Source organism: Simochromis diagramma, unplaced genomic scaffold (assembly GCF_900408965.1).
Source record: "Simochromis diagramma unplaced genomic scaffold, fSimDia1.1 OVJJ01000320.1, whole genome shotgun sequence".
Taxonomy (NCBI): domain Eukaryota; kingdom Metazoa; phylum Chordata; class Actinopteri; order Cichliformes; family Cichlidae; genus Simochromis; species Simochromis diagramma.
In genome coordinates, this window is record NW_024386773.1 from 8,063,446 (window position 1) to 8,186,802 (window position 123,357).

General features: G+C 39.7%; 3 protein-coding genes across 10 annotated transcripts; 2 read left to right on the forward strand and 1 right to left on the reverse strand.

Annotated features, from left to right (window-relative positions):
- Positions 1 to 995: 995 nt before the first annotated feature.
- Positions 996 to 43,354, forward strand: phc2b (polyhomeotic homolog 2b (Drosophila)). 2 transcript variants are annotated; one of them, XM_040006251.1, is made up of 15 exons: positions 996 to 1,138; positions 15,926 to 16,289; positions 18,346 to 18,489; positions 18,632 to 18,709; positions 19,041 to 19,202; positions 20,510 to 20,632; positions 20,904 to 21,198; positions 29,231 to 29,535; positions 30,597 to 30,798; positions 35,934 to 36,145; positions 37,528 to 37,657; positions 38,887 to 38,989; positions 39,104 to 39,218; positions 40,026 to 40,350; positions 40,467 to 43,354. In XM_040006251.1, exons 2-15 carry the CDS (start codon positions 15,984 to 15,986, stop codon positions 40,619 to 40,621), a joined length of 2,655 nt encoding a protein of 884 aa, XP_039862185.1. In that variant the 5' UTR covers positions 996 to 1,138; positions 15,926 to 15,983; the 3' UTR covers positions 40,622 to 43,354. The 2 variants fall into 2 exon arrangements, with proteins under 2 accessions (XP_039862185.1, XP_039862174.1); XM_040006240.1 differs by lacking the exon at positions 996 to 1,138 and adding an exon at positions 10,200 to 11,649.
- A 372-nt stretch (positions 43,355 to 43,726) lies between these two features.
- Positions 43,727 to 55,102, forward strand: LOC120717993 (T-complex protein 11-like protein 1). Its single transcript, XM_040006293.1, has 10 exons — positions 43,727 to 44,745; positions 45,388 to 45,478; positions 45,604 to 45,733; positions 45,840 to 45,960; positions 47,106 to 47,326; positions 48,070 to 48,206; positions 49,990 to 50,171; positions 50,505 to 50,686; positions 52,383 to 52,555; positions 53,601 to 55,102. Exons 2-10 carry the CDS (start codon positions 45,400 to 45,402, stop codon positions 53,831 to 53,833), a joined length of 1,458 nt encoding a protein of 485 aa, XP_039862227.1. The 5' UTR covers positions 43,727 to 44,745; positions 45,388 to 45,399; the 3' UTR covers positions 53,834 to 55,102.
- A 1,239-nt stretch (positions 55,103 to 56,341) lies between these two features.
- anks1ab (ankyrin repeat and sterile alpha motif domain containing 1Ab) lies at positions 56,342 to 109,620 on the reverse strand. 7 transcript variants are annotated; one of them, XR_005692316.1, is made up of 15 exons: positions 108,288 to 109,165; positions 89,531 to 89,603; positions 80,868 to 80,983; positions 76,453 to 76,551; positions 74,383 to 74,529; positions 70,208 to 70,315; positions 69,329 to 69,499; positions 67,357 to 67,494; positions 67,067 to 67,138; positions 66,230 to 66,313; positions 65,977 to 66,114; positions 64,842 to 65,018; positions 62,555 to 62,653; positions 61,171 to 61,717; positions 56,342 to 59,437 (listed from the first exon to the last, which is right to left on the reverse strand). XR_005692316.1 is itself a non-coding variant. In XM_040006276.1 (14 exons), exons 1-14 carry the CDS (start codon positions 108,579 to 108,581, stop codon positions 61,598 to 61,600), a joined length of 1,836 nt encoding a protein of 611 aa, XP_039862210.1. In that variant the 5' UTR covers positions 108,582 to 109,165; the 3' UTR covers positions 56,696 to 61,597. The 7 variants fall into 7 exon arrangements, 6 of the variants coding, with proteins under 6 accessions (XP_039862218.1, XP_039862210.1, XP_039862213.1 ...); XM_040006276.1 differs by having other exon boundaries at positions 56,696 to 61,717; XM_040006270.1 differs by lacking the exons at positions 56,342 to 59,437; positions 61,171 to 61,717 and adding an exon at positions 109,225 to 109,620 and having other exon boundaries at positions 61,725 to 62,653; positions 108,288 to 108,720.
- Positions 109,621 to 123,357: the final 13,737 nt, after the last annotated feature.

The window sequence follows — 123,357 nt, forward strand, 5'->3', positions numbered from 1 at the left end:
CTCTGCCAGGCCTTTATTTAAGTAACTTTCAGTTACTGCTTGTTTGTGGGTCTCTGTGCATTCAGCTTTGTCTTCAGTAAAGCATCCTCTGATGGGTTGGGATCAAATGACTAATTGACAAACGGACAAATATCCCATTTCTTTGCCTTGAAAAACCCTTGTGTCACTTTTTACAGTATGCTTTGGGTCATTGTTTGCACATATGAAGCACTGTTGGATCACTTTTGCAGTCTTGGTTGTATAAATCTGAGCAGAGAGAATAACCTTGTACACTTCAGAATTCACCTGCTGCCTCTATCTATGCCCATGCCATAAGATTTACATTATGAACTGTTTATCTCCTTCGCTGTATTCTCTGAATTTAATTTAATTTGGTATTAATTAGTTAATTTTATTTAGTTCCCCCCCCCCCCGCATTAAAGTCTAGATTGTCTTACAAATGAAGAAACATTCTAATAATGACGACTGAAAATTGTGAAAAAGCCAGCACTTCAGGTTAGATTCATCTTCCAAGCAAACATGATCAAAATAATACTATTTTACGGCAGAATGGTGAGCGTGCAAGAAAAAGAGTCCACATGCTTGTATGTGAAAGAATTTAATAGCTGCTAAGCTTACAAGGCAAAGAAGCGGCCCGGAACAAAACCCTGAATCAAATGACTCCAGGGGTGCTGTTTTGAGGTCGCTGATGTTGACCTCCGTTTTGAAGAGGGCCAAACAAAGTGTGACATATCTTTAAAGCTTCTCTGTGGCCCCGTAGCTGCACTGCAAACAGAGCACAGTGCAAAGATTAAAGCTCTTTGTTACCATGGAGATCAGAACTGAGGCCGACACTTGACAGGTGAATGGAAAGAGAGGAGAGGAGGGGTTAATTGACAATAGGGGGTGGGTTCAAATCTCACCCTTTACGCTCATTGGTCCGCTTTGCATCACGTTGCCTGTATGGAATGCAAACGAAAGAGTCGCTTCGGTCTACCCTCCCTAGGCCAGGTCTCCTTTGCCGCTGTTTCTTCTGCTGTTGCTGGAGTGCTCCGAGTCTGTTGGGCGCAGCGAGCCACCGTCCAGTGTAGAATATCAGGAGAAACATTGAGCGAGAGCAGTCAGAAGGAGAAGCGACGAAACAAGGTTTTCGGCAACGGTAAGGTCACGTATATTTGGCTTCTTGGCGCAGGATGTCACGGTTCGTACAAGGGTCACATACCTGTTTATATGTGTTTATATGTGCTTCGGAACGCGTGAGGTTAGTCGATAGCACAAGCAGACGTCTACACGGGCCCCAGAACAGCAGCAAGCGTTTTTCTAGCTGACTTGCTAACGTCGACGTTAGTTTAAGTGCTAAGTTTACTGTTCAAATCCTCATATAGGAACAAAATTGTGTTATTATTATGAATAACAACAATTCAGATGTAGCTAACGTTAGCTAGTTTTGTAATGGAATTCATTGCCAGCAGGAAAGGAGTAAAAATGCTTATGAATGAGACAGCGCATGAGCGAAACGTTTAAATGCAATGTTTTGGCCAATAATAACGCCTCCCTTTTTGTTTTTAATTGACAACAGTGTCTGTAGGGTGTAGCTTTGCTAATTTTGAAATGCTAGGCAAAGTTGGCCAAGTGGATACCAACAAGGAGCTGTGGCCCCTAAGGTCATGACATTTGGCATAAAGGAGGTAGTTATGTTGACAAGTGAAGGTCAACACAGCCGATGGCCCGGGCCCTTTAAAAAGCTGCATGGAACAGTCTGTCCATTTAAGGAAAATTAGCAGTGCTTTTAGGAGCAGAAATCTGTGAGGCAGAAAAACAGACTGCAATTACACTTAAAATTGGCTGAAACAAATGGAGTGTAAAATGACTAAGTATATGGAACAATAGTAGCAATGTAATATAATGATGCATCGTAGACTTATTTCAGCACTGGAACTGTATTCACCCTAAGCATATATGCATAAAAGGCTTAATCAACATCTCACCTATTTAACATATTTTCTTAATTTGTGTAATATAATACATGTATTTAAAAAACAGTTTTTCTTTCAAATATATTTGGATCTCAATATGAGTTCAGTGACCTTCAGATATAATTAAAGCAAAACACAAAAATCTGCATAGGTTGAGGAAATTTGGGGGGCGGTGGAACAGTACTTATGCACAGACTAACTGGTGTGTTTAGTCATAAAACCTCACATACAAAGGAGACCTGCACAGTAGCCACAGCTAGAAAAAAGAGGAATGTAGCCATTTTTATGTCACCCACTGTTAATTAGTACTAAGTAATAAGGTAATAAAATGTAACTTCACTCACCCAAACTAAAGCACAACCTCTTGGATGGTCTCTACTACACTACAAGCCATGATAATGAGGTCCACTTTAATGACTCTAAAGTAGTGGAGCTTGGTCTTTGACTTTCATGGGCTCCAGATGTGTGTGTTTGAACACCTGTCGGTTATTTTGGCCTTCCTCCTGAGTTGTAAGCCTCAGTTTAAAGTTAAACTGAGGCTAAAACCATCCACGCTATGAATGTGGTTTTAGTGCTATAAATTTGGCCATTTTAACATGGAAGTTTCTGGGAATTTTGGAGCCAGCCTCAAGTGGCATCTAGAGGAACTAGAGTTTTGTTTTTTCCTTTTTCTTGTTGGCTTCATTTTTCGCCTTGACGGTAGTCACACGAAGTGATGGAGAGCCTGTCACTATTGTGGCTGAAAGACCCTCTCCATCATGATCTGGACACCAGCTGCAGCCATTAATGGTTGTTTCACGGAGTTACCTAGATTACCTTTACAATTTCTTCCAGATAGCTCTTGAACAAATGTTGGATTTCTTTTAAAGCCACAGTTATAATTTAAATTAAAATCAGATTAAGCAGAACAACTACAGGTCCAGGCTTGGTTTGGTTTCTATGTTTTATTAAAATCTTATTAATTTTAAAAGTTCAGCTTATTAATTTACAGAGGGTGTTGTGCTTTACTTGCCTTGTTATGGCCTTGGTTTGAAGGTTATTTTGTACCTGATTTGCATCCGTTTCCTGGAGCCAGTGAGTTGAGACGGCCACTTCAAAAGGTGCTGCAAGATGGTGCCGAATATCACTGTAAAAAAACTGTGAGGCGTCAAAATCTATAAGCGGTATATAATTATGATGAGAATAATACTAAACTGTTAAACCTATACCCATGCCTATATTTAACTTGCAGTGAATCTTTTTTTAGATTAGGGATGTTTACTGATTCGTAGCTGGGGGGGCAAGCATTTACATCACTTCAGCTCATACAAACAACTGACTAGTTGTCTGCAGCAGAAAAATAACACAGCAGGCTTAGGGAAGAAACTTGTAGATTTTCTTCAGTGACACTGGGGTTAACTGAAGAAGAATTATGCATTATCCACTTAAAAGCATGTCAAGCTGTTGTAGTAGAGTAGAGGCTCCTTTAAAAACCTGAGAATAGTTAGCCAGCTGTAAAAAATCAAGCAGAGATAATTAGTTACCCTTCAATTCCTATAGACAGCACCTGATCTGATGCTGTTATTCAAATTAATTATGGGCTTTTATCAGATATTAATGAAAAGGTTTATTTGTTTATTTCACAAGCGAGAGAGAAGCCACACTTTGTTCCTATGTTTTGTTTAGAGATGAGCTCATTTACATATTGCATACTGCTTTACATTTACTTGTGACTTGCAACTGCCTCTACCCTTCAGTGTACAGTTTGTTCATTTTTATTATTATTATTTTTAAACTGCTTATTTATTTCAGGGTCACATAGTGGCTATAGCTGACACCGTATGAAAATGGACTTCTTCATTAAAGTAGATGACAATTCAGGTGAAATAATGCTATGACACACTGATGATCTTAAACTGCATCCCAGGGCCCATACATAGGTGTAAATTATTAGGTTGGCCTTTGGCTACATCCACATTAGTCCAGATAAATTTGAAAACGGCGTTTTCGTCTGAAAACGGCGTTTTCGTCTGAAAACGCTGTGCGTCCACACTATCGTTTTCAGTCGTTTTCACATTGTTGTTCATCCACATTTTAACGGCCGAAAATGCTTACGTTTCAGTACTGCACATGTGTGAAAAGCAAGACGATTTGTCTTGCCTCATTTCTGTCTTCTGTTTATTTACTTTCTGGCTCTTTGAAAAGTTGCAGCAAAACGTCGAGGAAAAGCACTGAGTTTTTTAAATGGACTAACAATGAGGTGGAGTTGTTGCTGCAAGTAACATTAAACTACAAAGTTGCAAAAGCAAGTGAGAATTAAAGAATTTGAAGAAAAGCTCTCTGGAGCATGTACATTTGATATTAATCTTTAACCCTTTAAGACCTACCATAGAACCAAGTACGCCAGAGCTTATATTATATTTTTACATGTTGTAGTGCCATTTTTGGGAGCATTTCAAGTTGCTATACATCAATACAACCATTATAGCCCAGATTTTAATAATATGTCTGCATTAAGTGCATAGTAATTACATAAATTGCAAAAAGTGCAATAAACTACAAAAAAAATTGAAAATCGTTTTTGCTTTTTTAACATATATTTCTAGTTAGAGAAATTTAAGAGGCTTATCCCTCAAAACTGTAAATACAAAAAAGTTGCACAAAATAGTTTCCTACCACAGGAAATTTATTTTGAGTGTCTTCATAGTTTTATTTTTGAAATACATCAATTTTTATATACTGCAGGAAAAATGAAAATAAATATTATAGTGCAAATTTGCAAAAAAGCAGCATATGCATCAAAATAAACTATTTTCAGCAGTGCAATATGAGTTCTAAGCATCCCAGAAATGACACAGAAAGTCATAAAGTCAAAGATAACTTTTAAAAACACCAGTATAGGCTCATGAGGCCCTGATGGTAAAAAAAACTACATTTCCGCGAAAATGACGTCACTTCCGGTTTCGGGCATGTAATGGTGGACATGCGAAAGTTCGCGCTGACGTCTATTCCAACGTAGGAAGTGTTATGAACAGCTGATCGGATCGGCAAAGCGTGTTTCTGGAATATTATGTTTTTGTTGCTCCAAGCGCTTTTTATGCAGTTTTTGCAAAGCTATATGTGGATGGAAACTGTGACCTAGGACAAGCTGATGGCATAAGATGTAAGTACAACTCCTCTGGTTTCATATGCAAAAAAAATTATTGCGCTAGCTTACGTGGTTTGAGAGCTACCGGGATTTAAAAATAGTTACGCAAAACAGAGCGTGCCCGCTCTGACCGGCTTTAAAGGGTTAATAGGGCTGTCAAAATTGAGCGCAAACAAAACAACTGCTGTATAATGCCTTCCGCTATCTTAGTTTAATTGGTCACATGACTGCACCACATGACTAAAATGTGTCATCGTTTTCGAAAAGGCTCCAGGTTCGCTGTCCACACTGCGATGCGAAAACGGCATTTTCAAATGTATCCGCTTTGGAGAGCGTTTTCAAAACGCTGCGTTTTCCTTGACCGAAAATGCTGTCTCAGTGTGGATGGAAGGCCAAAACGAAGAGAAAAAGATGCGTTTTCAAACGAACATGTATTAGTCTGGACATGGCCTGTGTGTCTACTTCAGTGTCTTTTAACATTATAAACATTGACTAAAGCTTTCTGTCAGAATGTCAACATGTGTTATGTTTTTCATAATTTTAAACCTGTTGAGTAACACATCTGTTATTTTGGGCACAAGATTTTGCTTCTGAAAGGTAGTAAATTAACACAGTTAAGCTCTCTCGGCTACTTCAAAATGACAAAGTGGCTTCTCTGTTATCCTTTGGATAAGCTCTAATTTTTGTTGTCTCTCTGGTTCCCTGTTGGCATTGATATATATTTAAAGGACTTTAAAGGATTTAAAGGAAGCACTACATTTCTGTTTGCCTCTGCCTTATACCTGACCCAGTTTTCTCTTTCTTTTTTTTTTCTGCTGGCATGAAAGACTCCTGAGAGTGATGCCCGAGAGACTGCTTTGATAGAATAGTTGGGATTGAAAAGCGTTGATAATCTCCAAGCTTCACCAGAACTATTTAATAGTGATATTTATAGATCAGAGAAAGAATCTTTCATTTCTCTGTCGGCACCACTTCAGCCTCTCAGTCTATGTGTGCTTTTCTGCCTGCTTTTGCTGTGTTTATTTTGAGAGGCATTAATAGTCTGAGACATTTTTAGCATCTACTGGAGCATTTTTCACCTTACAGTCTTAGCCCTTACTAAATGAGCCAGGGTCCTCTCTGGAGAGTAAAGTCAAAGTGTTTTGTATCTTCGCAGCATGAGCCTACATATGCTGGAACTGCACACACTCTCAGCACACTTAACCTGGAAAGCAGCCAGAGTCTCTTTGTGCTGGTCTACTCAGCTGTGGAAGGCAAGTTCCACAGCTGAATCGGAATCAGATGGCTCAATTACGCTTCCATGGTAGGCCTTTCCTTGGGATCAGAGGGTATCGCTATTTTACACACTTTAGCGAGGGCAGTGGCCTGCTTGCTGTGTTTGGACAAGCCCATCAGCTATCATCAGGCTCAGGGGATTCTCCCAGCATCACCAGAGTTCTCCAAGGAAATGCTTTTTCAGAACAAATGATCTTGACTCTGACTTGAGGTTCATTCCACTGAAAGAACAATGAAATCTGAGACCCTCTATAATTGAGGTCCTGCGTGGTCAAATAGCATTGAAGAGAAAGTTCTTCAGGACCTAATGTTGAGGATCTCCCACACACGGTGATATGACCCTCAAAGGTTTACCCACAATGCACTCTTTGAAATCTTCTCCAACTGATCATAAGAAAACAAATACGAGATACAAGTAATCACTATTTTTATCTGTTACACTGCATTGTAGACATTAAATTGGTGCAGTTCTACTATGATATTGATATTATGGTATATCATATGATATTAAACTTTATTTTTTCTACAAAGAGCTCTAATTCTGAACAAAAATTTAATTAGATTTGGGCTTTAGACTGTGACGTAATTTTTATTTATTTTTTATTTTTTAAATCCGTAATTCTGATTGCTCAAATACTGGGGAAATACCAACTCACTCCATTTATGTTGAGCTTTTTTTTGCAATTACTGACTGTCAAAGTTTGGCTTTGCTTAATTAATACACTAAAATTGTGTGGGAGGTACTGATTGGAAGGGAATGACCCATTAAAAGTTTAAATAAATAGGCCCAACCCTCTAAAATGATATTTTAGTTTCTTAGAGGTAGAGCAGGGCGATATGACCAAAAATATTTATCACGATATACATTTGAAAATTTGCGATAACAATATAACTAACGATATAATTGACACTAGCCAAAATACTTTACAACTCCACAACGTTATTAGTGCAAAGAAAACCCCATCAATGTATTTTCACTCAAACAAGCAGCTGTTTTTATGTGCATTAAAGTGATATAAAAACACACAGTACGGTAATATTATGTTGAAGCACAGTATGTATCACTCAGTGAGGCTCCTGCCTATGATAGCCGTAATGCTCCGACAATCCATCAAACGGTGCGGCTTCGTAGCTTAGCAAAGTCGTACTAAATCATTCGACTGGTTTTCGAACGCCGTGTACCACATAAAATCGTTTCGAAGTCAGTAAACACAACCAGAATTCGTACATAAGGCTCACAGGATTATAAGTGGCACTGTCGATTATCAGAAAATTCAAAGGATTGATTTCAAGTGTGCCGTATTTTCCAAAAAACACGGTAATAACGACGGCCCGCTAGCATGCTCTACCAAAAATAGTGCTTTGTTGTGTATCTGACGGACGAAAGCTAAACCAGTTCCACACCACTGAAGTTGCAGCATTTTTACAAACCAATTCTGGTTCATCTGTTTCATTTAACGATCCGCTTTCACCCTTCTCATTCTGCGTCGCCGCCATGTGTGTATGTAAACCAGTGGTTCTTAACCTTGTTGGAGGTACCGAACCCCACCAGCTTCATATGCGCATTCACTGAACCCCTCTTTAGTGAAAAATAAAATGTGATTTTTTTACTGGTGCATAAAATGAGCCATGCATGTCATGGCGGAGGCTCTGCCGAACCCCTGAGACCGAGTCACCAAACCCCTAGGGTTCGATCGAACCCAGGTTAAGAACCACTGATGTAAACAAAGGCACTGCACATATGAGTTTTACACATATTCTATCACGATATTTCATTTTCTTATCGTTGCCCAACATTATACCGGTATTACTGTGAAAGGTATGATATGGCCCAGCCCTACTTAGAGGTAAGGTCTTTGTGCAGAGGCTACTTCAAATGGTTCATTAAATGTTTGTGAGATAGATGTCAACAAAATAGCCCCGGCAAACTCATGTTCATTTTGTCAGTCTGACTCATACCAATTTAATTTAATAATATCTTGCCTTTTTTGCCATCTGGCATCTTTAAATATCTTCATTATCCTCATCCTCAAATAATTTAGTTTGCCAACTTTAGGGAAGTTAAGTAAAACCAATTATTTCAATCTTATTTAACCTAGACTTTTACCATCATAGCTCTTGTTAGGGTCTATTAGGCCCCTGGCTGAACCACCTTTTATACCTCCTTGCATCGTAATCACTTTGTTTTTGATAGCAGTTTTGGAGACTGAGCTTTAGGATGTTGAGTTTTATCATCAAAGAGCTGATATCTCACTGAGCCACACTATTGGTCTTTCCTTCCTGTTTTTAACCCCCCAACCCCCCTGCCACAGCTCTGTTAGCCAAGTGTGAGATTTCAGGCTTGCACTTCTGGATGCACTGCCAGCTAATCTATATGCTAATGAGAAGATGATAATCAATGAGGTTCACGCATGGTTGGCCCCAATCAATACTATGTTGCACCAGCAAACGACTCAAATAGCCACATTTCATACCGCCAGACAGTTGGGTGGCGTGTTAATGTTGTGGGGTAGAGCATAAGTATGCCATTATCCTTTGGTTTTTATCTTCCCCAATTCCATGTAAATGAATTCTGTTGTCATTAAAGAGGAGTTTAAATTCAACTCTAAAGCTATCTCATTTCATTTTTATGAGGGGTTTTGCTGGTTTTCCTCTTTTGTTATTTTGTTTCTAAGCTTGATGTCCATACAGAAATCTTTGGCACCAATTATTCAAAGCCTTCGGTAATAAATCACTCTAGCCTAGTGTGTACACTGTTATTTTTTTTTAAAAACTGTCAAGACATGCTGCAGATGAATAGTGTCACAAAAAAGTTGCAAAGGTTGAGAATAACAGTTGAATAGTTTGAGAGCTCATGTCAGCAGAGATAAAGCAGTACCATGTCATGACTTAAGATGATACTAGTATCAGTTTCATGACTAATAATGAAACAATTTTGTGGATCAAAAATCTGTTTTGTTTTCTTAAAAACAAACAAACAAAAAAAAAAAAACCCTCTCGCCCCTGTGGGATCTGGGAGCTTGAGGGTCCTGCGCAGTGTCTTAGGCTACGTCCACACTAGCCCAGATAAATTTGAAAACTGCATTTTCGTCTGAAAACGCTCCGCGTCCACACTATCGTTTTCAGTCATTTTCACAGAGTTGTGCGTCCACATTAAAACAGCCAAAAATGCTTACGTTCCAGTACTGTGCATGTGTGAAACACAAGACGATTCGACCTGCCTCATTTCTGTCTGCTGTGTATTTACTTTCCGGCTCTTTCAAACATTGCAGCGAAATGTCGAGGAAAAGCACCAAGTTTTTTAAATGGACTAACAATGAGGTGGAGTTGTTGCTGCGAGTAACATAAAAGTACAAAGTTGCAAAAGCAAGTGAGAATTAAAGAATTTGAAGAAAAGATATCTGGAGCATGTACATTTGATATTAATCTTTAATAGGGCTGTCAAAATTGAGTGCAAGCAAAACAACTGCTGTATAATGCCCTCCGCTATCTTAGTTTAATTGGTCACATGACTGCACCACATGACTAAAATGTGTCAACGTTTTCGAAAAGGCTCCAGGTTCGCTGTCCACACTGCGATGCAAAAACAGCGTTTTCAAATGTATCCGCTTTGGAGAGCGTATTCAAAACGCGTTGTTCTTGACTGAAAATGCCGTCTCAGTGTGGATGGAGGGCCAAAAGATGCGTTTTCAAACGAAAACGTGTTAGTCTGGACATGGCCTTAGCTGTTCCTAGGACTGCGCTCTTCTGGACAGAGATCTCAGATGTTTTTCCTGGGATCTGCTGGAGCCACTCGCCTAGCTTGGGAGTCACTGCACTTAGTGCTCTAATTACCACTGGGACCACTGTTTCCTTCACCCTCCACATCTTCTCAAGCTCTTCTCTGAGCCCTTGGTACTAATTCTAGCTTCTTGTGTTTCTTCTTCCTGATGTTGCTGTCATTTAGTATTGCTACATATATCACTACGGCAGTCTTCTTCTGCTTCTCTACCACCACTATGTCCGGTTGGTTAGCCACCACCATTTTGTCCGTCTGTATCTGGAAGCCACACAGGATCTTAGCTCAGCCATTCTCCACCACCCTTGGTGGCGTCTCCCAGCCTTGTTCCTGCTTGTTCCTGTGCTGCCATGATTAGTGCCTCTGTGTTGTCTTTCAGTCCAACTTTGTCCAGCCACTGGTAGGACGTCTGGATGTCAGCCACTTCCTTTATCTGCCGGTGGTACATACCGTGCAGGGGTCTATCCTTCCATGATTATTCCTCCTCTTTCTCGGGTTTCTGCTGCCTGAGGTATTCACTGAGCACGTGGTCGGTTGGGGCCATCTTCATTCGCTGATGTTTGTTGTCTCATCCTGGACTGTGATGATATCCAGTGTTGGTGATGATATCTCCCCCCGACTGTCGTCCTGGTTCCCCCTTCGTAGCATGTGTGTTGTTCCTCGTCAATCTCTAGACATGAGAGCAGTCCTTCTTCACAATGTTTGAACACTGAGCTGCTAGTTTCGCCATCAGTGTGGATGTTGGGTATCGAAGATTCCATAGGTCCCTCATCCTATTCATGTAACCCCTTCGTTGTTCAGCCTGTGACTCACTGTTCCTGTCCTTAGCTGAATGCTAAGGAAAATGGGCCCATTGCAACTGCAGGTTATTTGTGGAAATTGTGCTGCAGACTTGAAGTGAAAACTGAAATACTGAAAAAGGAATGAAGCCTTCGGTTTTCCACTGTTCGGGTCTAGACTAAGCAAAAGAGAAGAAAAAGCATTTCAGGGTTATTTTTATGAAATTCCTCATTATCTTGGATTTTCAGCTATTTGGAAATAATTTGGGTGATATGGGGGGGTTAGGGTCTAAGCATCCTAAAAAAAAAAATTCAGTATTCAGGAAGCATCAGAGGGGGAGGGGAGAGTAAAATCATTACCATCATCTTCATTAAAGAGGATCCTGTTGTCCAATCAGGATGCGGCTCGGCATGGGGATTCCATAAGCGCCCGTTGGCTGTCGCTAGGATACCACATAATTAGGAGGCAGGCTGTGGCCTGGTTGGTGGACTTGGGTGTTGATGCTGGGACGACGAGCTTGCTGTGTGTTGGGGGTAGACAAGAGGGGCAGGGGGTTTGGAGGCTGCACAGAAACACCCTTGCACGCGCTCATTTATTCACTCAGTCAGCCAGGCAGCCAGGCACTCACTTAGGCAGACAAAGAGGAAAGAAGAGCAACATCCTGCAGGAGGACAGCACACTCCCCGGGGGATGGGGCATCATACCCCTGCATCGCGTTGGGGGTGTCGGAGGAGGTAGGAACACCAGGGTTAGGGGGCTTTGTCTCAGAAGCAGAGTACCCCTCTTCACACACAGATACACGCACACACGCGTGTGCGCACACACACACACACAGAAATTTATATATAAAAATACACACAGGCACACATTTCTCTGTGGATCTTTTAGCTATTAAAGCTATTATCACACATCAATCGATTAGTGGAGCTGACAAATGCATTCTCATAGTATTTTTAATGTGGGTCATCAGAGTTGTATGGGCACTGATGGAGGTTTCTGCACTTCCTTACTGTGATGTAAGCTCTGTAGAGACAGCCAGTCTGTCTGACAGTCTCTTAACAGCTCTCATCGTCCTGCTGGATATGCGAAACGGATCACACGCAAAGCTGACTGTCAGTTCTTGTGGTCTTGTAATGCTAGCATGAGGGGATCAATATGCTCCAACAGCACTTAAATTACATTGTTATGGCATTGACTGGCTCTTTGCACTGTGTTTCATGCTGCTGGTGCTGCTTTGATGTTGTCTTAAAAAAGCTGAATAGCACTTTTCATGGGTGCAAGGGGTCCTCCATGAAACCCAATTCAAAGCCAGATTTGTGGATGTAACAATGTAAAAGTGGTACTTGGATGGGGCTGAGCAAGGGGTGATCTATATGGCACTGTTTACTGATTGATGGGTGACTCCTCTCAGAGGGACATGGGTTGCAGGGATCATTACCAGAGGGGATTCCCTCCCCTCTCCCCACATGGGGAGGCAATATGAAGCACACTGTGGGATGTAGGCTAATGATGGCATACAGACAAGCAGGCTTTGGCAGCAGTGGTGCTTTGTTTACAACCTGGACCCAGCACTGCCTGACTGCATTTCAGTTTTTCAGCCACAAATATGAAAACATCAAGTTTTCAATCAGTGACTGGCACCGCTGAATGGAAAATAAGGGTCTTTTTAATTTAGAAGGTCTTGGAATATGTATTTTATATTTTTCCATTTTTCATCCAGTTTAAATTAGGATCTAGTTCTTTGCTTTAATGGTGTTAGATATATCAGGTTAATATGTAAAAGCATTTTTAATTGATGCTTGTACTGCCCTAATTTGACTGGTTGCTGCCTTTCTTGTTATGCAACCTAAGGTTTCAATTAAAGCATTTAAGCTGTTTAAACAGATGTTAAAAAAAATGTCTTTTAACTCACTCACTGGTTTGCTCAAATATTTTGTAACCTTTTGTGGGCTGTTCTGCGTTTGCCATTTTAAGGAATAGCATGTGGTTTAGTGAGATGGCAGATTGTTTCCAAGTCTCCTTTGTAGCCTAAATGGGCTGTAGAGCTTTGCTTTGGCTCCTAATCTGCTCAAAAGAATGAGTATGTGGAGGAAATGGCTTAAGAATTGCAGCATGGCGGCAGCATTGCTCCTTATTTAATTACTTCCATTACACACTCGTCCCACTCCTGCCCATTTAAAATCCTGAACCTGTTCACTCAACCTTCACCTCTCACTTGCTCCTTTTTCCTTGTAGCTGCGGTGACTTAATGTGAACCTGTATAACCTGAAGGCTAGAAATTCCTCCCTCCCTTTTCCCCCCCTTTTCTAACTCATACAGTGATTGTTATTCTTTCTGATCCCCCCCATCAAACATGCTCATTAATCCCATTCTTGACACTAGTCAGAATCTTAATGAGTTCAGATTCTTTTCTTGCTCTGAGAGCTTTTTTTTTTTTTTTTTTTTTTTTTTAAACTTCTTTTTCTTTTCTTTTTTTTAATTAACTGCTGGACTTTGTTTAAACAAAAGAATCTTTGACTTTTTCCAAAGATTGCTTATTTTCCACCAAGGAAGGATGCTTGATCTCCTTCCATCATCTTCACTTTTTATCAGCTGCCATGCTGAAATCTTCTCCACCTTGTCTACCCGGAGAGCTCTGAACCTTTTTCGTTCTGTGCTAATGGATAGCAAAGCACCAAGGGACCAAACCTAAAAAGGCTTTTATGGAAGGACCCTAAATCATTCCTCCTTATTCTTGTGACTGACTGAATGGAATGGATTCATTTTTTTATTTTTATTTTTTTAAATCTTATTCACTCAACACTCTTGGACTGAGTGTTGACTTAATTTAGGCTTGTAGTGTCTGCTTACCCCTTATATTTATGCTAAATTCAGTGGAGTTCACTGGATTCCTGAAATACAATTTTTATGTGTATTTTTACATGAAAACAGAGGTATCATTTATTTTCCAGCTCGTGTTTGTATCCTGCATATTCATTTCGTGCAGTCGGACAGCATATCCGTCTTTGAGAACAGACAGCAGAGGTGTGACTTAAGCAAAATGACAAGAGATATCCTTATGTTTGTTTTGTAACTTGTACTGACTTTATATAACTTTAGCTTGGCTCAGTTTATTGAATACATAAATACAAAGTAAACAATGAGATGAAAACTCCCTTCTTTGAACAGTAAAAGCAAAGGGAGTATAAACTGTTTGAAACTTAATAAAGAGAATTGCATAGGGGCTCTTACATAACCCAGCAGCAACAAAATGAAAGCGGCTCGCCAAAAAGATGGTATGTCTTGTTTTGTATGAGAGAGAATGCTTAGTATCAGAACATATATGTATATTTTGTGTAGTTTGTCAAACTGGGGGCTGGACAGTCATGGCAACAGGGATGTGGGTGTCAAATTAAGTCGGGGTAAAAAAAAAAGAAAAGTTAATGATTGGCTGCAGAGTTCGACATGATCTCTTTCATGGTTTCTGCAGTGAGAGATTATTCAGGTAGTTGCTGTAGTAAAAGATTGCAGTGACCTACAGCTTACACTGGGCTGGTTTGCAGCTGGGTGCGAAGGATAAACTGAGCACTGAAATGCTCACTGAGCTGGGGGGAAAAAAAAGTGAAACTGGTAATTCACTGGTCGATCTGCATTCCTAACCTCACCTATGGACACGAGCTCTGAGTCTTGTCTGAAAAAATAAAATCACAGATACCAAAATGGCAGAAGAGTTTCTTTCAAAGCATAATAATTTGGTAGGGGCTCGAAGTAAAACGACTACGCTTTCATGTAAGGTGATTCAGGCATCTGACTGGTGTGTTTTCTGGACTCCTCCTGGGTGAGGTGTTTTGAGCCATGGGAATGGCTCAGTGTATCACAAGAGCTGGAGGTAGCAGGGGAGAGGGAGGTCTAAAGGTATTGGTTTAGACCCTGATCAGGAGCAGAAGATGGATAGGTGTGATAAAGATTAGTTTCAACTGTAAAAGTTATAAGTAAAACAATGATTTTATAGTTATTTAGTAAATGTTTTTTGAAGTCAAGTACTAATTTGAGCAAGCTGAGATTTTGAGATAATTTTTCTTTACATTAATATAAAATCCACAAAACTTGGACCTGGTGAAATCTTCATAACCAGAGTTCAGAGTTTTTATTCAGAAGAGCTTTTACTTAATTTGAGTTCCTTTTTTGGGCCCTTTGATCATTTACGAGTCTAATTTGCCTTTTATTTTGGTGGCAGGGTGATGCACTAATTTGTACTTACTTATTTTTCATACTTTAAAGGGATTGTGGCACATGTGTCATACTGAAGACGTAGGGGTTCAATCCAGTCCTTTGCAAGTTTTAATCCAGCCTGCCAATCAGTTTAGTCTTTGAAAAACTTCTTAGTCATTTGTAAGTTTTCATGTGAATCTCCTTTTTCATCCTAGAACCCTGTGGAGTTCATTTAGTTTAAAATTTTCAAAGATCTTTAAGTTTGACTTTTTTTCTTTGAAATTCCCCACATGTACTGAGTTTTCAGGTTCATGCTTTTAAGAATTTTTAGATTGATTATTTTACCTTGAGATATTTGTGCTTGACTAAATGATGTGACATAGTTGGGGATCTTTGGACAAGTTGTTGTTAAGAATATCTGGTATATGTAACCATAATAAGCCGTAAACTGTATATGGCCTTGGATGTGACCAACCGTGGTAAAATTAATTTTGTTGCCCTTGACTTATAGTGCAACATAAGACTAAAACAGTTTGGGTATAACTTTGATGCGGTAGATGTGTCACTGGTCTTACATTTACCTGGTGTTGAATGGTTTATTGACAGCCATGTTCAGGTGCATCTTGTTTCGACTACTTTGTCTCCATTCAGTTGTATGTAAACATAGAAACCTAAAGCATTTTTGCAATCCATGAGCCAAAACTCTGGGTTAATAATTATTGAGTTGGTTGTCTAAAAAAATTACTAATTCCAACTTCTGTATCAGTGGCAGAAACAAGCTTCCATACATTCATCAGGTTTTTTGCTTCTTTCTTGAAGGCACAGGAGAGCCATTCAGAAGAGCCGGGGGTCAAAGGTGAAAAGAGCAGAGGGCACCATGGAGAGTGAGCCAGGGGCCCCTGCTTCCACTGCCAGCAGTACCGGGACCACCGCAGCCACCACCACGTCCACCACCATTTCCTCCAGCACCACTGCTGTCAGCAGTAATAGTACCTCTAATACTACTACGACTACTACTAGTTCTACTACTTCCACTAGCATTAGTAATAGTAGTAGCAGCAGCAGTAGTAGTAGTAGTAGTAGTACTAACACTAGCAGTACTTCCAGCAGTAGTACTACAGCTGGAAGACCGGCAGTGCCTCAGATATCGGTTTACAGTGGAATACCTGACCGTACAGTACAGGTGAGTGTTTTGGTTCTGTAATAAATCTGCTGAGAGCTTAAGTTGAGGTATTCTGTGTAACATCCTGACACTCTTTGCTCTACTGCCCTCTGTTGGTGTTTAAAAGTGACATACAAGCTTCTAAAATTGTTTTTGATGTAGCATCGTTTTTTACAAAGGGAATTGATGAAAAAGGGAATTTGTCTTCCCAGTAAAGGATCTCAAATATGTGGTAATGTTGGAGCATGTCTCCAATTTGGAGACAGGAAAGAATGTTTTCTGTGCTTTAGTGCTTTTGACCCCTTGCCCTCGGGGTAAGCCTCTACACAGGCTTAGCCTCCCTCAGAATTAGGTCCACTCAACTTTGAGTGCTGATGGTTTGACAGCAGGGTTTTTGTTAGATTGAGTCCTTCTTTTCACCCCCTCAGCATGCTGACAATCACAAGGCAATCACTATTGTCACTGAGCAGCACTGTGAGCATAAAGGACTGCTGGAAATCAGTTCATGCATGTATTTCATCTTTGCTACTTGTGCCCGTCAGCGACACGTTGTGGGTCCGGATGCTTCTGTGACACTGTTGACTGCAGGTCAAAATCCTTGGAAACATGGCATAGGGCACTTGGAGAGGTGGTTTCCCAGTAGTAGGGGTTTAACTTTCTTAGAGTTGTGTCTGGCACAGTGTGAAACCTTTCTGTCCCACATTTAGGGAAAAAGAATTGTTTGTGTGTTTGCAGTAATTGGAGGTTTTGAAACCCTGACTTCTGTCTCCCGATTAGTCTGTTAAATAGGCAGTGATGCAATCAGTTCAGATTCAACACATTTTGATTGTACCACATTTAGGATTCGATAAAGATTTTGCATACTAATGACTATTGCTTAATGAAGAAAAATCAGCAGTTTGGTCTGTAAAGCATTTTGAAATACAATCAGGACAAGATTTATAAGCTCAAGTGATAAAATAATTATAAATCCAAAACTTTGTAAAGTTTGTAAAATGTTAAATTCATAATAACCATGCAATCAAACTGACATTTCTTGATGTTGTTTACTGTTATCACACAATTTTCTTTTCATTTTTCCCACCAGATAATCTGCATGAGCAAAGATCCTAGTAAATAAAACTGCATTAAATATGGGGATGTATTAGCAACTGTTACTGGTATCAGAGTTTTTGGGTTGCCTGCTTTTTTTTGTATGCCTTTGGCATGGTTCTAGCACCGCTGTATGTTTGTAAAAGAGCAAATCATTTCAAAAAACCACAGGTAAGGCTGTAGTATAGGTGTGATGTTGGTGGCTTTAAGCGGTTGTTTAATAGAAGAATGTGGAGAGTTTGGTGGTGGGTGATACAACCTCAGATTATATCACAATATTTCAATGAAATTTGCAACAATATTTCTGAAAATACAGAAAGCGTTTTATTTGTGAATGAAGTGGTGCCAGCAATAGCAGCATTATGGTGCAACAAGTCACACAGGTATTGTTTTCCAAGGAAATTTTAAGTAAGTCTAAAATAAGTGTTTAATACTTGCGCAATAACTAAAGTAACCTTGTAACTCTTCAGAAACCTGCACAACATTGTCACACAATAGAACTGAAGCTGCATGGTTATACTTAGGGTGTGTTTTTGGTGAAACAGGTTTGCCTTTTCCATGTTCAGCAGGGGCGGTTTTCTTGCATATTTTGGAAAGCATTGTTATGTTGGAGGATGATGAAGTCGCTCCCTTTTAACAAATCATCACTGTAGGCGGACACATGGCTGTGGCTGTCAGATATATCTGGGCTTGTCTACTTGTTGTGCCATTAGATAATGTAAACACATGGCATTGCTATAGAAATACAATTATAAAACCCATTTTCTTTTCTTTTTATTTATCATGTAAAAATTTGTACTGAGATTACCCACATGGTAGAGGCACAGAGGCTTTGGTTTGCTTTGTTGACATATCATGAAGAATTGATGTTGTTTCGAGGTGACTGAATCTGTGATTCTTTGATTTTATGAAAGTTTAGTTCAGATGTAAAAATCAAATGTTTTTTTTAAACTGGTCATTTTTTTGCACCTGTTTTTATTTGCAGGTATTCCAGCAGGCATTGCATAGACAGCCCAACACAGCAGCACAGTACTTGCAGCAGATGTATGCAGCTCAGCAGCAGCATCTGATGCTGCAAACTGCAGCTCTCCAGCAGCAGCACAGCCTCAGCCTGGCTGCTGTACAGCAGGTCAGCAAGCAGGCATCACAAATAATTCATTCTCTCAGTTTAGAGATGATGATTGCAGTTATTGTTGACCTGCTGCAAGACATGTTTCAGAAATTGTGCATCACTCACCCTGTCCTTCTGCCTCTCTCTACCTTTGTGATAGGCCAGTATCGCGGCTGGCCGGCAAAGCTCTTCACAAAATGGCACTTCATCTCAGCAAACAGGATCTACTCAGGCTACGGTAAGTGCAGTTTGGAGTGCTGCCTTCCTAAAAGCCTCTTTAAGTTATCTTTGTCCAGTTGGATTATCATCGAGCCAAGTTGATTTTTAGCAGCAGGATGCTAGCAGCTTGGTTGCTCCTTCTGTTTTACCTTTAAAAAGATTCAAGTTTCTTTTTGATTTTGTACGTATTTAGCTGTAAGAAATATTAGCAGAATGAACACATTTTAACTATTGAATTTGATGCTGTCGAATTTAATAGTTGGGGATATGATGCTTTTGTCTCAGAACTCCCCACATCTATTCAGGACTTGTACGTATAACCTAATAATCCTGATTATCTCTCCCCATAGATCAACCTGACCACGTCTCCAGCGGCAGCTCAGCTGATCAGCCGAGCTCAGAATATTAGCTCAACCCCCACCACTATTTCCCAGCAGGCTGTTCTGCTGGGCAGCCCATCGAGCCCCACTCTTACACCCACCCAAGCACAGATGTACCTGCGTGCACAGATGGTAAGACTACAGAGAAAAGAAATGGCCACAGGCACATTTACATGATCCTCCACTTTATGCATAAACACTAGCACACTCGTATTGCTTGATTTAAATAGGCACAACTCTGTTCTTTGGAGGCCCTGTGTATGTGTTTATGCCATTCAGATTTCTTTATTGTCATGCAGTCAATACATCACAGATGCATTACTGAACAAAATTGCATGCACAGAGAGAAACTCGCAATAAAAACAGGGCTGAGTTAAAAAAAGAATAAATGAAGGTGTTATTGCACATGTATAGAACATTACATACATAAATAAAATATACAAAATACATATTGTGTTTGTAAGTAATTCCAATGTAAATGGCGTGTTTTGTTGTCATCTTGCAGTAGAGTAGGTGGTCAGGATAATGCGTTTGCCTACAGAGAGCTCTTTGCAAACATGGAAGTCGATGTCTTTAACGTGAATGCTCAGAAAACATTTTTTGGTTTGTGTGTGTGTGTGTGTGTGTGTGTGTGTGTGTGTGTGTTCTCTCTTTCTCTTGTTGAAGGAATAGAAAGTGGTTATTTTGGGTACAGCTGGTTTTGAGTGCTTGTCAGTTGGAGTTTCCAGATTGTACAACTGATGGCAAACTGAAACTGGCAATGAGGTGGTAGAACAACCTGGTTATTACGAGCAAAAACACAACGTTATCAGAGGTCTGTGATGATTGCGGCAGGAAGCAAACTGCATGTCAGTTTAGTCATGGACTTTATTTCGAGTACAGTTTCCTGGTGCTACATTTACTCATATCAGTGTCCCAAAATATTTTCTTTAGTTTCCTGTTTTGTCCTATCATACACCAGACGTTAAAAACTAACTGAATATACACATGCAGCACCCCATGATTAAATGATTAAATGATCTTCTGTCTTGTTAAGTTTTTGTAAATACTTTTGTAAATAGTGTGTTTTAACATTTATTGGGAGCCTGTGGCCCTTATTCAGTGTCATGTCCAAGGTACTGAGTCATGTTTTCTAAAGCAGAATGGATGCTCATGGCACAGCTTCACCTACTTCATAGGTGCATGTTTTGGCCTGTGGCTTTCATCAGGTCAAAATGGTTATGGCCATTATTCAACACCATGCCCTGGGTACTGAGCCAGTTTTCACAGGTAGTTAGATACTGATTTGGTGATATAAGTCTTTGTCATCATTAAAATTGCAGTTTCACTAGTTGGTGGGGGAATATGATCAGTAATGACACAGGAGAGTAATTTTAGTTTACAGTTTGCTTCTCCTATGTTAGTTCCCCCTTTTTTTTAATGTGTGCTATACTTTCCAGGCCCAGGTACAGGTGGCGAGGAGCCTGGGTCGTGCTGTTCCTCTGTCCCCACAGCTCATCTTTACCCCAGCTGCCACTGTGACGGCTGTGCAGTCAGACAGCTCTACGCAGGCCTCCTCACAGGTAATATTGCTGGAACGTATATTATCACTAATAATACAAGAGCAATCTTTTATCTCGTCTTAACATCTTTTCCAGCTCCCTCTCGTAAATATAACTTTATACATTTTACACATATGTAGCAAAGCAGTAATCCATAAAAATAAATATTAAACTTACGAGCTTTAAATGAATTTCCAGCATTTTACAAATAAAATTCTTATGAACATTGTCAAAAAATCCACAGCTTAAGCCATTTGTGAATCTTGTCTCTCTTTTTGTATTTTGTCTTAAGAATCAGGTACAGAATCTGGCCATCCGTGGCCAGCAGGGGGCGACAACATCCTCCTCTCAGACTCAGATGCCACAGGCTCTCAGTCTGAAGCAGGCCCCTGTGCCTATCCAGCCTGCGTCACTGATCAAAAACCCAAGTCAAGGTACCCAGGCCTCAGCAGGGGGGAAGACCAGCTCCTTAGACAGTCCCTCTGAAGGAGGGAAGAAGGGGGACAGTGCAGCAGTCACAGAAGTCCGAGCTATAAACATGAGCCGCAGTGTCACCGCTGTGAATGCTCAGCCTCTGCTTGCTCCAGGTAAGAGAAGTTTGCATATCCACAACATTAAATCCCATCCATTAAAGAAATGTCTCTCACACAAGTGAGAGAAAAAAATAATAATGATGGATATTAGTGATGCAAATAACAAACCCAAAACAAATGGTTGGTTAACAGGTTGTTTTGTTTGATCTTTAAAAGTACAGGAAGTAATACTTTTCTTGTTTTACTTACTGCTGTCACTCTTTTTAATCAAGAAAATTGTCTGCAGCTCAACCAATATTTATTGATACATGCAGCCTTAATGTGTTTAAAACCCAATGCTTTGTGCGCTTGCCAAATTGTTTGCAACACAAAGTCTTAAAAAACAGCAATAAACTCTGTGTAAGATATCAAGATGTGCTTACTAGGTCTTGTTGAATATGAGTGTTGGTATTAAATGGCAGCATTGTGGTTCAATTGATGGCACCATTTCCTCACAGCAAGAGTGTCCTGGGTTGAAACCTTGACAGGGCCCTACTGTGTGGAGTTTTGTCTGGGTCCACTTAATACAAGTTAAAACTTGTGGCTCCACAGTGTAGTTGTTAAAACACATTTAACATGTGGAAGTTCAAGGCCAGGAGAAGGAGGGTTATGTCAGGGAGGGCATCTGGCATTAAACTCTCTTCTAAAGGCAGTGGTGACACTGCCATACACTCTAGACAATCTAACCAACATGTGCAAGCAACACTGTAGCATAACAGATTACATTTTAATGTCCCTAATCATGTATTGTAGCGACTTGAAAGCAGTCTTATAAACCAATGTTTGTCAGGTCACTGCTTTGATTCTGACTAAATTATATCAGCAGCTCGACTGGATTGCCATGAAATTATGCAGAGCAGAAATTGGTGGTCACAAGAGCATGAATCCTAGTGTCTCCACTGAGTTTCCTCTTCTGTGTTTCTTCAATCAAATTGTCTTATAGCCAGTAAAATCTTTAATCTTAGTGTATTTTAAATGCTGTTTCTGAGCACATCTTAGATAAAACTTCTTGTGCTGCTCATGCTATGTGTTCTGAATGCACCAATGTTTTCCTCTGAAAACATGTGGTCCACAGAGCATGTAAGCTCTAAAACTGCAGCGAAGTTATGGTTTCATTTTTGTGGACAGAAAAAGGAAACTGACAAACTGTTTGCCGGCGGCTGCATGCTTCTGTTATGTATCAGATGTACATTTCAAACCTCAAGAAAGATTTTGGCTTTGTGACAGCTGTCTTATATACATATACAGAGCTGTGCTCTAGTGTTTATAGTGAGATTAGATGAAAAGACATTTCACACATGGACATTTGAAAGCTTTTTCTTGGCTGTTGCCGTGACTTGTCGGGGCCTGCTTCACAAATCCATTCACTCACTAAATGGGTGAAACCAGCTCTATTAGAGACAGCGTGTTGGTTTTGTGTCTGGAACAGTCTAGCTGCTTTGTGAATTAGAAGCTGTGAAAGGCACACTGCCATGCAAGAGTGTTTTTAAACCACTTATTGTGTAATTGAAAGTCAGCAGCTGTTTTTTTTTTTTTTTTTATGTTTTTTTTCCTCCCCTTTTTAGCGTGAATGGTTGTGAATGTTCTAGCAGCACAAGCTGATCACGTCAAATTAAGTCCCATTTGTTTGCATGATAAGTAACCTTTAGATGCATTTTAAAGAGGGTCCTCATAGGAAATCACATCTTACAAAATAATTTGTCTGTCTGTGCTTGTGCCGTATTTATGTCTGTATGACTGCATGGCTGTAACACTCTTTACATTTATGGTTGGTGTTGTGTGTGTGTGTGTGTGTGTGTGTGTCTGTGTGCGCACTTGGGCTTGTGTGTTTGTGAAGAGAGGGGGAGGTGGGGATTATCTGTGCACGTCGGTGCACAACTGTGTCTTGCTTTGTTTCAGTAATAGATTCGCATAAAATGAAAGGGAGGATGGAAGCTGAAAATCTGGCAGCATGCTGTCTGGGGGGAAAAAAATTACCATGGGTTGCCATAGCAGCAGCCCACGAGGGACAGGTGTGCACATGAGATGCTGGGGAGTTATTACTCTGTGGATCAGGAAGAGAAGAGGCAGCGTGGCTGGCTGATGGGATTCGGATTAGGATAAAAGCTTGGATTCAACTTGACTGTGGCTGGGTCAAGATGCACTTTGCTTTAGAGGGTAAAATTGGTAATAGAAGGGAGCAGCCATTATTTTTAGCTACAGGAAACCAGAGATTTTGCTCCATGTTGTTGGTGGGTAATTTCCCCCCCTGAGGATGGTTTTGGTTCATGAAAGATTGTAGAGGTAATTGCTACTTAGCATTTTATGTAATTGATCAGCAATTTTAGTGATTTTAGTCTTAATAAAATTATGACACTTAACTGTTGCATTTCAAAAGTAGCTCATTGCTATTACGCGCCAGGAAAATTTAGATATGAACTCAGCTAGTGGTTTTGCACAGTCCACATTCATGATATCAATTATTAATAGTTTCAGTTGGCAAATGAACCACCTATAACGTTGCAATGTTACTAACTTTGTTGCTAGTTACTACACAGACATTGACTGATATTAGACGTTTAGCCCAAATTCACCTAATAAAATGGGTGGTGAATTTATGCAGGAGGCTTGCAGACTTTAGAAGTGTTTAGAAGTGTAATATGGTAATTATGTTTTTTGCACAAGTAAAAGGAATAATTACATCAATAACCTTGCTTTAATTATTTTTTTATGTTTCAAAAAAGAATACAGTACATACAATATTGCATATTTGCAGCGATTTTTGTTTTAAACAGGACACTCCCGGCCAAACAAGGGGTGAAAAATATCCATCATAATTTCAGATTGATAAATGGATTCATAAGTAGTAGAGCAGGGTAATATGACCAAAAATATTTATCATGATATACATTTGAAAATTTGTGATAACGATATACTTGACACTAGACAAAATACTTTACAACTCCACAACTTTATTAGTGCAAAAAAAAAATCAATGTATTTTCACTTAAACAAGCAGCTGTTTTTTTTTTGTTTTTTTTATGTGCGTTAAAGTTATATAAAAATTTAACAGTGCAAATGCAAATTCCTTGCTGACAGTTTAACCAATAGGCATTTCCAGTGGAAACTGGCCGACATATCCTCAGCATAACCATGTATAATATCCACAAAACTTAAAAAGAGGTTATACACACACAATACGGTAACATTATGTTGAAGCGCAGTACGTATCACTCCGCGAGGCTCCTGACTACGATTGCCGTAATGCTCCCACAATCCATCAAGCGGTGCGGCTTCGTAGCTTAGCAAAGTCGTACTAAAACATTTGACAGATTTTCGAGCGCCGTGTACCACATAAAATCGTTTCGAGGTCAGTAAACACAACCAGAATTCATACATAAGGCTCACAGGATTATAAGGGGCACCGTCGATTTTCAGAAAAATCAAAGGATTGATTTTAAGTGTGCCGTATTTTCCAAAAAACACGGTAATAACGACGGCCCGCTAGCATGCTCTACCAAAAATAGAGCTTTGTTGTGTATCTGACAGACGAAAGCTAAACCAGTTCCACACCACTGAAGTTGCAGCATTTTTTACAAACCAATTCTGGTTCATCCGTTTCATTTAACGATCCGCTTTCGCCCTTCTCATTCGCCTTCGCCGCCATATGCGTATGAAAACAAAGGCACTGCGCATGCGCGTTTGACCCATATTCTATCGCGATATTTCATTTTCTTATCGTTGCCCAACATTATACCGGTATTACCATGAACGGTATGATATGGCTCAGCCCTAATAAGTAGGGTTAATAATTCATGTGAAGGATGCCTTACAGCCTCCCAAAGTGAAAAAGAAAGAGATAATAGATGCAGTTAAATGGTTGGTGTGCGCAGCGTGTGTTAGTATGTATTACCCAAACATAAACTTTAGGTTACACAAGCTTAGCAGCTTGCCCTGGTCCTCTATGGTCTTCATTCCGGCCATTCACCCATTTTGCTCTTGTGGAGGTAGTCCACCTGTCAGCTGTGTCTCACAGTCAGACAAACTCCAGGTTTTGAGTCCTCTTCCTGCTCTGGAAGGCCACTCCAACCAGAACCTGCAGCAGGCCGGAAAAGAGTTTCATGTGTGACAAAGACTAAAAGATGCAGTTGGAATAGATCCACTCACAAAAGTGTCAGCTCATTTGTGCCAATTATAGTCACAAAGTATATATTGTATTACTCTATAATTCATTTAACAAAACGGACGTGCACCTCCCATCAAAAGACTCCTATTCGTGTGCCCTTGTTATCGCCACAAATAGAATCTTAAGAAAAAACAAACACCTGACGTGTCTCATTTCTACCAAATCTGTGTTAAATCTAACTCTGCACAGAACAAATTGATTAATTGTGGTTACGCTGAGAGTTTGTCAGATTCACATTCATGGGAATTGAGGAGGAAGCAAATGTTAGGCCGTCTGGCTTGATGCAGCAAGTGTATGTCTGTCATCACCTTCTCTCAGCAACAAAGAGCCGGCACCACACTATAAAACCACAGCAGGGAAACCCCATCAGCACTAAAAAACTGGAAAGATGAAAACTCTTTTCTTTTTTTTAAGGGGTACTTATGTATAAAATGTTTACTGTACTGTAAGTTTTGAAGCCAGTTGAGAACCGGATTCATGGAGCTAATTTTCCTTGATAAACAATCTTCAATCCTTATTTGGAATTGTATTAAAATTAGGAAAGGTGACTCAAGGTCTACTGTTGCTGTGGTGTTGTTGGTCAATATTTTTCAAGATGGTAAGCCAAAGCAGGAGTCAGTGAAAATGTGGAAACTCTGGGGTTTTCCAGGGCCTGGTGCTGCAAAAGCTGGAAGGAATGTATACTGTCCTCAATTTCAGGACATTGCACGGCAATACACAGAGTAAGAACTCTACAAACATTCACAACGTTGGGGGTGGAGGGAGTGTGCTTCTGCATACTGTAGACTATATGATTTGTATGTATATATTGGTGTGGGGTGCCTGAGTAATTCCAGTCCTTAATCTTAAGACCTTGAGGGGGAATAACATTTAAACGAATTTCCAAATCTTCCTCTTCTTTCAAGACCTCTTTCTGTTACTCATTAGAGGCTTGAGAAAGATGTCAGGATTCATGCGAAGGGGCTGATTGTATCCGGTGTGTACTGATTCAGAAATCCCCCTCCTCCTCCCTTACAGAAGGCTGAGAGTCTCTTGATACTGCAAGTTTGACGCAGTTTAACCCCCGCAAGGGAGCTTTCTGCTGCCGTTTGTTCTTTGATCACATTACAATAGAATAATCATTAATAAAATAGGTAAATGTGCACACCATTTGTTAACTATTGAATATGACAACCAACAAGTTAAAGATAGACATACATGTAGCAGGCTCTGCTACTGTAATTGGTCCTTTCCTGACTGTTTTATATCTTAAGATGGTCAGTTTGTAATGACAGAATTATACTCAGTCTCCAATACCCAACGATCAGTTAAACTCAACAACAACAAGCACTAACTTTGAGTAGCCGCCTTCTTGCTACATTCAAGACTAAGAACAGCAGACTGTGGCTCCCTCATAACTTTGGATGAACATTGTAAAATGGCAAATGCAGCAACCAACTTGCTTTTCTTGACAACTTGTGGTGTTTGGAGGTAGTAGGTTGACTTCACAGCCAGAGCTGTCTTAAAATTATTACACTATTTTGCAAAATCAGTGGATGTTACACCACAGTGGGTCATACAAACTCGTGTTTCTGCTGTGGGAAGATGTCCGATGTTAAAATCAATTCAAAACAATCTCATTTTCTGGTCCATTTACTTGGTATTTACACATAGTCTGATTTTATGTAGCACGTCTATCATCATCGTCATTCTACCACTTTGTAGAAAATCCAGTTTGAAGAAATATTTGAGTTCAGAACAAATGTTCATGTTATCCAGGAGATTAAGAATCACCACAGTCAGTAGGTTTATTTTTATTTTAGTGCAACCATAAGGCTGCACTAAAACAGGGTTTGTGTCTTTAAAAAAAATGGATTTCTATGGAATTTGATGCTCGCAATCATCATGTAGAGCAGGGGTGTCAGACTCATTTTAGCTCATGTGCTGAATACAGCCCAATTTGACCTCACACAGGCCTGACCAGCAAAACCACAGCGTAATAACCCATCAAAAAAAAAAACGAAACTCTCAAACCATTCCCATTCAGCTTTGTCTCAATTGTTTCACATTTGGTGTGTGTTTTTAAAAAGCTACTGTTTTAACTTAAAGGAACGCGTCAGTGTGGCTCCTTGGCTTAACCATCTTTGGGGTGGTTTTGGCCGGCAGTGTGTAATGTCTTTGTCAGCAGGAAGGCTGTAAAAACTGGACATGATTCAGAGCTCTGGCTTGAATGGCAATTAATGATTAGGACTAACACTCTCATGATCTATTCTTGTGCTCCGCTTATCTGTAGTTTTCACACTTTATGAACCCTTACAGGAGGCCTGATCAGATATTTTTGGGAGACTTGTTGTAGAGTTGTTGTAGACTGTTAACTTTGCTTTTCTACACTTATTTATTTTGGCTGTCTCAAACAAGAAGACAGTTGAGTAAAATTTATTTAGTAAATTAAAATTGCTAAAATGGGAATGAGTGGACTTTTGTTTGCCGTGTCCATGACCAACACAAAACTTTAAGTTTTTATTCTCTTCTACCACGCAGACTCTTTACATTAAAAATATGCTTTAAATGAAAGGCTTTGGGGCTGTGATGCTTGAGTTGACAAAAAAAGCATGTCTCCACTCATTTCTTTTTCCCACCCATGGGCATAGTTGTTGAGTTGATGGATATAATTTTCCACGGTCTGTTTTTAAAGTTTGTTTTTTTAAATCCCTTTAATGGTTAGCATCTAGCTGGCTTTATCCACCCATCCACATCTTATATTTATCCTTCTCTTAACATAATAAATATTAACTGAAGGTTTTCACCGACGCCACAGCTAACCAAATTTTCTGTCAGTGGGTTCCACTGTGTCTCACCATGTGAAAATGAAAACTCTTCTCAGCGGTCCTCGTACCATTAAAGGGACTAATGACATGCAAACTCTGCTGGATAGAAATGTCTATATTTTCCACGGCAGGGTACAGAGTGTGGTTACTGCCTCACAGGGAAACTTTGAAACCAGATGGAGCCTGTCCCACACGAAACAATGCGAAAAGAACAGGGGGGCGGAGGGAGGGGCCGAGGGGGATCTAAGACAAACACTGATGCACTTGGCAGTTTTCCACTCTGGGATTTACTGTGATGTTTATTAACATAACCAGATGCACCTCTAGGTTCACATGGCTTATATAGCAGGACCTGCTGTTTAGTAGTTTTCAGGGATAACTCTTCATTTTGGGGGATTTTTAGTAATCAGATTTTTTTTTCTTTGTTGATAAAATTCTTAGAAATCAAGGAGGTGTGTGAGATACTGGAACCCGCTGACTCATCCTTAACTCTATACAGGGTGTCATAGATAGTTGGCTCTGCATGTTTCTTCCTGAGGCATTTCTAATATTAGACTAGCCTCAGGCTACTTCCAAAGAACACTCTCCCACTCGCACATGCTCCCACAATACAAGATTGATGTGCTGTGTCTTGGGCTTGGGGGCAAGTTATGAGCTCAGGATGTCCTTTTACCCACAGCAGCACTGACAGGTGGTGACAAGCCATTTTAAAACTATTTGTGAGTAATGGTCTGGCCAACACTGCAACAGTGGGCCTCTCTATGCACCTTTCAACAAGCTCTTAATATTATATCCTGTCAACAAGGGACTTACAGGTGAAGGCGCTGCAAAACAAGCTCTTTTGTGCAGACGTCTACATTTTTCAGTGTTGATGAGCCTGAGGCGCAGTTCTCCGGATATCAAGAGTTTGGACAGTTGTCAGCATGCATGAAATAAAGAATGCTCATTGTATGACAATAACTTGCTTTGTAAGGATATTTATGAACAGTTCTTTTTCTTACCAAATAGTTTTAACAAATAATCCTAGCTGAAATAAAATCACTTTCAGAAATAAGTGTTTGTGTTCTCGTTCCAGCATACACCCAGATTCAGCCGCATTCTCTGGTTCAGCAACACAAGCAGCAGCAGCAGTTTGTGGTTCAGCAGAGCCAAGGTTCCCAAAGGACGACGGGCCAGCTGCTGCAGACGGCCTCCGTTCAGCCGTCACAGCATCCTGTCCCCGTGCTGCCCAAACCTGCTCCTCACCAGCCTTCTACACCGAGCCAGCAGGCTACCATCTTCCACTCCACTATCAGCCCACATGCCCTTCACTCCTCCCTCAACCATGCCAAAGCTCAGCCTGTCCAGCTCACTGCCATCAACCTACAAATCCAGCCAACGGTACGTACACAAACGCAGATTAATGCCACACACAAAAGAGCTTGAAGACAGGATTTTTCTAGGTTGTGAAAATTCTGCAAGTTTGACACAAATGGGCAGCCTACCCATAAATAAACAGTTATAGCAGGTCAAAAACTCCACAGATCATTTTTCAAGGAGGCTTCTTATGCTTTACCTTATTGTCTCTTGTTTATTTGCAATGACAGTGGTGGGCACTCATATTAAACGTGGTCATTACTTTAAATAATGACTGTGCGTAATCCCTGTGAGTCACAATCTCAGACTTAAAACTGCTCTAAATGCTCAGTTTTAGACATTTTTTCCCCATTCTTGGATCTTTATAATGGCAAGGTGAGCAAATGTGTCTAATATGGTGATCTTACTTAATTACCTGCTGTTTAAACTATGTCTGACTGCTAGCTCATCTGAAAAAGTTGATTTTAACCTGAGAGGATGTGGTAGCTGAACCTAGGGGCTACACCAAATCTCAGCAAAATGTAAATGAGGATTATTTTGAAGAGTGAAAATATGTCCTTGAAATGAATGTAACCCATCTGCTTTAATTAAAATCACAATTAGATGTGCAAAGCTATTTGCGTTCAAATTTTTGAGACTTTCTTTTCTAATATGAAAAATGTCAATTCAAGAAGTCAATTCTCCAAAGTGAACTTTTCACCTGTGTCCTACCTGTAGATATAAAACCACAGGAAAATATCTCTCTCAGAGTAATGCTATCCTTTTCAAAATTGCGTAATGAATGTGTTTAAAGTATTTTGAGTTCTGGTACACGTTCTGCAATTTGGTATTTTCACAGTGGCAACCAGCTAAACAAAAACTACTTTTACAGCAGTTCCACAGTCTTCATTTCTTCTCTAAGAGACACAAAGGGAAAAAAAACCCAAAAAACACAGGAATCTTCACAGTATTATATTTTCCCCCTCATGTAATGTTTTCCAAAGCTGATGGATTTCAATTTTTCAGTCCCTGATGTTTGTTGTTTTATCTCAGATGTCTTCTTCTCACACTTTTTTCTTTTTGTTTGTTTCTACTGCACTTTCCAGGCCTCCCGACTACTTCAGGACAGTAAAGATAAGCCGACCTCACTGGTAGTCAGAGAGACATGTCAGACCCCATCCACACAGCAACAGCAACAACCACAACAGCAGCAACAGCAACAGCAACCTGCAGCTTCTCCATCCCAGCCCTCCAAGCCTGTAGAGCAGTCCAAGGTTGACTTAGCCACACCAGCTGTTCAGCAGCAAGGTAGAGACTCAGTGGGATTTTCTAAGCTGAAAGTCTTATTAAGAACATAATTTATGTACTTGCCTCTGGGACGACATTACTAGTAGGAGTTAAACAACTGTTAGCTACAAATTTGCGCCTCGACAATTCAGCCATCTCACATCTGATGTCTTTAATCTGTTCACTTGCATAATGAAGGAAGATACATTTTTGTTCTTACATCAAAACATGTGTTATCAGCTCATTCACACTGCTCTTCTTATTGTTTTCCATATCTGTGGTCATGACTTCACCCTAACCACTCATCTTATGAATCAGAGGGGGTTTCTGCCAAAGGTGTTATGATAATGAATCCAGTTTTTCACTCTTTTCCAGCATACATCCATCACATAGACATTTGTTGATTTCATTATGGGTAAACTGATACATCAAAATGATAATAGAAACTTTAAAACGTTTATATTATATCCTTAATTCTGCTAAGTTCCACTGAGATTAAAAATCTTTTTCGAGAGGTACACTGTCAAGAAGGAAACGGATATTCTAATAATTGTAAGCACAAAAGGGCACACAGTGGTAACTGTTAAACGCTACAGATAATTTAACACACAATTCAGATTATAAGCAATTTTACAATCAAATAAAATCAAGATCAAAACTGGTAGAACAAGGTGCTCAATTGTAACCTCTTCTGATAATGTCCGCTCCTTCTGTAAGCTCCTGCCTTGTTTTGGCACATGCTGTCTGCTGTCGAGTTGTGTAATACTCACCTGGCCAATAGGGAGTTGACATCCAAATGTGTTTACATTTGTATAGTGTGCTAAAGTTTTTACACCACAAATATACCAGATCCCACTAACTATGGCCTTAGTCCTAAAGTATCAGCTAACCTGAAGTATAGCAGTTTAACAAAATGACAAATACAAGCTGGCTTTCTGTCTTTGTGTTAACCTCATAGTAGCCTACCAACTTTTGCCATATGACTGCTAAGATGGGCTCCAGCCCCACCATGACCCTGAGTTGATAAATGGTTAAAATGTTTCCCTGACACTTGGGGTTTGCTTTAGTCTTAACCTTTAAAATTGTTATTTTAATTGCATGTTTTTCTAGTTATCATTTTGATTTTATTGGGGTTGCATCCATTCACTGGCACACTGGCACTTTTCACTTTCGGCAGGAACTCTGGGATTTACATCTCATTTAGTTTCTTTCACTTATGGGAAGTTTACCGGTCCTTTTTTCTACCTGTCTTTTTCTTTGTGGTAGTTTTCAAGTCTTGCACCTTCTCTTTGATGACGGGCAATTTGACACTATCGTCATGCGTTTCCTACACACTAATCTTTATTGTCTCGTTCATAGTCATTTAGTAAAACACATACTTTCAAAAAGTGTACGTCTCTGACAAAGGAGACTGAAGTATTGCCTTAGAATGTGTGGGGTGGAGATGCACAGTTCCACATAAGCTCCTTGTCCATTAGTACCAACCTTAGGTGATAATACCAGGTACTGTTTTTGTACTTACTCTGCTGGGGTTCCAAACGATTCGAGGGGATGTCAGCACACTGCACGCAACCTATTGGTTTGTCAGTGGCGTCACGCAATCAGTTATGAGGGCGTCTCCTTCACGAAAATCAAAACCACCACTTTGTTGTGGCGTTCGTGTCACATACTAATTAAGTCACAGGACGCTTGGCTGCGTTGCTATAATAACCCCAAGCACATTAGGTGGTACTCGATTGTAATAGAAAATGAGTTGAGTTGTACCCCGCATCGAGCTGATCTGAGTAGGTACTAATCGAAAAGGGGCGATAAAGGATATTTAGGCACCCATTTGGGGAATGCTTTGAGACCATGTTTTGCTTCTATGGAGTAATTCATTAAATTAAGTGCGGACCAAACTGTCTAAATAGTGTGGAGATGATTCCAATATGTGTTCTGGGGAATTTCTTTGTGTGTGGGGGTAGAGTGTATATTGGGGGACTTGGATGGCCCGTGTAACTCTAAAATCCTCTTTGCGGCCCTGCTGAAAAGCATGCCTTTTGTGGCAGGGTTATTTGAGGATTGCTTGCATTTTCAGTGAGAGACTGGTTGAAGTCTGTGCCAAAAAGAAGATATTTCCTGTAGTAGGTTGAAGCTGGAGGCTCTGTGCTGGTTTGTGTTGTTGTGCAGCAGCAGCAGGCGGAGTGAGAAGGATCAGAGCTACTAACGTGGGAGGAAACGGGGAGGCGGGGAGATATTTACTTGAAGCGGCGCTGCAGCTTAAAGTCGCGCACAACAGCGGCAGGCTGGCGTGTCGGAGCAAAAACAAACAGCAAACCGCACGTGCTTTCTGACTGAGCAGAGCGGAAGTTGCGCGGTAAGAAAACGCTTTCTCATTCAATCCAGCCGGATTTTAGGGTGACAAAGCGCAGAGGAGCGGTGTTTACTTTCGCTTTGGAGGGGGTTTTCACAAAAAGCCGAAGCGTCTTTGTGGCGGTGCAAGCGACAGATGTGGGGTGGTTGCGTTGATGTTGACTGGTACACTGTTACAGGAGGTCAGTGCGGGATCGTTTAGGTCTGCCGGCAGATGAGCAGGTGGATATAACTGCGCTAATTTGCCTGAAAGTGACCGTAATTTGACATTTGAGATTGCGAAATGTAATCGCATTAGTCCTCGGTGCTGTTATATGAAGACAGACATTTACGATGTTGCAAATAATACTACTAACAACTACTAACAACTACTACTACTAATTACTAATACTAATGATGATAATAATAATAATAATAATAATAATAATAGGCTTCGTGTTCTCAAAAGTTTAGCCTTTAAATTTATGGCTGCAACTAATTACCTTATTCATAAATTTATTTATCTATAAAACATAACAAACAAAACAAAGTTTATGTTTGCTTGCTGCAAACCGCTGAGGTGTCAACTCTATTGTTATCACACACTCAGTGGCCACTTTATTAGGTACAGCTTGCTACCTTTTTGTCTTTACAGCTGCTCTAATTCTTCGTGCCATAGATTCAACATAATGCTTGACACATTCCTTAGAGTTTGATCAGTTAACGATGTCAGCATCACAGGTTTTGCAGATTTATCAGCTGCACCTCAATCAGATGAATCTTCCATTTAAACACATCCAAAAGGTGCTCTGTTGGACTGAGATCTGGTGACTGTGGAAGCTATTCGAGTACACTGAACTCATTGTCACGTTTAAGAAACCAGTTTGACTTGATTGGAGCTTTGTGTTATCCTGCTGGAAACGACCCCCAGAAGATGGGTATGCTGTTGTAATAAAGGGATTTGGATTTAGTCAGCAGCAATACTTTGGTAGGCTGTGATTATTAAAGGATGCTCAGTTGGTACTAAGGGGCTGAAATATTAATTTCAATTCATTTATATAGCACCAAATCACAAGAATGGTCCCTAGCAGTGGGGAGGCTGAACAAGACAGGATGGATCCATGCTTTCATGTTGTTTTTGCAAAGTTCTGGCTCTACTATTTGAATGTTACAGCAGAAATCCAGACTCCTCAGACCAGGAAACCTTTTTCCACTCTTCTGTTGTCCAGTTTTGGTAAACACATTAAGTTTGTTGCTTCAGTTTCCTGTTCCTAGTTGACAGAAGTGGCACCTGGTGTAGTCTTTTGCTGCTGTAGTCCATCTGTTTCAAGTAGAGCTTGACCACTGTTGGACTTTGGATACCGATGCCTATGTTTGACGATTTAAAAATCCCATATTCCAATATGTTTTTTTATTTTCTATCTTTCAGACACACAGACAGCTTTTCCTAACATTTATTATTTATAGTTATTTCTTTTTTCATTCATGCCCTGCTTTGATCAGCTGATTGTTTGTAATGTTTTGAACTTGTTGCCAACAGGGGAGGTTGCAGAGTGCCCTCTGGTGGTTAACATGGTTGGGGCTCTTCTCCTGTGTCTTATTTACTTTTCATTTATTGGCTGTTATAAACGCCAATAGTGGTAACAAAAGGCTTACGGCGGCTGATATTCCAACAAAATCGGTCAGGCTTGAGTTCTTAACTGATAAGAGTGGCACTTGGCAGGGTCTTCTGCTGCTGTCACTCATCTGCTTCAAGGCATACTTTGTTTGTAATGACTGGTTATTTTGGTAAATCTTCTCTGACCGCTGACATCAACAAGGGATTTCTGCCCAGAGAACTGCTGCTCACGCGATGCGTTCTCATTTTTGGAGACCCTTCGTATAGCCTAAAGCTGGTCGTGTGGGAAAATCCAGTAGATCAGACATGTTTAAAGTCACTTTAATTACCTTCGTTCTCCGTTCTGATGCATCAATGTTATTGGAAGATTGCATTAAACAGTTAAATTGATGTTCATTAATGGAATTCGCCAAAGTGGATGGCGAGTGTAATAAATTGTAATTATTATAATTTAAGAAACTGAGATGGGTTACTGTTGAACATTTTCACTTAAATGTGATGCAGATTTGATGACATGATTACTTTTATTAAATATGCTTGATAAAATTTCCCCAAAATTAAAATGGGAATGAAATGCTTGGTTTTACAGCTGAAGTTTTTTGTTTCATGTGTTTTTAAACATGAAATTATAGCAAATCCCATAATATGTCCAGCATAGTGTCTGCAAATGTGTTGTTTGTAATGATCTCAGCATTGTCTGCAGCACATGCACACGTAGCATCACAATAAAATGATTCATTTTAAGTACATTGTTAACAAAATTATTAAACAAATACTCTATGGTTTCCTTTTCAATTTTACTCTAACACACTGTATTTATATTTATGTGCATAAATATGTATACAATCCAATATATTTATATTTCCAATGTAGTATATTGGATAATTACATTAAATTTTATATAATTATGATTATATGAAAATCTGACATTTCTATTGAAGAACAAACAAAAGGAAAAGGACTCCAGCTCTACTTGTCTTGCTTAACCAACAATGTACAACCAAAAAATATTCAGCTTATCGTAGAAGCATTAACCATTCAAATCTGAAAATGTAATCTGTCTTTTCTGCTTTTCTAAATGAGTGAAACGATCATCAGCTACTTCTTTTTAAGCTTTAATTTCATTCAAACTGAAACATTTCTCAATGGATACATGCTCCTTTGTATTAAATAGACCCATTTTGTTTTTGTTTTTTCTCTCCATCAGGTGGGGGTACAGCGAAGAGGCCGAGTGCAGCAGTGGGGACCCCACCTCCAGCCATGACCTCAGGAAATGAGAGCGAGGCGCCCACCGTGACGGGCAGCACGCCACAAAACGGAGAGAACAAACCACCTCAGGCCATCGTCAAGCCCCAGGTCCTCACACATGTCATCGAAGGCTTTGTCATCCAGGAAGGAGCTGAGCCGTTTCCCGTGTGTGTAAGTGCTCAATCTCAGCAATACTGGCAGACAAACATGATAAACAACCCAAAGCCAGCACCGTCTCCAGTGTACACGCCTGCAGGGAACTGTCAGCAGGCAAACACATACCCTCTGTTACTGCTAGCAGTGACATCGTACAGCTTCTGTTTGATTCACTTGTTAATTACAGGGAGATGAGACCCTGTGAATGGGAAAGAATACAGATGGAAGAAGGTAATGAGCAGCGCTCTGTAGTCAGTTCATTTAATCAAGGGCATTAAAATCCTTCCTTAATCTGTGTAGTCATCTCCCTTGAAATTGGTTCATTATTATCTCATATTGTTTGTACAGCTTAACATGTGCTTATATATTAATGTTTGTATCTTCTCAATTGTATTAGTCATTAGGGGGGGAAAAAGTGTAGTTTTAATTTCTAGGCTTTGGCCTCTCTGCCTCCTACTGGACATTTTGTGAAAATGCTCTATATACATGCACACACATGGCTAAACAAGCAGATTACATTTCCAATTTTTAATCAACAGACACGAAAATAAATAAAATGCAGTATTTATGAAGATGCGTACACACGTGATGACACACAGAGCTGAGGATTATTTTTCCTTTTATAGTAATACATTTTTTATTCATTTTATGACTCAAATGAATCTGATTACATTTTCCACCTCAGTGTTCTGTCAATTTAAAAAAAAAAAAAGAAAGAAAGGGGGGAAAAAAAGAAGAAGAATAAATTAAACACTGAGTATATATTTCTTATGATGCCAACACTGTCCTGTAAAAGAACTTGATTGTTAACAGTTAACTGTTACTTTATATACGCTGGTATTCAAGTTGCTTTATGTGCCGTATGGACAGGAGAATTAACTGTATGCAAGCTTCATGTGTGCGACATGCAATGCTTGAAAATCAGACTACATTGAAGTGAACATGTCAAGTCTACATTATCAGTTTAAATGGTCACTGTGTGTGGTGGTTTAACAATGATGGTGTTTATCTGTTATTTTTGTGATCGCTATATATTCAAACATTAACATCCGGAAGACGAAAACATTCAGTTGGTGACCACTGTTTCCTTTTAAGTCTAAAAGGTTTAACTTGTAATGGCCAGCAGTCAGCTGACTTTTTATTTAAAATGTCATCTCATCAATACTACGGTAATGAGGCGCAGTGGGGCTGTGCAGTGAAACAGCTGCCCTGATTTCCAGGTTATTATTTGGAGTAGCAGCAGTCTTTGCGTTAATGTTGCTGCGGCGACAGAATGCAGCTGTTGTGATAAAGCAGTCCAGATGTAAACCCTTAAACCACACCCATTGTTTCTTGTTACTGTTGTGTGCAGCGTTTCATTTTTAGTCCATTTATAAATATTTTATGCCCCACACCAGGTGGAGCGTCTGCCCATTCTCATCGATAGTCCAAAGAAGCTGGACCATCAGCTCTCATCTGACCCGGACAAAACTCCGGTCAGCAACGCAGCCAACACAGACTCCGAGCCCGAGGACATGAGCCAACCAGGTGAGACCAAACACATTACAGTGTAGATTGTGTATATTTCTTTGTGTAGCTTCACCAGGTTTTGGAGGTGTTAGTCTGTCGCTCCTGATTTTTCCTGCCAGGGTTTCACATAAGGTTAAAGGAATTCACTTTACAATGATCATCCTCTCATAGTATTGGAAGGTGTTACGAGCAGACACCGACCCAACAGACAGAAACTCTGACCCTGGTGTGTCCGTAGAGTTTATTTAACCACGTAAACTGCATTTTGCTCCTCTTCCCCAACAGTCAAACCCCACACTTCTAAATAATGTAGACCCTCTGGAAGTGTTTTTAACTCAGTTGCTGGAAGTTCATTATTAATTAGATGTTCTGTCAGTTCCTGTTTCCTGATACATGCTTCTTTTTTACCTTTGTCTAACATGTTGCAACAAGTTGTCCATTTATAAGTTAGAAAAAGACCTATGTAGAAAAGTGTTGAAAATATCGGAAACGGTGTGGAGTAGATATTTGGCAACACTAGCTAATGTTGACATTTGTGGTTTTGCTGCAAATGCCTGGGTTTTTTTTGCCTTCACTTTACTGTGGGTAGGAAGTGCCATCAGTAGCTTTACAAGGGTTGACCAACTGATGTAAACAAAGCAGACCAGACTCACTGCACTCGCAGAGAAATCTCTTGAAAGAGGTTCAAAACAATGTAGGTTTGTATGTATTTGACTTCTGCACCCTGAGCCTTAACCATCTCATGACTCTCCATCAGAAGTAGAAATAATGCTTTAACATTGGGCCCCGAATAGTTTAGATCAGCGGTCCCCAAACCTTTTTTGCGCCACGGACCGGTTTATGCCCGACAATATTTTCACGGACCGGCCTTTAAGGTGTCGCGGAAAAATACACCAAAATAAAACTAGTACCGGTACCGAAAAAAGAAGATTTATTCATAACACACGTGAAAAGACCCAGGAAGACCGAGTTAAAGAAAAAAAAACGATAACAAAATAATGCTGAAAACCGATAAAAACCCTGAAAATTATACATTTCACACCTGAGCCTCAACTCTCGCGGCCCGGTACCAAACGACTCACGGACCGGTACCGGTCCGAGGCCCGGGGGTTGGGGACCGCTGGTTTAGATGAGCTACCTACAGTTTTAATTTTCTGCACGCCTAGTATTATGTCTCTTTTTTTTTTGTTCAGAAGAAAGTCTAATACTTGACATGTGTTGTGTTTATGCTGCTTCCTCTCCCCCAGAAAAAGATGAGCCCAAGCTGACGTGTGAATACTGTGGCTGGGTTGATTTTGCTTACACATTCAAAGGCTCTAAAAGGTTCTGCTCGGTGGTTTGTGCAAAGAGGTAAGTAACCTTGGCTTCTTTTTTTTTCATGTGAGAAAATAGCAATTTTTCCATTATGTTCACAAAAAAGGAATTTAAAAATATACATATATATATATTTATTTGTATGAACAGATACAACGTAGGCTGTACGAAGCGAATTGGACTTTTCCGTCCAGAGAGGAACAAACCAGCAAATCGCTGGCGTCGACGGTCTCAGGGCCGCCCCAGTATTGAGGCAAAAAAGCAGGTAAAAACATGCTTCTTAACTGTCATAAAACTTCCTCATCAACACTTTACCTCTCATCAGATACTGCTTCTGCTGCACATTTTAAACCCTGCACTTTTCATGCCTCTTGCTTTTTAATGAAGTTGAACATAATTTGTGTGAGCCCGATTATCTCCCTCTGTCTTTAAAGGGTCATTAAGTACCCGATGATCTTCATCAGCCTTTATTGGTGACCGGCAGAAATGGGAGAGCATTAGTAGAGATTTTCTGCCTTCTGTACAAGTTATATAGATGTAGATAACAACTGGATTCACAGTTTTCTCCCCACACGTCAAAGCCTTCTTTTGGGACGTAACACATTATCCTTTAACTGATCTTAAAGAGAAGCAGTTTAGGTAATTACAGCAGAAATTCAGTGGAAAATATAAAGCAAGCATTTTACACCACAATAGTAAAATGTGGTGTAAAATTTTCTTTTTGAATCAAGAGCTTTTTAATATTTTATAGCCAGCTTATGTAATGTTATAAGGATTCAGCTTTAAACCTCCAGTGGGGGGTGCTTTTGTGTCATGTATACACCAATATGCTTAGGGCTTTGCAATTCAAAGACAAAGTGATCTTTGAGGCAATGGTATTGATCCATTAATCCCCATCATATCCCTGCAGGTGTATTATCGGCATTTAAACCTATTGTACCCTACAAATCTTACTTATTACCCCGTTAATCTTTGCGTTGACTTTTATATTGACCTGGGAGTGTTTTACTTACGCGCTATCCTTTTCTTAAATGTAACAATTGATGTCACTCCTGTTTGTATTGCTTTGCAGAAGCTGGCCTTGTCACCACAGCAAACTCAGGGCGGTTCTGTATCCTCACCACATCCCTCCCAGCCCAGTCAGGAGGAATCCAGCCCGTGTTCAGACATGTCGAGCTACGAGGAGCCACCGTCTCCCCTGTCAGCAGCCAGCTCTGGACCTTTGGCTCCTGCCCCGGCTCCAGCCCAGGTCCCTGTCCGCCGTCAGCCGAGCAGGGCCTCGGACCAGGAAGCCTGCGTTGGGAGAGATGGAGCACCGCTCTGTCAGCGCTTCGTACCCAACGACCCCACCAAATGGAATGTAGAGGAGGTTTATGAGTTCATTCGTTCACTACCAGGTGAGTAGGCTTTGCTAAGAAGGCACAATCATAATGCTTTATACTCCGATGTGTTCCGTGTATGAAACCTGTTTACCTGTTATTAACTGTAGCTTGTGCCTCTGCTGTTTTCACAGGTTGCCAGGAGATAGCAGACGAGTTTCGCTCTCAGGAAATCGATGGACAGGCCTTGCTCCTGTTAAAGGAGGACCACCTGATGAGCACTATGAACATTAAGCTGGGACCTGCACTCAAGATCTTTGCACGCATCAACATGCTCAAAGACTCTTAGCAGGAAACCGTGTGTGTGTATGGGTGTGTCTGTTTGTGTGTATTTGTATATTATAGCACTGATGGCACAGAGTACTGACTGCACTGTGAGCAGGCCTGCTCCATTACTGGACTGGTTCCTGTCATCCAGAATCTCACTCAAGCTTGACTCGACCTCCCAAACCAGATCATACTCACCGGCATCAGCTCAGTCGCCTTGTGACCATTTATGCTTCTGCTTGGTAACGTTAGAGTGACGTGTCAGACACTTCAGTCTGTGTTTACATGCAGTCACAGGAGAAGCTTTTCAGTTGCTAAACCTTAAAGGAGCCTGTACAAAAGCTGTGCCAAAATCTTTTATTTTTCCAGATGAAAAGAAATTATACTTTAAAAGTATACATGGTTGAAACAGCAGACGCATAAGTTTCCACCTGGCAGTGCACCTGGTGAGTTCTTTCTGGGTTAAAAACAAAAAAACTAAATGAGTTGATGTGAGTATAACTGTTAGTAGAAAAGACACCAGATGTCAAAACTGGAGACAAGTTAATAGCAAGCAGCAGCCTCTGGGGCTGAAAAAGCCAACGCACAAGTGCCAAAAACTGCAGTTTTTCTACAGTCGCTGGCTCTAAAGCCATTAATCCCCCTTACCCAGTTTATGCTTCCCGTTGTCGCCCTCGCTAACAGTGGTACTGGCCAACAGTGACATCACAATTGCTGGCAAGCACGACACATCAGTGTCATGTAGGCTGGTGTGTACTATCATGCCACCATTTCAGTGACACAGTCGTACAGAAGCTCGGAGATTCTAGAGGGATTTTTAAAGCAAGGCAGATGCAGCAACAGCTTAAAAACATGACTTTGCTGTAGCTTTGCATCCTTTTTCTTCTTCTCCTATACCAATGCTCCTGTGAAGGATTCTTCTTAATAGGAGATGAATCTGATGTGCGTCAAGCACCAGTATAAATGGGTACAGGGCTGTAATGACGTCACGGTTGGTGTAACAAGCAATTTGAGTAACATAAGCTAGACTTAAGACCCCAATGTTAAAATGCTTCAACTTTACTGTATCAATAAACATGTCTGCAGCCCTGTACAAAAAATGGTTTGGTCTTTCTGGATAGATTACACCTTCAAACAGCCTAATTGTATCTGATAGCTCTTGGCAAAGCTTCCATTCAGCTAAATAGAGTCGCTATATTTAACTTCTCAACTGTGTTTGGTGCCTTTGGGAGCTTTTTTTTTAATGCCGTTATCTGACATTTTATATGGTATTTAAGCACTGCTGAACTTATTATCTGTGCAGGTATCTGTACTATAGATGCAGCTTACAAACCAAGCTTGCCAGCATTAACTGATAGCACTCTTTGCTATTGAACAAATAGATTCACCACAGCTCCAACACAACATGGACATATAGCTCAAAGTTTAAAGTGCCAGTCCATAAGTTGATAAGTGATGTTGCACTACATCCATCAATTACATAATCTGCTTCTCTGCCATAAACAGACGACGGGGGAAAACACCTCTATAACGTCAGCTTTTCAAGCTGGGGAATGATAATCTTCTATTACATGTGTAATCTGTTAAGCTGTGATCACAGTGCAGGAGAATTAAGATAACAAGAGTGTCCTTTTAGTACCAGATGTAACAGCAATTATCAAATGTCATTAAGCAGATTCCAGATGAAGATACTGATCCTGTGATAACTGCAGAAAAATGAAGTGTTATGTTTTCCCCGGAGAAGGTTTTTTTTGTTTGTTTGTTTTTTAAAGTCTCTAAAAGCTTAACTGAGGGAAAATGTGGCTACGAGAAGAGACAGTGCCAAGGTGCATTACCTGTTCAGTTATGATTGGGCCAGGTCACACTGCAGCACAGTCAGTGCTGAATGGAGGCATTGGGACAAAACATGAGAGAAGTCTCGATTTATTATATTATTAGACAAGTTTTTGTACAGTTTGGTTAGCGTGTGAATGAGAGCGAGGTGGCTGTACGTGCGGCTGGGAACAGAAGATTGCATTCATTAATTTGCCCATTTTTATTCACTTGATGCTCCTTTGCCTTTTCTCACAATAGACTCTCACAGCTCTCGAATACAAAGCTTGAATGCGAAGAAACCATTTAAGCAGCCTCTTTTGTGACATCGATTTTTCCCTTCCATCTGCCAGTTTTCTCCTCTGAACTTACACTGCTTACAAATGATTTTTTTTTTTCCAGCTGCTCTTTTTTTTGTTGTTGTTGTTAAAGATTTACTAAAATATGATATTGATTTCTTGTATGAGATTTGTAAAAGTACACTAAATTATCAAAGAAAAAATGTGGGTACGCTGCTCTGTTTACGTAGCAGCTCTGTTTTTGGCACTTATTCTCTCTTTTGCTTTAATGTTGGGGAAACGCTTCACCTTAAAGTGAGAAATCTGGAGTGGCATTTGTGAAGCGGTGCCAAAAAAAAGTTTATATGTGCATCACAGCTCAAGTGAGGAAGAAGAGTGTGAATCTGTTAAGTTATCGTTTTGCTTTTTTTAACAAAAGTATAAAAGGTGTTTGATATTTTGAAATATGCAAATGTATAAAGTACCATTGGCTTGGGAATTTTGGGTTTGTTTGTTTTCTATGGGGAAAAAAAGGTTCATATTTGCTTGTTTTGTGGGCGAGTTTGGAAAGCTGACTTTTTTTTTTGATACTGCTTTGTTAAATGCTTGTATTTATCAAAACTGTTTGTTACACATTTTGCAGTCATAAATAATTTGCTATACAATTCTGTGTCGGGACATTTGTGTGTGTCTGTGGATTTTATTATTTATTTATTTTATTAATGGGACACCTCTAGTTGTTAATTTATATACAAAGCATTTAATTTCACGAATTCCATTTGAATTAATGCGCTTGTGTTTTTTGGAGCATGTTAGCAGAATTTTATGACCACTGTTTCTTTCTCTTGAAGTTCCAGACTCGTGAGGACCGAAACTTAAAATGCTGAAATATTGTCAGTTTTTTTTAAATTAAAGATGGAAAATGGTTTTGAAAATGGGCAGATTTGGCAATATATTTAGAGATTTCTTCAATTAAACACCAAAGATCTAAATATAACCGGGCACCAAAGCATTTTTTTAAAGGCACATATTTCTTCTTTTGATACATGTTCAGTCTCCCTGTCTACATTAAGTATTTAAAGAAATATGCTAATCTACAGACTGATCACAAATGAAATCCAAAAACGATTAACAAACAGAACACCATCTGAAATGATGGCGTTATTATTATTGGGATATGATATAGAAAACATGAGCTTGAGAAGACACGCAAAAGCAAATTAGCTTTTTAGCTCTATTTGTGTCCATTCTATTAGGCCTACTTGATGAGGGAGGTGAGGAAATTGAATATCATATAAAATAAATATAAAATCCAGTATGTAACAAACCTGGAACCTGAACACACACACAATATAAAAAAAAAAAATTATGGATCGTCTGGTTTATAAAGCATAAAGTAAACAGAACATACACAAAAAAATTCTAGTAATTCTAGAACAGGCCTTTTAAAAGTACTGGTGCAGTATTTGAGTAGTTCGGTATAACGCACTGGTTGACGGTTCAGGTCCCTAGCTGTGTACTTGCTCTTTCTCGAAATTGGAACAAAGATATTTCCAGGTGTTGAGCTTTCATAACGTTTCGTACAATGGCTGACGGGCGGTTTCCTTTTTGTTTCCACCGAACTATAATGAAGAAACAGGTAGCTCGAGTTTTGTTTCAGACGCAGAGACGAGCAGCTTACAGTACAGAAAACTGCAGCACAGACACGCCCACTGTTTTGATTTGAGAACGGACGAAACCAAAAGAAGTAGCGGCATTTTTAATGTCTTGTCTTTTTCAAGGTAGAAAATAATTTAGTTCAATGGTTTATTATGTTTATAGCTGCAATTGTCTGTGTGAACACAGCCACGCATACAGGATAGATGTTGCTGTGAAACAGGAAGGGCGTCTATCATTGTTTAACCATCCCCCCCTTATTAGTGAAAATGGTTTAGTCCAAGTTTGAAACGACGTTTTGAACTGGAGGTTTTTAAACTGCGGAAAGAAACACTGTAACGTTTCTAACATACTACTCACCTCTAAAACCTATACTATATTCTTTAAATAACAGCAACAGGTAAGTTCGCCTTTAGAAAGGTGTCATATTTTCATTTCTGTGTAGTCTTATTTTTGACTTTAATAAATACGTTTTTACTCGTTTTATTTTATGTAATTTTTTGTTAATACTTTAATGTACACATGTAATAGTACATTTTCTGTGTGTGGAGTGTAGGTGTACCCAATTTTACCCTTGTACCCAACTTCATTAGTTTTCTTTTTTTTCCCCTAATAAATAATGTTTAACCTAAATATTTATGTTTATATCAATAAACATATTTATATCAATAGTTGCTATAGTGTGTGTGTGTGTACATATGTATGTGTGTATATATAAATATAGAAAAATGTGTGTTTATATAGATAGAGTTGAATATAGATACAGGACTATTGTACATTTATAGAAAAAGATGAAAACCCCTTATAATTTCCTAGAAGTAGTCACACTTTATGTTCTTTTTGATCACTAGTCCCCAAACCAGGGGGCAAATCTTTGAAACTGTAGCTGTGCTGTTTCTCATTAAAATATGACTAAAACTGTTGCTTGATTGTTAATCAATTGACGAACAGTCTCAACCATGACCATTTTGAGTGGAGGCGTAGTTAAAACCTGACAAAAGTGACTATTTGTACCACGTTAACGAGTGATTTAAATGTCTAGACTTCTTCTGAAATGCCAAATCAGAGAGAGGGGGCCACTGATGATTCCCCTGCTGACCTTCCCTGTCTGGAAAAACTTGACTCTCCAACAGGTACGTGGCAGTTATTACAGCAGTTATTGTTTTCAGGCACATTCAGGGGCCATTAGTAATTGAAATATTACCACCGTGGCAGTTTTAATTATCTGTGGGTGTGTGTGTCCTGTCTGTGGTGTCAGGGAGCCCACCCACTGCCTCATTATCCAGTCTAATGGAGCTGGAAAATTGTGTTTCCAACCTGAGTCTTGCACATGAGATAGTGGTGAACAGAGACTTCTGCTTCAAACCCCGAAATCCTTCTACAGACAGGCAAGAAAACACTTAACCACATCTACAGTGACCTTGGTTATTCTTAGTTCCTATATTAATGAGTGTTTTTACCCTTGAGCTGTTCTTTTAAACTGCTTGTCTGCAGCCTGGAGGGTAGAGTGACAGAAATCGTTCACCTGGCCTTTTGGGACAGTCTTCAGGAGCAGCTGAACAGCGATCCTCCAAACTACAGCCACGCTGTCCTTCTGCTGCAGGAAGTCAAAACTGTGAGTATCTGGCATTGTAAGGGTCAAAAGGAAAGCACAAACATGATCACCAACCTTACAAAAGGAGAAATTAGCGCTATCTGATCAATAAAGCATTACTTTAATTCACAATGTATTTGTTATGATGCTGTCAAAAATATTCAGGTTTAAAAGAAATGTGAAGACAAAAAAAATCTTACATTTTAGATCTTTTAGGGTTTTTTTTTTGTAACAATTCAGTCATTTTTAAAGTGACATAAAACAGAAAAATCAGAGAAATACACGTCACAATGATATTACAACAGATTGGGTTTGGCAACTGTGTGGCAGTCCTTTGAGTTTATTTGAGTTTGTACATCACTTTGATGTGTAGAAATCCTATTGTGGGCAGATGTCCCAGTCCTTTTCACACAAGAAAGAAGCTGAACAGCTGCTTGTTTCAGAATTTCAAAATTGATGAAATCTTTGTGCCTTACATTGAATGAAAATGTTGGTGATTGAAAATATACAGTACGAGGGAAGTGATTATCCAGCTCATTTCTTTGATCATACTGAAAAAACAACATTGCATATTTTGAGATGAAACATTAGGTCACTGTAAAGTGTATTTGTAGCTTCTGGGAACCCCAACATATATATACCCAGATGTTTATCTTTAATATAGTCACACTACTGCGCCTCCACAAGGTTTGCACAGCTTTATTTAAAACAGATGACAGGTTCAGGTTTGGCTGCTTTGAGAGTGTACATTTACTTAGAGAAGCTCTGTCTTTGCACAATCTTCTATTTCCTGTAAATTTAAATAAGAAATGGAATAAGATCCCTTGAGCACATATGTAGATTTTCATATCTTCTCTTTTGATTCCAAAAAAAAGGAGAAGAAATTAAAAAAACAGAAAGAAACTGGCCATGTCACCTTTAATCAAACCCATATTCTACTCTACTTTTATCTTAGATGTGTGCTTGTATTTTATAGCTTGTTTAAGATTGTGTTTATCTGCCCAGGGATTGTAAACTTGGTAGTAGCTAAATCTTTATTAAATAGACTTAAAAAACAGTTCCAAGTGAGTGTTTGCAGTGTATTATATTAAAAGAACTGGATAAACTGAATATTTCCAAACAAAACATAACATGTTAGTGAAAACAGACACTTTTCTTCACATTAGATGCTTCAGTCCCTGCTCTTGCCTGCTCACGTCAGACTGAGGTCTCAGCTTGACGAGGTGCTGGATATGGATCTGATCAGGCAGGAGGTCGACCACGGGGCTCTGGACCTCCACCGACTGGCGGAATTCGTTATCAACACCATGGCATCTTTATGTGCTCCGGTGCGCGACCCAGAAGTCAGAGCACTGCGGGATCTCAAGGAACCTGTGGAGCTCCTGAGGTAAGAAGCAGGTTAACAACACCTGCACCGAATAAACTTGTGTCTGACATGGAATCAGTGGCAGGCTGTGGCCCTGTTTAAAATCCAGCATGCAGCAAGCTGTATTCCTGTAATGACATCACTTGCAGACCACATTATTACCAGGAAATGTAACGTAAAACTGAATTAATATACATTCACTGATCAGTTTTCTGCTTAGTAATGCAGTACCAATATAAGATAAATCCAAACTTTTTTTCAGTTGGTGTGAGTCAGTTTGGATGCTCCGTTCTGCAGTAATACCTCTCATAATGTCCAATTAGAACTAAAAATAATCTTCAGTATGTGCAAATATTTAAAAGTGCTTGTAAATTCTTGTTTTAAAAATAGTATAAATCCCACCAGAATTAACTAAATCTATTTAAACAATATAAAGATGCAAATCTATTAATTTATATCCAAAGCATCTATATATTGTGCTGAAGAGATATTAACTAAAATTGAACTTTGGCCAAGCTGTACTATCATGTAATACCACTTTGCGCCACATGATGATGCTGTGAGTTGTGTAACCTTTATTTAACTGGGCAAGTCCATTGCTCTAGTGATGACCTGCTATTTCTTGAGGAAATGCATGTAGAGCTAAAGTATCCACTGTTTAAAACATCTCCAAACGCCTATTAAAATTCTGCCCTCTAGTGGTTGAGGTTACCTTATTTCCAAGAATGTCAAAAAAGGTTTTACTCAAACATTATTCCTCCCAGGGAGATCTTCCGCGTCTTGGGTCTCATGAAGACCGACATGGTTAACTTCACCATTCAAAGCCTGAGGCCTCATCTCATGCAGCAGGCCATACAGTACGAGCAGGCGAAATTCCAGCAGATCCTGGACAAGCAGCCAGGTGAGAAGGGATTTCATTTCCAGCACTCTTCAATCTTCAACTTCACTGGTGCAACGAGTGATAGATGATAAAGGTGACTTTGTGAGTGCTACATTTATGGTCGCTAGATATTTCAGTTTTCAATTAAACCTCTTTTGACCCTCGTCTCTCTAAAGTACCATCCTGCCATTTTTCTGCTTCTCATATATTGGGTAAGGAGTGGGACAGCCAATCCCTGAACTGAGTTTTTGGCTCATGTACTGTGCTTCTGTAGCGCTGGCTAATCAGAGTAACTGGCAGCGTGACAGTCACTGGTGCTGAAAAAGCCATGTTAGCATCCATCCATTTATTTTGTTAATCGCTCATCCAACTTAGGGTCATGGGGGGAGTTGCAGCCTATCCCAGCTGTCATATGGTCAGAGTCGGCCTTTACAAAAGGCTGACAAAGAGAACCACACAGTCTCACATCCACACTTAGTTGTTTTGTTTTGGGTTGTTTTTTAATGTAATTGTTTCATCTAATAAACTCCAGAGTAGACAGCATGCTTATGGAGTCACTAGACAAATAATCAGGTACAGCCGTATAGGATATTGACCCCAAGTGGTCAAAATGGGAATTAGAATCATGTAACTCCCCGTGGTTTGATTTTCAGGATTAAAAAAATTTACCTGCAGTGGGAGATTTTGGCCAAACAATTTTTTCTCACTACTCTGGTGAGTAGTTTAAATACTGAAAAGTCTAAATAGTAAGCAAGATCATGAGTTAAGCAAAAGAGTTTTATCACCTGGGAGAGACACCTGGTGCAATCCCATGTGAAGCCTTTGTTGGGATGGCTGGAGCGTACTCCAAGTGTCATCGAGTGACATGTCGAGGAAAAGGAGAAGACGAGACGGGTCCTTTTTAAGAGCAGCAAAAGAACTGGAGAACTTCAAGACATGTCAAGGAGGTAATTTAGCCATTTAAATCAGCTGTGTTGGAACAAGGACACATCTAAAACCTGCAGGACACTGGTCCCTGAGGCCTGGAGTTGGACACCCCTGTTCTAGAGTCATCACAGCAATCAGGTTTTCACCAGCCGTCTCTAACCAGAAACCACCTTTTACTGGGTCCAGCTCCTCCACCACATCCGACACCAGTTCCACAGACTTAACTCCAAGGCTATAGTCCCAGGTTAATTGCAAATGTAACATAAAAGGTCAATATATGCTGATAGATTACTCTTCATAAAAAGACAAAGTGGGATGGAGATGATTGACTTTTTAACAGAGCACCACAGTCTTAGACCAAGGTAGGTGTGGGGAAAACCACAGAGGTAAATTTAAGAAATTATTGTGCTTTAAAGGTGCATATTTAAATATGTAAATAATAAGTGCAAACACATACAAGGTAAACGCAGTTTTAGCAAAATAACTCAAGTATGAATTCACAGCTAATCCCTACATGAGTTTCTAGTTTCTACTGAATAGAGCATGTTTATTTTTTTAAATGATGGTCTCATTAGTTTAAAAATTGATGATAAAGCAGGGGATGCTTTAAGTTGCATGGAGTTATTGCTCAGTTTCTCAGTCGATCTCCGCCTCAATCATCACAAAGTCTAAAATGGGGATGGTGAAAATGCTCAGCTCGAGGCTTGACAAACCACAGTGACATAACCATGGCTACATCCATCTTTAATGAACAGTCTATGGCTCTGTCTCGCTCAGTAGCCACTAAAATCCATGATTCACTTAGTCGGTCTCATCTGTGTAGTTTCAGTTTTTTAGTATATTCTTAATGATTTTATAATTTGTCACTTCTCTTCAGATTCTTTGGACAATACCACTGCTTGGCTTCAGGCAGCAGCGTCTGAGGTGGTGTCGCCGTGTGAGGCGCAGTCTGATTCTCCCGGTCCTGACAGCCGCGGTCCTTTCAGCCCCACCGCTGTCCTCAACCGGGCCTACATACGTCTTCTCCACTGGGACCCACAGGACCAGAAATATCCTGAGGTCAGCTGCCGTCTGAAAAATTACATCACGCCCATGCTTTTCATCGGACCCGGTGATATTTTATTGATTATGAGGGAATGTTCAGTTTGCCTACCCATTCCTCCTCACTGGTTAAAAGCATGTGAACTGATTTTAGACGCTGCATTAATATAATTGATGAATCATGACAGTTTGCATTTATATACTCTATGACCCCTGGAAATTCATCAATTACCTGTGGCTTCGCAATCTTATTTAGGGTTATAACCATTAGACTCTTTATTGAGGTATTGATTTCATATTTATGCTGAAAACATTGCCCCCTTGTGACCCCAATCTGCCTTCCACGCACAGACCATCCTGATGGATCGGGCCCGCCTGGATGCTCTTGGTCAGCGGCTCCAGATGTTGGTCCTGGAGGCGTCGGTGCTGCTCTTGACTAACGCTCAGTGCGGCCGCGTCGTTTTCTCCCTGCAGGGGTTTGTAGGTAAACTCAGGCAGTCCATCACTGCCCTGCTGGAGGGCAGTCACACAAGGTAAGAGGAGGATGTGGTGATGCATGTACTGGCTGTCACAGGGAACAGGTATTGTATGAGAAAGAAACCAATGGAGGTGACATGAGGCAACTAGCTTGTCAGAACAGATCCAGCTAACCTCATTCTTTCTGTTCAAGAGAGGGCGTGTCATGATTAGCGGATAAATGTGGAACAGCAGCTTGTAATGTTCGAGGTCTGCTTGCACTCTGGTCCGAGCTGCAATAAAAGGCAGCACAGGCTGTTTCTGCCTTAATCGCCTTGGTTACAATGTGGCAGTATTTAAAGACCTCGGCTGTTTTTTAACCCTCCGTAATATGTTCATGCGATCATTATTTAAACGCCAGAAGAGAAATCCTGAGCAAAATTAGAAGCCATTGCCATGGTTGAACATTTTTGCTTTGGTGTGTTGTAACAATGAATATCTCAAACTTGGCCTGGGTTCATAGTTGACAAACTTCAAAAACTGAACCAATCAGCATGCGAGATGAGGCTAACTTGTTAGAGCTGTTTAGGGGTACGAGGTTTATCTAACATTTGTGAGGAATTATCAGCTATAATCAAGCCTGAATGTTCAGATCATCTATGAACTCTATGAACTGGATCTGTTTTACCTGACTGTCTTTTATGCATATACTGTTACCATGGTGGATGCTAATATTAAACATGACCAGAGTTTCAAAATAGAGCAGTCCTAGACTGCATATCTCCGCCATGGCTGAAGATCACCTCAAATCAATTTCATAGATTTGAAAAAATGTTTGAATCATTTTGTGATGTTTTCTTGAAAAAATACAAACAATGTTTGATATTTGGCAAGTTCTCCAATTTTGCCAGACATTGGTTTGTTTGTTTGTTGTTTTTTTTAAAACTCTGGCTCTAAATTTTGTCAACAAGAGCAGGTATCCTTAATATGGTCACAGCGCAGCCTGTGAGCACAGAAGCCCCACCTACCTGCTGTTCAAACCGTCTGTTTGACAGCGACAGCCAGTCAGAAGAAAGTTGGCTTAAAAGGGAGCGTGGTCTTAGAGTTAGAGGAGCTAACACTGTTTGTTTGAGACAGTAGAAGTAGTAGAAGTGGAGTAAGGAATATTTTGACCTTCCCCAACTTTAAAATTATAGATAATATAATTTTATAATATAATATAATATATATATAATAGTTCCACTTTAAAATTTATAACATTGTAGAAGCTGTTCTGAAAAATTGAGTTCCAGACAATCTGGCATTTGCTCTTCAAAATCTATTTCCATGTCAAACATCTGTGGCTCAATTACTCCTACGTTAGTTTTATCATTGCATAGCAGAAAGTAGTCTTTCAGTGTTAACTGTCAGAGCAAAGCAGATATGCCTCAGCAGCAGGCAAGCAGCAGAAGAGGTGAGAGGAGACAGAAGATGACATTAATTTGCATTTTCATAAATACGCATCTACTAAAAAGAGGCAAGGGTGTAGAATTATATAGAAGCCATTTTAAGGAGTGCACTCATGGACACAAATGTGTAATTGTGAAAAACAAAGATGAGTTTGTAGGAGTTTAATCAATGGGCAGGAGAGGAACTTTAATCAAAATCCTGCTCTTGGAGAACTCCTTTATTACTTCCATCAGTTCCTGTACATAGATGCGTAGGCCTGTGAGACAATATATGTCTGATGAAGAATGCTGATGGTTGGTCTGATGCCGGTTTCTGGTGCTACAGGGAAGCTGACCTGAAGGGGGCCTTGTTGGGGATTGGGGAGATAGTATTGCAGCAGATGTCTGAAGCGCTGGCTACTCAGGGAGGAGCAGCCCTGCCGCAGGAGAGCCAGGATCTGCTGAAGGGACAAATATCTGAGCTGTGGAAACACAACAACCCAGTCTGCGTGCTTATAGGTAAGACAGGATGGGGGAAATGAAATATATCCACATATTGGACTTACATCAGTGTGTATTACTATATAATGTCAGCTGTTTACGTTTTGTAAGGTGTGAGTGGAAAAAATGGCCATTATAGACTACTGGAAAAACATTTTTAAAAGAAGTATATTTTACGTAGCAAAAACTCATGTTTGGAGAATCACAATTTTCAATGGACAGATTAAACTAATAAGTTAATTTGATCTTTTTTATTTGTGTAAAATGTCACAAGAAAGACCATGGTGATATCAGGATGTAGAAGCAGATCATGTTCCTTGAAAAATAAATCCTCAAAGTATTTATTATAAAAACTACAGAGTATTTACATGTGTTTTTTCCTTCTTTTTAAAAAGCAATATTATCTTGCATTTTATATATTATAAGATTATAATATTTATAATACAGATGAGCATCTACTCTGTATTTCTTTATATATTGCTTCCAAAAAGCCAGACTTTATTGTAGAGGTCTTGAGCAATGGTTCTCCACGCTTTCTGAAGGTCTTTTGAACGTGTGCTTTGACTATTGGCTGCTTTTTCCACTCATTTTCAGCCCACTCCTTGTACCTGACCATTTTCACAGGAATATTTTTTGTTTGTTAAACCACTTGAACCTGACTTATGAGTCATTCAAATAAGCACTTAAGGGACAAACCAGTGTTTGTCACACTGTTATTAGCAGCATGTTCCCATGTCTTCAGTTGAATCTATAAACAACAAGATGATTCCAAAGAGCTATTAGCTGAAAACTTGGCATATGTTGGCATGATGTCCAGTGTGTCCTCAAAGACATTGAGAAGGCATCAGGTTTTTGGTTAAGTTCTTACTTCATTAAAATTTAGGATAACTTGGCCAAACAGAGTGGTTAAAAAAAAAAGCGGTCCTGGAAAAATATTTTCATTAAGATAGATAAGTACATGTTCCTGCACTTTAATGCTGCTGAGTTTAGATAATCTCTGTTTAAACTTGGATGTGTGCTGCTGCAGAGCTGACTTCTCTCCCTCCTTCTCTCCATCAAACAGGAGAAAGGGTACAGGGTTTCCTCCAGGACACGCTGCGGGGCGGCCCTGCTAAAAGGAGTCCAGAGCTGCCTGCTCCCCTCGGGCTGCTGAGTGCTGAGCTAGTTGAGCTGGGGACGGCCTTTGGGCGAATCGTCCACTTCAACCAAACAGTCTTTGGTCCCTTCTATGCGCCCATCCTCAGGAAACTGCTGTTCCAGCCAGTAGGGGCCGAGGCTGGGGAGGACTCGCGCTAAACTGAGGCTGACCCTTTCAGTTTGTAGCTACATCCTTAGGCAATTTAAAGAAACAAAGGCACAGAACCAAAATCCTGTGTTGCCTTATACATATTTACTGCCTTGAAAAAAACAAACACGTGAAAGAAATTTTAGTAATTCTGACCCAGGTGAAAGCTATAATTATTATATTTAGCCATTTTAAGACACTGAATGTGAATGGTTTTAGAAATCAGAGCACCAAAGAACATATGATGAGTCTGTAAATAATACTTAAGCTTTAATATGTAGCTCTTCATGTTGAAAAATGTTTATGAGTAACTTACCAAAGACAGCATGCACCTTTTCAATATTTTTATTATTATTATTTTTTTCTTCTTGAATCAAAAATATACTTGTGTTTCTTTCAGTCGTTGACATTGGAGCGGGTATGTGCTACTAAACAAATACCAAAGTGATATATTTTTTCCACCAGCCATTCAAAGACATGAAAACACGTGAGCTTGAAAGAAATTATCGTTCACCTTGTTACATTTTAAGCAATATTTCAGAAAAAAACTGTTACAGGATGCACATACAATGGGATAAGTTAAATCCTAAAGAGGTCTTATTTTAAAATCTGTATTTTTTTTTTTCTTTTTAAAAAATACTAATACAGTTTTTAGTATTTTTCCCCCATTACATGTTATTGTAGTGAAGCTTACAAGAGTCCTGTTTTAAATGTATGTACACGCTAACTTTTCAAATGTTTGGAGTGACTGTGCTATAGCTGACTGCCAACAAGCAAAGGAAGTATTCAGAAACCAATTTGTGCCCTTTTATTTGCTTCTGGCACTATTTTTGTAACCCATTAACAAACTGTATAAAAAAGATGGACACATAGCCCTGGGGTCTATAAAGTAAAGCCGGTGCATAAACGGCTTAAACCTAGATTCTTTATAATGGCCAGCAGGGACCAATTCTGGAAGCAGTCAAAGTCAGACAGTGTACAAGTGAGGAAAAACTGCAGTTCCTTTAGTGACCACTTGTGTCTCCATTGACTCTCATGTTTAATCCACAAGCTTGGTACAAAAACAGATTTGGTCACAACTATACAGTTTTTTCCCCCGCTCATACAATAAATAATAATTATAAATGCAGAAGCAGACAGTTGGTGATTTCATTGGTCGCTACCTTAGTGATGCACCCAATTGTGATGATACGATACCTGGTAACTTGTATTTGTTTTTTAAGAAAAGACTTATTATACTTTCAAACATACTTTTCATAAATAAAATGTTATCCGTCTAATTTATTCAAATTAGTCTTATTTTAGCTCTGCGAGTGACCACTGCATAATTTACAGTGACACTTCTCAAAGTGCCTCGAGGCTACTACTGCTGTGATTTGGCGCTATATAAATGAAATTCAATTGAACTTCTCCTTTACCTGCTGTCACTGTGAGCACACCTTTTATGCATGCGTGGGGTAAAGCCAATAACAGAAACATGAGATGAAATAATACCACATGGAGTTGACAACATGTTACTGTATGTTACTGTAGTAATGCAATAAAAGCTTTTTAACAAGTGTTACACTGAGCATAACAAGAGTGAGGACCAGCGAGAGTGAGCAAACAAGAGAGAGAAGCTGATAGAGAAAGCATCCGAGTCTGAGCTTTTCAGCAAATAAGTTAACTTATAAGTCATAAATAAACTCCTATTTCTTTGCTTTTAGCTTCCTCCATGTTAGCTTCCATGCTTTTGACTCATGAAACACAGACATGAAATTAATTCAGTAAAATCTAGATTTAAATTGAACAGAATGACCCATTGGTAGCAGATCCAAATATCAGATTCATCCACCCCTATCTACATCCACCTTTTATATTCAGTCAATCAATTTCAGTAAAGATAAAGTTTATATTAACTTTTTCCAGTGTTGCTTTGTTGTTTTCTAATACTTCATGCTACAGTCACACTAGGTAAAGCAGTGGTAGGAGACCATGACACGACCAAAATTATTGCATCACGTTGGAATCTTACTGCAGCACAGCCAGTCTGCTATCAGTTTGTGGCTGACTGGAGTTAAGTTGGCAGTAACATTGCGTTTGTGAAAATACAGCAATTAAATGTGATAAATGAGTGAAAATCTCAAATGCTTCAGGAATTCTCATTAAACAGAAACCGACATTAACTTATATTCAGTGGGGCCCAGCAAGCCCCTCATAGATTTGAAATTCCTCCTCAAATACTCACATAGTTGCTGCAGGACAGCAGGCAGGTTGTACTCATCGGAGTAGACTAACTCAGATTGTTTGCCAGTCTGTCTGCGTTTATAAATTGAATGGCAATTATTTGACTTTCTGGGGATTATCGGTGACCAATGCAGTCGTCTTGCAGTCCAGTGTGCTTGTCCAGAGGTTTAGGGTGCTGCACGCTCAACCTCTGGTTGACCACTTGGTCACCACAACTATAGTCAATCGGTCTCCAGTTGCAAAAACTGAATAAACGAATGGATTCAAACACAAAGCAATGGGCAATTTTTTCCCCTGCTATTACTGTAGTGTGACTGAGCTGTTAGGTTTGAGAGCTATGCAGAATGACCCAACATGCATTTTAAAGAGTCAGCTTTTCATTTTCTATTTAAATTAAATGTATACCCATAGCTGGAATGTAGCTAAAATAAAACATTTCTAAAACAATGCCAGTTTTGAAGAATTGTATTCATACGGTTAGCAAAAACATGCAAAAAAAGGACAGGCAATTCTCATTTAACTTTGACTTTGCTATACGTCCCAACAGAACTGATAAACATATACCTGACAGAAAAATGTTTCTTCATGTTGTGCAAATGCTACGTTTACTGTGTTGAATACTGATGTGTGTGTGTGTGTGTGTTTTCACCAGGCACCTGGCTGCTTGGCTCTGACTTGAATGCAGTTGGAGACATGAGAGAAACAGAGACTGGGGGCTAATCGTTTGTTTAGAATAAAAAGTTGCACCACCCACTAATCTCTTTGGCAGGAGAAAGAGTGAAAGTATAATTGTACATTAATTACCATGTTTGTTGTATTTGTCACTTTAAATTTTAAACAGCTGGTGTAATGTTTCTGCTTTTAACTACTCAGCCATATAAAAGAAATCAATGCTGACAACAGACGTGAGAGGGATTCTTTAGTCTTTGTATTATTTAATGTCATTAATATAATATTGCTTTGAAATTTGAAACAGTATCACATTTTCATTGACAAACCATACTCTGTCCAGAAACATGGGCAAAGCATTGTATGCTGGTACAGTTTTTTTTCTTTTCCTCTACATTTTGTTACCCTTTAATAATAATTCCCACATTTTCAATAGACCTGAATCAATAGAAATGCTCATTAATGGTCTATATCATTAATGGTCTACAGTGCTCTAAACATTACAGTACCTACATAACAAGATCAGAAAGTCACACGGAGGCCAGGAAATAGACTTGACCTTTCTGAGTGACCTTTCTCAAGACAGGAGTGATACACAGGTCCTGTTTAGCCAGTGATGTGGGACTACCGGTTTACCTTTTAGTCTGTGTTGGGATTCATCTCAGGGGCAGTGGAGGAGCAGGGGATATACGGAGTGAGATCTAAATGTCAGAGTAAGCGCTGGTTTGGCCCTGCACATTGCATAAGGCTTACCTCTCAGTTTCTCTCTAGCTCTTTCACACTGCTCTGCCCGCTATAACTCAACACACACAAACACACTCGCATCGGCTGCTCCCCTTCAACTCACAGCTTGGTATCCGGAAACTTGAACGCTGGGGCGAGCTACACAAGGAAAACACCAATGTTAAAAAGAGCGGTTACATGCACAGCGATATCATGCCACCAAAACTTGCTTTAAATAGCTTGCTGCTCATTTAAGTGTAATGCTTTTATATTGTGCATCCATAATAGAGCAGGTTGTTTCGGTGACACACAGAATGGGAGAACATACGTGACAAAATGTTGGACGACGATGGCAAAACGAAATGAGGGTGAAGCGCTGAGTTGGCGTGTGACGGGGAGAGGGAACGTAAAAAGCGAATGGCAGGTGAGTGAGAGGAGACGAGACACTGCTACGGTACATACAGAGAGACTGCTCAGGCCAAGTGCATCAAAGGGTACGAAAACACAAACACACTGCCAACATGCAATCGTCAGTGGAAGCTAACAGTTAACAGTCAGAAACAGAGTGGCAATGACACAGCCACGGTACCGCACGCAGGCCGGTTACACTGTAATAAAAAAAATAAAATCAGTCAGCCTCCACGAGCTCAATCCTTCACTTCTCCCGCAGCACACAAAAACAAGGACAGTGGCCAGTGATGTAAGAGTCCAAACTCCCATGAGGACAGACAGAAACAAGGCATACAGCACGCACAGCAGGTAGTGCACACAGGGGAGAACCCACAGATATGTGTCGACTTCACGACGACCTTTTTTTTTCAGTCACAGTGCAGGAAGAAAATCTTTTAAGAAAAAAAAAGAAAATAGTACCACGCTCTCAGCATTACAAATCCACTCGCATTAACACGACACCAGAGCAACATTTAGATTTGGCTCTTTTAATGTAGTGGAATAAAATCTTTTCACCCCCTCAAAGTAACACAGTTTGCATGTACTGTACCTAATTCTAAATTGGAGTGAAACAGCATGGATACCTACTCAAGTAATCATGATAATAAGATGCTATGACGGGAAATGTGCATCAGATTGTGCTAGAGGCTCATTAATACACCCAATATTCTTTTTTAAACTTTGTTTACGTTTTGTTTATGTTTTTTTTTTTGCCTCTGGTAGTAATGTTGGGATTCTTTACAATCCCTTCGTAATCATTCCCCCCAACCCACATTTCAGTTATGCCCCGTCTATCAAAAAGTATCACAAAAATCCACTAATGTCAAATTTGCACCATAAGAAAAAAAGAAAACAAGGTCTTAAAAGGGATAGTGCCATGTTTTTAAACACAGTGTTCCTTTTCATTTTTTTTCTTTGTTTAAACTGACAATAAGAAGAAGCTGTGATTTTCAGGCTCTCAGTGCTACCACGACTGCTGAGAGGCACTGGGCAGTACAAGGCCAGAGCAAAGACTCATCCTGACAAAAACTGTACCATCTCTGCATCAACGTCATCCCAGCTAGTCACAGTCAGTTTAAATACAGCAGGAAATAAGAAGTGTTGCCTTTTTTTCTTTTCTTTTTTGCCTTTAAAGTCTTTTAGAAGCAGGGTGGAGGCGTGCAGTTGTTGGGTGGTGGTGTTCGGGCAGGTTAGGGGATTTTAGTTGATTATAGATAACTGTAATGAAGTAAGGCTGTTGTCCTTGATATTGTCCTTCTGGGTGTGTATGTGTGTATTTGTGTGAGTTTACGAGGTCTCAGTTTTTGGTCCGTTTTGAGTCCAGACATCAGTGATTAGATTCGTGACCGATTCCTTGTGGTCTTTCTATGAGTATTGTACAAATGCGTAGAAAAAACCCCAACAACAACAAAAAGAAAACACAAGTTGTTTGCTGCATGTTGCTGTTTTGTCTTTCATTGATTAATTGTCCATCTTGCATCCCATGCTATCAAAGCAGCCTCCTCATAGTGCTTCACAGTGGTAGATGCCTGGTAAGACAGGACAGGCTACAGATGGAGAAAGAAAAAAAATTATAACTGTCGAGAGGCAAAACAACCAAACAATTGTGTAAATGAAAAAGATATGTTAATAATAATAATAAAACAAAACTAAATATAAGCTACAGACTCGAAATCTATCTGTGTGATACCAAAAAGACACAATAAAGAAAAAGTTAACATTTTGGAGAATATGCTTGCTGGGAATTATGCAAGGGGACACAACTGTACATTTAATATGGAGCTGACTGGATTTACAGGTAGCAGAGCACCTGCTTAATTAAGCTCAGCTGCCACAAGAGCCGATACTGAACTGAAAATGTAACTTTCTTTTCAGTAGTTTTTGCTTTTATTTTATTTTTATTGTATGAATTTATTTAAGCCATTCTTTTTTTGGTTGTGTTTTTCGTTTTGGTTGCTATAACACAGACATTTACCAACTTTTGGGATAAACTAAGTAGAAATGCTTTAATCTGTTTGGCATACAATCTTATAACTAGCTAACCTGCCTTTAGAAAATGAAACACAATCAGCACCACTAAAGCTCCCTAACGATGTGGCTTGTTTAACCCAGCGGTTCCTAATCTGTGGACCCTGATGGGAGGAACTTTGAAATTTGGGATGCGGACTGAGGTTGTTATAGTTAACTTAAACTGAATGGAAAAACAAAAGCTAGGTTGGAAAAAAAACCCACATCTCAGTTAGGCCTCAGTCACACAGGCCTAGAGACTGGTCCCCCTGGCAACCACGGGTCGTTAGTGGAAAATATTTAATCCCCGACTAGTTGCGGAGATTTCTGGCTGCTGCTGGGTGAGCTTGGTTGCTAAAATGGAGCTGCATCAAAAACTTGCTTGTGATTGCACTGGTTGTCAAGACTGCAAGTTCACCTGTACTTTACATCAAGGAGGGTGACTTGTCTATAAACACTTGCCACAGCTACTTCCCGAGTGGTAGTGAAACCTTAGGAAGTGCACTGCAGACTAAAACTGGAGACTGTTCACCTTCAAAAGTAAAAATTGCTCTTTTCATGCAAGCAACACATTTCAACAGCAACTTTTACTTTGAAAGTGAATGGTCACTCTGTGCATAATTAGCAAGTGTTTGCAGATGAGTTGGCATCTTCCATGTGAACAACGGGCACCAGTGGCAATCTGCTGGAAACCAAAACAATCGCAAGGAAAGTTGCATGATGGGCTTTAGCAACCAATTTCACAGTGACCCCAATAACCTCAGCAACCATTACACTTTTTTTCCCCTAGTAACTGGAGGTTGCCAGGGTGGGAGAGGAGGGGTCGCCTGTGTCTAGGCTGGTGTGAAAACTAAAACGTGCAGTATACTTATAATCTAACCTATCTAATAATATTAGACCGTTTCTTTAGCTATTTGTTAAATAGCTGAAATTTGTCAATAATCAGTGGGAGAATGCTTTGGTGAATGTGCTTATTGAGATATGTAGCCTGTGTGATTTCTGTTTCAGCTTTATATTAACTATACACCTGTGAGACTGTTGTCAATATCCTCACGTAATTCTCTGCTAGACATATTTCCCAAAACGTCTAACAGAAAACCATTTTTAAAATAATATAAACTCAACACTTCTGGAAATACTTCAACTTGCCTTTAGCCAGTGTGAAGTCTAGACAGAGCAAGAGAAAAAATGAGCATGCCTGTTTTGTCTGTGGAGAATCAATTTTTAAAAAAAAAAAAATGGCTTGAAAGAGGAAGAATAATAAAGATGCAACCTCTGGGAGCTATCGGGGATTTGGAGGCAGATGCAAGTTGTCAGGAAGAGGAGGATGAGGAGGAAGAGGCAGTTTGGTTGAGAGAGCGGGGCCACTGTAAAATGAGATCAGTCCAGGATCATCCGTTCCAGAGCTCCGCCATTGGCTGTAGCAGCAACAGGCGACAGAGGCTGCCAGGGGGTGTTGGGGAGGCATGGGGGAGCCGCAGGAGTGTTTGTCATGGCAGGTAGGAGGTTGGTTTGGGTCGCTGGGCAGGGCAAAGGAGGGTGCAGGAGTAGGCAGCCCTGAGGGATGCTATACCATCACAGTGAGAAGGCACGGGGCTCACATGTATATATGTGTGAGTGTGAGAGATAAATAGAGAACCGGATGCAGGGGCAGAGGAAAATACAGGGGGGTGCAGAGGGGCGGCTGTGGGAGTCCGGCCTCAGAATATGGTGGTCTCGTACTTGGTGCTGACAGGGCGCCTGTTGGCGTCCCGCTGGTCCAAGAGCCAGGTGGTGCTGCCCAGGGACTGCATGTCTGGGTCCATCTCCAGGGGGTCGATCTGCCGGGGGAGGGAGGGAGGAGGGACGAGAGGAGGGCGTGAGACGTGTGGCAGTGGAGGCCATTGCGCCACACTGACAAGTCCTCAGCTCACACACGTGCATGTGGATTAGAGGTACAGTCCAGTGATCATGTTATAATCACAGACACTCAGGGCTCAATCCACAACATGGATGATGTCTGACAGAAAAGACCCTCAGCCTGTATAAGCAGCGGCAGTAAAACCAACAATACGACCCTCTGGGAGTTAAAACATACGCTGATTAGTAGTTCAAAAGCACCATGCTCTACACCATTGGCTACTGTCATAGCACAAACGGCAAAGACACATAATTCTACATGCATTACGCTGAGTAATTTACTTAGAAATACATTTGACTTTTAATTAGCTTGAAAAAAATCTCAATGTAGGCGTTTGGCAATCTGAAATTTCCTGCTTATGAAAGACACCTTCAGTTGAAAATATCTTAAAAACAGTTTAAAACCATCGAGCAGAAACAACTTCAGCCATCATGTTATTGACGCAATGGGCTAAACCCACACTGGCATAATTTAGCCAACAGTCTTCATATAAAGACGGTAAATCACATCAATGAGTCGCTCGTCCCCGAATGGGTTTAACCACAGAGCTAATTGCATTTTAACACTAAAATGTAAGATGAAGATGAGAGATGGGAAAATAAAAGGATGAGGTTCATGGTTGAAATACTAATAACCACACAACGTGGAGGCGAGGTGCACCGAAGCACTCAGATGCAAGAAAAATAAAGAGGAGAGGGAATTGTGTGTAAGAAGATGCATGATTAAGGATTGAATAGAGGAAAGGAAAGAGAAGGACCTGGACTCCAGGGCTAACAGAGTGCAACGGGAGGAAGGAAGGACGGTGGGTAGTACACGTGTGACAGTGACAGCAGCGGCATTCGAGCAGAGGGGCACCCTGGGAAGCAGGAGGACCAAGAAGACAAGAATAAAGACATGTTAAAAAAAAGAAGAGCGCAGAGGGACAGAGAATTTATATGCACTAAACAGACAGTGTAGAAATCCAGAAGCAGCAGAACGAGCAGTTCATTATCTGTCCTTAAAGCTCAAGAGGGCAAATTTCTCAGCATCTTTGAGTTTTCTTGTCATTGACTGTTTACTTAACCCTGTCCATGAATACTGGCGGTCCAATTATAGCTTAGTAGCTCCAGCTAGGCATGGCAGTATTTATTTATACTTGTGTCATTTTTGGCCCTCCATATGGCAGGTCTGTGAAGCGTTGGATTTCTCCACTTGCTCAAGTGGCGTGCATGTGGCTATAGTAAAGATGGAGCAAAGTGTGAGGAATTCATTTACGAGTGTTTTTACTGTTTAAAGAAATCAGCAGCATGCCCAGAAGACTAGTTTAGTACCTACAAACCTACAATAACTGTGCATGCATCTGATTTGAGAAATTAAACTGTCCAGGGTAACAGCATTTCTATAAATTGTTCAAATTCACATATCAATATTTGTCAGTGATCCCAGTGAAGCAATTATATACTGGAGTGCATCCTGGGGTCTGTCAAAGGTTAACATTACTGGCTAGGCCCTTTTCTTTATTGAATATGGGCACATTTACACTCCAGCTAAAGTTACTCAAGTAAGCAACATTTGATCATCACGCTAATTAACAGTGGAAGCTTTGTAAAGCATTTTTAGAAATATTCTATCCACAGCACAGATAAAATACTAGGGTTAGCTAGCTTTAGACACGACAAAAAATATTCGTGCATAGATGATGAGCTGGCGAAGTTTGTGAAATTGAGCCAGAGGTGTGCAGCTTTTGGATCTGTCTTAGCACACTGGTTTAACAGTTGTTTTCACTTATGTTTACCATTTTCTGCTTTATTTCAAAGCTCTGACACTAAATGGGCAAACACTCAAATATTTTGGTTTCCTAATATGTCATGTCATTGAGTACTATTTAACCCAATAACAGTAATGTATACATGTCATCTAATGACATATGTTTTAGTCACTGCATTATTTCTGATAACTATGTATTTTAATGATAATAGTCGGTTGGGGCTTTTCCTGGCGTAAGAAATACACCGACCAATCGCAACTGGATTTCTTTAAGGGAAACAGCCATTAACGAATCTGGCCGATGGGCATACACTGGACTTTTTTTTTTTCATTTTGAGATGCATACTTAAGATTCCTTTACAATATTTTTGTTTTAAAACCAGAGGGGAAAAAACCTGACAGTAACAGTTGATAAATATTTTTTGTTTTAGGAAATATTGTCTTTATGCAAACTACAGAGGACAGGGCTTAGCAAACAGTCAATCTCTTCTTAGGTAAAATACATAAGAAACCTTCATGATTGTCACAGTTTTTGTTTCACTTCACTTGGTAGCAGCGAAGTGTATTAAAACAAATCGCAGCTGACAGAAATCAGCCCCCCCCCCCCACACTCTTCTCATCTAAAACTTAAACAACCAGCAGGCTCATTATGCAGCTCTGTGATCACTCCATATATTATCCTTGCAGGCAGGTAGTAAAACAATGTGATTTGTGTCTCTGAATAAGCAAGTGGTCCAGCAGTGTGTGCGTGCGTGCTCCTAGCGGCGGCTGTGCAGCGCTCTCAGGTGACAGTGATCACTGAGTGCTTATTATATGCAGCCTGAAAGGTCAATACATCAATGCTCAGGGTATACCTGAACATTTATGCAGCACACTCAATCAGAAGTGAGGAAGCAGCGGGTGGTTCTGACCAACGAAGCTGTGCACAGGCTTAGAAAAATCCCAGAGGAAATCACACACCTCCTCCCACCCCCCTGTTAGCAACAAATAAAAGGAATCATTCATCACGCTTCACATATGCACAAAAAGAAAGTCTCCTCTGATTGGAGTGACTCACAGAGCAAAGTAATGACTCATCACTTTCTACCACACGCACAGCAAATCCTCCTTTGTAGGTGGCCCATTAGGGGTTCAGCAGTGGAGAAAAAGTGGGTCACAGGGTCTGTCTACCTATTTTGAAGTATGTTCCTTCACACCCGCTTTCCTTTTAACGTGTAGAGCAACCTCACCACTCAAATGCACTCAGAGATGCACACATTCGCCACAATTTTCTTAAGGTTTTATAGGCTGGTACTCACTGCTGATCTTCGCATGCTGCTCCAGGACTGAGATACAGGACGGCTGGTTTTGGTGTCTATGACCTCAGAGCCCAGAGATGAAGGAGGCATGTAGTGTCTCGCCCTGGACTGAATCGCCATCTGATAAGCCACCTCAAATGCCTGTCCCAGCGTTAGGATGATCTCGTAGGTCTGTGTCTGTGTGAGTGGAAAATAAAGATTCATTGTACTGAAATATGTGACGAAAAGCAAAGCAGGCATAAACAACTTTTTAACAGCTGACTTTAAATGACCGCACACAACAAAGACAAAATCTTTATGCACTTTGCTTGTGTGCTCAGTAAACATTTAATTTCCATAAAAAAACACAACTAAGCACCTTGTATTAGTTACGCTACAAAGCTTGGACTAAAAAAGTCTTCTGAACGTGTTACAGTATTTGTTTTGAGTTAACCACTATTCAATTTGGTTTGCAAACACTTGTTTTCAGCAAATTCGCAGCACACAAAAGCGCTGCTCTTCACATTTTTAGGATAATTACTTTGTATAATTATCCACAGGCTCTTGTTTAAATATGATGCATTTACAGAGAAAAGCTAAAGCAGTTTTTAATCTGACATTCTGTGCATGGAGGAACTGTGTGAAGTATAAATAATCGAGGCTCAGCAGTGGTTTTTTTGGTCCTGTAAAGATCTTTTTCAATGCAGTTCATTAAAAAAAAAAAAACAAACCCACAAACAAAAAATGTTTCCCTGCAGTTAAAGTGCCCCCACAGTGGTCGAGCTGCCAAAAATGAAACCTCACTGCTGACCTTTTAACAGACCTTTCGACTCAAATGACAACATAATTTGTGCTTGTGCATGGAAATGCCATGCATAGCAGGAGTGGGTCTTTAATCAAGCTATTTGATGAGCCAATCAAGAAAATAATCCATAGGATGCTCAAGGCAGGTTTAACTGCAGGATATATGACGTCCTACAATGGGACATTTTGGTTTTCTTTCTTTATTTACCCAAAAATTTGCAAAATGTTCCACAATGATATGAAAATATGGGGCTGTCTATAGTGGATTATTTTAATATATTAGCATAATTACAGTGTATTATGCTTATAGTTCTAATTCTATTAAATCAATCACAGGGCTGATGTTACTCACCACTTCCACAGTGCTGAAGACATGACAGAAGTGGTGGCCACTCTTCAGATCCTTGGTAATGTATGCAAATGTGCAGAGGTCATCTGGGTCTTGCGCGGCACATGAGATGTTCCTGATCTCATGTTCTGCTACTATAGTCTAATGAAGACAGGAATGAAGTGAGCGCTAAATGGGAATCAACCACTAATGGACAGTGAGAAAGTCGACAGCAGTGTTTGCATTGGACAGGTCAATAATCAATAATTCCCATTACCTTTGTGGCTGCATCGATGAACTTAACACCTCTATAGGTAATGGACAGTATGACAACTGGACCCTTTTTGGAGTCCTTGGATTTCTGGAATAGATACAAAAAGAATAAGTGAGAAGAAAGAAAAAAATCACTGCCTGTTTTGGGGAGTTTATTAATTGTTATGACGGATAAAAACACTTTTCAGTTATTCTTGAAAAAGATGGAAAAATTAAGGTTTTGTAGTACTAAACCCAGATAATAAAGCCGTAAATCTTTGTCCATTCTCCTACAATTTAGGCTTTGTCCTGTTTCATACTTCTTTTTTCTCTCTTCTTTCCCCTCATGTTTTCACCAGTCGCAGCAGACGACTGCCTCCCAACCCCCGAACCTCGGCTCTTTTGGGCCAATATGGCTGATCATCTCCTTTATAATAACCTGAACACAGATCATGAACCAACAGTATTGCTGCTCACATGAAAGCAAGCAACCAAGCTAAAGGTTTAGTTTCAGCTGTTTACTGGCAGATACATCTAGTTGTTACTTTATTGTATTTTAGTGGACTTAAAAATGTATTTATTATTGGATTGATGGCATGAACTAGCGTGGTGTTTGCCCACAATGTAAATTAAAGTAGTAAAAAAAAAAAACCAACCAGCAAGAACCTGTAAGAAAAAAAAAGGCTTTTTAAACCTTATTTTGGGAAAATACCACCAATTTTTTCAAATTAAAATAAAAAGTATGTTTAACTGGTTATTCTATACATAAAGTTATAGCTCTCTCCCCAACCACGCGTCAGCGTTGGGTGTTACCACGATGGCTTTTACATTTGCTCTTAGAAGGACATTGATAAATACTTACCCTAATTTTTGCACAGGCATCTTGTGTGGACTCAATCCCTCGTAGATCCCTGATTATCAATGATCCTAGATACTAGAGGAAAGAGTCAAAACACAATTTAAAAAATGATTTAAAAGTTGGTGCTGGCAAACGAAGTCAACTACAGACACAGACGGGCCATCGCAAGCACAGGATGTATTTGAATAAAAGTGTTCTACACTATTTCTTGTTTAATAGTGTTTAATAGTCCATCTATAACATATTTACAGCATATTCTGGCATCTATGCTGAAGACAGTAAAAGTGACTTACTGTTGCCTCGTACCCGCAGGAGTCCAGAATGAGTTTCTCAGGCTGGTGATGCCAGGCGGAGACCGTGGCATAGGTAGCAGAGTGGCTCGGCGGCCGGAGGTTTAGACGAGACTCTTTATGCCGGTCGCTGTGTCTGTCCTGCAGATGCAAATGAACAGGCTGCTAAATGCAATAAAGAGAACAGACTGATCCAAGAACAAAATATTCTCTGCCTTGTGTTCAATTTTTGTAGATATTAAAGGGGATAAAATGCTATTTTTTCAATGTTTTGCAGGATCTTTGTAATCACACTCATTTCAAATACTAATTTGTGCATCCATCAAGTTGGCAAGGTAAAGGGTTTCTGACCGCTGAACATTAGTGTGAAGGCAGATGTCTGGTCAGCAGTTTAATGCAAGTCTTTTATGCTAGGAAACTAATAAATATTATGCATGCTGGGCCTTAAGGTCAGTGTAGGCTGTGCTCAGTGCTTTCATGAATCACTGTCAGAGTAAAATATACTTATGATGATCATTACACACTAAGATTTTATGGAAATTGTAAGTATTGATTTTTATACAGCAGTGGTACCATATTCCCTTTCCTTATTTGTGGATGCTCCCGTGTGCTTCCAGATTGGCCTCAGTGAGTCAGAAAGCAGCTATGCCAGCTTCACTGTTTGTGTTGTAGTTTGACCTTTAACAAATGCTAAGATTTGATCACTGTGTTATTCTTGGTTTCTTCTCTTAAAGAAGAAACAATAGTCTACAAAGATAAAAAAAAAAAAAAAAAAATGCTCAATGGCACTTCATGTCTTTTTTGTTTTTTCTTCCTTAGACTACTTCATCACAATGATCATCAATTTATTTTTTTTATATTTTACACATATTTTCTATATTCTATTTATCAGTTTGGGGACTTAATGGAAGTTAAGATTAGCTTAATTAGCTAAAATTACACATATTTATATATAAGAAATAAACTCAAGTTTTTGTTCATTAAGAATCAGCAGTGCTTCAAATGTTTATTTGGACAGGGAGAAAATATCAGACAGATGATTAAATATGACATTGAGTTTTCCAACTATATTGATTCAAAATGTCAGCTCCAAAATGTGGGTTTCCAAAACTTTCCGTCGACTGTATTTTCTACGTACATCTGAGCACATCCTTAAGACTAGAGCCACAAGGTGGTATGAGCTGATCAGGATATCTCCAGGACATTTCCTAGTTGAGGTTTATCAGGTATGTCTAATCAAGAGGAGAGCCTCAGGCAGACCCAGGACATACTGGAGAGTTTATATATCTCCAAGATTAAGGACTAAGCAAGAGCTGTAGGAGGTGGCTGAGTGGAAGGATGTCTGAACATCTCTGCTTAGACCTGGCTACGCAGCAAAAATACAATGTAAAAACCCAACAACCTTGAATGCACCTCTGCTTCTTTCACTGGTTCTAGTTACATTTTGCTTTAATCAATCACTCTGCACATCCACCCTTCAATGCAAAACTTAGTTTTACATCCGGACCAGCACAGCACATTTAACTTTCGGCAGCATTTATTTATTTGTTTCTTTTATTTATTTAAAAAAGAAAGAAGAGGTCAGAGTGATGTGATTATTTAAAACGAAATACCAATACCCCCAAAGTTATTTCTACTTGGTAACAAGCAGGAAAGAATATGAGCCTCAGTACCAAGAAAAACCCAAATGTTAGACACTGGATAAGACAAATGATGTCAAACCTATGGCTAGAAAGACTAAATATACTGTAAATATTATGTATGTTAGATTGAAGGTCAAACAAGGGTTTGTAGAAAAGGCTTGCAATTAATCTGACTGACTTATTGTCAATGGTTTTCTGTGTGCGGAAACAGAGAACAGGCTGTTTTCTTTGCATCTTTGTCATTTCTTTGTGCCTGATTGTGCTCCTGCATCTGCTGAAAGCTACAGACATTGTTGGAGAAAAGCATTTAGGTAAAAGAAGGTGGCACTCACTACAGAACGTGGCCTCTCGCTATAAGAACGCAGAGATACACTACAGTCTTGGTCGACTCCTCTTCGCCTCCGATCTGACTCGGTCAGGGGAAGGAGCATGTCCATGGAGCGACTGGTGTAGGGGTCCAGCTGACTCAGGGGAGATGTGGTCTGGGATAGGAGGTCATGGAACTGCCATACGCATCGACACACACACACACACACACACACACACACACACACACGCACACACACACACACACACACAGATTAATGATTTGAAAGCACTGTCTACACAGGCTGGTTTTCCTGATCTACATCCAAGCCTAATCCTCGACAAAAAGAGCCTCTTCCATGGAGATTCTCAATTCTTTTTAGCCCAGTTTAATCTGCCTGGGAAATCAGCCCTCAGTATTTAACTGTTGTGAACATAATGATATTGAAGAATCTCATTCCAAAATTAGATTTCCGCTGCAGAAAGAAAAAGGATCCATTTTCTCACAAAATGATGTCGGTATAGAAAAACAGCTCAACCGTGCCATGCTGCTTTACACTTTAGCTCTGTCTGGATTGTTGTAGAGTAAGAAAAAAATAAACTAAAATATAACAGCACACAGGAACGAGGGTAAACATGCTGAGGGGAAAAAATAAATCTCATAACAGACAAGAGTGACACAATATGTGTGTTATATCGAGGGTATGAGCAGAGCTATCCTTCTTACTAAGCACATTAAGCATATCTGATCTATTAATCGAATAAGTGTCGACAGTGGTTAAATAGCAGCACTAACACTGCTGCAGTCTGGCTGGTGCTTTAAATAAAAACATCTTCCATCTTTTAGAGCTGACCGTATTTTTGTGAATTCTAGAGAAAATGTGAGAAAATATGAAATGCATTACCATAATTGGGGACAGACGACGGGACTTAGATGGAGCCTCTTCGTAGGGTCTCTCTGCTAGAGAGGCAATGATCCTCTTCCTGTGACCCAGAGGACCAACCTTAATAACCTAGAGAGGACAACATCAGGGCATAGCATGAGACTTTCCTGTACTCTTAGATCCATATCTTACATACAGGAGTTTATCTAGACTAAACTAATATAGATACTTTATATTCAAAATAAACTGACACAGAGTTGGTGGCAAGCACCCCTCACTGGCAGGCATCCACAGGCAAACAGAAATGACTCTCGTCAATAATTCAACCTCAATCTGTTTTGCCGTAAGCTTGAAGTACCGCACTGTCTCCTTCTCGGGACGCTCTATAATTTACGACCCATTTTTGGACATAGTGCTTAAAAAACACACAAGACTTTACTGATTTATGTAGGATAACATGTGACATATGAAAAGGATAAAGCATAACAGTGTCACTATGTAAATACACACTGTGTTTGCCATTCACAGTATAAAAACACTGCTCGTCTATCCACAGCATCTGTCTCACTAAACATTTTTTTTTTTTTTACAAAGGCCGCTGCAGCTAGTGAGACTCAAATCATCACAAAAGGAACAATAAGCTAATTTTATATAGTCAAAACCCATCACCCCAAAACTGACAATTTGCATAATCGGCTATTAACATTCATGCTCATCCAGTAAAGGTGGATGTTGAGTGATTAATGTTACATTTGCAATTATGTCACGGGTACAAAATATTCCATAACAGGCTCATATGATTCTTTGTCTAAAGCTTCAATTATTTATTCAGTGGGAGTCGGAGGCAGAAGAGGCAACTGGTTTGTGTGCTGGATTTCTGGTGCTGTTTTCATCAAAACCATGTGCAGAATCCCAGTGAGGCCAGTGTGCACGAGGCCTGTGAAATGAGACGGAATTTAAATAGTAATAAAGAACACCTTGGGATTATACAGGGAACCAGCTCATAGATCATCTCAGTGCTCGATGCTGTTTGCAGTGAGACGCTGAGGAGGATGTCGGAGATGTGATGGGCAAAGTGAGTTCAGATGCTGAGAGGCAGTTCTGCTACTCTGCACACTGAAAGTAATGTGCCCTGCACTCACACCCCCATCCTTCTGCATCGCAGTCTGCTGGACACCATCTCTCACACACTGCATGGACAGTATGCTTGGCTGCTGCTCGACTGTTGCTGCTGCTGCTGCTGTGACTGCAGCTGTTGCTGGTTTCTGCTAATTTACCGCCACAGTTTTTTTGTGTTTTTCATAACTATGCACACAAACAAACTGAGTGAGAAGTGCAAAAAAAAAACAAAACAAAAAGAAAAATGATGACTCAGTATCAGCTTTGTTGCGGTGCTGTCTTTGCGTATGAGCCATATTGGATCATCTCATTGCTGGTATTTGTTTATGAGTCACAACAAGAAAAATAAATAATATTTTCAACACAATCTGTTATAAATTAGAAAACACGGAAACATTATCACCACATTAAAAACTGACAGACAGATTTTGATTCCATATACATCAGAGATCCAGTCAGACCCTCTCTCAGAGCAAGAAATATTGATCACATTATTGCAGTGAACAAAGGAAATGCACATTACTGTTGATTGATTGACAACCATTTGGTCAAATGAGATGGCTGCATTCAGACAGCTGCACAACACTCACTCTGCAAACAAAAAAATTGTATTGGTATATGGATGGAATTTATGTATTGCTTTATATAACGCACATTCCTGTCTCATCACATTCTGTCCGACAAACTTGCTTGTATTGACTCTCACAACCCTTGTGTCTCTGCTGCTCCGATGTCAGCAACATAACCCTATGACACGTTTGGATTATCCTATTTTCACATATGAAGTTTGGACAGTTTTAGGAAAATCAAGTTGGGATATTTTCCAGTTGTCATCTCTCACATGCAGCATACATAAGGAAACAGCCCACGTCCATGTTCTAGTTTGGACATTTACTATATATATATATATCCACTATGATATAGGCAAGAGATCACCACTCTCTCATGGTAAATTACCTTTTTATGAGTTTCTTGCTCTTCACATGAGCAAGATGATATCATAACACTGAATTTACACAAGCTTCTCCTTCTTATAAAGTGCAAAAAGGAGATAATGCTGCAGACATTGCACAGCTTTCATATTAAAGCAATTGATCAACAATAAACTTCCACTTTGCAAGATCTCTAACATCAGTTATAAAAAGTGAAATTTGTACAACGTGAATAAACCAGGTATCAAGTGGCAAATGGAAAAACATCAAAAGGATGCCTATAAAGTTGTTGCAGCTCAATACTGCTTAAGCGCTTTGATTTGTGACTCCAGCAGACAAGGCGATGGCTATTTGCAAATCGTCATCACAGGCAGATTAATCCATTTGGATAATTTACATGTAGCCAATATTATCAATATTTCATAATAAATTATTTTTTAAAAAGAGCGCCGTCTTGAAAAATCTCTAACTAATGATCATGTGTTTTTCTACTTCCATATTCTAGTAATAATGTTTCAAACCTGTCAGGAAAACACTGTTCTCCATGTACACACAATCTGAGAAATCAATCCTCCTACACATGTTGCACCCATGTTTCTAGGCAAAATTAATAAGACCGCCTCTCTAATTACTAATTATCATAAAATGTTACACTATTTCCATACGGATAAAACCAAATTACATTTCTCCATGTCATCAGTCACAACTTTGTCTCTTAATTTACACACATCTGTTAATTATCCACTAATTACTGTGTGGTGATTTTGTCTCTGCTATAGTTTTATGCAAATGCTTCCATCACGAAGCATTTCTGATATTTCGGCTCAGCATTTTAAAGTGCTGCTTAACTTCGTTGGGAGCCACATATTAAGATGGCCTTGTTATTAAGGCTATGAGAACTGGCCCACAGCATCACAGATTCAAAAGCTGACGACTTCATCCATCCACAGAGTTAATCAGTGCTGGACTGTAAACCCTCAAAAGTTCATAGAGCTTAATACAAAAGCAACTAATTATCAACTAAGGCAAACTTAAATCAAATGTTTTCTGAATTATTTTCCAAGTACATGCTATATATCTGTACTTTAATTTTAATAACTGTACACTACTGCTTTGGTAACTATTGTCCATGATGTAAATATATAAAAATGTTTGTGTGTTTCTGTTCTATGTCCTGTGTCCTGTTCTGTTTGTATATGTGTTTTTTTTTTTGCTGCTGTTCCAACCAAATTCCCCCCTGTGGGACAACTAAAGGATTATTAAATTCTATTCTATATCCATTTTTGATATGAATCCAGAAACACTCACACAGACCTCTCAGTCTCAAAAAAACTTCATGCTAGCTGTGTTAAAAACAATTGCCAGAATGACAAGTGACAAATGAAAACAAACTACATTTCCTCTACCGTTTTGAAATTAGTTTTATAGCTATAAAATATAGTTTCTGTGTCCCTTTTGTTTAGAGTGCATGTTTTCCTGGTGCAGAGTGTTTTTTCTTGCATCTATGGTTTTACCTGACATTAGAAAACATGCTAGGTTAATCCTGCTTATGTCAGCCCACGACACTCTTATGAAAGATATAATCAGAATCTGAAGAATTTAACTTCCTGGTTAAAGAATAGCTTTATATAATACAATGACCTGTATGATTGCATGCTCTTGATGAACATCAGCAAGACAGCTTAAAAATATTAACTTTAAAGATTTTCTTCCTTAACAATGAGCAGAGCATGCTCACTCCTTGCGGTGCCACAGTGTTAGTCACTAGCTCACCTACCCACCTCAGCCATGACAGCTTTGTTATTCAAACATGAAGGTAAATAAAACACGACCCAAGCAACTGAACTGTAAACATAATGGTACAAATATAGTAAGTACTAAGGAGAGTAGCGCATACAATATTAATGGGTGAGCACTGACTATTGTAGACACAGTTAAATACTTAATACTTACTTAATTATATTTTTAGGTACCATTTATTTTATCAAAAAAAAAATGTTTTCGGACTCAGAAAGGGAAAAACGTCATAAAACATTGCAAAATGTTAGTAGAAAAAAATAAGTAAAAGTAATTTTTTTGCTACTTTATGCATTTAATTACTCGTAGTGCATGCATTTATAATTTGAGTAATCAGTGGCCTCTTACATTGATGATCTCCAGTTCCCACAGGTTCTTAACACACTCCAGTGTGCGGTAGCCGCTGGCAAGAAAGTTGGGCAGATATTCATGCAGACCAAGGCCATCCAACCAAGTGGCAAGAGATGTGCTGCCATCACACCCCAGTGCTTTTACCTACGGAGACAGATGCATCTAAGTAAGCAAGAACTGTGACTTTATGGAAGGACAATTTGGGTTTTCTACCCAACTAAAGCTGACTGCTGCAGCAGCCATGCTAGGCAAGTAGCTTAAAAAACAGCAATGTCAGTTCAGCTCTTGACTGAAACATCAACGATTGCCGGATGGAGTGCTGTGAAATCATCATTTATAGTCCCCGGGGAAGGTTACTCCTGACTTTGCTGATCCCTACATCTTCCATCTAAAGTTTTCTCATCTCCAGAACAAAAATGTAATTTGTACAACACTGCAAAGCTTATGATCTTAGGTGACAGTATATCAGCTGCTTCCACTTCTTTAGGTACACTTGTTCAAGTGGTGGTCTAAAGGAACTAGTACATGCCCATGCTATAGCATTGTTTGACCTGTTCATGCTGGTGGCCATGAAATGAAAATGATATGATGCTTTGCTGTAGGCACGTAAATAGGTAAGTTTAGCTAATTGCTATGTGGTTGCTAGGCAACATACCATAGATCATGTATAATTCAGTTTTTGTGGATATAAATGAGATGCTACTATGATGACAAAAAAAGATACAATACTTTTAGATGGTGTTATAATTGTTAAACACTAAAAACAAGTCATTTTAGCCTGTTGCTTAGTACAGTAATTGCTAGGGAATCTGATGACATCAGAAACCTGATATACATAATAACCTTCAGGAGCCTATGATGTACCTGCGTGCCAAGTTTGGTTGCTCAACTCCTGACTGTGTAGGAGGAGTTAGCAGCCAAAAAAACAAACACACAGACAGAGATTTGTACAGTAAATCAGTGGCACGTAGACATAGTCAAGATCTGCTCAAACCAAGTTCAAACCAAGAACATGGAAAAGAGTTGCTTTTAATAAAGCAGTTTGGATAATATTGTTCCATTCTTAAAATAACTTCATCAGTTTCCTTCATAGTCCACCTCAAAGTAAATATGCAAGAAATGAACCTTGGAGAAATGGAGGTGTAGCCGTATGCAGAATGTAGAAGGCAAGATCAGAATGATTCACTATCGTACTCACGACGGTAAGAACAAAATTGGCCAGTGCAACCGTTACATGAATTTAACAGTAATTTTGCATGCACAGTTGGTTTTTGTTCAGTTTAACAACATTTCTACAAACATCTTAGTGAAAGAGGCCAAATGAGTTCATTAAACTGTAATGACTTCCATATTAACCAGAGTTCAATCTCACAGAAAACATCTGTGAACTAAAACAGGACTCGCATCACGAAGGTGCTGGACCAACTGCATAATGCTATCATTTTAATGTTTTTAACAGAGTCACCGGTTAATTTGTGGATTAATGTTAAAATGATACTAGCGTAGTATAAAACATAATTCACTCAAGCATACCTTATATTTATTTTTTTTTATTGTAAATGAGGAGAAAAATTGTCTTTTAAAAATGGATAGTTGTCTAAAACAAAAGTAACAACTAGTGTTTTATGACTCGTTTTTTCATTTGCAGTGATATCAAACAGATATCAGAGTATAACAAACACAAATAAAGCCACTCATCCATCCATCCATTCATTCAACTATCCTCTTAATCAGTTGTCCAGTTGAGGGTCACTGAACTGGAGCCCATCCCAGCTATCATAGAGTGAAAAGTGTGTATTCCTGAATGAAAGATAATAGGTTTTAAATGAACCCACTCTGTCATTTTGTTTGCTTAGACAGCTTTGTTGCTTCAGGCTTAACCCACTCTATGGACAGCATGAATACTCCTTCAACACTATAACACATATCAGGGTGCCATTTATCTATTTTTAGCTTATTTGCTATTGTTAGTGAAGTACTTGTCCTTATTGGGGTTTTTTTTGTTATTTGAGATCCTGTCAGTTGCTGGTCTCCTTAATGCTGAAGATAACCTACGATATTAAGCACCTTGGGCAAGTTGCGTGCCGCGTGGAGGATTTTCTTTCGATGTCCTGGATCAGTGATCCCGATGTCTCTGAGATCCTGGTCCTCCATCACGTTACTTCCCTGCATGTGCACAAACACAGGAGAGACACACAAATAAACACATTCACACACAGGCACACCCAAAGGCGTAGTCATCAGACATACGTGCATGCAAACAATCACATACACACAAGCACATAGACAGTACGCAGAATGGAAATGGATATACAGAACAACAGTATGCAAGAAAAAATCATTTATAATACCGTGTACATATTTGCACAGAAATAAACAATCCACTCAAAAGTATCATGACTTGCTCCACAGCCTTACTGCAAGGGTAAAACTGTGACTGAAAAAATACACACTTGCTCTTAACACACACCGCATGCGCAAACACGCAGAATATGCACATCTCTGACACAAGCAGTAACAGCAGAGTGGGAGGACAATGAAGTCAAATAAATTGTGCGTGCCAAGAGTAATCAATCTGATCTGGTGCGACTCAGCAGGAACAAAGCCTTCAGAATTGCTGCTGCGTCTCCAGGATCCCTGTGCTGCTGTGCTTCATCCAGGGACACCAAACAGTCCAAGAGGAAGTATTCCACAACAATTTGAGACTATTTGTTAATTTAGGGTGTGGAAACAATGAACAATAGATTTTTTTTCTCACATCCTGAAAGCTTCAAAAAGAAAATTCTTCCCTTATTCAAATCACAGCCCCACTTGCTTCATCATCTTCTACTGGTTTATAGGTAGGAATGTAAATACAAGGAGAACCATGAAAATGAAGAGCTAAGCGTTTTTCCCTGAGGACTGCTGCAGATTGATTCTCTCTGGCCAAGAATGTTAAAATGTTCTGTAGTCTTTACTCAATCTGCTCTCTCTGGATTGGTTTCAGAGCACAATGCAGCAGTATTCACAGGCCTCTATCAGGGTGCAGTTGGGAGATTACTCACTGATCGCAAGAATAAAAGGTCAAAATGAAGCGGGCCTGATGTAAGGGAGGTCCAAAAATAGATCCTCCACTTTTATTAACACGGTTGGAAGTTTGATGATGCCTCGGGAGACTTTGCAAACTTGTTATTTCATGCTGCATTTGAAACACGTGACAGGAATGTATGGTTCAGTTCTTACATAGCTTATAAGCTATGGTAGTGTGATTTGATCTGATATGCCTTGCAGATGTAGCCATGGTAGAAGTCCTTCATCTCACTAAATGCACTCAGTTAAGGCAACAGTGAATTAGAACTGCTCCATTCCCCTTCTCCACAGAGGAATAGTTTGGAAGCATAAAGATTTTCCATTTTTAAAGCAGACGTAACAGGGAAAGGATAAAGAATAAAGAGTTTACGGATCAGAATGTTTATGTTCAGCTCCATATTACGATATTCGAAAATGGGGGGGAATGTAGGGTCTGATGCAATATTAATGCAGAAGAGATGCAATACAAGTGGATGATGATGGACAGACTTCTAAGATGTTCTCCTCCACTAGATTGTTTATCTAAAAAAAAAAAAAAAAAATTTGTGTATTTTTTCACTCAAATGAAATGTGTGGCCATGAAGGCCAAGAGAGTGAAAGCTACGGGTGCCCCACTTTTGGTAGTGCAAAAATGATTATCATCGTGTAAAAATTATGAGAATGGGCACACAGCTGTTCATAATTTATGATCCCTCAAAAGCTGCATCTCAGAGCAATCATCACATGCAGAGAGCCTTGCCGACTCATGTGAGCGGCTGCTCTTGTGCGCTGACGGGCGGACACAAGGAAACTTTCCAAGCAGGACTATACAGTGTATCTTAAGCTGTGACAGCAATGGGTTGTGGGCACAGAAAGGCTTGAGTGCTGAGACTCCTGTCACTGCAGAATTAAACTGGGAAGAGCTTTCAATCCCCTCTGGGCTCACAAACGATATAGTGTTTAAAGTAAAATCTGCTCTGGGTTTACCCTGTTTTTATGTCAGCTGATTTCCAGAAATGGTTAAATATTACTACATGTTCCTCTGGGCTCCATTGCATTGTTCCTAAATACAGTGTTAATACATAAATGAAATCAAACATGACGGGGAATTAAAAAGGAGCCACAGTACTGCCCTCTACTGATCACTTTACTCAAATTTGCAATGAATCCCACAAATGAGTTCTGATATTTAAGTTCAGTTAGATTGATGACATCTGAAGCAAGCCTAGCACAATCTAAAAGGTCAATATTAAACATTCACAGTGCCTGCCTACTCTGACCTTTCTTCTTGTTTGCAACCTCCACATCCTTGTAAATATCCATGGCTAATTTGCCTTGTGAAGCTAATGATTTATTTCCTTGATGCATCAAGTCTAGCAGACACATTAACTGTGGCATGAACATGAACATCAGAAAGGCTAATGAACCAAGTCCACATCACACTGTATCCTGGAAATCTTGATCTACATGGATTCATTCAATCCCAATCAGACGGTAAAGCTCGCTTTTTGTTCTCTAAGTCTACTATATCTACTAAATGATAAATGTTACATTTTGGACAAAAATAACAAAATACAGGCGGAGATATTGCTTAGTCAATTGAGGATGACAGTTATTCTACCTGGTTGTTGCATCTGGCTTTTGTTGGCTTATCTTGCCTATGTAACAAATCAATAAGAAGAACAGATTTCTCCATCAACTAAATGAAGTACCTGCTCCCACATGGTCATTTACAAGAGGACTAAAAACATATAATGATTAGATTTAATCAGTCAAGGTTAGAAATCATCCTTTTTTAGTGCCAAAGGACTCATCCCCTCAAATCTTATGCATTGAAGTCTGAATTTAATACAGATGACCTGAGTTTTGTCTAGTACAGTACAACTGGCTGAATCCATAATGTGTTTTTTGCTGGACATTTTCTGACTGAAAAAAGTCAACTTGCCCTTTTGTTCCTAGTGTTAATTACATAACAGCATTTCCAAATCTCTCAGTGTGTAAATTACTTCCAACTTAATTAACTCCAGTGTATTATTCTGGAGATAACTGATTTATTAGTGTAGCTGTAATCACCTACCAAATACTGTATTCCTTTATTTTTACAACTATGCTCTTATAGTTGTGTTATCGCCTCATAAACAAATATAAAGCTGAGTCCATCTGAATGGTCACATTCTTATAAATTTCCACTATACTGCAATCTCATTTCTACCCAAAATGGGAAAAGAAATCCAGAAAAGGCAGTAGCACTTATAAACTATACTGATTTGTCAATACAACCACTCTTTTTTTCTGACCTCACTGGTCTCACTTGACTGAATTCCACTGTGACATCAGACGCACTGTATCATATAACCCATGGTACTATTGCAACTCTGTGGCCTGAGAAATGTTACCCCCAGGCCTACTTATTTACAGCATATAGCCATGTTTTCAGAGAAACATGACTATCAGATGGAAAGTGGTGTTTTTGGCTATCCCTGTCAAATGCAATATCAGGTTTCCTCACAATGTTCTTTACGGGAAACATGATAACGCTTTCAGACAGATTGTGGACATCACTTTAGTATGAATATATTAATATTAGATTCTTACTGTTGCATTAAAAAAAATGCTAAATTGTATATAATTCTTCAATAACTTTTTATGTTTTAGGAAAACTTATCTCTGGCATCATTTTTTAGCCACCACAGTGGAAAAAACTGTGATTTTGATCATTTTTTACAGTATAAATAAAAAATTTGAAAATAGAAAAATAGATGCATGCAAACATATGTAATGCAATTGCAGCATATCATTGTAAAAAAAAAATACAGCACAACAGCATGCTGCTGCAGTGTAATCATCTCTTGTACAGTAAATGCAAGATAGGCCCACCATATGGATAGTACAGAGAATAATCTGTGGAGGATTTAATAAGATTTAGCAATCAACCATGCAAAGTGTATCTAGGATAAAACATGCTGTGCTTATATTAAGAATTGTTTGTCCTGGTTAAGTGACTATACCTAAACAGAGGTCAAGTACAGTGGCTGTAAATCAAGGGAATCGATGTGGAGACAGACATTTGAATTTTACAGTAAATAAGATGACTGGGAATGCTGGAAAAAAGTTAATGAATGTTGGCTGTCTGTGTGTTCCCACTGGTGATAGCTCATACTCTTTATAGGGATTCAGGAAGAGGCCATAAATTTTAGCTGGGTCATGCGTTGCACAGAGGTGAGGAGGAGTTATGGAGAGGAGATGGGAAAGTGTTATAAAGGAAGAGAGAGAGTGGAAGGGTGAGTGAGAGACAGAAATAAGGGGGCGTGGAGTTACCAAGAGACAAGCAGAGTGGTGACATAAAAAGACTAATGCAGCTTGTTTGACAGTGGAGAGACAGGGTGATGTAAAGTGGAACCGACCCTTGAGATGACATGCTGCAGGTGACTCACCATGAATCGTAGGTCATCAAAGCCATTGAGCAGGAGCTTGCTCTCGTACTGCGGCAGCCCCACGTGCTCCAGCCACTCTCCCACCGGCTGGTCCAGGGCTTTACCACAGGCCCCATCTGCCGAGAGAGGGAAGCGCTTCAGCAGGGAGAAGCCGTTCAGCCGGTAGCAGCGGCACTCAGAGGACGACACATGGCATTGCCACATCATCCTCGGCCAGCAGAAGCAGAGCCGAGTGCAGCAGCACCAGGCAGGGTAGGGGGGAGACAGGGTCCAGGCCGGGGGTGAGGGGCTCCCACAGTACAGGCGGGGGCCCGGCTAAACTCAAACACAGGAGGAGGAAAGGAAGTGCTGCAGGCACCGCTCAAGCCCTGCAGGGGACTGACTAGGCTAATATACACCCACTGGTGTTAGTGTGACTGACTAGATATGTCAGGCAAGGGTGGAGGTAGTGCGGGGAAGGGAGCCCATCTGAAGCTCTGTATTGTTAAGTTATGTTGGACTGAGCCACTACAGCATCTTCCAACAAACCGAGCTCACTAAGCATTCCTTTAGTGAGCAGATGAGCAAGTGTAAAAACAAGTGCCTAGTTCGTCCAAAATCATTACAACACACCACTACAAGTCAAGAGACTAGATCATTTTCAGACTGAGTGGAAATGGAAATTATGTTTCACTAAATAAGACATTTTCATATACCTGACATTATTTACTCTGTTAAAAATATCCCCGTCACTTATTCTAAAATCAGAAACTACTCCATCAGGATGTAACACAGAAATACTCAGCTCCCCCAAAATGAATCTGTCAGGGTTTTCACCACATACTTGTAAAGCTCTGGCTGAGTCCCATGGCTTCATTGGTCAACCTCTTTGAGAGCTAGGACAAGGCTCATACAATGAAGGTAGCAGCATTCTAAAGTACTGTTGAGGTACGCGTGTAATTTTTGATCAAGGAATAGACATTTGCTTAAATCACATTTCGTCCTTACTCCACAGCCACACGGAGTACGGTCAGGTAGACATATTGTAAATCCTACATCAAAGAAACGTTGGCTTAGGCTTTCCACAGTGTGCTGATTCCAAACTCCTCAATTCATAATAAAATCCAAGTTTAGATTCCTTGATAAAGCTCCAGGTAAGCTGTCTGCCAAAGGAAAAAGGCTCAGTGTCCTTGGTGGTGCCAGTGCTCCCTGTGCTGCCCACATTCACACTTTTCAGCAAGCTGCTGGATGTGCGGCTAAGCCAAAGAACGTGCTTCTCATCTCTGAAAGCAGTAAATCCAGGTTCAGATCCAACAGATGGCAGGTGAGCCTCTTGACTCTGAAGCGAGGATCACTGCAGGACCACAGTGCCGGTTAAGGTAGCTCCTTCCTGAGGCAGGCGCCCCCCACTCCCTCCCCAGCCCACCTGGTTCTTCCCCTTGCTGGGTGCAGCTAGCAGCCTCTGTGCTCAGGGCAGAGGTTTGCTGCATCCCCTGCCTGTCGGAGACACGCAGGCAGTGCAGATGCAGTCACAGCAGCTGCTCCTGGCTCACACACGCTACCCCTCACTGCTCACAGGGCATAGCGTCCTCACGCTGGCTACTTCTACACAGGAGACCAACGATCTGCCTTAAGCTCAGCCACTGCTGCCACGTCCTTCTCACATCCACGACAGCCAACAGACTCACTGTTCATCCCCCCCCTTCTCATCCAAGCAAATCCCTCAAGCTCTTCTTTGTAACTCCCCCCCCCCCTCTTGTCTCTCTCGCTTCTCTCAGCTTTCTTTCTCTCAATCTCATAGCCCCATACCCATACTGTGTGATCGCACTGCAGGGCTGCCGTATGCTGCCTGATGAAGTGGGGTGCTGCTCCACGTAACCACCTCTCTCCCACTATATCACTTCCCCTCCCTCTGCCTCTCTCTCCCTCTCTGGCTTGCACTCTCCCTCACTCTGTCTCGCTCCTTGCCTCTCGTTCTCAAACACACAGACAGATGCAAACGCACGCACACTTTCTCTCTCGACTCATCGTCTGTCTGTCTACCCCTTCCCATTATACCTTGCTCCTCTTTCTCTCTCAATAAAATGCACACATACTCACTCTTTTCTGGCAGTGCCTCTCTAACCTTAACGTACCTCTCCCCCTCTCTCCCCCTCCACTGCACTGATTAGAATTGCACAGAAGCACTCTGATCTTGCCAGTGGAGAAAGGACACCACCATCAGAGGCGAGGAACAAGCTCCGAAAGCCCCAAATCACAGTCTTTTCCAGCTAAGAATGACTAGAATTTAAAGGGATGATGGGACCTCGATCCAGTTCTGCAGGAGCCACGCCAGTTTTTTTGGCTAACATGGGATATTGAAACAAAGACTCTGCTCAAATCCCTGCTTATTACCAGAAGGCTTTAATTCATTTACATCTTACTTTGATGATAGGACAAGGGGGGGCAGCATTGATTCAAGTCAGCAGAGTTTTTAATACACTTGGAGAAGAGAAGAGAAGAGAAGAGAAGAGAAGAGAAGAGGAGACAAAAGGACATGTCGAGACCTGCCTCTTCTCCATCTCATCCAGCATGACAGAAAAGAGGCAAATTCCATTATGTACTTCCAGATGCTCATGTCATGTCAACCATTTTTAGAGCACAACAGAGGCTTCTTACAGGAAAAAGCCTGCATAAGAAAGTAAGATGACATAAAATTTTTAGAATTGGGGTTAAAAATAAACAAATCAGGTCACGTGTGGCATTAACATGTCTTTTAGTAATCTGATCACAACTGGACAACTGCAGAAGTTCACACTTGGCATTTGAATGCCAAGTTATCGCTTTTAATCATTTGCAACATCCCAAGACATTTGAATTGGAGGTAAAGACAATACAATATAACCCCAATGATTGAGCCCCCTGTGAGCTAACTCTTCATGATGGTGGGAAGTAAGGAACCTCGTTTAACTGGAAAAGACACACTGTAGAACCAGTATCAGGAAGGGGCAGGCATGTGCCTCGACTGGTTTGGGGGTTGAGGGGAAAGAGAATAAGGGGAAAAAGAGAGACAATGACAAAAACTAATGATAAGACCAAATACCAGATTCCTGCTGCAGTCTAATTTTTCAAAGCAGCATCTCACTGCTCTACACAACAGCAGATTACTGTAAGCTATCACTAAGTAGATGGCAGCATCTTCCTGAGCCAGGTACTGCCAGAGGTTTCTTCTTGTTAGAAGGGAGCTTTTCCTTCACTGTCACCAAAGAACTTTCTCAGAGGGGCTTTTTCTTTCTTTGTATTATTGTAGGCTTTACAATATAAAGTGCCTTGACGCAACTGCTGTTGTGATTTGGTGCTATGTAAATTAAATTGAGCTGAACTGAATTGAATTGCATTAAAGTGCCTTTCACAAATTACAAAATCATCCAACAGTCTTTTGCAGAAGTAATAATAAATAATAGCCACAGGTGTTCAAACTGCTAAAGCCAATGGCAGATGCACAGCTGTATTTTAGTGACTAGCAAAGCTTCAGTTGACAAGTGTAACTCTGCAGTCAAGTGGCTGAAAAATGAAGCCAATGCTAAAGTACCTGAAGTACAATGGGGCAAAAAAGTATTTAGTCAGCCACCGATTGTGCAAGTTCCCCCACTTAAAATGATGACAGAGGTCAGTAATTTGCACCAGAGGTACACTTCAACTGTGAGAGACACAATGTGAAAAAAAAATCCATGAATTCACATGGTAGGATTTGTAAAGAATTTATTCGTAAATTAGGGTGGAAAATAAGTATTTGGTCACCTCAAACAGACCTGTAACGTCTTCTGTAAGAAGCTTTTCTGTCCCCCACTCGTTACCTGTATGAATGGCACCTGTTTGAACTCATCATCTGTATAAAAGACACCTGTCCACAGCCTCAAACAGTCAGACTCCAAACTCTGCCATGGCCAAGACCAAAGAGCTTTCGAAGGACACCAGGAAAAGTATTGTAGACCTGCACCAGACTGGGAAGAGTGAATCTACAATAGGCAAGCAGCTTGGTGTGAAAAAATCAACTGTGGGAGCAATCATCAGAAAATGGAAGACATACAAGACCACTGATAATCTCCCTCGATCTGGGGCTCCACGCAAGATCTCATCCCGTGGGGTCAAAATGATCATGAGAACGGTGAGCAAAGATCCCAGAACCACACAGGGGGACCTGGTGAATGACCTGCAGAGAGCTGGGACCAAAGTAACAAAGGTCACCATCAGTAACACACTACAACGGCAGGGAATCAAATCCCGCAGTGCCAGACGTGTTCCGCTGCTGAAGCCAGTGCATGTCCAGGCCCGTCTGAAGTTTGCCAGAGAGCACATGGATGATACAGCAGAGGATTGGGAGAATGTCATGTGGTCAGATGAAACCAAAGTAGAACTTTTTGGTATAAACTCAACTCGTCGTGTTTGGAGGACGAAGAATACTGAGTTGCATCCCAAGAACACCATACCTACTGTGAAGCATGGGGGTGGAAACATCATGCTATGGGGCTGTTTTTCTGCCAAGGGGACAGGACGACTGATCCGTGTTAAGGACAGAATGAATGGGGCCATGTATCGTGAGATTTTGAGCCAAAACCTCCTTCCATCAGTGAGAACTTTGAAGATGAAACGAGGCTGGGTCTTCCAACATGACAATGATCCAAAACACACCGCCCGGGCAACAAAGGAGTGGCTCCGTAAGAAGCATTTGAAAGTCCTGGAGTGGCCTAGCCAGTCTCCAGACCTCAACCCCATAGAAACTCTGTGGCGGGAGTTGAAAGTCCGTGTTGCTCGGCGACAGCCCCAAAACATCACTGCTCTCGAGAAGATCTGCATGGAGGAATGGGCCAAAATACCAGCTACTGTGTGTGCAAACCTGGTAAAGACCTATAGTAAACGTTTGACCTCTGTTATTGCCAACAAAGGTTATGTTACAAAGTATTGAGTTGTATTTTTGTTATTGACCAAATACTTATTTTCCACCCTGATTTACGAATAAATTCTTTACAAATCCTACCATGTGGATTCATGGATTTTTTTTTTCACATTCTGTCTCTCACAGTTGAAGTGTACCTCTGGTGCAAATTACTGACCTCTGTCATCATTTTAGGTGGGGGAACTTGCACAATCGGTGGCTGACTAAATACTTTTTTGCCCCACTGTAGATAGCTTATAGTTATTGAACTGTAACTTTCTTTGTAGTGTTGGTGACCTTTTGACATTTAAACAGTTCAAGAGTCTGTGCCTCAGTTTTATTGCATGAAAATCTATTATTTTATGTACTATTAGAACTAATTTGTGAATATGTGTGGTATGTGCTTTGCACCTCCACGGTTTATGGAAGCATTTGCTAACCAAGTTTAGCACTTCATTTTTTCATCTAAATATGTCCATCTTTCATTATTCTGTCTTTTTTCCACAACATGTCAGGACCCACTAACCCAACACCTGAGCTTTGAAATGCAGTCTACACAAACCAATCCCTGATGTCCCAAATGTTATGTTCATCTTTTATATACAAAAAAGGTGGATCCAACCACCTTCAATGGAGGTCTGAGCTATGTGATCTCGGTACATCTTGAGTATATTCACACCTGTAATTAGAACTGTCCACTTGTGATCTTGACCAAAAATGCATGTTAATGACAGGTGAACAAGGCTTGAAAGACTCTCTCACTCAACTATGCAGGGTGTCCAGTGGTGTTATCCCAGTACAGCTCCAGGCAAAGCATTATTATGCAGGCTTTCAAGCAGCCTGCAATCACCTCACACATTCCCCAATGGGTAGCCAGCCAGTCAGTAAGGTAGAGAGGGCGAGGAGAAGCAATGACAACACAGGGAGGCAAAGTGAAGGGCTATTGATTGAACCTTCTCTTTAATTGGCCACGTATACCTTTGTTTCTTCGCCCTTAACAATTAGGTGAAAGGCCAAGTCAGGTCTCAATGACCTGTCAGTCATCCACAAGGACCGATGCTCATCATTCGTTATCAGGGAAAGAGGCTGCTATTAAATTTTCTGTGACTGAGGACAAGAATGATGGATAGGGGGAAGGAGAAAGGAAGGGAGAAGGAGAGAATGTGCAAGAGAGATAAGACGGAAAAAGACTAATAGAGGAGGAGGCGATGAAACATATGGGTGAGATAAAATGGTAATAGGAAGTAAGAAGGATTGAAGTGGACTAATTATGATTCACTACAAGATCCCACAACTCCTCCTTCTCATACTTTACACTTTTCTTCTAAGCCTCATACCAATCTCAGCTTTTACGATACAACAAAACTGCTCAAAATACCATCCACCCCACCCAATTTTTTTGATTCTTTTGGGACAGGAACACCTCCCACGATAGTAAAACCTAATTACTGACTGACAGAGGATCCAATTCTCCTTTGGGGGGTGGGGGGAAATGGGTCACTGTCTTATCCCCTGTTAAACAGCCCAAGCTGTCAAATCTGTCCAAGTGGGTTTCTGTGCTGTGTGAGCACTACGAGGTCTAGACTTGGCTCCACGGAACACCCCGAATGGCCTATTTACGGAAGAAGAGGTAGAGGTTGTGTGTAGATAAAGCCATGCCTTTTTATCAGAGCAGGAGAAAAGCAGTAGCTCCTTGTCAACACACCCAAGCACTGGAGAAAATGAGCCGCAAAGCTGAATTAATTCAGAGAAACTGAAGGCGGACTCTTTTCCTTTGAACGTCAGAGTGTGCCTGTACACAAACCGAGCCGATGCCTCCTGTGTGCTGTTAGCTGTGCGGTCTCTCTCCAGTCCCTCTCTTATTCTAAGCACATTTACTCAGTGAACTCTTTCATACAATCAAGGCACTTGTGATGGGCACACAACACAAACATCATTATCTTTGAGGATTTATATGGTATAAAACTGCATTAACATTTTGCTAGCCGAGAAAATCTGATTCTTTTCAGAAATTGCTTCGAGAAGATGAATGACCATCCTTCACTTGTGTTATGAAGTGGATAAGGTTTTCCTCATCCTGTCACAACAAAAGCTAAAAGTGGAATAAAGATTTACAATTTAGGTTTCCATCTTTGTATAATCCCTCCTACATCTCTCCCCTCCTATCTATGTGTACCTCCTTCCCCATGTGATTACTCTGAAGGGTAGCCGATCCTTCCCTTACACAGTGAAAAAAGGAAATATGACCTTTTTATTAAGAGACACACAAAAAAAGCATCCTGGCAACCATCAGAACTAGTTGTGCACAATCTCCGATTTAAATCGGAGCAGCAAGTGTATGACTCAGCTGAATCTGGGACACTTTCAGCATGTCATTCTTCAAACAAGGACTATTAATAGCACACACCTATAAGTGTAGAGAAAACAAACACCATATTTGCTCTTACGTAATGTGGAATAACTCCAGGTCTTAATTGCTTAGATAGCATTTAATCCAACACTGCTCACTGAGCTGGAATTTAAGTCAAAATTAAAATGATAAATTAACAAGCTTTCCTTAAAAAAGATATATTTGAGCTTAAAGATAATGAATGAACAGAAATTATCCTTAAAAGAATTGAATTGTGATGAAATAAGTACATTTAATGATTTCTAAGAACAGTTTATTTTTATTGTTTTTGATATACTTTCGTCCTCTTCTTTTGAAAATGTACATTTCTAAATTGTGAGTTTCTTAAAAGCACTTTGATCTGCATTTTGTTACTTTAGGGGAAATCATAAACATTGAGAATTTTCACCTTATTATTGCCACTCAAAAAGCTGTATAATGTTTATTTACTTTTACAATATAGGTTTTACTTCTCAAGGCTAAAAGAAATCGATTGTCTTCCTGACATGACGACTGAAAATAAAATTTAACGCTAAATCCAAAACAGAACATTTACAATCTTCACTATTTTATATTAAAAGTGGTCAAAACAATCACATAAATACACCAAATGGGCATTTGTAAGAGGAATACAGAAAGATGTTATGGAAGAAATGACAGCATTGAATCAGAAATATGATGAAAGAAACTCTCTCGTTGCTTTGGTCAGCAGACACTGCAGCCCATAAAGCATACTGCACATTACTAATGAAAATGTTATCCCAATAAATCTGATGAGACACGTAAAACGCAGTCCTGTGCAGAAAAACACCCTTGCACAGTCCTGTACGACAAAGCCTCCTTTCCTACAGAGTATGTAATGGGGGTAGGTTTACACTGTATCAACTCAGTTGCGTTATCTAAACAAACTGAGATGATGCCAGCTGGCTTCTCCCTCTGTACTGCCTGAAGGACACTTGATGAAGCGTACTATCAAATCAAGCCCTATTGAGATCTACAGTACCACAAGAAAAAAAATTACAACACTGAGGGGAATTTAGAATTTGATTTCCCATGAAGTGGAAACCTTGTGAGTAATAAATAACAACAATGATGTGCCAAACAAAAGTCAGCATGAATCACTGTAACTTGTGAGAACAATAAAAGAGCTCTTCGTCCTTTCTGAAGGCGTGTTTAAATGCCATGAAGGAGCTCTTGCTGGTGTAAAATGACTGGTTGCAGATAATATTATATATAAATCGTGCTCAATTAACTCATCAGTGGTAAATGAGTAACATTCCTTAATACCTCAGACAGTGTTGTTATTTTGCATTTACACCACAAAGTCAAATCTGTGGAGAAGAAAAGACTCCAAATTCAAGTTGGTTACTGATGGATTACCTGAACTTGGTATGGGCTGCTTGTTTTTGGATGTTTCAATTCCTGCTCCAATTAAGTTCATGATCTTCTCAATCTGTTGAAGAGAAATAAACGTGAAACACTGGTGAAAAATTACCTTACCCGAGACTGACATATTAACTCATGACTTTAAAACAGAAGGCAACACATCATAATGGATCGACTTTAATGCATTAATGTAAAACACACATCCAACCTTCCTTTATCCTACCTGAGCCAAACCAATTATAAAACAGGAAGGAGTGAGACTGCCTGAAGAGTTAGGTCTGTGCACTGCTACTGCTGGGAGTGTTGGAGAGAAGGCAGGCTACTTTGCATTGATGGATTACGAGCAACAGTCCAACGTGGACAGCAATTCAATGACTAATGCTTCACTCAGCAAAAACACAGACGGTTGATTAAGGTGAAGCAAGAATATCTAGGAAGTTCTGTAACCAGGTCCAAAATGCATAAACTAAGCCCCAAGAGAATGAGAGCTGCTGTTGACTGTTTCAGGGAGTAACTGATTGCCCCCTCAGACCTGTGTTATTTAGGCTTCGGAGAATAAAGCAATAGCTTACTGCAAGATTAAGTGTGCACAATGCTGCATGCAGGAGATTACAGAACAACTCAAAAAAGAGTTGTTCTGGGGCTTAGAGCTGAGCGTGTTTATTTAAGAGGACTCTGATTTTCCAGAGCCAAAATATATTTTAAGGTTGTTTGTTTGTTTTTGTTTATTTTGCTGAGTAACAGAACATTTGTGCAGATTCTAGTGAAATGCTTTTGGAGACTGATAAAGGTATCACAGCTGATATTTGAAAGGCAAGGAAGACAAGCTATGAACATTATTTTTTTTCATCCCAATAGAAATGAATATGCACAGATATATAGGAAGTACATTTCAGCAGTTGAAGAAAACTCCAGTATTTTATTATTGCACTTCATAGACTTGATTTAAAGTTTGTCAAAAATTGAAGCACTGAAAAAGGCAAGATAGAATTACTTTCTACATTTTTCATTGCATAAAAATCATAATAAACAAGCTTTACACTCTACACTCCAAAGTTTGAAACACAGCATTTGCTATATACTCGAGACAGAGAATCCCAGCTGTGCACAAAAACTTTCCAAGTGTTTTTTTTTTTATCTTCACTGGCATAAAGGTAGTTTAGAGGTGCAACTTGGCCTGCCAGCTAGTGAAATTTGCAGCCTTAGCGATGCTGGAGATTTTTCCAGTTTTAGCCAGAGGTGATAACCCTGTGTGGATTATCTGCGATTTCTTGTTTTTATCAGTAGTTTAATTATCTGCGAGTGACTATTGCATTGTTACTAAACACAATAATTCAAAAATGGAACAGTTTGACATCTTCAAGTTGAAATTCATAGAAAATAAACTAATAAAATTAAATCTGTTTTTGCATGTTAATCTAGAAGTTTTACAATTTTAGGAAATGTGAAAAAGAAAAAAATATCTAAAGTTTGGACTTTAGCCCGGTGAAATAAGCTGAAATGGCTCTGAAACATCCTCTTCATGAGACTGACATTTAAATGAAGCTTATGCGTAAGTTCAGTAAGGAAGATCTGTCGTCACCCATCTGTCTGCTTCCCAGGTGTTGACGGATAATCTAAGCTTTACATCAATTCCACTTTCCCACGCTGTCAAGTTGATTATGACATCACATGTCTAGTCCAATCAGTTTTCTGCTGGCCTCCTTCAGGCCGATCAGCCTTTACTCGGCTACTTTAAATCTCAATGCGCATCTGTTATTCTTCCTTGCAGTCACCTTCATGCAACTCACCTCCTCCCTATCACCGCCTCTCATCACTCAGGCTCCATTCAAGCCTCCATCTTCATCTCCACCACCAGCGTCTAGACTCTGGGGGGGGGGCCTGCCCTGAAGGGGGGGGTCCTGCCCTTATCCCTATCACAGCTGGCATATTATGTTCTGCTGTGCTAGGCCATCGGGGTCTGAACGCCAAATACCTCAAATTGAATTCTGTACATCAATAAATCATGTTCAGTTCATTCTAATGATCGCTTCTTATTGAACCGAAGCTTACTGTTGTTCCAAATACACTTATGTCCACTATCAATTTTATTCAATCAGTCATGGTTTTGGTACTACCTAAACTACCCTAAACACCAAGCTAAGCGCTCAGTCGACAACACCTTGACAACCTCTGGTGCTATAGAAAAATGTGTAGGCGAGTTACAAAGTTACAAAGGAAGTTTTGCACCAAACACCTCATTGTGATTGGTCACTAGCAGATTGTTGCCATTACCCACAGTTTACACCAACTTACCCACACCAACTTGCCGGCAGACACTTGCATACTACTGGCTGAGTGGAAGTAAAACTTGAAAACGTTTGATCTGTTTGCTGACAGGTCGGTTCATTACAAACTATAGACAACCTTGCAAATCTGCTAGCAATCAAAGCAAATCTGTGAGGCTAATTTTGCACAATCACTCACCAAATGGCCGGGGAAAAAACATTTTCCTAGTGACCAGTGATTTGCCATTGGGTCGCCAACTGGTTTCTAGACCTGTGTAAATACATTAGCATGACCAATTATGCAAATTAGGCGATGACATCATTTAGCGACTTCTAGCCACTTTTAGGACAGCCAATAGGGATTTTCCTTACTGTGGAGTTGGCGACACTGGTCAGAGGACAAAAGAAAAAGTACATCCTGGACAGACTGCCAGTACATTACAGGGCCATCAAATGAACATCCTTATATTTTATTTATTACAACCCTATTCCCCGTTCCTATGAACAATAATCACTGTAATCTAGGGCTGCCACAAACGATTATTTTGTTAGTCGACTAGTCACCGATTATTTTTGCAATTAGTCGACTAATCGGATCATGCATCTATTGTAGTAAAACAGACTTATTGCACCAGCATGCATCTGCTCTTATATAACTATCACTAGCTTACAGCTTGAAGTGTTTAAGGTATGTGCTAACTAAAAATAAAGACAAGATGGTAGTTTATTAAATTTTAATGAAATGTGCAGATTGTTGCGGTGGAGTTCAATAAACTCAGCCGATTTACTCAGGAACAAATAAAATACTGAAAAAAGCCAAACAATAACATTTTTAAGTTATCTAAGTGACTTATATATCATGTTTAACCTGAGTAGCGAAAGACGGCGGTGGGTTTGAAAACGATTTGCCCAGAGTCAGGTGTTCTCACCAGCTCTAGTGAGGCTCGAACCCCAGCTCGCTATCGAGCTGGTGGGTAACAAGACGTCTCCGAAAACGTCGGTGCGCTTTTGAAAATATGTGGTGTCTTGATAAACTGAACAGATATTTGAAGTTTACACAGTTACATTCTCGCCTGAAAACACGTTAAACGTTTATTTTATGACCCAGAAAGAATAATAAGAGTAGTATTAAAACTAACTAGCTGCCGCCATTGTTGGAAACTGAGCTGGGCCGCGCTATGAATTCTGGGACACAGCTTCTTCTTCTTCGGGGTTTAACGGCAGCTGGCATCCTTGTACATGCAGTGCTGCCATCTTCTGTTTCAGTCCGTTATTACACCCTTAAATCCTACTACTTATTCCTGCGTCTTTTGGGATCTTACAAAGCTTCAAACGACGCGTCGACTATTAAATTAGTCGTCGACTATCGTGACTAGTCGACTAATCGTGGCAGCCCTACCACTGGCCAGGTGTATAGTCATGCATCAAGAACAACAAGGCAAATGATCTGTACCAGTCACTCTGTTATAAAAGAATCTACTACAAAAATAACATTCAATATCCTTCAGCTATTACAGACAAGTGTAAATCCAGCTACAAGTTCTGACAACTTCAAGCAAGCCAATTAACAGGCTGGGGTCACCTTAAAATGTATGAACACAGTATTGCGAATCAGGCTAGAGACTATATTTAGAAACACTGGAGTAGTCTATTCATAATCAGCATGAAGATTTTTGCAAGCCTGAAAAACTGATTCTGCTTCCACTAGTGACACCAGAGACACAGCCAGGCTTATTTGATGTAATATTTAGTGTTTGAAAAAGCCCTATGCACTTCGCTAGTGGCATCAACACTGTGGATTGCCTTGATTCATTTGGAAGTCAGGCACGTGGGACACACAGCATATGCCTCCAGCAATACAGACCTCACATTACTTTATGAATTAACCCAGTTACATTCTATATCACATAGACACACTCATCAGGAGTGCATTACATCTAAGCTTAAGTGCACCTTTATTAAGACCCGTCACCAAAAAATGCTGCTTTTGAGGAAATTAATTACGTAATAACTAAAGTGCTGAAATGTCTTCATGTGCATATGGCCTCATCCGGTGCATACAATTCCCCAAACAATAATTGCAAAAAACCTTTAGGGTATTTTATGTGATTTCAAAAAGAGAAAGTTGCCATCATATACATTAAAACACACAGAACTGTGCAAACATTGCACCCACCAGAAGTAAAGGTTGCTTTCAAAAACAAAGGCATGAATAGTTTGTCAATTAAGTTCATATAAAGTCCATCTGTTGCTTTTAAAACTGCATTAATTCTCCCAGGTACACTTTTACATAGTTTTGTAGAGCGAGTAGGATGTCCCCAATATCTTGGAGGGCTTGCCATAGTTCGTCCTATCTCTTCTTCCCAGACTTAGAAACAGTTACCATGTGAACTGTACCGAATGTACTTATCCACTAACAAGTAAGTCTACTTTATCCCTAAGCCAAAGTTAAAAATGGTGGTTACGAAAGACTGATGTTACAGAGGAATCTTTATACCACAAGAAAAATTAAAGCAATAGTTCTACATTTGGGAAAATGTGCTTGTTGGCTTTCTTGCCGTGAGTTAGAAGAGAGGATCAATAAAACGCTCAAATCTGCACACAAAATATGAAGTTATACCTACAATTTGGTTTCTTCAGGTTAGAATAAAGGTGGGACACAGGGAACAAATAAGCCTCGCTCTGTCTAAAGTCCACAAAATCTGCCCACCAGCACCTCAAATTCTCAGTAATTGTTATATCTCGACTCCATACAGAAAATGAACACTCCCAGGAACAGCTCCCAAGAAGTCAGCAAAGAAATCACCAACAGCCAAAACACATAGTCTCTATTTCCAAACTTTGGTTTTTGCATGAATAAAATATCTGATTTTATTATATAATATATTAATTGGTGATAAAATAGGCATAACAGTTGCTTGATTTAATATTTTGTTGGTTTTAGACAAAACTAATATAGCCATTTAAACCTGTTTGTAGGTTTAATGCCAAGATAACCAGCAGCAGGCTGTTCTATCACTCAGTGTAACACCAATCTAACTCATATTAAGACACACCTCACAGACTTTCTGCATCAACACAAAGCAAAACCTACTTTAATTCAGTTTATTTATACAGTGTCAAATCACAAAAAAATTAATTATTAAAAAAAATCTCAAGATGCTTTATATAGTATAAGTTAAAGGCACCATAACATGAGACACAGAAACCCAACAATACCCTAGAAGTAATGGCTTTGCATTACTGAAAAGAAAAAAAAAACAAAGCTCTATTTTAACAGGAAGAAACCTCCGGCAGAACCAGGGTAAGGGAGGGCAGCCATCTGCCACGACCGGCTGGGGTGAAGGAAGAAACACAACAAACAAATCACAGAACAAAGCGCAAACTACAAGAGAGAGAAGACACAAAGCTAATTACATGCAGTAACGGTGTACAAATATATGGGGAGTGAAAGAGAGGAGAGGTGCTCGGTGCATTATGGGAGATCTGCCTGCAGCTTAAGCCTACAGCAGCATAACTAAGGAATGGGTCAATTACTAGCTTTATCAAAAAGTTATATATTTGAATTCTAATGTGTATAATAGACACAGTGTCTGACACCTGAACCCAGCCTGATAAAGATAAAGGCTTTGACCCACAATGGAAACTCCAGGAACCTCAAGTAATGCTGGAGTTTGGAAGCAGTGCTCTATTGGCCTAATATAGCAGTATAACTAGCGTGCATCAACCTAACCAAATAGGTATAAAATAACAATTTATAAAGTCACAGTTTGTTCTCTGAATCCAGTTAAGCACTGCTTTTTCCTTAAGTATTATATCTGAAAGGTGAAGTTAACCCAGCCTTTTCTCAATGGTATTAAGTTTAACTCATAGCGTATTTTCTAGAAAATGTCTGGGAGTCAGAGGGGATATGATCAAGTAGATGTATTCACACTGAAATGCTACTGATAATGCTGTTATGAAGCACTTGGAGGTTTGAGTGGGCTGTATCATAAAAATCGGTGCTCAGCTGAATGATAGCATTAAATCCTGAAGTGATTTAGATGTTAATACAGTTTAAGCCGCTCCTCAGTTCATGCACATATTGCAAAAAATTATCCACTCTGTGCCACCTTTTCATGCTCGAGTGCTTCAGTGAAAAAGATCTGATGGTAAAGGTGAAATCATTTTTGCTTCTTTCAATCAACTGCCCTGCTGAATTCCTGTGATCACTCCTTCAGTCCTTGGCACTTACTCTGTAACACCTCCAGATATCATGACTTATTCCTTTCAATCTTGAAACAAGCTTTTTTCTGAAGAGGTTTTAAATCCTAATTAAATCCTAATTATTGACCAAAAGGACAAGTTAAGATCAACATTTTTTGAATTACACTTGCCACAACAATGTTTTTCTCCACTTTGTTTCAGACAAATTTTTGGAGGACTGGTCTTGATCTAATTTAGGAGATTAAGACTTGAACACAAATCCAAGGTGATTAAATAATTTAACTCCTTAACTCACCCCCACTCTGTGTGGGTGATATAAAGGCAGGTTTTGTTGGTTTAGAGACGTTTGTTTGACAATTCTCAACCAACTGTGGGTAAAAAAGTATATCAGGCAACTTGATTGCCCAATTTTTCTCCCCATTCAGGCCAATGATTGCTTTCTGTCAATAACAGTACTAAGAAATGCTTTGCAATTTTTATTTTCCTGTTGTCTGTAGCCTATTTTCATTTTAAAGGAAGCAGTTGGGGATACTGAGATAAAGAGGCTGTTCTTAGCTGCACGGAAAACTAAGGAGGAAGGCACGACAGCATGAGGATTTTTCTTGCATGCATCTAAAATTAGATGTGTGCATACTGCAAAATGTATTTAGAAGCATAGGTGTGAATAAAATGTAATATACTCCACTCAAGCTGGTTGGTTTTTCTCAACAAAAAGGTTTACAACACAGCAGCAGTGGGGATGATGTTGTAGTTTATGGTGGAACTGGAGCCTCGCCCCTCAGACACAGCAAACAGCAAAGAGGCATTGCTGTCGTTACAAGAACAATGCCCCTTACTGTAATCAGAATCAAGACCTCTGCTGGTAAAAGGCCAAAAGTATCCTTTCAAAGAAAAGCAACTTTTTACCTGCTCCCATCTGCAAGTTTATTTAAGACACTTACAAAGCTGTTTAATTAGAAACCAGGTGATATGATGTTTATTCATATAAGAGGACAGTAAAACTGCTGTAAATATGGAAGGAGCAGCGCTTTAACTACAGAGGATGATGCTCAACTCAAGTGAGCTAATTAGGAAGACATAACATCAAGTCATTTTTGATCTCTTGGTGCTGCTTTACTCGTGAGTGAGACGTTTTGGACGCAGGAAAAGAAACACAAAAATCACGTTAGAAATCAGGTTTGCCTATGTGGAGAAGGTGTGATCCCTGGCTTGGCTGCAGGGGAGGGGTGGTGCAGTGAGCTCAACGGGGCGGTGCTGGGAAGGCAGGTGAGAACACAGCTGGTGGCGTTTGGTCTGATGACAGTTTTTCCCCTTTTTTAGTGAGACGGGACACGAGAGGAGAGAAGCTTGAAACAGCTGAGACCGGAGCTGACCAGACTGTGAACTGTCACAAAAAGCAAAGTCAGAAATAAACGTGATATCTCGCTATATCAAACTGTGTGTGCGTGAAGTGCATTTTACAAGTGGTGCCGAAACCCGGGGACCACACCTCTGCCACAGCCTACATTTTATCATCAGCAGAAAGTCAGTTATCAGAACTGTAACAATAACTCAGTTGTGTTGCTTTACAGCCTGGGATGTATTGTGTATTCTTTATATCACTGACAAATCAATACAAATAACACATTGCTGACTTAAATCAATGGCACTTTAACATGCTGGTGACTGAGCCTGTTATCTTTAAGACAGGCCTGTTATTTGCCAGGGTTTGGACAATTTTATCCTGGGGTAGTGAGCCTGAGTGAGTGTTACTCTACAGTCTTTAGATACTAACTCTCATCATGGGTGCTTTAGTGCACACAAGATGAGAAATAAATACACGTGTGATGACATTCCAAGAGATTCTAGACCCTCAAGTACTGCTGGAAACCAGGAGATGGAATATTTTAATGTTTATACAATAAAAATGGAAAATTCCCCAACTTCAGCTAGAGGCAAAAATTACAGAGGGTTTAGTTGCTGTTGGACCTGCTTGTCTGGGGACACTGTGTCAAACATAAATAAAAACAGAATGCAATTAATTAATTTCAAAACATTTAAAATCTATATCTAATTGAAATTATTACAAACGCAACATGTCAAATGCACAAAGTGACAATTAATATTCTATTCGGTTGTCCTGTCCCTTCCACCAAAGAACCAATCAACAGGCAAAGTGGGAAATACAAGTCAGCAAACAGCTAAGGCAGCTCCAGTTTTGTGCTGGCAGACATACTGCATCTTTATCACAGTATAGATGTGTGTATTTACCATGTTTTATGTCCCTTAAAACCCCATGAAAAGGGCTTAGATTTAAAAGCATGATTAAAAAAGCCGGTCTAGAGCAGGTTATATTTAAGAAAAGAGAACAAAAAGCTGCAAAATCATCACCTTCTGACCAATCAGTTCTCTAGAAAATAGCGTCAACAGTCCTGCGACATCCCTCTGACCTCTCATAGATACCAAGAATGAGTCTCACATTTCTTTTGAACGTCTAAAATCTTTGTCTATCTTTGCTAAACATCAGTAATAAATAAAAATTAAACTTTAATCCTTAATTAATTCCTTAAAATCCTTTTTTCCCCTGTTCATTCATTCAATCAATCAATCAATCAATCAATCAAATCAGTTTTATATTTCTATAAGCCTCAATATGTAACCCTAAAACAGGAACCCTATTTTTACTTGTTGACCCTAAATTTGCCTAAATTAATTAGTCTAAATTAGACTAAGCCTGCATTTTCTATTTTTACACATACTCTTTACTTGGTCTGAGACCATCAAACACCACCAGCGCTGCAGAAGAAAGAATAAAAACTCAAACTGAGCATCAATTTAACTGAATAACAATTATAATCTATCATATTTTCCCTGTGCAAGTGGTATGTCTTACTGACAGAGCAGCCTGTTAACTTACAGTCATATTTTTTGGTTTTGTCTGGCTCAAAAAGGCAAAAATCATTAATATAGTAGCACATTTTCACTTGCCAAAATAGTAAAGCACACACACACACACGCACACACACACACACACACACACACACACACACACACACACACACACGCATTAATAACTACTGTACAGCACTATTTCAATTATACACACAAACACCACTAATTTGTCTGCAGAAGATGTAATACTTGCTGGCTCTACATATTCAACATATTCATATTTTTCTAACATTCTAGATTTATCTTTCTTTGTAGCATGCATCAGTCTGTTGTAAGCAGACTTATTCATGACCAGAGATGGGCAGTAACGCGTTACTTGTAACGGGTTATATATTGAGGCTCATAGAAATATAAAACTGATTTGATTGATTGATTGAATACTTGTTACTTGTAACGCGTTACTGTAATCCAATTCCTTTTCAAGTAACGAGTAAAGTAAGGGATTACTATTGCAAAAACGGTAATTAGATTACTGTTACTTTCCCGTAGGAACGCTGCGTTACTGCCTTACTAAAACCGTGATTTTTTTTGCGAGAATGTCTCATGACAGTGACGTAAACAAGTGCGACATTTGTGACAACAGCTGTCTGGAGATCAACAGTGGATAATCTAAAGCAAAAAACCATCCTTTCGGTGCTTTTTAAATGAAACCAAACAATATGTTAAAACCATACAACATTCTCAATCAAAAAGCTGTCAAAACCATGAACCTATGTTCCCTGTTCAATATCATGTGATTCTATAATAGACTGTGTCTATTTTGCTTTTTTATACGAACCCCCTGACATTGTGTTTGCTATTTTGTATTTGTATATCTGTATTTTGTGCTTTGTCAATAAAACGTATTAAAAAAAAAAAAAAATCAACAGTGGATAATATACGGAGTCCGGGAGAGAGTATGAGCGTGCAGCGTTTAAAGCGTGGAAGTACTGACCTTCCTTTAAGTTTGATTCCACAAAACGTGACAAAAACATTAGCATCCGTTGTGCGTGGGAAGAAAACTTCTTTTTACAGCGAAAAAACCCCCCACCCCAAACTTCCAAGCAAGCACCGAGTGCGCAACGACGTAATGGGAAATTCACAGAGAAACTCGCGGATTCTTCAACTGACCTATGCGGCACACCTGCACCAGGGTAAACCTCCGCCTACCCTGCTCCTGCTTTACAGGTGAAAATAGAGCAAAAGGACCGCTGAGTCTTTGATTTTATTTATTTTCTGCTGTGTTTTACTTGCATCTATTTGAAAGAGTGAGTGTAAACACAAACAAAAAAAGAAAAATTATGTGCTGGAATGTGCAGAAAATAGGTTTAAATATTAAACAAATTTCTTCCAGTCAGAGAATGTTGCATATAATTAAATTTTTGCTTGATGCATAAAGTTAAAAGATTAAAACTAACAAAACAAGTTTTAAAAAGGGACCTTTCCATTTGATTACATTATGTATGATGGATTATGTAGAAAAAGTAGAATTAGGCTGAAAGATCTATCGCTTTATCACCTATTCAGGTTGTAAATCGTGTTTTTAAAAAGTAACTAAGTAACTAATTACTTTTGAAAATAAGTAATCAGTAAAGTAATGGGATTACTTTTTTGGGGAGGTAATCAGTAATTAGTTACTGATTACTTTTTTCAAGTAACTTGACCAACACTGTTCATGACTGTGATTGATCAGATGGGGCCATTGCTGAAGAGGTATAAGCTATATTAAAGACCCGATGACAAGCTAAGCTTGGCAAGTGTCACACACTTGATCAGCACCATCCTTTCTTAATTTCCCTTTTTCTGTGCAGCAAGAACACAAAAAAGTATAAAAATGCTACAATATACAAATATTTGCAGTTCAGCTAGTTTTGTAACAACAGTAGGCATTTAAATTCCACAAACTACATACTAGCTAACATGTTTGAGATAATGTGAAATGATCCTAAACAATGCCCTTTAGAGAGCATTATTGTTCACTGAGCCAGAGACTGAATGCGCATAAATGATGGCTGCAAATCCAGAACAGAAAAGACAAAGAAATAGATGGCTGAATATAGAAATACTAAAAAGAATACTTAGAAAGGCTGCCTGCTTCACTGTCCCTTGTCTGGAAACAGGATTAGCGCCTCAGTATCACTGTCAATAAAGACAGATGGCCCAGCAGCTCCACAGTATACAAGACCAGCAACACATAATTCTATCCACCGGATTTTATTTGACAGCTCTGAAACCAGACAGCATAAATAAAGCCTGCGAGAATAGTAACAGTAAAGTCAAGAACGCCTTTATGGTTCAGCTTATTCATCTTTTCAAGTATCATTCAAGAATCCATATGATGTAAATATAGTTATATTGAACAGGTTTGAAACTATTTTTTCACAAGATTCTAAAATTCTTTTGAGGAAGAAATATTTTAAGATTTATTGTGAAAGCTGCTAGCTTAGGTTGAGCTCACATTGCAAATAAATTTAAGGGCCACTTAAATGTAACTTTCATAATAAAGTTTTATTCAATCCTGCTTGTCAAAAAAAACCCTCCAAATAAATATCTGTGCCAAGTCACAAAATCAACCAAATTTGAAAAAAGGGTGTTCACTTTTATGCAAATGCAGATTTCTCCAGTGAAATACCAGAAAACATACAAAACATCAAGGGTGCTAATATGTTTTTTTTTTCTGTTACTCTAAATCATAGATGTTAAATTGGTGCAGTTTTATAATTAAAACTATGCTACATGGACCTGCTAATGGAGCTGAACTCATGCCATGAAGATCATAGGTCACAGTTTTTGTGGTGATCTTAATGCTAGAGGAGGCCTGGAAAGAGTGGAATCGGGTAATAGGAGAGGATGCTGATTAGGCTCGACAGTTTGGGACATCTTAAAATGTACAATCTGAAATTTCTATTTTCAAAATTTTAAACTCCCATTTTTGAAAGGAATTATAGTTTCAGCTCTTGCACATGTGCAAAAACAGCATTAAAAGCAGTTTGGAAGCAGTGTGGAAGCAGTCTCCTGCTTCTGATACACCTGTTGTGAAATGTTACAGACAACACGGCATCAGAAGCAGGACTGTGCCTCACCCCACCAAGCCCCCTGAAAACACCATTACTCTCATATTAATGTACCACATCTGTCAAACCAGATCTTGGAATGTGTTCACTCTGCTGTAGCTCGCTATATAAATTATGAACCAGCTTGCACATACTGTAAAAAAAACTTGGCACCAGCTGTAATCTACAACATTAAGATATTTTTGTGCCCTTTTCATTTTTTTTTATGACATGCATAAAGCATGTGAATATTTAACAGAACGAAATTAACAAGATAAAAATATATTGGAGGGCCACATCAGCTTGTGTGATTTATAACCACAGAATAATTTGAAACCCCAGAAATACCACTGGGAAACTTTGAGTACATGCAGAAATGAACCCAATTAAGCATCTGCAATATGTGGCTGCGTTAACCTTTGGCTTTTGAGCGTTCAACACATGTACTGACGATGCCAATCACCTTAACGACATTAAGATGACTGAAGTGAAAATTACTATATAATTGAAGTTATTTGTAGCATTATGTCAAAAAGGGAAAAGGAGAAATTCACAACTAAATCCACATGTAAAAGTAGTGAAAGGTGAAAGTAGTCAGTTTACTGGGAGAAATATTTACATTTGCTAAATGCCTGCTACTGATAATAACCATCAAACCAATGTAAAAATGTTGTTTAATTTTACAGGAACAGTAATGGTAAAACTGGATAGTAGTTTATCTTTGAGTAATTATTAATAAATGTTATTAAGGCCTGCAAGATGTAGTCTAAGATGCATTTTTGAAGCTTAACGTAGACGCTCAAATCACATCACTGACAGATAATCTTTTTTTTTTTTATTAACAGGCTAGTGCTTTTTTCCCTCTCCTCAAAGAAAGATGAAAATAACTTGCTTGTTCCTGTATAATTAAAATATACATTCAAATGAAAATAGTGCAGGATGCTGACATAAAATCATGTACTGGAATATTTAGATTTGGTGGGATGTTCATAAAACATATAGTTGTGCTTGAAAAAAAAGTGTAAATCAGGTTTTAAAATAAATATCACCACTTACAAGCCATTTAAATTATTCTCAATTAATAATAATTACCTTAACCCTTACCATAAAATATTAACACTTGCTACAATTTTATTTGATTTATGAGACATTTTGACAAGTTTTTTAATGTTAGCAAACTTCAGCTGCACCTGTTTTAAGCTAGCTAGCTGCTAGTTTAGCTAATTTGGGCTGTAAGGTTTAACCTAGATATGTATGCATAAGTAATTTTGTTTTACACAAACAATTAAAACCAAATTTGAACTTGAATTTTGTTTTACAAGACACCACAAATCAGAAGTAGTTTACCCTCAAACTTTGCTGTCATCAGTGGTGTTGAAGTTAATGCCGGTGTTCTGGGAATCCATCCTACCTTACAAACTATCCTACCCCTTGTTTCTGCACATGCTCTGCATATGCGCACAACACAAAACCCAAATTTACTTCATTTTTTTAAGCTATTGTGAATATTTGTTATGGTTATGGTTAGGGTTTGTCAGAAGTCACATTAGCCTACAGGTAGCCTACAATTTGCCAAAGTAGGACGGTTTCTCAGAACACCCGGCTGTTATATTCCTCAGCTTGCCTGAGTGACAGTGAAGCAGGCAGCATTTCCTGGTCTTACAGCTTATTTGTAGTGGGAAAGAACTAAAATGGAGAAGTGGCTAACAGAGTCAAATTCACAAAGGAAAAATATTTTAGAGAATCAAAAGGAAATACTTCATTACAAGGTCATGAAACCTGTTCTAAACATTGGAAAAAAAAAACTCACCTGTGGTTATTGTGTTTGACAGAAAGGAAATAAAACAACTTTACAACCAAGGTATATCGACTAATACAGTTTACATATTTAAACTGAATTTGGGACAATTACAAAAATATGAAGGATGCAGGAAATGTAATTGTTCATCTGTTTTATGAATTTTCAATAAAACAAAATTATATGGAGTCAAAACAATCTTACTATAGGCAGAAATTCTGATGAAGGGTGCAAGTCCTAGGCACATGTCAGCAATATCATTTAGCAATCGAGCAACAGCTGACAGGACAAGCACAGGACATTATGATTCATGTCATAAATGTGAAACAACAGATGCAGCAGCACCACTCACCCTGCAGATGTCTGCCATTTCAGGGCTCTGAGGTTTTCTGCTGAGTATTTTCCTTAATTAAAGCTTAGTTTAATCACACTACAGACAATTCCACAAGGATTTGTATGCGTCAAAGCATTACACAGTAGTATCACTCTCTACACCAACAACTTTAAGTGCTGAACTAATGGCTAATCTGAAGATTTTTGATCCACAGTATCAGAAAGGAAAGCTTTCTCATCACAAAAATGAATGCCTGTCTTTGTTTAAATAAAACTTTCATAGAATAACAAGTCTTTTCACAATAAAGGAGAACAAAAAATGCTTTATAATTATATAACATACCAGATATAATAATGTTTTAAATGTATCAGGTTTATTTTTTTAATGAGATCATCTGAATGCCAGTATGTGTATACAGTTTGGCTTTCTTTGTGTGCATGTACTGCCACAAAAGTGATTTTATTTATATGACCTGAAGCCCAGTCCCCCTCTAGGCCTGGTACGTTGCATTAATGTTTTCATGTTTAATGTGGTGATTTATTGCATTATGATATACATTGGCTCAACAATTGGATCAGCAGACTTTCAAAAAAATCCATAAGGCAATTTCATGCTTAGGGTCACTGGTTTTATACATTTACTATAAAAGATCTTTCCCTAGCAACTGCAAATTTGGTAAACACAAGAATCATATCACGCATCAACAGGAATAACAAGACAAATTCAGCTCACAGGCCATTTGAGTAGAAAGAGCAAGCACAGAGGGAGAGTGATATGACAGAAACCGTTTGTAGGCCTAAAGAATAAGGCAGCAAGGATTAAATTTGCAAAAGAACATGCACAGTAAGGCTTTTTAAGACTTGTGTTATTTTTGGATGGTTTTAAATTCAACCTACAAGGATCTAATGCTAGAAAGCTGGTATGGAGAAAGCCAGGGGGGGAATCTTCAGTCAGGCCACCTTGCTTTGGCACATTATGACAAAGCAAGGTGGTGGATGCATGCAGGTTTGAGGCAGTGTTCAGGTGAACTTGTATCTATTCACTGAAGGAATCATGAACTCTGCATTTTAAGGGCAGCAACCAAAATAAGCTTCTTCTTTTTTTTTTTTTTTATCAAGATGATGACTCAAAAGAGACTCTTCAAGAGTCCTTAGAGCACCTAAGGGAGAGAAAAAAAAGCCAGCTTGTTGACATGCTTGTCTGCATGAACTGAAAGCTTTGCTGACTGAAACATGATGGAAAAACTTCACCATAGCTATTAACAGAATGCTGTCAAGCTGATCTACAAGTAAAAACACAGAAAGCAAAGACTAAAATATTATGACTGCTAACAGAGAGCATCCAAGTACTTTTTTGTCCTTATTTGAACTTAAGCATAACAAACATTTTGTGCTTAATGTAATGCCTTTGATAGCTGTTTTTTATTTGCTAATGCAATAAAAAATGTGGTGTAAGTCTCCCTAAGTGTTGGTGCTATTGTATATATACACATAGTGTATATAAACACATGTATGCACAAACTGATTTAACTTTTGCCCTGAGCCTCACCCACACCCATATCCCCAACCCAAACAAATCCCTTGACATGTGGAAGAGAAACAGACACTCCAGGACAGCTGCAAAACAGGATGCCCTTGAGAACAGGACACCCCACCCAACATAGCCTGGGTAAACAGGCCTGTCAGAGAACAGGGGTGGAGTGGAGAACAGGCACAGGGCATGCAGGGCTGACAAAGAGAGAGATCCAAGTTCAAGATGTCTCGGACCCCTAAACTGCTTCATTGCAACCTTTGTTGTAACATATGGTACAAACCATACATTTTTAATGTGAACATATTTTTTAAAATGCTTTCATTAAAACATGAGGCAAGATTAGTTTAAGATAAATCTTTTAAAATTGAATCAAGTCCAAACAGGCTAGAAACTGAGTCAAGAAAAGGACAAACAAGTCAGCTGTCTTACTGATGGTCACAGTGAGACAGATTTAGGCAACGTTTACTGTAACAACTCACTCTGATCATTCTTTAAGAAAAGCTTAAAGTGCTGTAAATTAATTACAAATATAGAAGAAAAAATGAAAAGAAAACTGATTTCCCCAACAGGCATATGGCACTTTTGAACTTTCCAGTGCAGTCAATATATATACACTTAAAATAACAGTAAAGGCTTTTAAACTTTTAGGAAGCAGTCGTGATTTCTGGAGCCTGTGGGGCCATCATTGACATCAAGGGAAGGCGTTTTGTGTTTAATTGTCATTTAAAAGTCAAGTCTTTGAATTTGCAATCCTAAATAATTAGATATAGAAAATTATGAAATCAATGAAATCTAAAAGAAAATAAAAAGTGCTGTCCTTCTGGTGCACGTTACAAATTCTAAAATCTTAAAAATGAATTTTACTTTGTTTTGTGTTAGATTTACTTACAACTGATAATATATGGAAAACAAGAATCACAGGCATTGGTTTACAATCACAGAGAACAGAATGTGAGGAAAACTGCCTTTTGGATAACTGTAACTGTAACAATAAATCTTCAGATGCTGGACTTTGGAATAGTCCCAACCTAACCAAAAATAATGGATGACAGACTGAATATAAAAGATGGATGTAGCGAGCACAATGTGACCCAATGTTAAGTGAAGTCCTGTTGTGAAACATTAGCTGGTCTATGGGCTTTAAACTGGATGTAACAAGCGAGATCTAACAGTTACAGGATACTATATCCTGCTTTACCTTCTTTTTGGACCCACAAGTTACAACTTGAGCATGATGATGTATTCAATAACACTTGAAGCTAGCAAATGAGATTGTAACATTTAATAAAATTGAGTAAAAGAGCAGAAGCAGTGTTTCCTCAAAGACATGTGTATAATGTGACCTTGTTTTGCAACCATTCTTCCCTGCTGGACATTAAGGAATGCACATTTGCATTACAGTGACTTTTTAGATCCATCTTTTATATAAAGTCTTAGTGGATGTAATGAAAGAGTATCCACAAAATAAAGGGTTTCGTATTGCTCATTTGGCTGCCCAATTGTAGTTTCTCTTCTGTTTTGCATAAAAAGATTGATTTTTAAGAAACGAATCGGTCAAGTTGTAATTATCAGTGGAGCCAATAGCTTTTGCTTAAGCACTGATAGCAAAAAATTCATGCAAGCAGGAAGAACTGAGTGCCCCAAATAAATTGCAGACAACTAAAGCCTTTTCTTAAGAGCCATTTCAGTTCGACTTAAACCATTTGCTAGCCAAGATATCAGCTGGGTTTGATGACATATGGCACTATGCCAAAACTTAATCTGATAATCTGATTAAAATCCTTCACGTTATTATTGTGATGGGGAATAATCACCAGGCATGAAGCGTCAGATATGTTCTACTTTGCTGTGGACATTTTAAAAAATTGTACTGCTCTGCCTCTAAGCTGTATAATTTAATAATATATTATCAGTCGTCAGCCATTGTCTTCGTTGTCTCCAACCATTTAAGTTCTGCTAAGAAATGATTATTCATTCCGTGGTTTTTGCAGTGCTTTAGGGTGTACTGCATTGATGCTCCAAAGTGCTCAGAAATCACAAGTTAAGGCTTTTGGGGATAATGGGGGGGTGGAGGACCATTCACATTGGGCTGAAAGTAGATGGCGCAAGACGTAGAAAAGGAGCCAGAAGAGAGCCGGATACAGTGGAAGCGTGGGTCGGCCCTTGAGACATGTACTGAGTGGATATGGAATGACAGCACAAGCCCAATTAGTCTTGGATGCCAGGGCTGCTACAGGGAGGTCGGTGCAAGTGATCAAGCCATTCATGCATTCAAGCACTCGCCCGCAGGCATTCTCCGCCAACAGCCTGGGTAAAGTTACTCTATCACTGCTTCTGCTGGACTCCTGATCGCTCTCATTGCGCTGCCTCCGCTCTCCCCCTCTCCCTTCCTTCCTTCCTTCCTTCCTCTAGCATGAAATGCACTGCCTCGCCCGTTCTCATTTGTCTTTTTTCACACTAATCCAGAGTTACTTCTCTTATTGGTTTTCTGTTTTCCCCCTCACACATTCACACTTGCTAACACACTCTCTCTTAAAGACATTAACACGCTCCACTCGAAAGCCTGTCCATGCCTGAATAGTGACAGTACCACTCCCTCTGTCCTCTACACCCTCCCACTTTTTCCCCATCCCTAGAACTTGAGTATTACCTCATCCCACTCAGAGGCAAAGGAAGGCATGCGCTCCATGGATGGCTGCCCAGAGCTGCAGTTAGACACAGACCCACTTCGGCCAACCAGACCTCCATCCTCCTCTCCAAGTGGCGATGCCAACAAATCAGAGTCTGACTTGGACAAACTTCGAATCAGCCCTGCGTCTGCAGGTCTGACTTTGGCTGCTCCCGCTGATGCAGACTCAGCCGAAACCTCACTCAGCTCCTTTATGTCAGCCTCTGGATTCTGGATCACGTTGGTGGGGTTTACATCCGGTGTGCACTCTGCCATTGCTTTTGGAGCTGCCAAGTGCAGCTCAGTGCCTTCACTGTTTTTCTGCCGTACTCTAACTTGTTCAGTCAGTCCAGAGAGTGATCCAAAGTCTTTGTGGAGTTTTTAAGCTTGTAGTTGTGGAAAGCCAACAGATGTACTGGAAGATGCAGATTAATAAAATATAGATGTTGAAGGATCAGTTAATCTTTCTGCGCAGCAGCTTATTCAAAGTCATTCAAAGTTCTCCTGTTTTGAGGTAAAGACGGCACAAATGAGAGACTTGTTGTGCACGGAAACAATAATCAAGGTCCACCCACTAGTTGTATCCTGTAGCCCTCCCCTTACTAACTGGCTGCTCACTTTGATACTCCTACACTTGCTTTTATCCACACATGCAGCCTTTTTAAAAAATAAATAATTCAGTTTTTATCATTAGTTCAAGTCATTTATTTAGTTATGCAAAGCCTAAAAGTGAATACTCCCAAAGAAATCTGGAAGGGTAACTCAGGTTTAGATAGAGCAAGAAGCACATGTGTTTATACTGTAAATATAAAACATAATGTGTCTACCTTAAAATATAATCTTCTCCCAAATATTTAAGAAACTTAGACTCACCAGAACCAAAGAAGCCAGAATCAAAGTTTTAACTACTGCATCTTACCTGCTGGCTTTTTCTGGTCCTACCAGTTCTTTCCCTTCCCTGCGATTGTGTCCGTCCTGCTCTGCTCCAAAATCTCAAGGAGGACTGCTTCTATCCTGTAGTGAGGATCAGACGACGGGAGGATCCCGAAGCCTGGCCTTATTCAGACTGACAGCTGGGGTAATCAGGTTACTGACGCACTGGGTGGCTGCTCCATTAGAAAAGGAGGGAGAGTCGGGATTCCTGCGTTGTCGTTCATGTGTGTCTACCAGTGTGGGTGCATGGAAGAGATTGAGGTTATTGAGTTACTTAGCTTTGTTACTGTAGAGCAGAAAGAGTCTAAAAAGTATTTCAAACCTTTACTGAACCTGTATGGAATACCAATGAGATTTCTAGCGTTGTACCTTTGTGCAGTATACCTATTTATACACAGCGTATTCCTATCTAAAACTCTTTTCTTGGCCTAACTCTGTTCTGATGTTGTGACCTAAAATCTTGGCAAAAAAGTAAGGATGCTCCTCCGGGAGCTTCTCCCATTTTCTTACCTCTGCAAATTCTCCTTGACCTGAAGCTTTATCGCTAACACGCTTACATATTCATATATTATAATCACAAATCCATTTGAGGCCTGAAATATTCACAGTTCAGTGAAACTGATTTTGGTGCCATTTTCATTGTTACTATCATTTATGATTATATTTTTAATCTAATCTTCTTTGCAAGAGCACTCACTAAGTTGTAGGCAGCAGCTCAATCAGGATTATGTGCAATACACATCCAGTGTGCACACAGGTATTCACATTAAACACGTATGCAAATGGATTTGAAACATCAACTAAGCATAAAACAGGGGTAATAAGGGTCATGCATACAGCTGCAGACAGATGTGACTGCTTCTTCTAGTCATTTGGTGAGACCAACTCACTAAGATTGAACAGATTTTTGCTACTGATTCCAAGCAGCATCTTTAAAAGTCCCCTTCGTTTTTGTAATTCATCCATAAGACCAAAAACATATTTTTTGTATACTTTTTTGAAGGATATAACTCTGTAGGCTCTGCAAAACCAAATGTTCTTGTTCATGAGTTTACAAGAGGACAAAACAGTTCATCCACTTCAAGCATACAATGTGCAACAGCAAGAGTTTTGAGTTTTGTGATGAATCCATCAAGCTTGTGTAAACACCGCGAGGATGCCTGCAGACGAATAACGTCAACATAATCCAGCACAGACATAAAAGCCCTGGGAACAACTCTTTTTTTGGCCTCAGAGGAAAGCAGGACTAGGAATCTAAAATAAATACCAAATTTCATTTGATATTTTGCTAACTGGTAAATGTGAGTCTTTGAAGAGAGAGAGGTAGAGGCATAGTGAGATAGTGACACAATTTTAGAACCATGTAAAGTAATGATTAAAAAAAAGGCTGAGTGGATTTCATTTTACATGTGAGGAGAGTTTAAGATGACATCAGACAGTGTTTCTGCTAGAAAATATCACTCTTCAGACAGGGTAGAGATGAGCGTCAGGGATGATTTGTGACAGAAAGAGAACAGCAAGAGTGAAAGGGAATATTTACAAGATGGTAGTGAGACCTACCACGCTGTATGGTTTGTTGACGGCGGCACTGACAAAAAAAAGACAGGAGAAGATTAGACATGCGTAGATCAGAGAGGGAGCTCAGGTTGAGCCCTTTGGACTTGGTGACTTAAAGAGGCAGGGTTGAGATGGTTCGAACCAGTAGTTGATGCTCTGGACAACAGGTGGTGAATATGAAGCTCAGAAATAAAAGATGGAGAAGGCTCATGGATCTAGTGCAGAATCAAAAGTGAGCCTTTATTTTGGCTGGTGAAAAGTTCATAAACAAAGTCTATCAGAAAACTAAACAAACTCCCAAACTGTCTGGAAACAGAGAGAGGAGGTTAACAGATGCTGCGACAAAAGACAAAGGAAGAGCTTGAGTACACACAAGAAAAAAACTGGGTGGACAAAGCTTTTCAGTCTGTGGCTCCAAGCCTCGGGAACGGTTTACCACTCCAGCTCCGTTTAGCTGACTCTGTGGAGTCTTTGAAAAACTTATTTAAATTCATTTATTTATTTGTATTCTGGTTTAAAGGCTCTCCGTTGATATTAGTTGTGTTTTAATTGTCTCACTTTGTGACCTTTGTGTCTGTGAAGAGCACTATTTAAATAAACTTACCTACATACAAAGTCGTTATGGGGAAGTGGACACAGGAGGGTCAAGAGTCACAGTAATCAAATACAATTACACAGGAGGGGAAGTGAATTAAACTCAAGACACTAGAAATGAGAAACTATAAAAATAAAACAGGAAGTGAGGACCATAACTAAATGGAGAATGCAGGAACAATAAAAATCTTAACATAAAGCAGTTGACATTGGGGAATAAGATAGGAAACAGAGAAAGTAAATGGAACTAAACACTGAAGACTGAAAATGCTAAGGAATAACACAAAGATGACAGCATAAATAATGAGCAAACTAACTGACAAACAGAAAATATTTAATAATAAATTCACTAGCTGGGCCCACGTCCTCATTTTAGGTTTAACAGCGTTTTAGTAGGTAAAAGTGAATGCTTTGACATGAATTGAGCTGCGGTTTGGGGAAGGCATCGAAGAGGACTGGCGATGGCTCCCGGGCCTGGCAGATCCCCGTGTACTAAATAGAAGTGAAGAAGTTAAAGAATGGAGAACAAGGAGGCAGGGAGGGTGGGGCACGAACCTATATAGATGACAACCGGAAGGAGTGTGTTTGGATGCTTGGTCCTGCTCCTGAAATTCCGATACATAATCTCCAAAAGAACGTGAAAGCCCCAAACTCAAAGAGGTGGGTCAAACACCCAGGACCATAACACATGCAGAGGGTTGATGCGACAGAGGAGGATGGCTGGGATAGGGTTAGAGGGAGTGAGGGTGAGGGAGGCAGATGATCCACTGTGGCAACCCCTAAAGAGAGCAGGCAAAAGAAGAAGGCTCTTTCATCAAACAGAGCCAAGAGGTGAAAAAATGTATCAAAATGTAGCTAAAATTGAGGGCTTATAGTCACCTGAACTGTGACTTCATGAGAATTCTTCGAATGTGCGATTTTAATATGATCGCCCCTCACCGTGTCAGAAAGTTAGAAAATTTTTTAGCTTTACATAATTTATCGATTATATGTATGAGTTTTTGTTAAGTACAAAGGTTTTAAACACTGAAATAGGAAATCTTGATGATATGGCAGGAATGTAGACAAGATCTCACACCCCCTGTGCTATTTATGACTCTTCTCAAAGGGCGCTGACGCTGACAAAAGATTCTCTTGTGAGACATCCTTAGTATTCACAGGCAGCCATAGCAGTGCACAGCTCGCCTCTGTGCCCTGTGCCCTCAATCAGCCAAGTTCCTTGCATGCTCACCTCTTCCCCATGGGCAGTGCTGGTATGAGCATGACAGAAAAGATAACATCCTTCGTTCTCCAAGGAGGGTTCATACAGCCACACGCTGCTTAGGCTCGCAATAACAAAACCCTTTCCTAATGACGCGCGCTGGATTGAACGTCTAATGATGAAACAGTTTAAGTTATACACGTATTCAGTGCCATTTTAAACAATAAAAGCTCTGGAAAAAAAAAACGTTACGAGATAATGATGTCTTCACGCCATATTAGAGAGACAAAAATAAAACATGCATCCCCTCCTTCAGCTGGCTGGATGCTGAGCCTTAGGGTAAAGACAGTGGTGACTCACGAACACTCTTCTAACAAAGACATGCACACTGTGCAAGTCACAGAGAGGCAGTGTATACAGTAAACGCACATGCTGAAGTGCAGTGTTTTCAAGTACACGGGGTTTGTCCCTGTGAATGTGGATTTTGTGCCTCTAAATTGTTTGCACACCGTGACACATGAATGCCTCTTTAGGATTCCTCTGATTCTTCTTGTTTTATCTGCACCTGCTATATGTGTCTCCAGGTCTACAACTGACATTTTTAATAACATTTCAAAACTTCTAATACCATTTTCTCATCACTCCAGTATGTAAATCATTATCCTTCTCTGCAATTTGGTGCCCTGCAGTTCCCACCTAATCAGTCGGCATTACAGGCACAGAGAATGAGGCCACTGGGTAAAGATCTAATAAAGTTAATCAACCGAAGACGCTATTACCTTCAGATAAGTTCCAAAACAAGTGCTGCAAATCAGCGTCTGATGAAAATCGTAAAAAGTGAAAGTACAGCTCCCTGCATGCCTGTGAATGCGTAGATCCAAATGGCATTTTTTCACTTGTTTGCCTTGGAGAGATTTAGAGTACATTAACCCGAGAGTCATGGACCCAAATGCTTTGATGCTAACCTCTGAGGTCCTCTGCTCCCAGAGGCAGCAGGGATGCCATTCATCCATGCTATCATTTTCACATACCCCAAAAGTGGGAATTATTACTATTTATCATTGGTGTAGCAGAGCAGTCCAAGGATTGATATCATACTCAATCCAGTTGTGCTTAGCAGACTAGAAAAAAGGTCATTTAGAGGGCAACAACGCAGCAGATACACATTCTGAAATAACCCCGAAACACGTTCGGGACCTCAGCAGCAAAAGTCATGCGTTTGCCATCATTTTGGAGCTACTGAGAACAAGTGTTTCTCTCTGAATCAACACTCGGCAACACTACAAATGTTCCTTCATTGTACACTTCAAAGTCAAGGGATGAAATGAATCACTTCAAATAGAGGCAACAGCAAAACTACCTGCTGTTAGCTCAGAGTAGCTAAAGATGAGGCTCCTGTGAAAGCTTTCCAGCAGACACGAACAGCACTGACCTCTCAGCAGGGAAATGGGAGGGCAAGTGTGCACGGCTGAGTGAAGACGTAGTGCTGGATATCCGTCAGCGTTAGAGGAGGAGGGCATGAGAAAGAGAGACTAGAGGGTAGAGATACCATCTTTTCTCAGAGTTTAGTGGGGTTTTGTCAGTAATCTCACTTTGCTGTTTTGTGAATTTTATCAGACTCTCTTTTACCAGTAAGATCTGAAATATTTGAAGGATATGGGAAATTAGGTTTCCTAAACTGAAGGAGGCAACAGTTGGCTACCTGCTAGTGTGTTTCTAATTAAACGGCTTGGAAATGGTGATAGCCAAAGAGTTTGGTGGTTAACAGTTTTCACCTATTTTGTAAAGTGTGGTAAAAGAGTGGATCACCACTCCAAAAAAAGTCTATTTTTTTTACCGAACATGTGCAGCTATTAATTTATTACTGTACCTCTGCCAAGGAGGTAGCATTTGCATGCATATATACATGTCATTCTTTCTGTCTGTAAACACAATAGCTCAAAAAGTTTTAAAGGGAATCTGATAACACTTTGCAGAGGTGTAGATTTGACTCATGTCAACAATCCTTTTAAACTTGGCTTACGTCCTTCAAGGTCTTCAGAGTCAGCTTAACGATTTATTCATCGAAAACTGACAAAAAGCCTTATAACTTAGAACCTGTGATTTTTACAAGTGTGCTATTGTCAACAAATAATACGTACCTTATAAAGCGACCTCTGACCTCTCCTTCAAGGTCAATAGACCAATCATAAGTAAGGTGTTTCTTACATCCAATGTTTGTATTGACAACATATAGCCATATAGGGAATGATATATGGGGGTTCTAAGTATCCCGTCAGAGTTTGTATCCAAATATCATGTCACATTTGACCTCTGACCTCATTTTTACATTTTACATCTGCCTTTCTTTCATGTTGGCCCCCAAAATATGTTATTTTTACTGCACTACAAACCTCTTAAATTATGCTTAAAAAGAATAAAGAACACAAAATGAATATACAAAAAACAATACGATTCCCTTAAAAGTAAATACTGCCCAGAGAGTGAGCTGCCCCAGTGGAGGTTTGCAGTCTTGGAGTGCTTCTTGTTTAGACTATTTTTGACGTAGGTTTCCCGTTTTTGGAGATATCGCCCTTCTGTTGAATATGTGTTTTGGTTTTCACATGGAACAGGATCCTTTTATGTCTGAGATGTAAATTTCATCATTGGACAGCAAGTGTTAGGATCTGTGTGTAGATGTCTGCGTGCCTGCTGTTTTTTGTGACACATTGTGATACTACACTTTACTGATTGCACATGTGCCCTTCACTCAGATTTTAAAGAAGCATTACAGGAATGATGACTCTGTGCGCTGCAGTCCATATCTGCAACTGAGTATAATCCCAAAGTCCAGTTTGTTTGACAAGTATGACTGCTGCATGCCACGTACAGGCGTGGTTAAGTGTACGGCACCCTGAGTTGCTTAAGGATTGATTCCAAGAAATCTACCAGCGAAATCTGGGTATATGATCAATGCCATTACAGGTTTTATATGCCATCATTGTCAAAAGGATATAAAATACTTTTTCGGTGTGGTGTGATAAGGGATTGCTCATTCTTTGCTTTCACACTGCAAGGAGTCGTGTGAAACAGTAAATGCTGCCGGCCACAAAAGGACAAAGATAAAATTAACAGATAAACATAACAGGCCGGAAAGATCAGAATCAAAACACAACCTGAATTCTAACTGTATCTCTGTCATTTGCATGCAAGAACAGAAACAGTAGTATGTTGGCGTGTGTGTCGGGTGGGTGGGTGTTTACCTGCAGTGTTGTCATGCATGAATGCACGCATTTTATGGCCGCACGTGTACGCATGTATGCATGCAGGGTAAATGTTTGTGTTGGAGAGCCAGAGGCATGCAGAGCTTCCTGTGTTAGGTTAATGCTCCCTGCGCCGCTCTCAGTGAAAACAATGGGCACAGCTCCATGTTTCTGAATTTCCCATCAGGGGGACGATGATGACAATCACCACTGACAGATTCACACATTCCCTGTTTTTACTGCGGCTGGCTCAGAATATCACGGTTAAAGAGAAGAAAAAGGAACACCACAGATTTTCCAATTGTATTTAAGTGCTAACACTTTTCTGCTTCTTACTGGAGGTACATGGTGAGGCATTGAATGGGGAACACATTTATATTCAGAGGAAAGATGGGACAAAGGGAGAAGACGCAATCTCATTCTCACCCTACACAGGTAGAGTGAGGATGAGAGGGCAGAGTAATTAATCCACAGATAACGCTGACGGTTCACAGCCAGGTCACTTTCAGTGTAACATCACCATAATAGCTGCCCTTGACAAGCTCCATATTCACTGAGCACCGGAAATGTATGTCTAAATGATAGTAATGATATTGGCAGTCATGAATCAATGAGACATGCTCAATATATTCAGCAAGAGAGAGTCGAGAAATTTATTCTCAGCGATGTGATAGTGTCAGACAATGCACTTCCATTATGAACCGGCTCACACAGCACTTTAAGATAGATTAAGAACACAAGTTGAGAATAAAGACATTAATCACTGTTGATAGCTGAAGAAAAAAATCCATTTATAAAAGAAAGGTTTGCACATGTTTAAGGTACAAAATACTACAGGAGCTGCTTTCTATCGTCAGCTCTTTGTTGGACAAACTCTGGTCCAAAACCCTGGCTAAATCTGCCTTCATCTTTAGATACGCAACACTAACTCCAGTGCTTTTAGCCTTTTCAAACTTTCTCAACAACAAAGAGAGCAAGAATCCTCTCCTTCTACAAAAATAGACTCTGCGCTTGACTCTATATTGAGCACATTTTTAGAAACAACTTTACTTGTTGCTGGAGTAAAAGGCGGCACAGCACTCTGGCATTCATCCTCGCTGTGATGATGACATCTTCAGATTTAAAAGGTGACATTACAGGAAATGTTTTGTTTGAACCTTGATTTACCTGCTTGTTCTTATTTTTAGAAGGAGAAATGTCTCTGTTGTTTTATGTGTATAAAACACATTTTTTTAGTCGGTAATAGCTGCAAATGTGCAAATTAGTATCTCCTCAGAGAAGCTTGCCTTGGCAATTCGAAGACACTAATGAAAGTAAAAACTCTGAATTCTCACAAATTGTGCCTAGAAAATGGTTTCAGTTTTGTTTTAAGGGACTGAATATGTTAATTTAGCAGAAAGCTGATTATCGGATCAACAAATCTTTGGCAAACGAGAGACGAGAGAGAAAAGAAAGCACAGAGTGGACAAGCAGTCTAAAGTACACTTTGATAAAGATGGGCCTTAGCTAATTTCTAACAAGAGCCAAGTGCTTGTATTAAACACCATCACATGCATGAGTGAGATAGTAACAGATGATGGCTTTTTCAATTTCCACATCGGTGCATATTGACTGGCAGAAGAGAACAAGAGAAATTTCTATAGGAGAGATAAGCTATTTGATTGCAAAGACAGCACCCAGCAGAAACAATTTGCAAAACTTGAGGCAGTTTCACATGTGCCTCTGAGGCAAAGATTTTTCAGACTTCTTTCTTTTCTGCTGTTAATCTTCCACAGCCATTATGGATAAAACTGCAGATTTTGCACCTTCGCTTTGTTCGTTTCATCTTCTGTGTGCATGAGCAAGTGAAAAGGACTGTACTGGAGGGCATTAAGTTGTTCATGATCCTGATGATAAGAACACAGAATGAACATGAGCAGGAAAGCCTTAATGCCTGCACCATGTGGGGCTGCTGTCAGTCAAGTGAGTATTATCATTCTATTTTTAAAAGAGAAGACAGAAGAGAGAAAAAATGTTTAACGTTTTCAGCATTTGGTGACAAACATTTAAAAAGGCCTTATTTTTTAGGCTTTTGAGGTTATTATGTATATAAATGAATATACTACATCCTGCATTTGGAAAAAGTTCCTTTATATAATTTACATAGTTTATCCAGAATAGCCAAAAACAGTCATTGGACACTTTATTAGGTGCACGAATTCAACTGTGCATTAACACACATCTAATCGGCCAGGCGCATGGCAGAAAATCAGTTCATTTGGGCATGTAGATATGATCAAGACAAAATGCTGATGTTCAGACTGAATGTCAGAATGGTGAAGAAATGTGATTTAAGACATTCTGAATGTGGCACGGTTACTGTTGCCAGATGGGCTGCTCTGAGTAATTCAATAGCTGCAAGTTTACTGGGATTTTCCCACACAACCGTCTCTATGGTTTAACGATTTTAAAAACCAAAAAACCCCGGTACGGCCAGATGAACAGAATCAACTACCTCACAAGTGTTGCTTTATCATGTTCATCCCTTCATAACCACACTGTACCCATCTTCTGATGACTGCTTCATGTCACTATGTTCAAATGATCTCAAACTGGTTTCTTGAACATGACAGTAAATTCACTGTACTCAGATGGCCTCCAACAAGATCTGTCCAATTTGGGAGCTGGTGGTACAGGAAAACACAGATTATGCTATCATTATACTATCATGTCAGTATGAACTAAAATCGAGTATTTTCAGTGTTATGACAAATTAAAGCAGTTCTGAAGGCAAACTGGTGCCCAACTGAGCTTCAGCAATCTGATACTGTCCAATTTTGGTGACCCCGTGTGAATTGTAGCCCCCCTTTTTCCCGACTTAGCTTACATGAGAGGCACCTGGTGTGGTTTTCTGCTGCTTTGCATTCAAAGATGCTCTTCTAAATACCTCAGTTGTAACAATTAGTTATTTGAGAAACTGTTCCCTTCTAATCACCTCAAAGAAATCTGGCCAATTTAATATGACTTGTGGTTTCAACAAACATTTTCTATCAGAGAACAACCATGATTTCTCTTTCTCTGTACACCTAGCGATTGTTGTGCAGATTAAGTTTCTAAAAACCTCAGACTAGCCAGCTGTCACCAACAACTGTGTGCATTTACAGAGTCGCTTAAATCACCTTTCCTCCCATTCTGATGCTCAGTTTGAACTTCAGCAGGTTGTCTTGACTATAGTCCCCATAGTTACTGGTTTAACATCTTCTTCTTTTAATGTGTTTTATTTTTGTCCCATGTTATACTGCATTTTAAACTTATAATGTTGTGCTTTTCTTGACAAAGGTTAAAGTTTAAAGAATGTCATTTAAAAAGCATGTATATCAAATGTTGGGAAAAGTCCAATAAAGGTAAGACAAACTAGAAATGTTCTGAGTACGCTGGAGCAACATCATATGAACAGAGGGGCAGGATGTGCTTTAAAAAGCCAGAAAATGAGGTTTCCTAAGAAAAGCACAAAAATAATCTTGTGATGCCACATCAACAATTGACTTGGGACACTCTTAAAAGGCAGAAATTTGCAACTGCTTTTAAATGCATGTATGGACGGGAACCATATGTTTGAGGTGATGAGGACCTTGATAAAAAATTCAAGTCCTTTAGTTGGAGGTGAGGTTATATGAAAAATTTATCAGGTGACTTTATTCCAAATTTAGACTTTTGGAATTGGGGAAAACAAAAACACTCCAGAAGAGAAGATCGGCCTCTATGTTCCTGGATGTTTCTTTTTCTGTAGCTTTTAAATTCAGCTTGACTGTTAGAGAGGTTCATGCCTTAGATATGAAGTGTCTATCCATGTAAACAATCATAAGAATAGGAATAACTTGATACTTGATTTTAAAGGTTAAACATTAATTCATTCATTTGAATTCATTAGGATCTGTTATCTTAAAGGAATACTTCATATATTTAAACGGTTGGCATTATAATGTTGCCGTATTAGGAAGAAAACTCAGAAAAGCTTTTAAAAAAATGAGGCTTTTAAGTTGTTGGAAATCGTTTTTATGTATTTTGAGCAGCTGACATGCATTTGGAGATGCTTGCATAGTCAAATGTAAACGTAGTCAACACCACTTGCTAAGCATCACTGGGTCCATTCGTGTCAGATAGTATTTTTAGAGCATTTCCTGCTTGACAGTCTCGAATTTGCATGAAACGTTTATGGTGCAAAGTTTGAACATACAGTTTAATATGGTTGTAAATTTCAAATCCTTACAAAAGAGAAAGAATGAATGAATTTCTGACTTAAATATTGATTCATGGAGCTGATCATTTATATTTACTGGTCATTTTATTAGATACACCTTGCCTGTACCAGCTCAGACATCTTTTTGCATTTAGAATTCTTCATGGTATACATTCAACAAGGTGGTGGAACACATTCCTCAGAGGTTTTGCTCCCTATTAACATGATGTGATCTTCTATTGCAAAATTGTGGTGAGCCTGCGCAAATTTTAGCCTCTGTTTCCTGTTCTTAGCTGACAGCACTGGCATCCAGTTTGCTCTTTTGCTACAGTAGCGCATCTGCTTTGAGGATCAATATGGTGTATGTTCAAAGACGCTCTTCTGCATACCTTGATTGTCAGTGTTGGGGAGTGTTCCGTACGGAATACATGTACCGCCGTTACGTATTTAAAATACAAAATATGAGTAACTGTATTCCGTTACAGTTACCGTTTAAAAAGGTGGTATTTAGAATACAGTTACTTTGTTGAAATAAATGGATTACACGGCGGTACTTTCCTGTTTCATACTGTGGCGGGTCAGGACTGTTTGGGTTTTGTTTGACAGCTATGTTCTGTTGTTCCAGGCGGCAGCGTTACGGTTGCCATGGTTACAGGGTGACGCTCTCTCTGCGTGTTTCCTGGGTGAGAGAGTGCCTTTTTGTTGTTGTTGTTTTTGTTGTGCTAAGCTAATAGGCAGAATGCTACAGGTATAGCTCTAAAGAATGTAGCATCATGGGCAGTGTAGTCCGTGCTGCTGGGAGAATGGACTGCCATACCCTTATGTGTCTGTGAGCGAGGGAGGGAGAAAAAGGAAAAGTACGAGCTGTCACCGAGCAGAAACGGAGCTGGAAGCATGTAATAATAATGACTGCAGCCAAGAAGAGAGCCTGACGAGCCCAGTTGTAAGTAAGCTATTAAGACTCGACTGTACACTGTGTTCGTGTTTTCCTCTGAAACAATAAGTTTCGTTGCAGCAGCCTTTCAACGCCTCTCTCTGTCTCTCGCTGCAAAGTTGACCCAGACAACAAAGTAAAGCTAGTTTTCAGCTAGGAGCCCGACATGGAACCCACCATATTAGCCAGAGGTCCCTTTGCTACGGTTCGGAGCCGCGGACCTTCAGTAACAGTGATAAATCACAGCAATAGTACATTCACGTAGTTGTAAACAGCATATATTAAGTAATCCAAAGTATTCAGAATACGTTACTCTCATCGAGTAACGTAACGGAATACGTTACAGAATACATTTTTGGGCATGTATTCTGTAATGGAATACATTTTAAAAGTAACCTTCCCAACACTGTTGATTGTATTGCAAATGCTTATTTGACAATCGATCCCTTCCTATCTGCTTAAAGCTTTCTGGTTATTCTCCTTTGACTTCTGCCATGAACAAGGCATTTTCAACCCAAGAACTTCTGCTCACTGGATATTATCTCTTTTTGGACCATTCTCTGTAAACACTCGAGATGGTTGTGTGAGAAAATCCAAGTAAATCATCAGTTTCTGAAATACTCAGACCAAGCCATCTGTCACCAACAAGCATGCCACGTTCAAAGTCACTTACCCTAAATCACTTTTCCTCACTCAGTGAACTTCAAGCAGGTTGTCTTGACCATTTCTACATGCCTAAATGCAGTAAGTTGTTGCCATGCGACTGGCTGATTAGATATTTTTATTAACGAGCAGTTAAACTATAAATAACATAGTGGCAGGTGAGAGTAGCGTTTTATTCAGGCCTTTTTGTACTAACTTAAAGTGCAGTAATGTCTGACAGTTCCAACCATATCAGTAGTTGAGGGTAAATTATTTGGCTGTCCTTTTGACTTTATGAAACTCATCTGTAAAGTGCAAAATACCTTGTATGCAAATGCTAACAGATGAATATTTAACACAGTTATTTATAAAACATGGCAATGCACAACGCAGTTGAGCAGGTGAAGGAGAATCACTGTCAGTGTCCACAGAGCGTACAGCTGGCCGGTGGCACCCGTGGGGTGGGCTTAAGACAGTTTATACTGAAGCAGGGCAACTAACAATGTTATGTGTGATCAAAATGTTCGCCCAGTGGCAGCGGATGACTAGTTCTTCAGCTAAATATAGACATTTATCTGATGGCGTGTCGTCATTTTGCTCAAGGACACTTTAACAGGCTGTTCATGATTGAATCTCCTCAGTGCAGTATAGTAATAGTAAATACTCTTCATCTCCCATCCCAGTATGCTCCACTGTGCTGACAGTGGGTCTAAATCAATCCTGGAGGGAGAAGAAATAATAATTCCAACTTCCTTCCTGGTCACTGGCACGGTCCACTCATCAAATTAGCTTTAATTGAATCTGATTCAGTGTCATTCATTTACTAACCAACTAGGGGTTGCATTTCATCACCTCTCAGGAAGAGTATTGTTTAGAGTAATCAAGAAGGAAATCTTAGAAGAAGTGTAGGTTGTGGAACAAAACACAGGTTAAAATGTGAGGCGAGTGAGAGATAAGATGCAAGCCTTGCTTTGTTTTCCCAGATACTGTTGTGTAGTACATCTGTATCAGCCAGCAGGCCCACGGGAGCCCCTGCTGGCCAACACAACCACTGTTTGAAACAAGCAGATTCAAGAGGCTCTCCCTAAGGCCAAGGAAAATGGATATTGATCTGGAGCCATGACTAAATGGATTAAATTACAGAGTAGTGTTGGTAGCAGGGCAGCAGAGAGAATGAGGCAAGAGAGAGGAGGAGAGGAGGTAGAAGAGTTGGAGGAAGAGACAAAAGGGAGGAGGAAAGGGAGAGACAGGGGGTATTGAAGAACTCTACCCAAACCTTTGCCTTGCAGACTGCTTTCTTTCTCCCTGATTCTTTTAATCAATAGTCCACCCAGTAGCTCTGTGCAATCATCCCCTGCATGCCGTACTGAAGCATCACCCTGGTCTTCATGCAGTTATGAGCCAAATGGTTTTAGAGGAATTGCTGGTCAGGGGATTATTATTTTCTATTCAGCCAAGGCTGCTGGATGGAATGAGTGCCAAGTGCATGCTGGGAGTGAAAGGAGATGCACCATCATGAATACAGAAGCCAAACTATCTTGCAAAGAGCGTAAATCTGGGTGGAGGTAGCTGGCTGTCTGCCGCAGTCTAACCTGTTTGGTATGAACGGTTAATCAGTCAGCAGTTCTGCTTAAGCCCCTCTGTGCTGAGGCCTCGCCAATGGGTCTGGGGGTCTGCAGAGAATAGCTTTCCGAGTGCCTCTCTGTGAGCTCTGAGTGTTGATATTCGTG

What these genes read in the sequence shown, in the direction of transcription:
- phc2b (XM_040006240.1), top strand. Translation starts at nt 11,606, where the DNA reads ATGGGGCATCATACCCCTGCATCGCGTTGGGGGTGTCGGAGGAG. An exon ending in CGAGGACATGAGCCAACCAG is followed by an intron (nt 37,658 to 38,886) that starts GTGAGACCAAAC and finishes CCTCTCCCCCAG; the next exon opens with AAAAAGATGAGCCCAAGCTG. An exon ending in TCGGTGGTTTGTGCAAAGAG is followed by an intron (nt 38,990 to 39,103) that starts GTAAGTAACCTT and finishes TTGTATGAACAG; the next exon opens with ATACAACGTAGGCTGTACGA.
- LOC120717993 (XM_040006293.1), top strand. Translation starts at nt 45,400, where the DNA reads ATGCCAAATCAGAGAGAGGGGGCCACTGATGATTCCCCTGCTGACCTT. An exon ending in CGAAATCCTTCTACAGACAG is followed by an intron (nt 45,734 to 45,839) that starts GCAAGAAAACAC and finishes GCTTGTCTGCAG; the next exon opens with CCTGGAGGGTAGAGTGACAG. An exon ending in GAACCTGTGGAGCTCCTGAG is followed by an intron (nt 47,327 to 48,069) that starts GTAAGAAGCAGG and finishes TATTCCTCCCAG; the next exon opens with GGAGATCTTCCGCGTCTTGG.
- anks1ab (XM_040006270.1), bottom strand. Translation starts at nt 108,581, where the DNA reads ATGGCAGAGTGCACACCGGATGTAAACCCCACCAACGTGATCCAGAAT. An exon ending in GTCGTCTGTCCCCAATTATG is followed by an intron (nt 69,500 to 70,207) that starts GTAATGCATTTC and finishes TGCGTATGGCAG; the next exon opens with TTCCATGACCTCCTATCCCA. An exon ending in TCTTCAGCACTGTGGAAGTG is followed by an intron (nt 65,019 to 65,976) that starts GTGAGTAACATC and finishes CCACTCACACAG; the next exon opens with ACACAGACCTACGAGATCAT.